General features: G+C 60.0%; 5 protein-coding genes and 2 long non-coding RNA genes across 48 annotated transcripts; 3 read left to right on the top strand and 4 right to left on the bottom strand.

Moving 5' to 3' along the window:
• Positions 1–11,084: 11,084 nt before the first annotated feature.
• On the bottom strand, positions 11,085–17,313 carry LOC138920512 (uncharacterized). The gene is made up of 3 exons (XR_011431798.1): positions 16,458–17,313; positions 15,337–15,518; positions 11,085–15,250 (listed from the first exon to the last, which is right to left on the bottom strand). It is a non-coding gene; the product is annotated as an uncharacterized lncRNA (long non-coding RNA).
• An 8,254-nt stretch (positions 17,314–25,567) lies between these two features.
• On the top strand, positions 25,568–38,211 carry GPR132 (G protein-coupled receptor 132). 3 transcript variants are annotated; one of them, XM_005605505.4, is made up of 3 exons: positions 25,568–25,777; positions 30,419–30,528; positions 35,667–38,211. In XM_005605505.4, exons 2-3 carry the CDS (start codon positions 30,522–30,524, stop codon positions 36,707–36,709), a joined length of 1,050 nt encoding a protein of 349 aa, XP_005605562.1. In that variant the 5' UTR covers positions 25,568–25,777; positions 30,419–30,521; the 3' UTR covers positions 36,710–38,211. The 3 variants fall into 3 exon arrangements, with proteins under 3 accessions (XP_005605562.1, XP_005605563.1, XP_070105272.1); XM_005605506.4 differs by lacking the exon at positions 25,568–25,777 and adding an exon at positions 26,809–27,001; XM_070249171.1 differs by lacking the exons at positions 25,568–25,777; positions 30,419–30,528 and adding an exon at positions 32,224–32,899.
• A 6,460-nt stretch (positions 38,212–44,671) lies between these two features.
• On the bottom strand, positions 44,672–47,732 carry LOC111770460 (uncharacterized). The gene is made up of 2 exons (XR_002803744.2): positions 47,290–47,732; positions 44,672–45,886 (listed from the first exon to the last, which is right to left on the bottom strand). It is a non-coding gene; the product is annotated as an uncharacterized lncRNA (long non-coding RNA).
• Positions 47,733–47,849: 117 nt separating this feature from the next.
• Positions 47,850–57,851, top strand: CDCA4 (cell division cycle associated 4). 4 transcript variants are annotated; one of them, XM_023628581.2, is made up of 3 exons: positions 47,859–47,948; positions 48,928–49,209; positions 55,546–57,851. In XM_023628581.2, the coding sequence occupies exon 3, from the start codon at positions 55,552–55,554 to the stop codon at positions 56,269–56,271; it is 720 nt and encodes a 239-aa protein (XP_023484349.1). In that variant the 5' UTR covers positions 47,859–47,948; positions 48,928–49,209; positions 55,546–55,551; the 3' UTR covers positions 56,272–57,851. The 4 variants fall into 4 exon arrangements, with proteins under 4 accessions (XP_023484348.1, XP_023484349.1, XP_070106442.1 ...); XM_023628580.2 differs by lacking the exon at positions 48,928–49,209 and having other exon boundaries at positions 47,850–47,948; XM_070250341.1 differs by lacking the exon at positions 48,928–49,209 and having other exon boundaries at positions 47,865–47,917.
• Positions 57,852–61,157: 3,306 nt separating this feature from the next.
• CLBA1 (clathrin binding box of aftiphilin containing 1) lies at positions 61,158–69,738 on the bottom strand. 12 transcript variants are annotated; one of them, XM_070249736.1, is made up of 7 exons: positions 69,450–69,738; positions 68,419–69,072; positions 66,947–67,092; positions 65,339–65,468; positions 65,007–65,090; positions 63,956–64,069; positions 61,158–61,874 (listed from the first exon to the last, which is right to left on the bottom strand). In XM_070249736.1, the coding sequence occupies exons 2-7, from the start codon at positions 68,893–68,895 to the stop codon at positions 61,710–61,712; spliced, it is 1,116 nt and encodes a 371-aa protein (XP_070105837.1). In that variant the 5' UTR covers positions 68,896–69,072; positions 69,450–69,738; the 3' UTR covers positions 61,158–61,709. The 12 variants fall into 12 exon arrangements, with proteins under 12 accessions (XP_070105837.1, XP_070105843.1, XP_070105836.1 ...); XM_070249742.1 differs by having other exon boundaries at positions 68,728–69,072; positions 69,450–69,592; XM_070249735.1 differs by having other exon boundaries at positions 68,419–69,090; positions 69,450–69,583.
• A 5,909-nt stretch (positions 69,739–75,647) lies between these two features.
• On the top strand, positions 75,648–115,018 carry AHNAK2 (AHNAK nucleoprotein 2). 24 transcript variants are annotated; one of them, XM_070249719.1, is made up of 14 exons: positions 75,648–75,832; positions 94,105–94,163; positions 94,274–94,372; positions 95,028–95,129; positions 96,002–96,152; positions 96,479–96,663; positions 96,818–98,440; positions 98,945–99,115; positions 99,605–101,419; positions 101,909–103,894; positions 104,384–107,029; positions 107,519–108,844; positions 109,334–110,008; positions 111,017–115,018. In XM_070249719.1, the coding sequence occupies exons 1-14, from the start codon at positions 75,778–75,780 to the stop codon at positions 114,233–114,235; spliced, it is 14,112 nt and encodes a 4,703-aa protein (XP_070105820.1). In that variant the 5' UTR covers positions 75,648–75,777; the 3' UTR covers positions 114,236–115,018. The 24 variants fall into 24 exon arrangements, with proteins under 24 accessions (XP_070105820.1, XP_070105834.1, XP_070105826.1 ...); XM_070249733.1 differs by having other exon boundaries at positions 98,945–99,454; positions 100,448–101,419; XM_070249725.1 differs by having other exon boundaries at positions 98,945–100,396; positions 100,901–101,419.
• A 1,414-nt stretch (positions 115,019–116,432) lies between these two features.
• Positions 116,433–126,210, bottom strand: PLD4 (phospholipase D family member 4). 3 transcript variants are annotated; one of them, XR_011432090.1, is made up of 12 exons: positions 126,023–126,210; positions 123,467–123,556; positions 122,879–123,069; positions 121,862–122,045; positions 121,536–121,656; positions 120,864–120,991; positions 120,091–120,291; positions 119,179–119,318; positions 118,917–119,082; positions 118,740–118,836; positions 117,417–118,191; positions 116,433–117,377 (listed from the first exon to the last, which is right to left on the bottom strand). XR_011432090.1 is itself a non-coding variant. In XM_023628567.2 (11 exons), the coding sequence occupies exons 1-11, from the start codon at positions 126,047–126,049 to the stop codon at positions 117,989–117,991; spliced, it is 1,548 nt and encodes a 515-aa protein (XP_023484335.1). In that variant the 5' UTR covers positions 126,050–126,204; the 3' UTR covers positions 116,433–117,988. The 3 variants fall into 3 exon arrangements, 1 of the variants encoding a protein (XP_023484335.1); XR_011432091.1 differs by having other exon boundaries at positions 116,433–117,299; positions 117,378–118,191; positions 126,023–126,204; XM_023628567.2 differs by having other exon boundaries at positions 116,433–118,191; positions 126,023–126,204.
• Between the last annotated feature and the right edge of the window lie 9,634 nt (positions 126,211–135,844).

Here is a 135,844-nt window from a genome sequence, read left to right as displayed (position 1 = left end):
TGGGACCTGGCCTGCCCCAGGGCTGCCCTCCCATGCTGAGCTTTGTGGTTCCGGAGACAGAATGCCCTGGCCCCTCTACTCCACACAGTCAGTCACGGGTCAGTGGGCTGTGCTGGCATTCTCTACTCAGCCCTCCATGGCCTGAGCTCCTGAGAGAGAGACTGGGGTGATGACCAGGCCTGCCCGGGTTCTTCCCAGCCCATCGGGCCGGGAATGCCAGGGCGTGCTGGAGCATGCCCGTCCGTGGCCTGGCTCAGCCAAGCTGCTTCAGGCGTGTGCACGCGTGTGTGGTGGTGGGGCCTAGGGCTGGACCCTGCAGGAGATCTGGAGTCGGCTTTTCCCTGAGCCTGGAGAGCAGGGCAAGGGGGTTGAACTTCCAGGGGCACCTGGAGGGGGCAGGCCAGGAGATGCTCCCTTCTGCTCAGCCACCTGGACCCTGGACTTGCTGCACCACACCAAGCCAGTCACTAAACGTCTCTGGGGTGCTGGGTCCCAGCTACAGGCCCGGGCCTTGGCCAAGGTGGTGAGGGCTCTCCCTGCCACCGCTGGGAGTCTGACCCAGGCTCAGGGATGGGATGTGAAGATGCTGTGGCCCTGGGAAGGACAGAGAGGCAAGTGATTCAGATGCAGCCTGGGCTGGGGGCAGCTACTGACCACCTCAGGGCCGGGAGAAGGTGTGGGGCTGTGGGGAGAGCGTGCCAGGGCCGTGGGAGCCTGGAGGGACGCAGACGGCCAGCAGCAGGAAAGGGTTTGCAGAAATGGCTGTGCTCAAGTTCCAGCATGGGGAGTACACACCGGAGCGGGGGTTGCTGCAAATAGCTGAGCAGAGGTGGGTGGGGCAGGGGCTCGAAAGGAGCTTGGGTTTGATCTCGTGGGCACTGGGGAGCTACAGCAGGCTTTAAAGCAGGGGAGGGGCCAGTCAGATGTGTGATCAAGAGATCTCTTGGTAGCCAGGATGGAGGGGAGTGGGGCAGCCAGAATAGGGCACGGAGGGGGCAGGTGAGGAGGGGTCTGCTCTCCGGGTGGATGGCCCAACAGAGGGAAAGCAAGGGCTGACTTCACTTGGCTCTGGCCTGAGCAGCCAGGGAAGGGAGGAGTGCCTCTGAAGGATGTGGGGTGCTGAGTGACGAGGTCTGTGGGTGGGATCGGGAGAGGCTCAGAGGAAGCCCCTGCGTCTGTAACGGTCCCGCCGGTGGAGTGTGAAGCTGGCACAACTTGCTCGGCCAGCAGTTGAAGATCATCAAGTCTTTACTCACGTCTAGAAATCTATCTTAATGACTCAAAGTGCAAACAATGATGGACAGTGATTTTCATCGCAGAATTATCTCTAACCAGAAATCTGGAAAGCACCTGAACACCCAACAACACAGGATTTATTAAGTAAACACTGGTCCAACCTGAAAGATGGATTATTCTACAGCTGTATACATCAGGCTTTCATGGCGTCTGAGCATGTCACTCCCCTGCTCAAACACCTCCCGTGGCTCCCCGCTGCCCCATGACTGTCCTCCAGCCCAGGCTCCTTCATTCAGCCTGGTTGTTCACGTTGATGTTCGTACCTCTGCTCTCTGGAACAGGGGCATTTCTCACTGGTGGGCCTTTGCTCCTGGGGCCTCTTACCTGCACCTTTCCAGACTCAACCGCACTCCCCCTGCCCTCTGAGCACATCCTGCTTCTCCCCACTGTCCACCCCACTCACTGCTCCCACCGCTGCACTCCCTCCTTAGCCAGTCCCTCTGGGGAGTCGGGGTGTGACCAGTGGCCAGCCCGAGGCCTGGGGCTGGGGGCCGGGAGTGGGGAGGTGTCTGTCAGCGCAGGCGAGCGAGCCTCTGGGAGCAGGAGGAACGCAGCGCTGGATGGGGGACCCGCCCCAGGCTGGGAGGAAGCAGCCGGGCGTCCAGCCAGCCCTGCGGCCGACCCCTGGGCTAGGTGCTCCTGGTGGGCCCGGCGACCTAGGCTGAGGTCCGCGTCCTTGAAGGCGGAGAAGGTGGGCCTCCGCCGTGTGCGGTTCCACGTCCCGGCCCAGCGCTCGGCAGGACGCCGGCACCGCGCAGGCACGCGTTCAGAGGACGCAAGGAGGCAGGGCCGAGAGCCGGAAGGGCGCAGAGCCCCGACACGAGCTACAGCAAGCCTCCCAGGCTCTCTCGACAGGGGCGCCTGCCCCGACCTCCGCCCCAACCCTGCAGCTCCCTGCGCGAACCTCTCGGCTTCTCGGACCACACAGGCCGCCCGCCCCTCCGCCCCTTTGCTCCCTGCCCGAGCCGGCCGACTCAGCAGCGCCACCCGCTCCGGCAGCCACCTGGCCCGGGGCACCCCACCCCTCTGCGGACCCAGCCTGGCGGCCTCGCCTCCATCGTCCCCCCTACCCCTACCCCGCCCCGGGCCAACCAAGTCACCCTCGTGGGGCCGGCAGGTCCACCCCCCGCGTGCGGGGATCCCCTCCTGCGGTGGCCAGGCGGTGGGCCCGGCGGGCCCGCGCACCCGCCCGTGGCGCCCGGCCTCGCCAGGAATGCGCGCGGGGCCGGGGGCGGGCGCTGGAGCGGGGCCGGGGCCGGGCCCGCCGCGACACGCTCGGGGACGCCGCGCACAAAGGCGCTGTCTGCCGCCGCCCCGTCCGGCCGGGTCCCGACGCCCCCTGCCCCGGAGCCGGGCGGGCGGTGGGGGGGTCAGGTCCGGTCCTCCCGCCCCACCCCCACCCCCACCCCCACCCCCACCCCCACCCCGACTCCCACGCGGGCCCCGTGCCCTGCGCGCGCAGGCGCGGGCTTGTCCTACGGCAGCGCTGGAATCCGCGGGCCCGGGCGCCCCGGCCGCTGTGCGGGGATGGGGTGCGGGGCACGTGGAAGGCCCCACACTGTCCGTGGGCCCCGCCGCACCATCTTTCCGCCTCGGGCCGAGGCTTTGCTCAGGAGTGCGTTTCTGCACCTCAGGGACCTCCCCGCGACGCTTCTTCCAGGAAGCGTCCTGGGCTGCTCGGGTCCGCTGGCGGCCTCCCCCTCCTCCCCTTTTTGTGCGGACCCTGAGGACCCAGCCCGGCCCGGTCCCTCTCCCGTGTCCTCAGAGGGAGGCCCGCCATTGGGAAGGACACCCCAGGTCTCTGGCAGTTGTCTGGCCAGGCAGGGTTGGCGGGAAGGATTGTGGGGGTGCAGAGGGTACCCCCACACCAGGTGGGCAGGAGAGCAGAACCCGGAGCCATGGGACTGGTGCTCGAAGGCTCCTCGAGGGCCAGGCGGCTGTGGCTCAGGGCCCGAGTCCTCCCGTCCTCAGGTGACGCCCTCCTTGAGCCCCTTCTCGGCTGCTCTGCGTGAGCCCACGGAACTGAGGATGGAGCGGGCCCCAGGCCGGCCCTAAGCTCCCCAGGCCTCGGGGAGTTGGGGTGGGCGGCTGAGGACTGTAATTTCCATCTCAAAGATGAGAAAACCCAAGAGTAGAGCTGGCTGGGGTGGGGAGCGGAGCTGAACACCCCCCCACCCCCCCACCCCTGCCTCTGAGGAGCTCCCATGAGACCCTCTGCCACCCCTCCCGCTGGCGATTTTGAAACTCTGCCCCTACCCCAGGCTCTGAGAGTGGCCCCTTGTCCCAGAGTCACAGGTGGTTGGTGGCACTGGAACATGGGACAGGTGACCCAGTACACTGAGCGGTGGGCACCTGTCACTGCTGAGAGGCAACAGGGACGGGGGCAGGAAACAAGCACATTTAGGGGCACCCGGGATCTGCTGCCCGGCTGCAGCCAGCACTGGCTCCTTTGCCATCAGGGGTGGGGCCCAGGACATCCTGAGGTCCCTCCTGATACCAGGCGGTCCAACGCCCTGATCAGCATCAGGCACCCCAGGGGTCTCAAGGTGTGTCAGCCGTCGGGAGGGGCCTGAGGGTGGAAGGGGAGCAGGGCAAGACCCGGCTGGCAGAGAGGAGGGGGGCCTCTGGACTCCAGGGCGGTAGAGGGAGGGGAGGGGCTGGTGTCCCAGAGTCACAGGTTGGAGGCGGGGAGCAGACCTGAGTCCCCAGGTGAGGTGCCAGCACCACCACACAGCTGGCAGGAGGGGAGTCAGGAACTCTGGGGCACCCTGGGAGCTGGGGTTTGAGACCTGCCCCTGCCTGGGCCGCCTCCCCCACCCCGGGCCTCCCCTGTGGCCTGGCTGGCAAGGCCTGGGCGCGCCCGGCTCCCTAGAGTTGGCAGGGATCAAAGGGCGGAAAGCCGTCCTCCGCCCTCGCCCACTGAGACAGGAATCCGTGGCCCCGGGGGACGGAATCCACAGCCACATTCTGGGTGCCCTGGTCGCCGCAAGGCAGGGGTGGGGCAGGGCTGGAGAGCCAAGATTGGCACCATGGAGCGTGGGAACCACACTGCTGCCAGCGCCCGGCCTGGCCTGTGGCCTGTACTCCTGCAGCCCACCCTGGAGGGCCTCAAGGGGGTCAAAGGGGGATCCACAATGCCAGGAGGAGGGGAGGGGGTCCCTGAGGGGGTGGGGCCTGGTGACCCTCGCCGCCCAGGGGAGATGCAGCCCCAACCCCACCGGGCACTCTGGGCTGACGGGGCCCAAGGGAGGAAGAGAGTGTTGGGGGGCTGTCCCTGCAAGGGGTTGCTCCGAGCGCCAGGATCCTGGCATAGTCGGATGTGCTCACACATGTGTGCACAGCCTGCAGCAGCTCGCTCTCTGGCGGGAAGGCAGCCCTGCCTGTCCTAGCGGTGGCCCCGGAAGCTCCCCGGGAGGCTTGTTTCCTGCTGGCTAGAGCAGGGCTGAACCACCCTGCAGACCCCGACCCATGGGTGCAAGGTCACCGGCTTGTTGAGATGGCCCCCTTCAGAGGCGCCTGTGCTGGGTAGGGGCGGAGCCCTGTCCCCCAGGGCAGAGACCAACCAGGCACAGCCCAGAGCTGGGGCCCAGTGCTCTGTCTAGCAGTTGGCTCTGCCCAGCCATGGCAATGCCTTCCCACCCCACTTTACAGGGGGGGAAACTGAGGCTCAGAGAGGTGAGGTGACTTTCCCAAAGTCACACAGCAAAGTGGAGGCAGCACAGCAGATTCGAGGTGGACCTGGAGAAACCTCGGAAACCCAGACCTTACACTCCTGAGAGCCAGTGCGGGCGGCAGCCCCTTCTCTGGCCTCAGTTTCCTCACCTGTGAAGTGGGCTCACAGTGGCCACCTGGCAGGGTTCTCAGGAAGCCCAGAAGGCCTTGGCCAGCTGTGAGTCTCTTCTGCCGCCATCCTCACTCCCAGCTCCGATAAGGGGCGCTGATGGCCCTAACCTACATCCGGAGCATGGCACCCTCTGGTGGCCACTGTGGGTGATGTCCCTGTCGTCTGCCCTTGGGTGGAGGCACAGCCTTGACAAGGGGGGTGAGACAGGCCTGAAGAGGGAGGGTGGCTGAGCTGCTGGGCTGGGCCACGCGAGGCCTGGGGAGGCGGCGAAGGTCTGGTCAGGAGCGGGGAGCAGGTCCTGTGGGCAGCTGAAGGCTGCTAGGGCGGAGGGCACTGTCCCCTGGAGGATGGCTGCAGGGGCAGCGGGCACTGGGGCAGGGTCCACCCATGAGAGGCCCCGGGCACGTGACCCCACGGGCCCCAGGGGAGCTCTGATGTTGGGTGTGGACGGCCTGAGGCTCCTGGGCCACGGGGGTGGGGGCGTGAGGGTGGGGGGGGTGGATGTGGAGGCCAGTCCCTGAGGGCTTCACTGAGTGCCAGGTCATGCGGGAGGCTCACCTCGCCCCCCACCCCCCCGCCCCCACCCCTGTCCTATCTCATCCCCTGGGGCAGCCACCACACCTCTCGCCCAAGAGGCCCCCCGGCGGAGATGTGAATGAGTGAATGGGACACTGATGAGTGAATGAACGAGGAGCCTCACGTGGGCTCCCAGTCCATCTGGGCTCCCCACTTGCCCCAGCCTGGGGTCCAGTCCCAGAGGCTGAGGAATCTGGGGCAGGAGGGACGAGGCTGGAGGTGGGCAGGACTCAGGGGCACCCACCAGCCCCCACAGCACAGAGGGTGGACACAGAGAGGAGCCTTGCATGGCAGAGGTCACACAGCCTCAGTGTGGGCTGGGGCAGCCCATGGGGCTCCTCTGGCCTTTGAACCCAGGGCTGGGCTAGGGTTCGGGCTGGACAGGGGGCACCCCTGCCAGGTCTCTGGACACAGGACAAGGGACAAGTCTTGGCTGTAGCCTTGTGGCCCCTGTTCCTCTGCTATCCACCCCCCCCCCCGTGAGGGCAGTGGGGTGCAGGGTGTGGGGTGGCTGAGGGGCAGGGCGGGCATGGGAGGGGTCTTTTCCTGCTCGGGGTCAGGCACCTGGCTCTCCCACACACCCCTGGGCATTCCCAGTGTCCCCAAGAGGGGATCTAGGACTCTGGTTCTGGCTGTGACGGGCCCCCTGCAGCCCCCAGCTCCCCGTCATGTCTGCCCGCAGGGCCCTTCCTCCCTGGGACCAGTCAATCTGAGGCCTTTGCTGGGTGTCCCCATTCTGGGTGCCTGTGGCCAGTGCCATCAGGGCTGGGGGCTTCCTGGGGATGGCTGTGTGGCTGGCCCCCCTTCCTGGGCTCTGTTGTCACTTGGGACCCCTTTGGCCTGCAGGGTGAGCTGGGCTGAACATCTGTGCTTGGGGCACAGGCCTGCCGTCCCCAGGAGGTAGGCTCCTCGCACCCCCTGCACCCCCCGTACCCCCAGATGGCAAAGTGTTCTTTGGTGAGGGGGACCTGGGGGGGCAGGCTGGGCAAACCTGGGGAAGCCAGCGTCCCCAGGGCTGGCCTCTGAGACCCCACCGTGTTTACACAACTCCCCACCTGAGAAGTGGGATTGACAGAAGTACACAAGTGTGTGCACACACACACACACACTCCTGTGGGCACACACACACTCCTGTGGGCACATACACACACTCCTGTGGGCACACACACTATGAGCATGCACACATTCCTGTGGGCACACACACACACTCCTGTGGGCACACACACACTCCTGAGGGCGCACACACTTTGAGCATGCACACACTCCTGTGGGCACATAGACACACATGCACACTTGCATGAGCACACATTCTCACCAGCAGACACCTTTACACATGAAGGCACACAGGGCACACACTTATATGACACACCTGCACATGCACACACGTGTGAGTGCAGCCCAGGGGAGGGGTAGGAGAGGTGGGCTCTGTGGTGCTGGCCCTCCTAGCCTCAGTTTCCCCTCCATGGTCGTTGTAACAAGGGCCCGTACTGAGCGTTTACCAGGCACTGTTGCAGACGGCCCGTGTATCAACTGAATCCTCAGGAATTATCGTATGATGCAAGTAATGCCCTTTTCACAGATGAGGAAACTGAGGCACAGGCCAATTGGTAATGTGCCCCAGCTGCTGGAATTCAGACGCAGGGCCCCGAGGCAGTTGTCGGTGGCTGTGGGGTGAGAGGGCCGCTGCCCAGAGGGTAGCCCTGTGCCGGAGGGGGTCGTGCGCCCGCCCGGTCCGCCAGCCTGGCCCACGTCCGCTGCTCGCTGGCGCAGGCCCAGGGCGGTGGGGTCGCCCCGACGCGGCCGCCCTGGAGTTCCAGGCACGAGCGGCAGCGCGCTGGGCTTTCCCTGCCCTGGCCACTTCGGCCCATGCGGCCGTGGCGCGGAGAGCTGGATTCGGGAGGGGCAGGGCGCCCGGGGTTCTGGCGGGGCCCCCACCCTGTACCCCCAGAGCGGCCCTGGCGGCGCCCGTCTCCCCTCAGCCCCCTCCCAGTCTCTGCGCCCCTGGGGCTCGCCATTTCCCCGGGGAGCGGGCGGGGCAGGGCCGGCGCGGGACGGCTCCGCGGGGGGAGGGGGCGTTCCGGGAGGGGGCCTGGGGCGCCCGGACGCCTTGCCTCTGGGTGCCGGCATGTGCCCAGGGATCCTCATTACCTTAGGGGGCAGGCCCTGCGCTGCCAGACAGATGAGGGCCTGCGGCTCGGTGACGCACCCCAAGGTCACGAACGACAGCCTGTTTCTGTGCAAACCCCTATTGAGTCGGGGGGCGGCGTCTGGGGCTTCGGTGCGAATCCCAGCTGTGCCTCGATTTTCGCATCTGGCGAATGGGAACAATAGCAGTACCGACCTCACAGGGCTATTGTGCAAATAAAAGAGAAGACGGTGAATGTCCTTTGTGCTCGGGAGTGGGTCCTGCCTCAGAACCCGGCCGCGGCACCCCTCCTGCGCGCGGGGCGTGCAGGGACCCCAGGATACCCTGTGTGGGCCAAGCCCTCTAGGACCAGGCCGGAGAGCAGAGATGCAGGCCGGGGGCCGGCTTGCCCCGCCCGCCCTGGCTCGCTCCGGGGGTGTCTGAAGCCCCCTCCAGGCCGCACGGACCGCAGTCTCCCCGCTCGCCCCAGGCCTGCCCGGGCGCTGCTTTGCCAGCGGCCTCCACAGGCCCTGGCGCGCCCAGGCCCGCCGCGGGGCGAGGGGTGCGCGCCGCCGCCAGGCTGCCCCGCCTGCCCCGAGCCTGCCCCGCCGGGCGGGGCCGGGCCGCGACGGGGGCGAGGAGGTGGTGGTGGAGGGAACAGGGAGGCTCCAAGCCGGGGCAGGGCGCTGGGAGGCTCCGGGACGGGGCGCGGGGGGGCGGTGTGGAGCGGGCAGGGAGCTGGGGGGGAACAGGTAGGTGCTGGGCGGGGAGGAAGAGACAAGAAGTTTCGGACGGCGCTGGGGGTGGGGGGTCATGGGACCTCCGGGTGTAGATGGGGCGGGGAGGAGGGAAGGGAGCGGGAAACCGCGGGATCCGCGATGGGGGCGGGGGAGCTCCGGGACCCCAGAGCCAGCCGAGCGCTCCTCTCGGGCAGCCGGACGCCGCGCCGCTCCCTGCGCACCGCAGAGCCCCAGACCTGCTCGCCTGGGCGCGGCACGCCCCTTTCACTGCCGGGGAAGCCAAGGCTCCCGGTCTGCAGTGCTCTGGCGCGGGGAGGGGATTTGTGGCCGAGGGAGCCGTCCCAGCGCACGGGGTGCCGAGGGTGCCCCCGAGCAGAGGATGCGCGAACGCTGGCGGCACTGCGGGGAGAAGCGAGCCCCGAGTGTTCGCTGAGCCGGTGGTCTCGGGAGCACCACCTACCTTCCTCTGCTCCTCACTGTCCCTCCCAGGCAGAGGCGCGAGGCTGAGACAGGGAGGCGCCGGCGCCCGCCGGGCCGGCCTGGAGCGACCCCCGAGCGAGGCGCGGCGGGCGCAGCGCTGGCAGCGGCCACCAGGAGGCAGGGCAGCGCAGGGACTGGCGGCGGCTGCGGGGCCGGGAGCTGATCAGACCTACCCCACCCCTTCCCGGAGCGGCCTGGTGGGATCACAAATGGGGACCCGGGCCCCTGACATCTCGCCTCATCTTGGAGTCCCCGTGGAGGAGGGGGACAGGAGGCGGCTATTTTGGGGCACTAAACGGAAGAAACTTGAGGTTTCCCAGCTCTGCCTCTATGAGATGACCTTAAGCAACTTGCTCAGGCTCCCTGTGCTTTCATTGCCCCTATGAAGATGGGGGGCGGGGAGAAGAGAATTCCCAGGCGGCTGATCCTCCTTATCAGGGGGAAAAGTGGGCTGTGGGGGAGCCGCCTCTCTGGACCAGGAGAAGGGCTGACCACTGGCTGAGCTGGGGTGGGGGGGCAAGGTGTGCCCTGGGCTCAGCTGAGGGAGTGGCTGAGCCAGGACAGGGTCATCTAGGACCAGAGGCCCTTGACCTGAGCCTGGGGGCCATACAGGTCAGGGTCCAGCCAGGGGTCCCAGGGCTGGGCATCTGGGAGGGAGCATCTCCTATCAGGGCTTGGCCACTCCCAGATGGGGGGGCCTCTGAGCGTCCTCAGACCCAGCCCCCTCCCCAGCAGCTCTGGCCAGGAGGGCCTGGCTGGCCCGGTTGTGCCTCCTGTCCCAGGTCCTGGGGCTTGGCAGGAATGTGGGCCAGTCTCCCCACAGACCCGCTCGTGGCCCCATGGGAGGGATGGGGGTGGGGTGCAGTTGCTGAGGGCTTTACACCTCCCTGTGCAGGAAGAGCAGGAGAGGGGGTGCCAGGGGACAGACGTCTGGGGCCTCGGGCCAGCTTGAGCTGCCTTCCTGCCCACTGGGGACACTGAGGCTGGGAGGCCAGTTCCTGGCGGGGCATTCCTCCCTGCTGTGTGATGGGGGAACTTCAGTCACTGCAGAGAAAGAGCTGGGAGACTTTCTGCCTGAGGGCGACTGGGGGATTCCCTGAATCAAGAAACTTTCCAGCAGGTGGGACCCTGGGTCCTTAGTCATTCAGTGTCTGGGGCACAGAGGGGGAGGGGGGAGCCCAGGCCACAGCAATTTCCCCACCCCATCAAAGCTCAGCTGCAGCACCACCCTGAGGGCACTGCATCCGGAGCAGGCCTCTCCTCCACTGGGTGCTGCCGGCCTCCAGCCGGGGCCCCTGCCCTGACACCCACCCTCCCAGGCCCAGCTCGTGGGGGGAGGAGCAGCTCAGCCTGGACTCCCCTCGTCCGTCCAGCCATGGCTTTGCCTGGAGTCCTGCCCTCACTCGGAAGGAGCACAAGGTCATCTGCTGGAGTGAGTGGCCTTTCCAGCTTCTGGCTGCCAGCAGCAGGGCCTGTGGCCCCAAGCTGGCAGCTTCCCTCCTCTGTATGCGGGCACGGAACTCGGGGGCTGTGGATAGGGGAAGGGCCAGAGGATCGGGTCGTAGACGCCGCCCAAGGCTGGCCCTCCTTTCCTCTCCTGCTGGCGTTCTGGGGCTAGTCCAGGGCCAGGTGGGGAGCAGGGGTGAGGGCAAACGAGGCTCAGAGCGTGGCGGGGTGTGGCAGCTGTGGGGATGTGGGACATGAGGGGAGAGACAGGCCTGGGTCCCCAGGAAGCCCCCAGCCGGTCCCTGGTCCCTGCTGCCAGAGGAGGGCTGCATGAGACACAGACCTCGGGCGACCCCAGACCTGGACCGAATGGAATCATGGAACCCTGGAAGCCACAAGGTGTGGCAGCCCCAAGACTGTGGTTTAATAAGTGTGGTCAGCAAACAGATGTCTCCCAGCCTCGGGACGCGGCCCCTGGGCATCGCATCACAGGGCAGGGTGGACACTGTAGCATCCTCCCCATCCTGAGGAATGCACAACCATTTGATGGCAGAAAAAGTTGTCACTGACCCCTGGGTGGGCTGAAGTGATATTTATTATGGAGTAACTTAAACAGATGTGTCCAAACCCAGAATCCACACTCCCTTCTACGCTCAAGGCCTGCCCACCTGCCCCTCGCCTGCCCACCTCACTCCCACCCTGAGTCCCAACCATCGAGGCCTCAGCCTTTCCTAAGCCCTACCCTCCCCCCCACAGGACTTGGCTTCATGTCACCTGCAGAGAACCCTTTTCTGAGCCTGTGCAGTGAAGGGTTAACTCAGCAGACCTGGGCGTCCACACCCTGCACAATCCAAACAAAGGTTTGATCCTTGCCTGGCTCCTAGGAGGCAACCTCTGATCCCTTGGAATGCCCAAGGTGCCTGTCCTCAGCCCACGGGGGGCCCCTGGGTGGGTGGCAAGCAGACAGCAGCAATTTGTGGCAGCCCAAGGATCCAGCTGTCCGGTCTCTCTCCTTTGGTGTCCCATTCGCCAGGGCGCAGGGCTTAGAAGCGGTACCCTCAGTTGCAGTCAGCCTCCCAGATAAGAAGGTGAGGCTTGTAGGAAAAAGGGAGGGGGTGGAGTGGATGGATAGATATTCAGGTGAATGGGTGGATGGATAGATGGATGGATGAGGGGAGGGAGGGGTAGATGGATGGATAAATGGATAGAGGGGTAGATAAAAGGATAGAGAGATGGATGGATGGATAGAGGGAGGGAGGAATAGAGGAGTGGGTGGTTGGATGGATGGAGGGAGGAATACAGGAGTGGGTGGATGGATGGATGAATGGATGGAGGGATGGAGGGATGGATGGTTGAAGGGATGGAGGGATGGATGGATGGATGGATGGAGAGATGCTTGGAAGAGCAAGTACAGAAGTTGTTGACTGTAGAATGTAAGTGGTGGCTATGATTCTTTTAACTGTGCTGTGTTTGGAAATTCTATGTGATTCTTTTAACTGTGCTGTGTTTGGAAATCTAACCCAGTGTTGGGGAAATTGTTGTGGACAAGCACTGTACCACGTACACACACACACACACACACTCACAGCTAAACTCGTGAGCTGAAGAAGAGATCATAATAGAAACTTTAAAATACCTAGAACTGAGTGACAATGAAAACACTGCATATCCAGACTTGTAGGGGCAGCAAAAGGGGTGCTTCCAGGGAGATGGTTGCAGACTCTTCCGTGGAAGAGAAGGCAGCCTCGGGAGCTGTCAGCCTGTCAGCTGAGTCCCCTCTCAAGACGTCAGGGGCCGGCGCAGGGGAGGGACTGACACAAAGGGCGGGAGGGAGTTTGGGGGGATGGGAGTGTCCTAGCTGAGTCGTGCTAGCAGTTCCACAACCGATGCGTTTGTGGACAGTCACAACTGTACACCTGAAGGGGTGACCGCACTGTAATGGGCTCTCCCTGACTTTAGTAAGTAAAAAAAGGGCGTTGGGGACGAAACCAGAATTAGCCCAAAGAAAGTTGAAAAACGTAAAAATAAGATTGGAGCCCAATGAAATAAAAGTGCAATAGAGAAGGTCAGTGAAGACAGCTGAGTTCTCTGAAAAAATTAAACCAACAAAACGGACCAACTTCCAGGAATAATAAAGAAAAGAAAAGAAACAAGTAACACGAATCAAAGAGAGGATATAACTGTCGATCTAAAAGATAATGAAACCACAGACAGGCAGATGTGTATATATGTATCAAACCATATATCAGATAAAGGACTTGTATTCAGAATACATAAAGAACTCTGAGAATTCAACTGTAAAGAAACAAATAACCCAGTTTCAAAATGGGCTAAAGATCTAAACACAGCACTGAGGAAGGTCCCACACAGATGATGAGGCGCTCCCCATCATCCGTCATTAGGCAAATACAGATTAAAACCGCAGTGCAGCACGGCTGCACACCCACCAGGACGGCTACAAATAATTAAAGGAATAAAATGGCAATACCACCTGCTGTTGACGACGAAGCAAAGGAATACTCATGGCCGGCCAGTGAGGGTGCTGCGGGGGCAGCCGCTGCGGAGAAGAGCCTGGTGGCTTCTCACCATCCGTGACCCTGGAGTTCCACTCCCAGGTCTTTACTCAATAGAAATGAAGACGTGCGTTCATTCAAAAGCCTATACATGAATCTTTTTTTTGTTGTTAATGAATGGCACCTGAGCTAACATCTGTTGCCAATCTTCTTCTTTTTTTCCTTCTTCTCCCCAAAAGCCCCCAGTACATAGCTGCATATTCTAGTTGTAGGTCCCTCTGGTTGTGCTATGTGGGACACTGCCTCAGCATGGCTTGATGAGTGGTGCCATGTCCACAGCCAGGATCTGAACTGACGAAACCCTGGGCCACCGAAGTGGAGCATGCGAGCTTAACCACTCGGCCACGGGGCCGGCCTCTACATGAATCTTTATAGCAGCTTTATATATAATCACCCAAATTGGAAAAAACCAGCTGTTCTTCAGCTGGTGAAAGACAGCGAACTGGGGTCCCTGGTGACATGGATTACCATTCAGCCATAAGAAGGACGTTGCTGTCTGTGTGCACAACGTGGATGAATCTCAAAGGCATTTTCTTGGGGAAAGACGCCAGATCCAAAAGGCCCTATAACACCCTTGATATGACACTCGGGAAAAGGCAAACCTGGAGAGAGGGACTAGCCAAGGGTTGGGGTGGAGGAGGCTTGACCACAAGGTGGCAGCATGGGGAACTTTGGGGGTGATGGTGCTGTTCTGCACCATGGCTGGGGCAGTAGGTACGCAGCTGTATGCCTTTGTCAAAACCATAGACCTGACCATTATAGAGTGAATTTTATGGTATTAAATTTAAAAGTTTGAAAATGTAAAAAGATCAATTCCAAAGACGGGATAATAGGAAAACACTGTAAACAAGTGTATGTCAACATTTCTGAAAACACAGATGAAATGGATAAATTATTAGAAAAATAGAGCAGACTGGAAGAAATAAAAAGCTTGAATAGTCCTATGACTAGCAAATCAAGCGAAGCAAATTTTAAGTCTTCGCACACAGACACTTGCCGCTGGAAGGAGCCAGTTTGCAACTGAAGACATGGAGGACGGAGGACACGCCCCAGAGCCGGAGCAGGGTCGCTCTCCTGAGCATGTTTGATGGGCGGTGCTCGGCTCCACCGGGCAGAGAGGAGGCGGAGAGCCCAGCCCCACGGCCGGAGCTTGAACCCATGGCTGCAGCTGGGACGGAAGCCTGTCCACTGACCCCTAAGCTGGGGTTTCTGAGGTTCAGCCTGGGACCACAGGCAGTTAGATCCCAGCCTGCTGTGACAACTGAAGGTGAGATAGCACCCTGAGGGGCAGCAGAAGGTGACACTAGTACTCCGACTTCTAGAATGGCTCTGTCACCTGTCACCTCTCCTTGCAGGAGAGCCTCAGGGTGGACAGACAGCATCAGGAACCAGCGAGGGCCCGAGGCTTGTGGGGTGGCCCACAGCCACCAACAATAAAGGAAAGTTTGCAGTGGAGCCGGGGTCCCTTTTTGCACAATAAGGTTAGAATATTAATTTCCTAGGCAGCCCTGGGGGTCTGGTGGTTAAGATCCAGCCTTCTCACCACGGCCCCCCCCAGGGTCATTTTACAGTCAGGGAACCACAACCCCCGTCTGTCGGGTGTCACACTGCAGCAGCTGTGTTGCTGAGGTGCCGAAAACTCTGCCACTGCTGTTTCCAACACCAGCAGGGTCACCCTTGGTGGACAGGTTTCAGTGGAGCTTCCAGACAAGACAGACTAGAAAGAAGGACCTGGCCACCCACTTCTGAAGACACTGGCCATGAAAGCCCTGTGAACAGCAGAGGAGCATGTCTGATACAGCGCCGGAAGGTGGGAGGGTGGTGCAGAAGGACAGGTTCCCTCGGCTGTGCACAGGGCGCTCGGAGTGGGGATCCACCCAATGCACTCACAATTAATTAATTTCCTGGGCAGGACACACCCTGGGGGCGGACAAGGAGCGCTGTCTGCGCAGAGTGAGCAGGACGGGCTGCCTGAGAGAACCAACCCCGAGGGGTCCAACCTGCAAAGGAACAAGTAAAACCTCTGTTTGCAGGTGATGTGATCCCACATGCAGAAAACTTCAAGGGTTCCACAAAAAAACCTGTTAGAACCAAGTCAGCAACGTAGCAGGAGACAAAGTCAACGCTCAGAAACCCGCGGCATTTTGGTGTTTTGGCATTTCTGCACATCCTAAGGAACAATGGGAAAGGATGTGAAGAAATCGGTTCCATCTTCAATAGCATCAAAAAGAATAAGATACTTGGGAATTAACTTACCCAAGGAGATGAGAGACTTGCATGATGAAAACGCCAAGTCTTTGTTGAAAGAATTAAAGACACAAATGAGCGGGAACACATTCGTGCTCGTGGGTCGGAGGACTTGCTGATGTCAGGACGGCACACCCCGAAAGCCACCCACAGATTCATGGCAGTCCCTATCAAAACCCCGGTGCCGTTTTCTGCAGAAATAGAAAAGTCCGTCCTAAGATTCACATGGACTCTCAAGGGATGCCAAGTAGCTGCGGAAATTGACCCTCCTGGCTGCCTCCCCATCTCCCTGTGGCCGGCCGAGACCAAGGGCGAGGGAACAAGGAACAGGTGCAGGAAGGAAGCCAGATCAGGGGGCAGAGACCTGGGGAGGCTTGATGCCACTCTCCTGGCTCAGTATGGCCCCCGCTCATCCTCCAGCCCTGCCTCTCCCTTCCCAAGGGGCAGTGGGGTGGTTCTGCCCCACAGTCCCACCCGCACGCTGAGCGTTTTGCAGATGCCAGCTCACCACCTGGGGGTCTGACCTCACCCTGACTCTGCCTCGAGGGAGCCAAGCCCAGAGAAGCCGGGCAGCCCGCCCCAGTTACACAGCAGGAAGGTGGGCCCCAGGAGTCCTGAGCACAGTCCATGCTCCTCCTGGTTTACCTGGAGCCCCGTGCCAGGGTTCCTGTGTGTTCATGTGTGTGTCTGTGGGCGAGTGTGTGCACGCGTGTGCGTGAATGCATGCACAGGGGTGCACCTGTGTTTATTTGTGTCTGTAAGTGTGCAAGTGTGTGTAAAGAGGAACAAGCCTTAATCTCGAGGGCAGGCGAGGGGGTGGAAGGCGTGAGTGGGGATTGCGGTCTGGTCCAGGTGGGTGTATGGTTGCCCTTCGCCTGGAAGGAAGCCTGGGTGGGCAGGTGACGGGCGAAGGGTGTAAAGTCTGCAGCTGCCAGACAGGACATGGAGGAGGAGCTTCCTCTGCTGCCCCAGGAGCCCATCAGACCTGAGTGGTGGCGATGGCTTCGCGAGTGTGCACACACACACTTACACGCACACTTGCGCACACACACGTGCACTCATACTCACGCACACGCATGTTCCCTCCACCTTCCAGGTCCTGCCTGGACCCTCCCAGCCCTGTGTGTTACCTCTTCAGTGGGTCTCCTGCAGTCCCGCTTGCCCTCTGGTCTGGCCATCTCAGCGTGGGCAGGTGACTGGGCAGTGCCAGCCTTGCTTGGCCTCTGAAGCCCTGGGACCCTCCAGACCCTCAGCCCCCAGAGTCTGCTAGGGCACCCCTCCGTGCCCCTCCGTGCCCCTGGGCATGGCCGTCTGCTTGACAATGCCCAGCTCCCCCGCTGCCTCCTCTCCTACCCACATCCTGTGGGCCCCTGACCCCCTCCACCTTGCCTCCCCTCTGACTCCTGGCCCTGGGGTCTCAGGCCGGGACACCGCCCCGGCCTTCCCTCCGTCCTCTGGCCTCTGCCCTCACCCTGAGCCCCGCAGAGCAGCACACGACCTGAGCTCGCCAGCCCTGGGAGACAGGCTTACAGTCCCAGCCTTACACGCTCTGTGCCCCCTGCCTCGACGACGCCCTCCCCGGCCTCAGTGGCTCAGCCCAGGCCCAGGTGCCACTGCAGTGCTTCTGGCCACGCTCCAGGATTGTGGCCACACTCCCAGGGTGGTACCAGCCGCCATGAGGGGCCCCTCCTCCAGCTGTGGGCCTCTGGAGGGCCGAGACTGCCCCTTAAGAACCTGCCCAGGGCAGTGCACACAGCAGGCGCTCAGGAAGTGTGTGCTTGGTCGAGCTGGTAGCCAGACCGAGCCAGGGCCATCTTCCTCCCCCCAGCCCAGCAGCTTTGGGCCCCACCTGGGGTGTCACCTGAACTGCTGGGAGCTGAAGTTGGCTGGAGCCCCGACACTCTGCAGAGGAAACCAGATTGTTTCCGGAGTGAGTGGTGCACTCACATGTCGGCCCAGGTGTTTTTCTATGTGGGGCTCTGTCTCCCCGGCGTCTGTCTGGGGAGGTTTTGTGACGGGGCTCAGGAGGGGCGGGGAGGGTGTGAAGGGGAGGGGTGTGGAGGGGCTAGACGAGGAGGGGCGGGGAGCCTCACAGCGGTGCCCACAACAGCCCTGAGGTTGTAGCAGAGGGTTACAGGTGGAGGAGGGGACCCAGGGTTCCAGAACCCCTGGGCGGCTGAAGGCCCTGCGGCACGCTCTTGCTGCCGTGGAGTGCCAGGGCTGGGTCTCGCCATCCAGGCCCCGTGGACGGCCTGCCTGGGCCTTGGCTGCCAGCTTGGAGTCCGCAGTTTCAGGGCTTCCCGAGGGCTGGGGGGTCGGCAGGGCCATGCCCCTTCAACTGCTCAGCGGCAGCCTGGGTCCCCCCGCCACCCTCCTCACTTGGGAGAGTCAGAGCGATTCCTAAAAGAGGACCTACTCCCGGGGCCAAGCGGTTCAGGTCGTGCACTGCACTTCCGCGGCCCGGGGTTCACAGGTCTGGGTCTTGGCCGTGGACCTAGCACCGCTCATCAAGCCACAGTGAGGCGGTGTCCCACACAGAGGAACTGGAAGGACTTACAATATGATACACAACTGTGTACTAGGGCTTTGGGGAGAAAAAACAAAAAAGAGGAAGATTGGCATCAGATGTTAGCTCAGGGCCCATCTTCCTCACCAACAGATAAACAAACAAACAAATAAACAAATAAATAAAAGAGGACCTGCTCCCCACCCTGACCCGGCTGCCCACAGGCCATCGGGGCTCCCTACCCTGGCACCATGGACATTTGGGCCTGACGAGTCTTTGTGGTGGGGAGGGGCTGTCCTGGGCATTATGGAATGTTAGCATCATCCTCAGTCTCCCCCAACTCGAGGCCAGGAGCACCCCACCACTGTTGTAAAACCCACAAATGTCCCCGGGAGGCTCCACATCCCCTGGGAAGCTCCATGCCCCTGGGGGCGAAATTGCCCTGGTTTGGGGCCACGGGATGGGGGTTGCAAGTGAGGCCTGGCCGGTGTCTGGAGGCAGAAGGAATCCTGCTGGAAGGATCTGGTTCTCATTTCGGTTCTGCTGCCAACCTTGGACGATGTGAGAAGCTGGAACTCGAGCTGCAGAAGGGGCAGGCGCTCAGACCTGGGTCTGAGCAGCACCACGTTGCAGGAGAGGCGCTCGAGCTGACTCTCCCTTTCCATCTTACCTCTCCGCCGGGCGCCAGGACAGTGCTCTGAGTGGTGGGGGAGTGGGGGAGACAGAAAAAGGGGTCCCACGCCTGCCTTTCTGCATCCCCCCCAGGCACACGCTGACTCGCCCAGGAGAGCCTACTGGACAGAGGTGATGCTGCCATCCCTCCCAGGGAGGCTGGGGGTGGCCCTGGTCTTTAGGACCCTTCCTGTGTCAAGGGACATTTAGGATAAAACAAACAGCTCTCGAAGGCCATTGAGAGTGGACAACAAGGGCCCCAAGGGCCGCCCTCCCAGGAGGAGCTGGGAGGCTGCAGGGTCAGTGCGGGGTCTGGGGCTGGGGTCTGGGAGAGCAGTGGGGCTGGGGAGGGCAGGGGTCCCTTTCCAGGGTGGAGGAGCATATCTACCCCTGCTCTGGGACTGGCATACAGCGGGCACTTAATGAAACAGCTGCTGATGGAGGAAATGGCTTCCTCCTGTTGCCGTGTGGTCCTGTCCCGTCCTAGAGAGAGACTGGCCCCGCCTGGCTCCTCCAGTGGGCCTGGGAGCTGGCCCTGGATGGGGTGAGCGCCTCGCTGGTTCGCGGTCCCTGGTGGGGTGTGCTGAATACCGCAGGGACTATGCCTGGGGTCTGCCTGCCGAGGCTCCCTCCCAGGGGAGGCCAGGCACAGCCCCAGGGCAGGGGAGACACAGGAGGGCAGAGGGCCCATGTCGCATGCCGTTCCCCCCACACGTCTCTGTACCATGGCCTCTCTTCTTCGCCAGCAGAAGTTCCTGTGTGCTTTCCGTATTAATTTCGTGTTAATTTTATACGAAGCATCTATGTCCTCCTCTTCTGTCTTCATGTGTTAACCTCATCTGGGCATCCTCGGGCAAACAGAAGTCCTCACTGCCGAAGTCATCAAATTCACTGATTTTTTTTTTTTTTGGCCTCTTTTGGTGTTTTTGGAAAATTTTTAAGTCCTTCTCTGTCCCAGGCTGCCAGGATAGCCTCCTGCACGTTCTTCTATTAACTTCGCAGTTTGGCCGGTTCACACAGCTCGTGGGCTGGTTTAAAGTCTGTCTCTGTCCTGGGGTGGCAGAGTGACCGTGCTGCAGCGAGGGGCCCGCGACCCAGGCATGCCCACCCCTAGCTGTCCTCTGCCGGCCGCTGCAGCTCCTGTCCACCCCAGGATGGGCAGCCAGGACGTGAGGGTCTTCTGCTCAGCTTTCTTCCAAAGCTCCCTTGTTCTGTGCTCCTGTTAGCTCTGTGAGCCCCCGAGGCTGGTTTTCCTGTGCGGCTGAGGAAGCCCCTGGTTTTTTCCCAAATGTTTCACAGTCCCGCTTTTGGTTTCTCTTCCGTCTACCCAAGAATAATTCTCGATGTCCAGGAGGCGGGACCTCAGTGTTATCTTTTGAAAGTGGTTCCCCCACGGGGTGTACGCCCAGGGGACGGGCGGGCACAGGAATACCAAAGTAACTGGAGTGCCAGCCCTCTGCCCCCGGGGCTCACAGACTAAAGGGGCAGGCAGACAGAAGCGAGGGCCTGTCCCACTAGCAGGATTCGCTGTGGCCGCGACCACGACTGCAGGTGCCTGGAACCCTCTGGTGCCCGGAACTCTCTGGTGCCCCCAACCGACACTGGTGAACGTGGGTCCCCAAAATGTCACCCAAAATGTCACTTAACGCTTTCTGCTAAAGAGTTGATGAGTCTTTCTGGAAATTCTGGAATGAACAATAAGGTTATTCTGCCAGTGGAGACAGAGTGTAGCTAGTCCTGCTGGGTTGATGGTTTCGGTTCTCCACACTGATCCTGCTTCCAGAGGCTCACATGGTGGATTTCCCGGGGTTTCCACAGGGAGAAAGTTGCCTTCCCACAAGCTTAATGCATCCTCTCCACAGGCCCACCTCCTCTCGTCTAGCTGTCCCCCGCACTCCTTCTCCCAGCTTCTTCAGTCTCCGGCTCCCCCCCTCCTCCTCCCAGATCAACCCCTACTCAATCGTTTTCTCGTTTGGGGGCAATTTTATTCCTGGGCCCAGCCAGTGTGCACCCCACCACCTGTCTGAGACCTGCCCTTGCCAGGTCAAAGAGAAGCTGGTGGCCACATGTGCCCAAGGCAACACTCACGCCCGTACCACCCCCCCAGGTCCTTCTTGGTTAGGAACAGCACCCACATCAGTACTGAAATCAAAAACCACATTCCCCAGCCTCCCCTGCAGTGAGGTGTGGTTACAGGACTGTATTCTCGAGGAGACAGGACCAGAAGGATTGGATGGGGATTCTGGGATGTCTCCTCAAAGGGGAAGGGACCCACCATCCTCAACTTTCTTCCTTCCTGATGCCTGGAATGCAAATATGAAGGCTGGAGCTGGAGTAGCCACATTTCACCATGAGATAAGGCACCTGGTTCCCCAAGGCTGTGTAAGCTGCCAGCCTCGAGAGACAGGAAACCCCTGTGTTTAGCATGGTTATCTGGGGGTTCTGGGACCTGTCCTGGGCTGAAGAAGGACGCACTCTGACTTGGTTAAAACCACAGCTCCTGATTCACAGGCAGGGTGCTCTCTGGTCAGAGGAACAGGGGCCCGCAAGGACAGCTTTAGAATCACCAAGCCTGTGGGGTAACACTTCTCAAAAGCCCCTCTCCTTCCCTAGCCTCTTCTCTGCAGCGCTGTTCTCTGTGAACTGCCCTGAAAACCCTTCCCCGGCTGGCGCCTGGGGAACTCCTGCCCTATGAGGCTGGCGGAGTTCCCCGGAAATCCCCGGAAGCCCCCCCCCACCCCCGTTCCCCTTCCCCAGCCCCTGATTCGGCACCACTAAGGCCCAAGGTGGGAGGGCAGGGCCAGAGCCCAGCTGGGGGTGGGCGGGAGGCGCTGGGGGGCAGGAGAGGCTGGGAGACCCCGTTGAAGGAGGAAGAAAAGATCATCTTAGCGAAGGGGATCAGGCCTCAGAGGGACAGACTGACGCACATGACGCAGGGCTCCCTCCAGGTGGGCAGCATCCGCAAGTTGATGGGCAAAACTCGCCATAGTAACAAATCTAAAGAGACAACCTGTATCATCATCCCCAGAGGCAGGGTGGAGAACTCGCCCAGTGGGGGGCAGTTTGAGTAGCCTCAAGAAGGTTGACTAGGGTGGACTGGGACATGTTGAAGATGTGAAAATCCGTGAGGCTCGCACACTCGTGTTCACAGCAGCCCTAGTCACAGCAGCCAAAAGGGGACGGCCACCCGGTGTCCACCGACGGCTGAATGGATAGACAACACATAGTAAATCCACACAGTGGAGTATTATCCAGCCATGAAAAGGAAGGAGATTCCGACACACACTACAACACGGATGAACATGAAGGACATCATGCTAAGAGAAATAAGCCAGGCCTAGAAGGACAAAGACTGCGTGACCCACTCATGTGAGGCCCCTGGAGTCGTCAGAGTCGTAGACGTAGAGAGCAGGATGGTGGGCGCCAGGGGCGGGGGGAGAGCATGGGGAGACAGTGTTTCACGGGGACAGAGTTTCAGGTTGAGAAGGTGGAGGAGTTCTGGAGGTGGACGGTGGCGGCGGCTGTGCAGCAATGTGAACATACCTGAGGCCGCTGAACTGTATACTTAGAAGTGGTTAAAATGGTAAATTTCATGTTATGCATCACTTACCACAGTAAAATTTCTGTGAGTCCTGAGGCTGGCCGCGTGGCCGAGTGGCTAAGTCCGCGTGCTCCACTTCGGTGGCATGGGGTTTCACCAGTTTGGGTCCTGGGTGCAGATTTGGCACTTCTCGTCAAGCCGTGCTGAGGTGGCGTCCCACATGGCATGACTGGAAGGGCTACAACTGGAATATGCAATTAGATACTGGGGGGCTTTGGGGAGAAGAAGAAGAAGAAGAAAAAAGAAGACTGGCAACAGATGTTAGCTCAAGGCCAATCTTGAAAAAAAAGAATCTATGAGTCATTTTTTTCTTTGGAGGAATAATAACCCTGAGCTAACTGCTGCCAGTACTCCTCTTTTTGCTGAGGAAGACTGGCCCTGAGCTAACATCTGTGCCCATCTTCCTCTACTTTGTATATGGGACGCCTACCCCAGCATGGCTTGATGGGCGGTGTGATGTCCGCACCCGGGATCCGAACCAGCAAACCCTGGGCCGCCGAAGTGGAACGTGCGCACTTAACTGCTGCACCATCAGGCTGGCCCACTATGAGTCCTTCATGATACTCAGAGAGAGAGCTAGAATCAAGCTGTCAGCTCCCACTGGAGGAGCCCGTCACCCCGCCCGTGGGGAGCCACGCCCTTTCCACACCAGCCCCCAGCTGATGACGTGGAAGCACCATTCAACTGGAAACTCACCACTTAGAAACCTAATGGAGTGTTCTACGTGGCGGGATTAGGCGTGAAGGAGAAGCTCCTGGGACAGGTGACGAGGGTGCAAGGAGTGACATCTGCGTGTGCCTCGCTGTGGAGGAATCAGAGAGAGCCGTGAGCCTGCTGCTTTGTTGTCACTTGCTCTGCAGAGGTACCGTCACCAGACGCGCTCTGCTGAGCCACCAAGGCGTTAGAACAGCTTCTAGTCACTGGTGATGGAGGAGCACGTTAAATGACCCAGAAGGACCTAGCCAAGCAAATCCAGAGTGCGACATTTCCTGAAACAACCCAGTCAGGGTGAGGGTCAGGGTCAAACTGCTTCCGACTGAAAGACACTTCAGAGCTGTGGCACCCGATTGTGATGCTGTGCCTCAGCTAGCACCCCGGCTTGAAGAACTCACGGGAAAACCTCTTGAGGACCACTGGGGAAGCTGGCAGGGCCGGCACAGTGCGCTTTGGGCCAGGAGGACGGCTCTGCGACATGCAGGGTGCTTGGTTCTGGGGGTGAACTCAGGAGTGTCGAGTGCCGGGTCCTTCTGCGTTTTGCTTAGACACCTGGACGCTTCTGGATGAAGCCCACCTGGGAAACTCCTTACATGCGAGGAATCTGGTGGTGGTCACACGAGGCTTCATGACTCTCCTTTTTTCCGTTATAAAGTCTTTAGAAATGGGAAGGAGAGTGGACACAAGGTGCAGGGATGTGCAAATTCCCCTGGGCAGCTGCCCGGAGAGCGCGGAGCAGGACGGCAGACGAGGGGTGGAGCTGTCCGCCCTTCTCCATCTTCTGAAGTTGAAAGCGGTGAGTGCAGCCTGTTCACAGCGGTGGACGGTTTGCCCCTGTCTTGGATGACGAGCATCAGAGTGCAGGCAGGGTGCATGGGGAAGCCCTTCCAGGTTTCTCGGGCACATGTCCAGCGGAAGCTGGGCATCATGGAAGCAAGTGACTCTCTTCTTGAGGGGACCCCAGGGGCAGTGTCAAAGCGGGTTGCAGGGTCCCCCTTCTGCTACCTGGAAACCCTCAGCCCTCAGGAAAAAGGCCAGAGCCGTGGCCAGGCCAGTGTTCTCCACTCCCGACTCAGCTGGGCCCCTCTGCCCCTCTCTTCCCCGAAGCCATCCTCACACACGCCCGCTTCACTGGTCAGGAATTTGTGTGCAGGAGGCGGCAACGTGGGCCCTGGGGGTGGGGGTGGGCACAGCCACGGGGTCTCAGCTCACTCACTCGGCCCCTGCCCCCCAGGGGCCCAGCCATCCTTCCCAGACCCCATCGAGGCCCCCATGGGGAGGATCAGCTGGCCTACCTGGGATTGGCTGCCATCCCTGGCCCACCAGCTGTGGCACAGAGGGTGACACCACCTGGGTTGGATCTGTGCTTCATACCTGGACCCACAAGCCAGGGTGTAGGGAGCCCTAAGTTGGGGTGCAGAAGGGAGCAAGGCCAGCATGAATTGACAGTTGTCTGTTGCCATCCCCGGGGCACCTGGCCGGCTGGCCCGATGTTGGCTCTGCCCTGACTAGGCCTGACCTCCCTCAGATCCTGGGGCCTCTGGAGGTGGCTCCCAAGGGACGGGGGGTCTTGAGTCCACCCAGAGTCTCAGTCCACTGGCTACTGCTCGTTCTGGAAGGACTGTCCTGGGCCTGAGCCCCCATGAGGTAGGTGACTCCTTGGGCGGTGGCCTGTGGTGGGTGTCACAGCCCCCTTGGCAGGTGTTTCCAGAAGGCTGGAGTGAGCCCAGTGCTCAGACCCACGTATGCTCCATGCCCTGCTTTCTAGGAACTTGCAGCCATGCACCCCGCTCTGAGAGATCACTGCTCAGGGTGGAACCAAGAGGAGCCCTGTGACCTGAGGTGGGCTGTGACCCAAATGCTCCCAGAGGAAGGACTGAGTAGGGGAGCACCCTCCACGGGGCTCCCCGGGCCTGGAGATGCCTCTGCTGGCCGTGCCTGTGACAGGGCTGGGCACTGCCACCCCAGAAACATGGCGGGCCCAGCCCCAGCCCACAGCTGAGGAGCCTGGCTGAGTCAGGCCTCGGCGGTGTGCGCAGGGAGGGCCTGCACGGCGCCCTGGTCTCACCCGTGCCCCAGAACCAGCCCGTCGGGCAGAGGCGGTCCATCCAGGAGGCAGTGGGTTGGCTTCAGGCCTCGCGCTCGCCAAGGAAACTGGGCTGTGTGTTTGGATCCAAGATGTTCTAGCCTTTAGCCTGGGGTCCTGTAAGCCAGGGAGAGACAAGCCACCGTGCCTGCCAAGGCCTGAAGTGCCTCAGTGAAGGACACTGTGTCCTAGGGGACCCTGTGTGGCCCCTCACGGAGAAATCCACCAGCACAGGCCACTAGGCCCTGCTGGGGTCAGCTCAGGGGCTCAGGGGCAGAGACAAGGACAGAACGTGTTAGCCCCTATCCTCGGGCAGGACCCCGCCTCAGGATGGGAGCCCGTGTGAAATGGCAGGTGCTGTCCTGGGGCCACCGTGGGCAGTGCTGGGCTGGCGCCCCGTGGGTGCTCTGGGAGGGCGAGGCCTCTTGGGGGCCGCCAGGCTCCGCGCACCCTGCCTGCAAGGAGTGCAGCCCAGCCCGAGCCCGGGAGCTGGAGCCTGTTTCGGTGGTCCCACCGCTGCATGTGCTGCGGTGGCCAGCTGGGGACTCCAGGCACCAGCTGCTCACTTCAGCTGGCCCGAGCCACTGAGAAGGTCCCGAGCGAATGCAGAAGGCACGGCCTGTCTCACGGTGTTGTGGGAGCCATGAAGAGAAGTGGGTTTGGTCCAGTTTCGTGACATCTACCCCTAGGAAAGTGACGGGGCGCCAGCGAGACAGCAGTGGCCCAGGTTGACCAACTGCAGGGCTTGCCCTATGTGTGGTTAGGGGAGTTTCCGTGCTGCTGTCACCCTGGGACTCTGCAACTTCCTGGAAGTTCTCAGCTGCCCCTGCAGGGAGGGGAGCTCAAGGCATGCCGGAGCGGGGTGGCCTGGGTAAGTCCCCGGCTCCTCGCGCTCGGGAGCCGTCACAGGGAGCCCCCGGCGGGTGGGGGTCTGATTTGTTGGTATAAAGGTAGGGGCTTTGTTGAGGGTCTTAACCCGGTCCTTCACCAAGAGGGAAGCCACAGGCACCGGTGCTGACAAATGGGTGGTGAGGCAGGAGGATGCGGGGGAGAGGAGCTGGGGCAGAGGGACAATGTCTCCTCTTGGTCCTTCAGAGACTCTTCTACCCTGGGATGTTCTTCTGCTGGCCCGGGGGCTGGGAAGTGGGAGCTCAGGGACGGGCTCGTCCCTAGGACATCTCCCCGCCTCTTCCCAGGCTCTGGGGAGCTTCCTGGGTGCCATGTGGTTGTTGCTGATTCTCGGGGTGTTGGGTAGGAGGTGGCATATAAAGCGTCTGACTCCCTTGCCTCCAGGGCTGCCTGGGCCGAGGGGCACGTGGGGCAGGATGGAGACAGCGTGGGGTTTCTGCTGGGTCCCAGGCATGGTCTTGGGGCCAGACAGCTCGTGGGCCTCCTAGGACGGTGTTCAGAGATGCGCCTGGCATAGTGGATGTTCCGCAAAGGTCTGCCACGTACGGTGGGGGGCTGGCTGCTGAGGACGGGGTGCTGGGCTGGGCAGTTCCTCTCTGTGCACAGGACAGAGATAAGATGATGCTTAGGTCTGCCAGGTGCAGGGGGGAGGGCAGGGACACCCTGGGGGAAGCAGGGAGAGGATAAGCAAGAACCGGCTGACACGGGGGGTTCCACCTCAGCAGCAGTTAGAGAAATACAAATGCGTTTTAAAAAAATCTACCAGAAGGAGAGAAACAGAAATGGATTCCCCATACTGGGAGGGGGTGAGATGGAGGTGGGGGACCGCCTGCTGAGAGCACAGGTGGGTGTGTTGTTGGGGCTGGTAACTTAGCCAGTCCCTCCCAGAGTTCACCCTGAACACAAAGACAGAAACTGAGGCAGAGATTCGGGTCGTGGGAGTGAGAGATGGGAAATAACTCGAAATGTCCAGTGACAGTGAAACGGTTACAGAAATTACAGCCAAGCCGCGAGAGGGGCTCGCCCAGGCTGAGGAAGCGGGTCTTCATAGTGTGCGCCAGGATGGGGAACCGCCCTTGGAAACGGCAAGTGAAACGGGGCAGGTGGAAGCTTGTGCGTGTGGGGGATGCTCGAGGCTTCGTTGTCTGCGCTTCTGCATCCGCTTGAAAAGTTCCGCAGTAAAAAGGTAAAAATTATATTTTAAAAGACTGGAGGGACACAGCGCAAACACAGGACCCCGGGCTGCTGGGGGAAGCGCCAGGGAGATGAGTCTTTGTCATGTCATGTGAGTGTCCATCCGGAACGTAGTGACTCTCTCATCCGGAAAATGGGCTTGTCCAAGTACCATTGTGTTGATAATAAACGGCAAAGTAGCCATAAGTGAGCATGCTGGGGGTGGTGGCAGTGGCACGGGAAAGGCGGGCTGGAGCTGTGAGGAGCCGGGAGGGGACGGCAGGGCTGGCTGGGCGGGGAGGCAGGGAGGGTAGAAGACCCAGGGCAGGTGTGATGGGGCTTCGGGCTGACCGGGGCCTGCCCACCCTGTGGCCTTGCGACTCGGGTCATCCAAGTGGCCTCATCGTGACATTGTGTCCAGACGAGCAGGACCACTGTGGGTGGGCAGTGACCGGGCGCCCAGCCTGTTGTAGTTCCCCCAGGGCACAGACCAAGGATGGAGACCCCCACGTCCCCCAGCCCCAGGCTGGCATTGTGGGCATGGCGGACTTGGCCCTTCCCCGAGGCCAAGGTCTGGCCTGGAGTCAGGCCCTGCATCTGCACAGGGCCAGTCCCACGGGTCCAACACTTCACCGATCCCACAGCCAGCCCTCCTCTGTGGGTCCCCAGAGGTGGGCTGGGCTACGGGGTGATGAGAGAAAAGAGTAGGTTGCTGTGGGCTGCCAGGAAGGGTGGGCGCAGGGCTGGTGCTGAGCAATGGAGGAGCCAGTCCTCCAGGCCCTGGGCCTCCCACCAACACCCAGCCCCGCTGGAGGCCAAAAGAGCAAGAGGAAGAGCCTGGGCCCGGGGGTGGGCAGCCCACTCCTCTGGACACGGATGCTCTGTCCACAGCCATCGCAGCCAGGCTGGACACCGTGGTCCATGCTCCCATTCCTCACCCAGGGTTAGGCTGCCCAGGGTCCTAGCTGCTAACCAAGGACAACATGAGGACCCTCTGAGGTTGGGCAGGCATGAGGCCCAGGCCCCCTACATGTCTTGCTCACCTCGAGGGGTCGGGGAGACACATGGGGAGCATGGAGAGGAAGCAGAAAGTGGAGGTGGTGACAGCGGGGAGCAGGAGGGGGCGGGCGAGGGGTCACCAGGTCTGGGAAGACCCTGGGAGCAGGCCTGGGGCCTGAGACCTGAAGCCACATGCCCGTCAGGCAGAGACTGGCCTGGACAAGGCCCAGGGATGGGACGAGCTCTGAGGAGTGAAAGGCCGGGTGGCTGGAAGGTGGGTCCAGGCAGTGGACGGAGGGGCAGGAGTGGCCCAGGGGGGCCAGGATGTCCTGGAGGGCTGTGAGTCGCTCTCTCAGGACGCCCCAGCACCTGGCTGTTCCACCTGGGCCTCGTACTGGGCCCGCCGGTTCTTTCAACGTGGCCCCCCACCCCTGACCTGTCCAGCCAGACCGTCAGAACCTGATAGATGGGAACGTGGCCCTGGATCTGGCCACCGGCGCCTTGCACTACACGGCCGCACAGGGCAGGTGGGGCGGAGCAGCCTGCCCCAGGACCCCCTGCCTCAGCCCTGGTCAGTCTGCTCCCCGAGTGCAGGGTCTGGGGCCTCAGAGGAGCAGCGCCATGGGAGGGCCGCCCTGCCTGCAGACCTCGTCTTGGAGGGGGGCGAGCATTTCCACCACTTCCTCTGGCTTTTGCAGAAGTGGCTTCTAGAGACACAACGCTCCTCTGCTCCTGTCGACATCGGGGAAGAGCAGGCCGTACAGCCCCTCTCGGAGGCTCATCCTCCCAGCTTTCCAGAAAGCTCTGGGAGTTACCGTGAAGGCAGCGGGCTGCCAGGAGCCATTCCCAGGCAGCTCAGCCTCATGGGGATGAAGGAATCTGGCCGGGGCTGAGGCTGGTGCCTCACCTCCCAGGACTGTTCCACGTGGGCCACCATCCCAGCAGCCCCTCTCTTGGAGGCCCCACCCCAGGCAGCCACCTCACCAGCTGAACATCTGCCCTCCCGGGACCCCTTAGTTGGGGTCACCCCCCTCACCCGTGAGCCAGCCGGGTCTCTGTTTCGGGGGTCTGCATCTCTCGCTGGGCCACAGACCCAGGCGCCACATGAGCCCCACAGGGCCACGGCCGGGAGTGCCTTGGACCGTATCCTTGAGGGCAGAGTCCTATGCGAGGGAGACCTCCTCAGCCACAGCGCCTCCAGGCCCACGCCTGCCGGCCCCCAGGGGATGTCCTTCTCAAAAGGTCAGCATCAGTTGGAGATGGTTTCCTGGTTCCTTCTTGCTTCTGTTTCTCATCTTTGTGGGTATTTTAAAAAATTCAAAGAGTCAGTGAACTCTCTGAAGTTTCAGGTGTAAACATCTTGGCTTCCTGTTATTTCCAGCTCATAGAAACACGCTTGTAGAAGGAGCTCTGTGAGATGAATCTCCTGGCAGCACGGCCAGCGGGCCCAGGAAGCCGATGCAGCCGCTGCCTCCCCATGACCAGGCAGCGGGGTGGGGGCTGGGCCGGCACCAGGCAGGCGGACCAGAGGCAGTGTGTAACCCCTCTGGGTCCAGCCCCGCTCCCTCCTCCTGCGGGACCCACAGACACCCGGGCCTGCCTTACAGAGCAGAGCGGCAGCAGCAGCCCCTCGGGGCTCTGAGTGCGCCATCCACCCCATCTGAGGACGGGTTTAGAGGGATCGCCTCCCCTCAGACTGTCTCTGGCTGATCAGGACGGAGCCTGTTTTAGTGGCACCTCTGGTTGGGGAAAGAAGCGGAGAGATAAGGCATCCTGGATGCCACCCCCATCCGTGGCGCCTTCAGACCTGCCCCTGCTCCGTGCACTGAGGGCATCGTGGGCACTCTCCTGGGGGTCCCAGTCCCTTTCACGTGGGGCAAGGTGCTGTGACATGCTTTTAGGTCACATTTGCTTCACATCTGGGGTAATTATTTCAACAGGAAAAGTTCCTATTTTACCAGATCAAAAGTTAAGCACATTGAAGATTATTGGAAATAGATTGCAAAACTGTGCTCTGAAACATTTGTGCCAGTTTATGGTCCGTCAGCACAGTAAAGGGTGCCCACGGCCTCACACTCTCACCGACACCGAGAATTAAAGTTCCGTATTTTTGCCAACCTATTTGGCAAAAAGAGACTATCATTTGGATGTTTGTGTTTGCATTTCTTTGATTATAAGTGCAGCTGAGCCTTTTTCAGGTTTTTAGGAGCCGTTTCTATTTCTTCTGTGAATTATCTGCTCATTGGCTTCGACACTTCTTTCTTTTGTTGATCTGCAGGAGTTCTTTATATATTAAGGACCTGCTGGTGTCTCCCACAGGATAAATACAAGACTCGGTGCATAGTAAATGCTTACTAACCATTTGTCGAATGACTTCATTGGTGATTTAATCTGATGTCTGTAAAACAATTTCTATCTGCTCTTCCTTCAGGTCCTTTTAAACTCTTGGAGTAAACCTCTCAGTGGGACGGACAAGACTCCGGACGGGTGCTGGAGAGCTTACTACAGGGCTGCCTGAAACCGGACCCGCGAAGATGCTTGGTGAGAGCCGCGTGACTCCCTTGACTTTAGGCGTTCCGGAGGGGCCTGGGAGAGCTTGGCTACCGTGTGCTTCATCTCATAACTGGGATGAGTACATCAAAAATTAGCATGCAAGAATAGGTTTATCGAAATAAGAACTAACTCAGAGACAAGAAAGCCAGAGGTTCTCCATCGAGACAGAGGGAAGTGCCCCTTTCTTACTCCCTTGAAGTGCGAGAAAAACCCAGGCCTGGGGCTGAGAGGAGGCCCACAGGCTCCTGTGTCCTCTGGGGCTCATGTCATGCCCGTATCTCGTGAGAGACCCAGTGCCGAGCCACAGAGCAGTCGCAGGTGCCCCATGGGGGCCTCCCCCGTCTACAGGGTGCTCCTCGGCCCCCACCCCAGGGAGGCTCTCCTCCCAGGAGCTCAGGGTCCACTGGGTACACGGGTGGGGGCCAGGCAGGCTCTTGCCTGTGCACCGGGCTGGGCACAGATTGGGCATGGAGGTGGGACTGGGTGTGGGAAGGTGAAGACCGGACACCGAGTGTCCTGCTAGGTGGCCCCCGAGCAGGTGGCTTGGGAATGAACTACATTAAGAGTCCAGTAGCCACACCACAGGGGTGGGTAGTGTTGGTGGAGTGGCAGGGGGCAGGGAGGGGCCCACAGGCCTCACGTGTGCCTCCCCCTCAAGCTCTGACCCCGGGTGTGTGACCACTGGGGAGCCGTGGCAGGACAGGGTTGCACTGAGAGGGAGGTAGGGCAGGGCTGGGGCCAGGGGGTGGGGCAGCTCCATGGAGACCTCGCACGGCAAGGGGGAAGAGCCACCCAGGTGGGGATAGCTCCCACCTGAGAGCCGCCCACTGGGGCCTGGTGCCCCTCACCTTGACTCCAGCCACTAGCTGCAGCCCCATCACTTGTACAAAGAACTGGCAACCGGATCTGCTCCACTCGCTCATGCCCCTGCACCTCGACCCCTCCACCTACAAGTGGAGGTGGTGGCACGCGTCCCAGAATGTCAGGAGGCAGGGTGGCCCCCTCACATCCGTTGGGATGGCTGCCATCGAAAACAAAATACCAAGTGTTGGCGAGGTTGTGGTGGGAACGTAACACGGTGCAGCTGCTGTGGAGAACAGGGTGGCGGCTCCTCAAAAGGTTAAAAATAGAATTACCATACGATCCAGCAACTCCACTTTCGAGTGCATACCCAGAAGAACTGAAAGCAGGATCCTGAAGAGCCATCTGCACACCCGTGTTCATGGCTGCTTGATTCACAGTAGCCGAAAGGCGGAAAACCCAAGCGTCCATGGATGGACAGACAGATAAACAAACTGGGGTCCATCCACACAGTGGAGTATTATTCAGCCTTAAAAAGGAAGGAAATCCTGGCACACGCTACAACATGGATGAAGCTTGAGGACGTCATGCTCAGTGAAATAAACTAGTCACAAAAGGACAAGCCCTGTGTGACTCCACTCACATAAGAGCCCCCGAGCAGTCAAAGTCAGAGACAGAGAGCAGGTCGGAGCGGGCAGGGGCTGGGGGAGGGGAGGCGGAGTCAGTGCTTCCTGGGGACAGAGTCTCAGTTTGGGAAGATGAAAAGTTCTGGAGACGGATGGTGGTGATGGCTGCACAACAGTGTGAATGGACTTAATGCCCCTGAACTGGACACTTAAAATGGTTAAAATGGTGAATTTTGTATTATATATATTTTACCAGAATAAAGAAGTTGGGGAAACAAAATTGGGAGAAACAGTGAGAGTCGAGACAGGGCAGCAGGATCCTGGCTTGGGGCCGAGCAGCTCCGGGGCCCTGGGTACCAGCTACTTGCTTCCTTTGTGACGAGCCTCAGCTGAGGAAACAAGCAACGCTCTCTGTCACTGTCCCTGTCTAATTCTGCAACAAATCGCCCTGCCGGGGGCACGGCTGGTGACCGTGCTGTGGACGTTGGCAGCTGGGATCCCTGGGAGGCAGCGTGCCCGGCCATGGGAGCCCTGGACAGCTGGCTGGGACACCAAGGTGATGTCGGCATTTGGGACATGCCGAGTTTTCCTTGCTGGTTGGACATCCATATGGGGAGGTCAAGGGATCATCATGCCCAGAATGTAAGTAACAACAGTGCCTTCCAGGACTCAGGGGTCACCAGGATGGAGAAGCAATGGCCCCTTCCATGAGGTCACCGTGGCCACATCAGGCGCATCCAGCCTGCTGTCCATTCCTGCAGCCAGATCATGGGCTCCCCGCTGGTGGCCACTGTGGCTAGAGAGGGCACCGTGGACCCTGCTGGCAGCTGGGCGCTGAGTTCGCTGCGTTAGAAGCCAGGAGACTAAAGAACAAAGTCTTCCCTGCACTCAAGCTGAAGCGGATCCCCTGGGAGCTGTCTTCTAGAATTGGGGTAAAAAGGCGTTTCGATGAACATAATCTGGGAGGGTTTGTACAACGGGCTCTTGTTCTCAGAATTTGTAAATTCTCCTCCTCAGGGAAGGACGGGGGGTGGGGCGTCTCGGGACAGCTGGAGACGCAAGAAGGCAGCGTGGAGAAGATGGGCTGGCGTGTGACTGGTCGTAAACAGGGATGAGCGGTGTGAAATCACGCAACACCTGACACGTGGGGTTGAAAACCAGGACCAAACCCCACACAACTAAAATGACTGCGCCAGAGCCACACACAGCGGCCGAGGGCCAGTAGGATCACAGTTCTGAGGGTTCTCGAAAATTCAAGAGGGTGAAGGTTTGATTAACTTTAGACGCTATTAAATATACACATTAAAATTTCCAGGGTAATCTCTAAAAGATTAAAATAGACAATAATTTCCAAGTCCATAGATGGGGGGACAACAGAATTTAAAAATAAATGCTAGAGGGCCAGCCCTGGGGGCCTAGTGGTTAAGTTCCTTCCGTGTGGCCTCCTTCGGTGGCCTGAGTTTGGTTCTTGGGCGCAGACCTATACCACTTGTCTGTGAGCACCATGCTGTGGTGGCGGCACACATAACAAAAGAGGAAGAATGGCAACAGATGTTAGCTCAGGGTGAATCTTCCTCAACAACAGCAAATAAATAAGTAAACTCAAGAAATCCAAATGAAGATGTGTCGGTTTGCTTGGTCCCTGTGACAAAGCACCACAGACGGGGGTGTTAAACAGCAGACGTGGATTCTCTCCAGCTCTGGAGGCTGGACGTCGGAGGCCGAGGCATCTGCAGGCCAGGTCCCTCTGAGGCCGTGAGGAAGGGCCCTGTCCCAGGCCCCTCTCCCTGGTGTGTGGACGGCCGTCTTCTCCCAGTGTCCAAATGTCCCCTTTTTATAAGGACACAGTCACAGAGGATTGCGACCTACCCTAGTGACCTAACTTTAACTTGATCATCTCTCCAAAGACCTCATCTCCAAAGAAGGTCACATTCTGAGTGCTGGGGGTCAGGGCTCCAACATGTCTTTTTGGAGGAACACAGTTCAGCTTGTAACAGAAGGCAAAAGGGGAATAAAACAAACAGAAAAAAGCAAATGAAAGCATAAAATGAGAAAACAAAATATGTCAATAATATTATAAATACAGATGGACTGAATGCAAGAGTCTTAGATTTTTAAATCCAGCCACAAGTGTTCTATAAGTGTCATGTCTAAAACAGAAGGAAACAGATAGGTTGAAAGCAGAAGGTTGGAAAAACATGCCAAAAAGTTAGTCATCAAAAGAAAGCTGATATTTCATATTAAATAACAGACAAAAGACTTTAATTAATTAATTAATCAATCTATTGAGGAAGATCAGCCCTGAGCTAACATCTGCTGCCAGTCCTCCTCTTTCTGCTGAGGAAGACTGGCCCTGAGCTAACATCTGCGCCCATCTTCCTCTGCTTTATATGTGGGATGTCTACCACAGCATGGCATGCCGAGCAGTGCTGTGTCTGCACCTGGGATTCGAACGAGCAAACCACGGGCCGCTGAAGCGGAACGTGCGCACTAAACCGCTGTGCCACTGGGCCAGCCCCTAAAAGACTTTGTATTAAAAGCATTATGAGAAATTATATTACTTTCCTATTGTTGTAACAAATTACTACAAACTTAGAGGCTTAAAAATGCAAACTTATCATCTGTTGTTCTGGGGATCAGAAGTGTGAAAGGGCTAAAATCGAGGTGTCGCAGGGCTGGTTCTGGCTGGAGGCTCCAGGAGAGAATCCACTTCCTGCCTTTTCCAGCTTCTAGAGGCTGCACCCCTTGGCTAGTGGCCCCGCCCTCCATCCCCAAAGCCGCCAGTGGCTGGTCCAGCTGTTCTCACATCCCATCACCCCACCTCCTTTCTTTCTCCTTCTTCTGCGTTCAAGGACCCTGTGACTACACTGGGCCGGCCCAGATAATCCATGATAATCCCCCTCTTTTACTATTGTCAGCTGATTAACCAACTTAATTCCATCTGCAATCTTAACCCCCCTTTGCTGTGTAACCAGAACTGCACATAAGCCGGACAAACTACCGTACTCACAGGTTCCGGGGTTAGGATGTGGGCATCTTTGGGGAGCCAGTATTCTGCCTACCACAGAGATAAGAGCACCGTGACATAATGATACAGAGGCCAACTCACCAAGAAAACAGAATTGTTTTAAATTCATATGTGCCAATTAACAAGAGCTTCAAATATATAAAGCAAACCTCGAGAGAACTGCAAGAAGTGGACAAAAATCCACCATCACAACAGGGGTTGTGAATCATCCTTTTCAGTAATTGGTACTCGGAGGAGGCAGAAAAGTGGGACAGATCAGGAGGAGGTTGTGCCCAAGCCGGGGGAAGGGGTGGGGTGGAAGCGTGGCAGCTGCTGGCAGAGGGTAGGAGCAGCACCCAAGCCTGGATTCTGTCGAGAACAGGCTCAGAAGAGCACTTGCTCAGCAGTTGGAGAGTAAACTTACTTTTCGAGCAGACCAACAACACTTCTGCAAAACGACCTCAGTGAGTGGCAAGGACTTGGTTCTGCACAGCCTGTGTTCTCTGTCCGTGATGCCGTCAGGTTGGCGATCAATGATCTGAGGATCACTTTAAGAAACTCCTTTGGAATTTCTAAATCCCCGGTGGGTCTAGTCGGGAGTTACCACGAGTCTTATCCTTTCTTAGAACTGTAAAGTCTCTTCCACGTGGTTCCCAGCCACACCCATCCTCACGCTTGTCTCTGTCCCACAGGAAACGCCACCCCAATGACCCTGTCTCCTGGCATAGCTTCCTCCAACTGCAACGTGTCCTTCGAGGAGAGCAGAGTGTTCCTGGTGGTGGTGTACGGCGCCGTGTGTGCGCTGGGCCTGCCGGCCAACTGCCTGACGGCGTGGCTGACGCTGCTGCAGGCGCTCCAGGGCAACGTGCTGGCCGTTTACCTGTTCTGCCTGGCGCTGTGCGAGCTGCTGTACATCAGCACCCTGCCGCTCTGGATCCTCTACATCTGGAAACAGCACCGCTGGACCCTGGGCCTGTGGGCCTGCAAGGTGACTGGCTACATCTTTTTCTGCAACCTGTACGTCAGCATCCTCTTCCTGTGCTGCATCTCCTGCGACCGCTTCATGGCCGTGGTGTACGCTCTGGAGAGCCGGGGCCGCCGCCAGCAGAAGACTGCCATCCTCATCTCCGCGTCCGTCTTTGTTCTTGTCGGGCTTGTCCACTACCCAGTGTTCCAAATGGAAGAGAAGGGCACCTGCTTCGAGACGCTGCCGATGACCAGCAAGATCGCCAGCTACTACTACTCACGGTTCACCGTCGGCTTCGCCATCCCTCTCGCCATCATCGCCTTCACCAACCAGAGGATCTTCAGGAGCGTCAAGCTGAGCGTGGGCCTGAGCGCCGCCCGGAAGGCCAAGGTGAAGAACTTGGCCACCGCAGTCGTGGTCATCTTCCTGGTCTGCTTCGCCCCCTACCACGTGGTGCTCCTCATCAAAGCCATCGCCTTCTCCTACTACCAAGGAGACGAGGACTCCGTGTGTGCCTTCGAAGGCAGCCTGTACACGGTCTCTGTGGTGTTCCTCTGCCTGTCCACGGTGAACAGCGTGGCCGACCCCATCATCTATGTGCTGGCCAGCCGTTCACGGCAAGAAGCATTTGGAATTCACAAGGTGTGGAAAAAGTGGTCCACAAAGACGGATGTCACCTGCTCGAAGGACTCAGAGGAGGTGCAATTGCCCATGTCACTCGCAAATGGCCACATGTCCCCGAGGCCTGTCCATGCGCCAGAGTCATAGCTGGCACATGGGGCTCACTGTGTGCCCTGGAGAGGCTGAACAAACACTCCTGCTGAGCCCAGTGTGCTGCAGGGCGGGACGGCCGGTGCAGGAGCCTGGGGGCCAGCTGCCTGGCACCCCCACTGAGCCCACCAGCTGGGGTCTGTGGTGCTGGTTGTGCAGCCCCTCGGGAAGACACGCCATCGATTGCTCACTCCTGGAGCCACACCCTGCGGGAGCCTCTGCCCCTTGGAGGTCCCAATCCGCTAGGCTCTCCCACTGGGTGCAGAAGCCCCACGTGGAAGGTGGCGGCACGCCCAGAGTCAGGTGATGCTTCCGGCTGCAGGGAGCCCGGGGAGCTGGCAGCAGGCAAGGGGCTTCTTCATACGTGGCTTGTTCTGGCTGGATCTCTTGGCCATTAGCAAACAGCAGGGCTGCTGGCAGAGGCCACGTGCCTGCCTGGTACTGCCAGCAGCTGGCACATGCCGTGCGCGGGCTGGGGGCCCGGTCAGCATCCATGGTGATGACTTTATTTTCTGTGCTTTTCTGCCAGCGTTGATTGGATGATGGTGACAGTACATTGTGGGGCCTTCGTGCTTCTGCCTCAGCACATGTGTGCAAACTGTGCATCTTTGCACAGTGCCCAGCCACTGTGGGACAGCCAGGACGCAGGCGGGGGCAGGAGCCCAGCCCCGAGGGCCCTCGGCTAGGGCTGGCTCTGTGCTGAGCAGGTCTGACGCTGTAGGCTGCTTCGGACCCCTTGCGGCAGCTGCCGGGAAGTCTGCCAGCTGCTCTGGCTCCCAGCAGGGCAGCCCACGTGTCCTCAGCATGGAACCCCAGGAGCTCATGTCAGGAGCACCTGTCAGCTAGAAACGTTGCTGGGCTCCCCAGGAAGGCGGCACACCTGCTGACGAGGCTCAGAGGATGGTTGGAAGTCCTTCACATCAACGTCTTCTGGCTTCGTTGTCAGGGGAGAGGCCAGCCGAGGGCTCGGGACAGAGCGAACTGGGAGCAGGCAGGTGACGGCCCCTCCGCCTCCAGCCCCTCACTAAGGTGCGCATGGGGCCCGGATGGAGCCCGGAACTGGGTCTGCCGTGTGGCTGAGAGAAAGTGGGTGCCCTGCAAACCACACAGCTCAGAGTCAGATCCTGGCTCTGCCCCTGACAAGCCTCATCTAGGCCAGGTCGTGTCGCTGCCTCAGTTTCCCCGTCTGTAGCAAGGCCAACGACACCTACCTCACCGAGTCAGCGTCAGGTGCTGGCCCACTACCTCTGCCTCAAGCACTTCACCCCTACCCCCAGCACAGCACTGTGAACCAGCGAACCAGCGAGCTCAGCAGGCCCCCTGGGGCGTGGAGGGCCTGGCACCCGCGACGCACAGTGCAGCGTCCCTTTGCCGTGGAAGCTCTGCTGGGCCGTAGTGCTGAATTACGTTCTCATTTCTGTACGGCTGCTGTCGACTGTCCTTCTTCACTGTGAGAGACATTGAGAAAATAAGTTTAGAAATAAAAAGGCAAAAATACACGTCAGTCCTAACTTCCTTTTTAAATGGAATAATGTCATTTTCCCTTTCCAGGTAAATGCTTCCCTCTGGGGCTCTCTTGGAGGCCCAGGCCCATGAGAGGGGCGGGCAGGGATGGGCTGCGGATTCTGGGAACAGTCTGGAATACTCAGGGCTGGGGGGAGGGCAAAGACAGCCATCGGGCACTCGAGGCTTCCACGGTATCTGCTGTGCTGGCTTCCGGGGCTGTTGGAACTAATCACCTCACACCACATGGCTTAAAACAAAGATGATCCTCTCTCGGTTCTGGGGCTGGAAGTTGCAGAGCACGGTGGGGGCGGGGGCAGTCCCCGGGGCTCTGAGGAAGAGTGGCTCCAGGCCTCCCTCCGCCCCGGTGCACCGGCAGCATCCTGGGCCTTCGTGGGCTTGTGGCCGCACCACTGCCCTCTCTGCCTCGTCTTCACACGGCCTCCTCTACCGCCTGTCTCTGTGTCTCTGCTTCTGTCTCAAAGCCCCATGCTGGGCTCCAGGGGCCGTCTGGATGCCCGGCGCTGGCACTGCTGGGTCTGCGGGGGTCTGGACCCCATATGCTGTGCCGCGGGGCACCACCTTCTGCCCTCTCTCCTCGGGCAGCTCAGAGCCTGCCTCACGGTGACCAGGGTGATGAGGCTGTCTGCACTTAGGACCCACCAATGCATGTCCACAGAGCAGTGGAGGGATGCTAGGCCCCCACACAGAGGGGCCTGGCTCTGTGCTGGGTCTCGAGGAGGTACTCGGGGGGCGAGGCTGAGCCCCTAGGGGACAGCAGGCTGAGGGAAAGGGGAGCTGGGGAAGTGGTGGGCAAGGGTCAGCCCAGGAGCCAGGGCCCCCCTCAGCCAGAGGCCCTGCCTGCATGAGTCCGGCCTTCCTGGTCATGCTCCCCTCCCTGACCTCATTCACTCCCTCACTCACTCATTCATCACTCACTCACTCATTCATTCACTCACTCATTCATTCACTCACTCATTCATTCACTCATTCACTGACTCACTCATTCACTCACTCCCTAGCTCATTCATTCTCTCCCTCACTCTTCTCCTCCCTCCCTTCTATCCATCCCCTCTACGAGGTGCTCCCTTCAGCGCCCCGACGGAGGGACAGAGGCAGGCACAGTGAGATGCACCCTGTACTCACGAGGCCGTGCAAGGAGGTGGGAACTGAAGAGGAAGTCCAGAGAGACCCATGCAGCAGCTCACCACTGGGAGCCCACCACCCTACACTCCAGCCCCTTTCCACATGTGCGTCCCCAGACTGGGGCTCCAGGAGAGGGGGCACCCTGCTATTTGTTCACTGCTGTCTTCCCAGCCCCTAGACGTGGCCTGTGCCTGAATGGGCCCCTTGTTGTTCTTTGAGTCACAATATGAGGGACTGGTAGCCACATGGTCCCCACGCTGTGCTTCTGGAGAGCACCGTGCCAGCCAGGAGAGCCACCCAGGCTCCCCGGACATCTCAGCACTCATGGATATCCACATGTTTGAAGAGTTATCAACCAAACTAACGGACTGTTCAGCCAGACACGCTCCGGCCTCCTGCCCTGGCAGACACACCTGCATGTCAGGGACAGAATCAGGCCCCCTTTGTCACCCCCACTCCACCTGGCACTTCGAGTGGCTGCAGCCACAGGCGTGAACCCTGGGGGGCACTTCGGGGGGACAGGCTCAAGGAGAGCCATGTAGGCCGGGGGGGTGGGCTCCGGTGGTTTGGCTGGAGATTCTGGGGTCCCATAGTCTGGAGCTTGTCTAGAAGGGGCACAGTCCCAGTAGGGCTCCCCTCCCCGGAGCCTCCTGACCCTGGGGGAGTGACGTGTTGGGGAGGAAACAATCCTGGCTGCCTGGATGTCACTCCAAGGCCATCTGAAATCCTGGACTTGAGAGGACAGCTCACTTTGGAAGGTTATTTCCCCCTCAGAGCCCTATAATGTGGGAATGGCCACAGTACCTGCCCTCAGGGCTGTTGGGGACATTCACTGAGATCATGTCCGTCCTGCCCGCGCTCTGCCTGACACACAGGGTGCTCCACAGCAAGTCAGACACCGGCTTAGTTTCTGTGGTCTTTCCTGGGGCCTGGAGCATCCCGGGTTCCTTTATGACACAGGCCCGTGTGGCCCAGTGACGGCCTCTGGGGGCACCGGCTGCAGCCCCCAGGGGACGGCACTGAGATGGGAGCCGCTGGACCCAAAGGGAGGCGGAGGTGGCACCGCTGAGCGCAGCACCCCCGAGTGGCTCCTAGGGAGGAAACTGCGTGGGGCCACCCAGAGGGGGCTGTGGGGCCAGGCACTTCTCCGGGGCTGGCAGGTCCCCTGAGCCCCCTGGGCCCAAAGCCAGATCTGAGAAGAAGAGGAACCGAGAGTGGCCCTGTGCCTGGTGACAAATGACAGCTACTCCATCAATGACAGTGACGGCCTCGGTGCGAATCTGGAGAAACCGCAGGGGTGGGGGTAGGCATCGGGGGTGGGTGCCTGGAGGGGGCGCGGAGGGGGTGAACCCAGAGGCCAGCAGGGCGCCCACTCCAGGGACAGGAGGGCTGGAGACCAGTGGGGTGGAGACGAGGCCCCCGGCAGGGCCAGGACTGTGACCGGTTCCGGGCTGCGGCGGTGGCAGCAGGGAGGCCGTCCTCGGAGGTGCCCAGTGCACAGCCCCACACCTGCCACCAGCCGCCCCAGAGCAGGCTCCCCGTGCACACCCCCTTCAGGACACGGCCAGCGTCCATGCACACCAGGATGGCCAGAATCACGGATTCGGATAAGTGTTGGCGAGGGTGTGGGGAAACTGGAGCCTCACACTCTGTTGGCGGCAATGCAAGATGGTGCGGACACTCTGGGAACCAGTCTGGCAGCTCCTCAAACCGTTAAACACGGGGTTACTGTGCGCCCAGCAACTCCCAGGTATATACCCAAGAGAACCGAAAACATATGTCCACATGCAACTTTGTACAAAGTGTTCACAGCGGTATTATTCGTAACGGCCAAAAAGTGGAAACAACCCAAATGTCCACCAAGAGATGAGTGGGTAAACACAAGCTTGTCTCTCTTGCAACAGAACGTCGCTTGTTACTCAGCCTTAGAAAGGAGTGAGGTGCCCACCCACGCGGTAACGTGGACGGACCTTGAAGACACCATGCCAAGTGAAAGAAGCCAGTCACAAGACGCCACACAGTGCATGATTCCACTTCCGTGAGATGCCCAGAGCAGGGAAGTCTACGGGCACAGGAGGCAGACGGGTGGTCGCCTAGGGCCGAGGGGACGGGGCAGTGGGGGTCATAGCTTGAGGGTCCTGTGTTCTCTCTGACGTGACAGGTTCTACCATTGACGCTGGCAATGGCTGCACGCCTCTGTGAATCTACTAAAAACGATGCCTTGTGCTCCTTAAAAGGGTGAGTTGTATGTTCTGTGATTACGTCTCAATAAGGCTGTTTCAATAACTCGGGCACCTCACACCCGCTCCGTCCAGACTCCGGCCCCAAGGCCCTGAGGGACAGTGTGGGGCCACTATGGCTCAAGGAGGGTGGCTGCGAGACCTCCACCCCCGGCCCCCACGCCCCCCACTCTGCAGCTCTGGGGGTGCGCAGCCCCCGCTGACACATAGAGGCCCAGATGGGCCCCGTGTCATTTCAGGCAGCCGGGAGGCAGGGCGGGAGGGCAGCTGAGGTTCCCTGCCGGCTCTGCCCTGGGCCCCACCAGGCGACCTCCCAGCACCTCCCCCGGGGCTGTCTGCAGGAAGGTGAGCTCTGGTGCCTGTCATTTTCGCGGCTCAGAAGACATTACCTGCCCCCATCACGATTCTTCCTACCCCGCCTGGAGATGACCAGCCCACCCGTCCTGCCCGCCCCTCCGCCCTTGGGTTCAGGTCCAGTGTGGGCTCTGATTGCCTCTCAAACTTCAGCCTGCATCAGAATCACCTGGTGGGTCTGTTAAAACACAGATGGGTGGGACTCAACCCCAGAGTTTCTGAGTCTGAGAGAATTTGCATCTGTAACGAGTTCCCAGGAGATGCCGCTGCAGGCCCACACCTCCAGAACTGCTGCTCCAAGCCAAATGCCATCAGAAGGGCACATGTCCAATTCTGGCCAATGAGAAGTGGGCCAGGACTTCAGCTTGCCTTCTGGAGGAAAGGCTCTCTTTCCCTGGACCTGCTGTAAGACTGGGTGCGAGGTCTGGAGCTGCTGCAGCCACTCTGAGACTCCGCAGGCGAAGCCATCTAAGCAGGAAGCCCACACACAGGGGAGGGCCTTTGTGTGCTGCATCCTGCCCTTCCCACTCCTTGGCCTCTTCGGTCAGGAGGACTCCAAGGGCTTTGGGTGAGTGTCAAGTGACTGATAGAGCCAGTGACTGAGACGGGAAACTTTGAGTGGGGGTAGGCGTTCTGTTTCAGATGTGTTAAGCTTCATGATATCCACGGGACACGGAGATGAGAACAAAGGAGGAGGTGGGTGCACATGTCTGGAGCTCAGGGCAAGACGGGAGGGGTGAATTTGGGTGACATTGGTGAATATGCATGAGTGAGAACACACGCCATTCTAAATCAGATAAGACAGGATGTATCTTACCAGAGAGGACTGGTCACCGGCTAAGAGGCAGCGTTTTCTTTCCTTGTGGTTGGATTAGTTTTCTATCACCACAAAAGTAGTGGTTCAAAACTATACTCATTTTTTAGCTCGAAGTCTGTAGGTCAGACATCTGACACAGCCAGATCAAGGACACAGCCGGCGGCCTTCTCATCTGGGCCCGGGGTCCTTTCTGAACACACTCCTGTTGGTGGCAGACTTGCCTCCTGCCGTCGTGGTGCTGAGGTCCCTGTTTCCTTGTGGCCGTCGGCTGCGGCTGCTCTCTGCTCTCCCGTTCCTTCTCACGTGGCCCCTCCATCCTCAAAAACCAGCAGTGGTGCCTCGAATCCTTCTCCTGCGTGGAACTCTGTGACTTCCCTCTGCCACCAGCCGGAGAAAACTCCTCTCTCTCAGGGGTCGCGTGACCAGGTCAGGCCCTTATTCAGTCAACCTGCTGTATAATACAACACAGCCACGGAGTGACACCTTGTCATCGTCCTGGGTTCCAGGGTTCGTGCAGGAGTCTTGGGGGCCGTTTTTAGAATCCTGCCTACCACAGTGGTGCATGAAACAATGGCAGATCTTACAGTTGGAGCAGCATGAATTCTTTGGTGTGGAGTAGACAGTGCCTAATCTGTGGGTCTGGGTGAGGTCACCCAGGGAGTGGGTGTAGACAGAGAAGTAAGCGGTTTGAGGACTGGGCCCTGGGACATCCCAACGTCTGGAGCAGGGAGGAGAGGAGGAACCAGCAAGGGGGCCCCGAGAGGAGGGGGCCCGGCAGCTGAGAGAAGGTGGGAAGGGCGACCCCAAGGCACCCCACAGCACTGCAGGGCTGAGGGGTGGCACTGGCCCTCGGGTGTGTGAGCCCCAGGCCCTTGGTGGCCTCCGGAGGACAGGAAGGGGGTCAGCAGCATTGGAGTGACCCCAGGAGGGTGAGCGAGGCGGGAGGAGAAGTTTGCGATCAGGGGAGCAGAGGAAAGAGGGCACCAGAGAGGAATGTGTGACCACGGGAGGGAGGGAGGGTTTGGGGTGTTGGCTTGCAGATCAGGGGTGACCCCGTGACGAGGGAGAGCAGAGTGGGGGCGCTGTGGAGCGGGGCTGAGCGGGCGGGAGGTGCGGGGTCCGGGTGCCCCGAGGAAGGTGGCAGGTGGGCTCCAGGCCTCTGGGAGGCGGATCCTGAGGGGCACATGTGGGGATACCAGCCAGCAGTTACCTGTGCTCCGCGTGAGGGACCCGGGGCTCCTTGAACAAAATCGAATCCAAACTCTCCTAGGTCCGCCACCTTCGTGGCCCACCCAGGTCTGGTGGCGTCTGTGGGTTCAGGCACCGTGTGACCCGTGTGCAGCCCGGGTTACTGGAAGGAGGGCTGTCATGGGCATTTTGGGGCACCAGCACATGACCTGCCTGCCCCCGAGGCCTGAACCCACCCAGAGGGGAGGGTCCTCCCACCAGGAGGGGCTGGCAGCACCAAAGCTGGATGTCTGGCCCCCGCAAGCTGCTCCTGGGGGCGCTGAGAGGGTCTGGGCTGTTCACCTGGGCAGGAGCCCCAGGAAATGGGGAGATCGAGGGCAGGGGTCTGCACACGGAGCGAGCAGTGAGGTCCATGGACAAAGACCCTGTGGAGAAGTAGTGGGGGCTGAGACCTGGAGCCACCCCATGGCCCCAGGGAGGGGCTGGGAGGAGTGGAGAGGCCGGAGGACAGAATACGTCCTGTCCACCCGGGCTCCGTGGCCCCCTGCAGACCCTTCCCCGCCTTCCCTTCCTGGCCCCATGAGTTGGGTGGATTTCTGTTACTGGAGCAGATCCAGCCTTATGCGTGATGGGCCCCATTTCCACAATTTAAATGGCACAACTCTGCTAGTGACGTGGCTCTCGATAAATACCAAATGACACAAAGGAAAGTGTTTCTTAACGTTGTTCATTTTTTCCTATTTTTTGTAACAGTACAGAGTACAAATGAGCAATCTTCCAGGATTCTGGGCACCTAAGGACGGTAAAGGTCACCAAAACAAGTCACACGTTTCTGTTACAATGTTCTAGATGCTTAAATAAAGTGGACACGTCAAAGCGTTATTCTCAACCGACCACATCCAAAGGCCTGGGTAAGGAACCGAGATTGGTGAGGAAACTCTTCCGGCCTCTTTTACTTGGCAGCAAATCCGTCCCCTGTCCACGGCCCCCCAGAACGGCAGAGAGGAGGTGGGTCTGGGGAGGCCCAGGAAGGGTGGTGGGGTCTCTGGGCTGGGGGCCCCAGAGGGTCCACACGGGCAGATGGGCTCTCTCTCCGGGGCAGGGCCACCATGCTGAGGCCTGAGGTTGCCACTGCCTATGCCACCCCACTAGCAGATCGGGGGCAGAGATGAACCCCCCAGCATGTGAGCCGGGAGCCCCGTTGTTGGTCCCAAGCCGGGCCCACGAGCAGAGGGGAGCGCAGAGGCAGGTGGGGACACAGGCACACTCAGCTACTCCTGGGTGAAGGGGCTGAGCTGTGAGGCGCAAGACCTGAATGCATATTTTTCTTTACTAAAGAAAAGATTTAATTCTTTGACAAGGTAATACACATGCACGGTAATTCCAAAGATACAAGACAGCCGGTGAGGCACCCTGCCTGGCCTGGGCCCCGCAGCCAGGGGAGCACGGGAGACAGCCCCTGGGGCCAGCTTCTGTGGACCTGGCCTTAGAAGTTTTATTAGCTTAGTTACTGAAGTAGAAATATAGAATGCTCCCAAAGGGAGCCCACTGAACACGGATTGAACAGCTCCACTCACGGGGGCCCCAGAAGATTCCCTGTGCCTACTGGCCAGACGCCTTCCCCTTCCCCAGCACAGCTCCGCCCGATCTGAACTTTCCATCCTTGGAATCGGCGCGCACACTCGAGCCTGGCTTCTTTCCCTGCAGTTGTGTTTGAGAGCCATGTGATTGTGGCGGGCAGCCAGGGCTAGCCTATTCTTGCGGGAGGCAGGGTGCCTGCCTGGCGTGGCCATCCTCCCGTTGGGGGCCTTTGGGGTGTTTCCAGCGTGGGGCTATGACAGGTAATCCTCCACCGGCATTCTCGCACGAGTCCCTCTGCGAACATGGACGCACATCCTGGCAGCAGCACTGCTGAGTCAGAGGCGGCTGGACATTTGGGGTGAAAAAAGAGGACGCTCTGGAAGATGCTACCTTACTCCAGAGAGTATTTTTGATCCTAGCCAATCTGACAGCGTAAAATGGCATCTAGTGTGGCTTTACTTTGCATTGCTCTTATTCTGAGGCTGGGTGCCTTTTCAGCAGTTTAAGAACATTCTATTTCCTTTGCTCAACGGTGTGTTAATATCCTTTGCCCACTTTTTGTTGATCTCGTTTTCATTTTCAGGATATATCTGTGACTTAAGGAATTTAATCTTTCTTCTTTTTAAAGATTGGTACCTGAACTAACATCTGTTGCCAATCTTTTTTTTTCTTTCTTTCTTTCTTCTTCTCCCCAAAGCCCCCCAGTACCTAGTTGTGGACTCTAGTCGTGAGCACCTCTGGTTATGCTATAGAATTTAATCTTTTGTGTGGCATGTGTCTAGGGACAAAATTTTTCCCTAGTCTTTCCACTTTGCTTGACATGCATACATTTTAAATTTGTGTGTACCCACATGGATAACAGACCATTGTCTTTTACCTGGAGAACTGCAGTAATCTACCTGGACTTTTTACGTCCACCCTCCCCCCGAATCTACTCTCGACAGTGATTCTTCTCAAGCCCAATTCAGGAACTGCTCTTCTTTGCGCAGCCCTCCAGTGGTCTCCCCCTCAGAGGAAGCCCAAGTCCCCCACCGCCACCCCCACTTAAACTTGCGGGGATCACAGATTCCTTCTCACTCCACCAGGCTCTGCCACCTCAAGGACTTGTCCCAGCCCGTCCCTCTGCCTGGAATTTCTTCCTCCCTTCCTTCTGGTGTGATGAATAAATGAAAAGCAATAACAAATATTGGAGGTATGAGGAAGCCATTTGGTTTAAAACTAACTTGGCCTGACCTTGTTTTTCCAGAAAGGCCTGCCGTGGCCTGTCGAGCATGCATTGTTCATCTGCTTTAAACATTTACAACATCCCAAAGCTGAGAAGGATGCCCTTAAAGATATCCCCCCATATCAGCATTTCTTTATAGATAAGCACTTCTTCCCAGAAACTAAGGATTCGTGACAGACCTTCTGTGCTCATCTGGTGACCACTGACCTGCTGTACTAGGAAAGCATCTTGTGACTGTAGTAAGAGTGATATTCCTGTCTTATCTGATGTATGTTCCTTGCTCCAAGACCACATATAACCATCCTGTACACCCCGCTTCTTCCAAGTGCTTCCTTCCTTGGGGAAGGTGGAGCCCTGGCTATAGTCCTCAGATCTGGCTCATATGATAAACTCACTCCAATTTTGATCTGTAGGTTGATTACGGATTATTTGCATTGACAGGTGTCTTCTCAGGCCCCCTTATCCCAGAGGCCCATATGAACAAGGTCCTCGCCCCACTTTGGCTTTTTCTGACAGCACTTACCAGCATGGCTGGTGCGTATGCATCTGTGTATTTCTTCAGACCCCCATCACAGGACAGGAGAGTGTCAGCACTTTTTCTTGGTTATCTCTGCAGCCCTGGCCTGCACTCAAGAAATGGTACTTGATTGAATGGATTCAGGATTTTGTATCCTATTTATGACCTTTTCCACTAAGAAACTTTTCCTATGGAAACTTTCCCCTGCTTTCGACTTTCATCATTTCACTTCCCGCTCCTCCTCCCCGTCCCCAGAGCTCCTCCCCTAACTCCCGCCCCCTCCTCCATCCTCCCGGTCCTTTCCCGCCCACACCCGGCCGCTCCGCCCCGCGGGAGGCCCTGCGCAGGCGCCCTAGAGCGGCGCGCGGAGACCTGGGAGCCGGCGGGGGCGGGGCAGCCGAGGGCGCAGGCCCCAACGGCCAACGCGGCCGCGCGGGAACTCGTGCGCCAGGCCCCGCCCGTGGTTTGAACCGGAGGCCCCGCCCCCGAGCTCGGCCAATCAGCGGGCGGGGCGGCCGGCGCCATGGCGACTCTTTGTGGGCGTGGAACGGCCCCGCCCCCGCCCCGCCCCCTGCAGGCCCCGCCCCCTCGACCGGCCCCTCCCTCGGCGGCGGGCGCGGGCGCGGGCGGCCAGGTGAGCGTCCGGCCTGGGCGGCGGCGGCCAGGTGAGCGTCCCGGCCCTGGTGGCGGGCGGCGGGCCTTGTGCGGCGGAGGGGCTGCCCCCGGGCCGCGTCCCCGTCCCCGCTGGCCGGGCTCCTCCGCCTCGGCGGGCCCGGGGAGGACGCGCTGCCGAGCGTGGGAGGCCCTCGGCCGGGGGCGGGGGATGGTCGGGGTGGGGGGAGCTGGGGAAGGCCGGCTGGGGGGAGGCAGAGGGGGCGCGACCCGGAGGACCGGCGGCCCCAGCCCGCACGACGAGCCATCCCCGACTTGGGGATTGCCTCTCGTGCTGTCCTGCACCATTTTAATCAGAAAGTAACCCTTCCTTGGCTTTAATGAAATTGGGGGCTCTTTTTAAGAGGAGAAACACTTAAGTTGGGCTTATTGGTCTCCGCCGGGAAGCCCCCACACCGTCTTCCTGCATTTGGCTTGGAAAAGGTCTGTGTGGGCTCCTCCTGCACTTTTAGCGGTGACCCCCTCCTGGCCCCCACGAACCCCCCTCCCCCCCATGAAGACCTGTGGGGACCCTGATGGAGCCTCTTGTCTGGCCGACTGGAATTTACAGCCTAGCCTAGAGTGACCCGTGGCTGCCCTCCTCTCTCACTTATCCGTCCATCCTTCCTTTCATCCACCCGTCCATCGTGATCTGTCGCGGCTCTTTCTAGCTTTCCTTCCTCGTCTGCCTTCCTTGTAGAAGGAGGAGTGGATGGTGGATGTTGGCAATGGCACACTTGAATTTATTTTAGGTCCTTTTAGCAAAACTGGGTTGGTAATGTAATGCCTTCCAAAATGGCCTAGCCTGGGGCACCCTTCTCTGGAACCCTGGAGGGCGGGGTGGCCTCCCTGTGGTGGGCTGCCTGCCTGTGAGTGTTCAGTTGAGTTCTTTTCCCTTGTCTCTTGGTTTTAATTGCTTTGAAAAGCAATCTTAAGGCTATTTTGCAATGGTTTCCCTTCCCCATACTGCAGTCGACCCAACTTCTCTTTCAGCCGGTCAGGAAATGTCAGGGAGTGAACGATGCCGGCCTTGGGTGGTCTGAAGCTGGCGCTCTGCCTGCGCCTGCAGTCCGGCCTAAGCTGCCTCATCCACGGAGACTGACGTCAGGGACGACGGGAGGAGGATGTGGGAAGAGGAGAGTTCCCAGACCCAGACACAAGTGAAGTGTCTTCACTGGGCTCCTTGTGCTGGCCCTGCCCTACCGCACAGTCAGACGGGGAGGCGGCGGTGCTCAGACTAGGAAAAGTACCAGAAACACTTTCCAGAAGTCAGAGGCAAGCTTAACTCTCATTTACAAAAGCTTATTGTCCCCAAAATAGGATGACCGGGAAAGAGTCTACCAGGTAGCAGTTTGCTGGGCGATGCTGTGGGCCCAGTGGAGGGCGTCCCGGCTGCTCTCCTCTTCTGCTGGGCTGTGTGCTGCTGCGAGGACAGCAGGACTGAGTCAGCCCTTCTTTTTAAAGGAGCCAAGAAAAAAAATGGCCTGTTTACAGAAAGAGCAGCAGGTTTTATCTCCGGGGAGGGCTGGGAAGCTGCCCTCAGCTTGTTAGTAGCCGTGTTTCCAGGCAAAGAAGGTTTGTGTGTTTCCTTCCAGGTCATGAAGGCGCCTGGGATGAGCTGGTTAGTAATGGCCGTGAACACTCAGGCGGCCGTGGGGTGCTGAGCCCCACCCCAGCTCAGGCGCAGCGCTTCTCAAGACATCACCACGCTTACTGCATCTCCTGCTGTTCTTCTCTGACGAAGGATTTCAGAGCAGATCATGTGACAGAAACTGAGAGTGTCGTGTTGATTTGCCTCAAAAACCCAAGACTCACGAGAGTGCTTGGCAGTGGCTGGAGTTCAGGGTGACGGTCAGGTCAGAGCCGAGTCTGCCCCAGCCCTACCTCCTGCTCCAGGAAAGGCCAGCTGGCCATGCCACGTGCGGGGTCCAGGCTGTGGTCCCCTTTGCCTTGGGGTGCTCTGGGTGGGCGGGCACAGCACCCTCCCTGGCCCCACCCGCCATGTGGAATCTCTCAGTCCGTCTGTCCCTCTTTGTTTTCCTCTGTCTGGTCAGCGCTTGGTCTGGAGAAGGCCTCAGGGCAGTGCTGTGCATTGACTGAGGGCTAAACCCTGACGCCCGGCTGTCCCTGTTGGCAGTGGAGGGTCTCCGAGCGGAACACGGTTAACCCTAGGAGTCAGTGGGGTTGAGGTATTTAGCTGGATACTCGGCAAGACCCTCTGGCCAACTGTGGAGATCACAGAGGGGTCATACCTGACAGGTTTTTGTTCAGAACTTACTGGTGAGTCGGGTTCTGCAGTTAGGACAGACTCGGAAGTGTGGGGCCTTGTGTCACCCAGTGTTAGAGGGTCAGGCACCTTCAGGCCACTGTCACACGGCCCACAGGGAGCCATTCCCAGCCTCTGCCCTTCAGACAGGGTCATCTCTGAGGGTCCCTTCAGAGCCAGACTCCGTGCTAACTTTGTCTCACACACAAACGTCTGAGGGGGGCGATGCTCGAAGGCCACCTCCTCCTGGGCTCAGCCCGACCCCTAACCCGAACACAGGCCCTGGGTGACAGCACGTCGGCCCGGGTGACGGACGAACTGCCCTTTTTGTGGTAATAAGTCTGCCCATATTTTCTTGTATTGACTATAACAAAAATGAACGGTTACTTAGGCTTTGGCCCACTGGAAAGCGTAAGTTAGGATGACTGACCGTGTGTTTGTCCTGGCACGCCGAGGGTGATCGGAGCGCTCAGTGAGGTGCACGGAAGGCGCATCTAAAGCAGTTTTAGATTTCATATGGAAGCCGTGCCATCAGCTTGTTTGTTTCTGTATTTTTGTTTCTGTTCAAGGTGTAATTTGATCCAATGACCTGCACAGGTGTTAGCAGTGCGGTTCCGTGAGTTCTGACAGATGCGTGCGTACCCTTGTGCCACCCATGTGCGCATCTAGATGTGTGTTTCGTCGTCCTGGAGAGTCTCTGATCCTTATTCCCCCTTGGCAACCATTCTGTTCTTTTATAGCTCAGGTTAGCTCTGCCTGTTCTGGAAGTTCCATCAGTCAAATCGTCGTTCTTGCTCTTGGACTCAGCCTGGTGTTTGGCATCCCTCTTGACACATGGTCATGGTTTGTGTTGCTGAGTAGTATTCCCTTGTCCAGTACCCCGCAGGGTACCCATTCAACGTACTTATTTTAAATCTTAAAGTAATGTTTCCACCTGGGGTAATGAAAAAGGCTAATGGTGGAGGCCGGGCAGGAGCGGTGGGGTGGGGAAGGCTGTAGCAGGTGCTGGTTCCTGGGGAACGGGAGGAAGAGCTTACCAGCAAAGGGAAAGAACCAACGCGGACGGAACTGGTGGAGGCTGCGTTGGTCCCGCCTTCCTAGAAGGCAGCTCGACAATGCGCGTCATGTACCCAGAGTTAGACTCCGCATCCTGTACCTGGGAAGACGGGACACAGGGTAAACGCTGTGGACATCAGCTCAGTACCATGTTCTGTGTTTACACGTTGGGACTAGTGCGCAGCTGTCAGAAGTGGTGAGAAACTTTTATGTGACGTGGAAAATGTGATAAGCAAGAGAAGCTGAGGGCCAGCCCAGTGGCGCAGCGGTTAAGCTTGCACATTCCCCTTCAGTGGCCTGGGGTTTGCCAGTTTGCATCCTGGGCATGCACCTACGCACTGCTTGTCAGGCCATGCTGTGGCAGGCATCCCACATATGAAGTAGAGGAAGATGGGCACGGATGTTAGCTCAGGGCCAGTCTTCCTCAGCAAAAGGAGGAGGATTAGTGGCAGATGATAGCTCAGTGCTAATCTTCCTCAAAAAAGTTAAATAAAATTTAAAAAAAGAAGAAAAGAAAAGCTGAACTTGCAGTGATCTCCCAAATTCACAGAGAAGAAAATGCTCAGGGGAAACACTGGAAGAATGACCCTGGGTGATGACCCTGAGTGGTTGGGGCTGAGGGGGTTTTGTGCTTTTTGATACTTTTCCCAATTCTCTGCAGTGAGCTGCAGAAACAAATGGAGGGAAGCTGGGGAGAAGGGCAAAGGCTCATTGTTCACAGCTGCTGCCGCCTCCAGGATCCTTTACTGTGCTGTTACACGCACACGTGTGGGTTGTTACTATGTGTGTACATAGTACATCTGTGGACGTGTCTATAATGTACACATGTAATACATATTACATGACGTGTTAAAATGTTTCCTACATACAGAAACCTTCTTTATAGGACAGAGGGGGCTTGGGGGCACCTGATGGGGTCCTGGGGAGGCGGGGTGTCCGCGATTGCTGGGAGTGCATTGGGCTCTCTCTGGTCCATCCTAAGTCACTGGGGGCGAAATCATTGAAGCCGGCAGTCGCTGACCAGGCCCGGAGGTTTGGGGCGATGCACGGGTGGCTGTTCACTCCTGGACTGTCCTGGAGACTGAGGTCTGACATCCTGCAGGTCTGAGTGCAGATAGCAGGCTGCTGCCCCCCGGTCCCGGCGGTGACCGCTTGGCTGCCTGGGTGGTGGCTGCAGATGCAAGGTTGGCGTCCTGGATGGATGCAGCCGTCATCCCTGTGTGTGTTCAGTCTCAGAGCGAATATGAATGGGGCGCTCGCTCTCTGGGCTGGCTTTTCCCGGCAGCGATGTGTTCCTAGTGCTGCCCCAGGGCTGCGGACCGCCCTGGGCTGTGGCTGGCACTGAATTCAGCCTCTGGCTCGAGGCTGTCCTGTGGGTTGACCACTCATGAACTCCTGCCCTGGGCTTGCCAGGGACCCCTCGAGGGGGGAGTTGAGTGCTCAGTGTGGCTTCTTGCGTCATTGGAGCAGAAACTGGGTCTCTGGCCTGTCCCCCAGCCCCTCGTGGCGCTGCTGGCCTCCTGTAGACACGGGCTGCGTAGACCCTCCCTGTGTAGACTGCACTGTGTGGGGCCCTGGGGAAGGTGGCTCAGAGTTCTTGTGCTGGGAACTAGGGCTTAATTATGTTACTCAGGGGAGTTTGGTTTGGGCCCTAAATTAAGCCAGTCGTTAAGCAGAGTTGGAATTTTATATTTGGTTGAAGAGACACTCAAAGTCAAAGAGGTGGAGTGACTCCGCAGAGGGACTCCTGAGACTCTCTCTCCCACACAGGCTGCCTGTGCAGTTTGACATAATCTTCTGTTCCCAATGTACTTAGCAATTTTAAGCCAGTGACTTTTAAACAAGTGACTGGGGAGAAAAAATACTCTGTAAAAGTTAAATTTGCAGCCAAGACAAAAAAATCCTCGAATCCTCTATTAGCAGCAGTAATTGAAATTTTTCTGTGTTTTGGGGGTAAACTTTCATTCATTTAAAAATAGTCGCTAGTCAGCTGGTATGTGCCAGGTGTTAGGAAGTGGCGGTGGCCTCAGGGCTGTGTTGATAGTAAGACCTGTCTTACTCTGTCTCCTCTTCTGGGGAAATTAGTCCTGTAGAGGGAGTAAGCTGTGGCCACTTAGTTTTTTAAATTTTTTATTTTGAAATAATTACACATCCACAGGAAGTTGCTAAAAACTGTGCTGGAGGTACACGCTTCCCCCACCTCCCTGGTGTTGGCGTCTATGCGAGATGCACAGACACAGCGTCCACACCAGGAACCTCGCTGCCGTGTGGCTGCAGAGCTGATTGGATGGTGCATGCACACGTGTGTGTGTGCATGCACACATGTCGTTCTGTGCAGTTAGAGCACGTGCACAGCCTAGGGGACCCCCCACTGCAGTCCAGATGCAGAGCGATTCCGTCACCCCAGAGATCTCGCTGAGCTCCCTGTTTTATGGCCATGCACCCCCGCCCCGGCTCTGTGTCACGTTAGGGTGTCACAGATGGGAGTATCCGGTGCGAGACCTTTTGCCACGGGCTGTCTCACTTGGCATGATTCCCTCGAGATCCGTGCCCACGGCGTCCCTGGGGCGCTTCCCTGCTGAGGGCAGCGTGGATGCTGGGGGCCTGGTTTCCGGTTTGGGCCTGTTGTGAGGAGAGCTGCCGTGAACATTCTTACACGTGTTTTTGTGTGAACATTGGTTTTAATGTCTCTGGGATAAATGCCCAGGAGTGACTTAAGTTTTAAGTTGTTACCTGTACAGGAGGAGAGATCTGCGGCATTGAAAGGCAGTCCAGAGGGCGGGACATTTTTCTGTCTATTGAAGGGCAGGGCTGGCAGGGGTGAGCCTCCAGAGGGGCCCCTGGGGACGGCAGCCCGTTCTTCCTCTCTGCAGAACTGTCCCGTCCTTGCTCGTTGGGGCCCTGAGCTCTGACAGCACGCCCCCCACTTCTCAGCGAGCCCCCGGGCACGCCGAGGTAATAGGCCAGCAGCAGTCACGGGAGCACAGGACTCGTATTTTAAAAAAAGAAAATCCCAAAATTGGCATGTTTAAGGGATTCCAGTCTTCTCTACGAATAACTCAAACGGATTACTTAAAATAGAAATGTTTAGCTACTTTATAAACTTGAGAAAAGAGAGCTTAGTGCATTATGGCCTAAGTTTGTTCTGGAAAGGGTAGCCGGCAATGAAGGCCTGTGGCTGGCAGACCTGCGGGCTGGTTGTCCAGAGTGAGGGGCTGTGCATCCTTGCAGTGCCCGGCGAGGCAGTGCAGGCAGACAGCCGGAGCCCTGGGCCCTTCTGCTCCGCTGTTTAGTTCCCCAAAGATCTCAACTTAGACTCAGTTCAGAACAGCTTCCTCGTGGTTTTGCTTCTAAGAGCAGAGATAAGTGGGCACGTGGCCTCCAGCCGGTGCTGCCTGCAGAGCCCCCGTGGGCCGGGGTGAGGCCCAGGAATCCGCATCCCCCTGCAGCCTCAGTACCAGCCCACCCAAGCCACACCGCCTGGGTGAGCTGGGGTTGCCACAAGCCCTGGGCAGGCCCCCCCGCCCCGTGGCCTTGCGCATCCTTTGAAGGAGGAGGGAGTTGGAGTTGGGGGTGCAGTGGCCCCGAGGCCCTGGTTGTGCGTGCCTGTGCCCCGAGGAGCGAGAGGACTGACTGGTGGCCAGTGGCCGGGCCAAGCAGAGCCCTGCACCTAGGACACAGGACAGAGTCAGGAGCTGTGCCAGCCAGGCTGTGCCCGGCTAGAGGGGTGCAGCCGTGTCCCCTCCTCCAGCCTCGGCCTGGGCCAGCTTTCCAGGAGGGCCACTCAAACACTGTGTGCAAGAGCCCGTTTTTGTGAGAGCGCCGGGGGCGGGACCGGCCCACCGCCACGCAGGAGTCCCTTCAGTGGTCAGGGGCCTGTGATGGGGGCGCCCCGGCACGTGCTGTCCTGTCTGCGGCCCTGGCCGAGGTGTCCCGTCATCCGTTTCAGCCAGTCTCCTCTCACAGGCACTGAAGCCTAGGATTTTGGTGAAGAATTTCTGGTGAGCTCTTTAAAGACAGATTTCTTCCGCTTCTAGTCCAGTCCCCTTCCCAATGGAGATGGTTGTTCTGTGGCTTAGACATGTGTCGTCCGTAACAACCCTCACAGGTCCAGGTGGCGGTGCTTGTATTAGACACACATGCAGAATGTGGCCGTCCTGGGCCGCCCGCCCCGTCCACCTCTCCTGCGTCCCCGTCTGCCATGGGTCACCTCTGACAGTCGGACACTGAATCAGTGTCTGCTGGTGGCCCTGAAATGTGCTAAACAACATCTTCCTTGGTTTCCGCAGGACACGATGTTCGCACGAGGGTTGAAGAGGAAGTGCGCGGACAGCGAGGAAGACGGGGAGGGAGCCCTGGCGGCCTTCCGGGCCGCGCCCTCCTACAGCCTGCAGCGGCAGTCGCTCCTGGACATGTCCCTGGTCAAGCTTCAGCTGTGCCACATGCTGGTCGAGCCCAACCTCTGCCGCTCGGTCCTCATAGCCAACACTGTCCGGCAGATTCAAGAAGAGATGACCCAAGATGGGACTTGGCGGGTGATGGCGCCTCAGACTGCGGGGCAGGCGCCGCTTGACCGCCTCGTCTCCACAGAGATCCTGTGTCGCTCGGCGCGGGAGGTGGAACCCCCTGGCCCTGGCTCAGGGGACGGCCACGCACTGGACCTGGTTTCTGAACTCTCCACGGCCCCATCTGCACAGGCCCCGAGGAGCCCGCAGAGCAGCGTCTGGGAGGTGGACAGCCCTCGAGAAAGCAGAGGGGGCTTTCCGAAGTCGCTGGATCAGATATTTGAGACCCTGGAGAATAAAGGCCCCGGTTCCGTGGAGGAGCTGTTTTCAGACGTGGACAGCCCCTACTACAACCTAGACACCGTGCTCACGGGCATGGTGGGCAGCGCCAAGTCCAGCCACGGGGATGCGCTTGAGGCCTTGGCCTCCGCAGCTGCCCCACCGCCCAGCTCCAGTTGCAAGGACCTGGGGGAGCTGGACCATGTGGTAGAGATCCTGGTGGAGACCTGAGCCGGCCGCGTGCCCACGACGCAGAGCAGGTGCATCGGGAGGCCCCAAAAAGACCCAGAGCACTGGGGCTGGGAGTGTGCCTGCCCTGCCCGCCGGGTCGGCCCTGCTTGTCTGCGGCGGAGATGATGTCCTGGCGCCGTGTCCAGGCGGCCTGCTCCCTCCACCTTCCTCCTCTAGGGGGTCGGGCAGTTTTCCTACAGGCTGATCCTCCCCCTGCCAACCTCCCACCAGCCCTGGGCCCTCGTCCCCTCTGCGTCCCGCGACAGCTCCGTGGAGGACGCGCACCACCAGCTGCATCCAGCCCCGTTTAACTTTAGATAGGTGACTTTTTTAAAATTAAGTTTTATATGTTTTGGGCAACATTTTGTCTTAAGATATATTTTCTAAACTTTTTATATTTTTATCTTTTTAGATTTTTTCAGCTATTTTCTTAAAAGTATATTTTTTCTATCAACATCCTCTGCTGCTACATTAGAAACTTCTGTAACCTAAACGGTCCTGGTCGGTGTGTTGCATTGTTTAGCGTGTGAATGAGGACCTTCCTTCTGTGCATTGGTGCCTGCCCCCGGCCAGCAGGCCCTGCCATTCGCACTCGTGAGTGAGCCCCTTGCACCCTGCCCCGCTCGCCCCGCGGGTCCGGCTGTCGTCACAGGCCTGCCGTGCGAGCGGTGTCTCCGTTAGACTCGGAGCCTTCGGAGGGTCTTATTTATGGCTGTTTATACAGAAGTGTCGCTGGAGGCAGTTGGCCGTCTGCTCAGACACTGAGGCATCTCGGGCACTGCCTGCTGAGGAGCTGACTCTCGGGGGCCCCCTGGCAGCCCCGGGCACATGCTGCAGAGCCCCCTGACCAGCTGGGCTGCTGGACCTGCATTCGTGGGGCCGACGCGCAGAGGCTGCTGTGTGCCGGGTGTGTGTCCGTGTACTGCTGGATTGGAGGGTGCTCACGCCTCGGCTGGTGCTGAGACAGGATTTTGAGACTCAGTTTAAGTCTAGAATGAAAGAAATCTGGATGCGTGTAATTTATGCCCCTGATCTTGAGGGCAGCTGACGGTGGGGTTGGCAGGGCCATGCCATTGAAAAGTTTGATGGTGTGGTGTGTGTGCCCTGGGACCCTGCACTGGGCACCGAGACTGCCCATGTCTTTGAGATCTTTTTCTCAGGTTTACAAGTAAGACTGTCCTTCCCTGCCACGTTTCCTGTTTCCTTAGAAAGGTTTGCTTTCTTGTGCATGTGACCGTTCTTCAGAATCAGCAATGACCACCTCACTGTATTAAAAATTACCCAGCACAGAGCAAATGTGTTGTTGATTCTCTTCCACGTCACAGTCCTCGAGTGGACCTGTTTCCTTTTTGGTTCTGTGCGCCTGGTGGAGGCGGAAAGGCACTGCGCTTGGAGTGCCCTTCCCCTCGTGCTGCACCGTGCCTGGGCTCTCGGGAAGCTGCGGGTGAAATGCAGGGGCTGGCTCGCAACATCCCCAGTTGCTTCCTTCAGATTTTGAAAGTATTTTCTTCTCGTGGAACGTGGTTTAAAGTGTGTGTGTTTTATAAGCAATAAACCTAAAGCTTTGAGTCTCTGTGGCATTCTGTCTTTTAAGAATATTTGTTTGGTCTCAGCAGTAGCTGTGGGGTCTGTGTGCCAGCCTTCAGAAGTGTCAGGCGGGGGCCGGCCCGGTGGCACAACGGTTAAGTTCACACATTCCGCTTCTCGGCAGCCCGGTTCGCCAGTTTGGATCCTGGGTGCGGACATGGCACCACTTGTCAAGCCGTGCTGTGGCAGGCGTCCCACATATAAAGTAGAGGAAGATGGGCACGGATGTTAGCTCAGGGCCAGTCTTCCTCAGCAAAAAGAGGAGGACTGGCAGTAGTTAGCTCAGGGCTAATCTTCCTCAAAAAAAAAAAAATTTGTCAGACACTCGGAGGACATGGGCCATGCCGTACTCGGGAGTGAGGCTCGGGGCAGGCCTGTGGGTGGGCTGCCAGCTTTGGCATCTCCACCTGCTGACCCTGATGGGCCGGAGACTTGCCCTCCCTTGGCTCTGTGGGTTCTTTCCAGCTGCCCACTCACTCTGGGGCCCCCTTGGGGTGCTGGTGGCCCGGATGTCCCGGGCAGGGCTGGCTGGTTCCCCTGGAAACTTCTGAGGTTCTTCAGGGAGGAGCGGAGGAGGGTGACCAGTTGCCAGCGAGGATTTGAATGTGGGAGCGAGGACTCAGGTCCCCCAGGCTCCTGTGTGCCAAGGTCACATGTTTTTCTTAAGATTTTTAAAATTTTTTTCCTTTTTCTCCCCAAAGGCCCCCGGTACATAGTTGCATATTTTTTAGTTGTGGGTCCTAGTTGTGGCATGTGGGACGCCACCTCAGGGTGGCCTGATGAGCAGTGCCATGTTGCACCCAGAATCTGAAGCAGTGAAACCCTGGGCTGCTGAAGCAGAGCACGCAAACTTAACCACTTGGGCACAGGGCCGGCCCCAGTCACATGTTTTTGTAAACTTTGCAAAAGGAAGGTGCGTCAGCCACAGCTGGCTAAGGCTGTCATGGGTCACCCACCACCCCTCCTGTCCCCCAGCTGGGAAGTTCTGGGCTGCGGGTGAGGGAGGGCTGCGGGTGAGGTGCAGGGGTCACAGTGATGTGTTTCCAGCTGCTTCTGAGTGTGGCTAAGCTACTGCAGCCAGGGAGGACTTCAGAGTCTGCCTGCAGCCACTGTGCCCGCTGTGCGCCGTCCTTCTGTATTTCCTCACTGCCCTCTGCTCTCGGTTCTGCTCGGGACTCCAGTTACACACAGGGTGCACCGTCCGCCGCTGGCCGGCAGATCAGCACATGTTCTGTTCTGTCTCCCTACGGTTCTCTCTGTTCTGTGTGGGTATGTTCTGTCGACCACTCGCCAAGTCCCCTGGTCTGTTCCTCTGCTGTCTGGTAGGCTGTTAACACCATCTAAATAATATTCATGTACAATGTTCTATTTTTCATTTCAAGCATTTCCATTTTGTTCTTTTTTATAATTTCCATGTTTCTGCTAAAATTTTCCATCTCTTCCCATTCGTTGTCCACTTTTCCCTGGATCCTCACTTCTGCCATAGTTATTTTACCGTCTTTGACTCGTACCGTTCAGGTCATCTCTGGTTCTGCCTCTGTTGACCACGGGTCACCTTTTCTTGCTTTCTCCTTGTCTGTGATGTTTGGCTGTGTGCCAGACACTGTGAGAGAACCGCAGAGACTGGGGTAGACGGCACTTATCCTGTCCGTTCCTGGAGCGGCAGCTGGGTTGCCTCGCCTGCCGTCCGCTGGGCTGGACGCCCGTGTTTGGAGGCTGCTGTCCAGACTCCTGCCTCCGCAGGGCCTGGGGTCTGAGCGGGCAAGATGCTGGAGGTCAGCCTGCACTTCACAGCCCAGCTGCCTTGTTTTTAGCTCCCTGGGGGTTCTTTCCACTCTCTGACCCAGGCCTTTCCGCCCTGCTGCCTCTTCCTCAGCCTGTGGAGGGCAGGCCCCACCCTGGGATGCCCCAGACAGCGCCCACGGCTGCCCTGCAAACCTCCAGGCTTGGCAGCAGGAACGCCAGCATGCCCACCAGCGGGGGTGTCTCTCAGCCCTCGGGCCCCCACCTCCTGAGAGAGGCTGCCTCCTCCAGCCCCATGCACTCCGGGCAGTTCCTTTCAGCCCTCCCTCCTTACCCCCAGCTCTGGGCACTCTACTCCAGGCATCCAGCAAAGAGCAGAGCCAGAGGTGGTCCGGGCCTGCCGCCGGCCCCCCAGGCTCTGGCGTTTCTCCTCATTCACACCCTGGGGATGAGCGGCCGGGGGCCTCGGCCTTCGCTTAGTCACTTTAGGTTTCTTTGTATCCTGAGCTGATGATTCCAAACCACGGTTTTGTAGCTGGTTGGGCTTGTTCTGGTCAGGGTGAGCATGACCGCCTCTGACAACTTGTACGTCTGAGCCAGAAGTGACCAGTTGGCACTTATGTGTGCAGGTCTCCCAGTTCAAAAAGGCCCCTGCTGCAGCAGCCTGGGCAGACTCAGGACTGAAGCAGAGCCAGCCCTGCAGACCTGATGTCTGAGGGACGGGCAGTGAGGGGGGTGGGCCACGGCTCTGGCCGGGGAACGTGTTAGGTGGTGGCACCCTTCACTGACGGAGAAGCTGGACAGCAGAGCCGGGGGCTGGGGCAGAGTGCAGACCGGGGACCTGCCGAGTCTGGGACTCTCGGGTGAGAGCCGGCTGGCCGCTAGACTGGCTGGGCTGGGAGGTGCCAGCTTCCAGCCAGCGGGGCAGGGCAGGGTGGGGGGATGGAGTGAGCCCAGCGTCTGCGTTTGAACTGGGGGAGGAGGCAGAGCGCAGGACAGCATACTTTGGGTTGTTGAGCCTGACTTTAACTAAAGATTGGGAAACTGGCCGGTCCCCAGGAGACCCAAAGGTGGATGCTGCCCTTTGGCAGAAGCAGCCTTGCAGAAAAGCAGTTTCAAATTGCCACTTCTTTCTGGCTGAAAATGAAAAATTAAGGCAGATTTCCAAACATACAGTGCCAAAAAACCTGTCCTGCCCCTCACATGCGCTTCCAGCCATGTGTGGCATGGCAGAGGCAAGTGGCCAAGGGCGTGGGGTGCACAGTGACAGGGGAAATCTGCCAGTCACCATGCAGCCCCACCGTGCCACTATTTGGGTCAGACACCTGGGTGATGCAGCTGGCATCTGAGGTCGCCTCCGGCTGTGGTCTCCCAGCCTCAAGTGTGGCCTTGGCGGGACAGCGACAGCCAGGCTCCCACGGCACGTGTGCTGGACAGTCTGCCAGCCTCGGCCCCCCAGGCCTGCCCTGAGGACCAGGAGGGGCTGCCTCCAGGGCGGGCTGGAGTGACAGGGTTTCCCCCCCAGTCCCCGCAGAGCGGATGAATGAGCAAGAACATGGGCTTATCCGGGCTCATTTATTTCATAAAATCTTACAAAAATCAGTGCCACTGCTTGGCTCGCCACCTCTGCCGATGAGGGCGCGGAGAGGCCGCTGGGTGGGTGCTCGGTAGGCGAGCGCTCATGACGCTTTGGGGACAGCAGACCTCGACCCCTCACGTGTGCCCTCAACCCTGCCTGTGCCCGTGGGGATGAGGTGTGATGGGGTGCCATCAGGACTTAAGAGGTGCCTGGACAGCTGTCCCCAGTGATGGCCCCAACTGAGCGAGGCCCCTGGTGCCCCCAGGCAGTGCAGAACAGGCAGCCGGCCCTGGGCTCCTCACAGGCGCCCCCTTCTTGGTGAGGATGGGCTCTGCCGAAGCCCGCAGCCTCCATCTGACCTGATGAGACCCTAAAATCGGCTGGTGGGCGCAGGGCAGGTTTCCACGGAGTATCCGGGACACTGCCTTGGGATTTGGGAAACCCCTCCACAAAACAGTTCTGGTTTCCAGTACTAAACCCAACAGTAAGAAAATGTAAAATTCCTCAGAAAGATACCAAGTGCTCCGTTTTAGCAAACGTTACTGTTAAACAACATCATTTTTAGGTTACGTGGAGGGAACATCTTCTTTTTCCTTGGAAATGTGATGTGCTGCGTGTTTCCGTGGAAGGGCGTCTTCAGAAAGAGGCTGTAAGTGATCAGGCTCCCCTGTCTGCCGCCGGGCGTCCCCGAGAGCTGACGGGGAAGAAAGGATGTGGTCAGCGGCTAGTGACGCCAGTGGGCCGCCTGCCCGCCTGCCCACCCGCCCAGGGCCCTCAGCGCCGAGGGCCCCATCTCTGCCCGACATTCCTCCTCCTCTCCCTTGCGGCCGCAAGCGCCTCATTACGCAGTGTAACCACAGTGGGCAGGGCGCAGGGCTCCATGACCTCTCCCGGAGCAAACGGCAGGACCTCGCCGTGAGGATGCCACCTGTGTGTGCAAAGAGCCTGGGGCTGCACCGGGCTCCTCATCCCGAGTGATTCTGTGACCCTGGCCTGCGGGTCCCGTTTCTGCAGTGGGGTCACAGGGCCCTTGTGCTGTGTGTCTGGCAGTCTGTGGAGGACGCCACCACCCTTCACGCTCTCACCCTGCAGTGTCCACTGCTTGACCAACTACGACTTTCCACCTAACAGCTGCTGGTAGACGCCGTGCCCCAGTGGGCCACTGTGAATGACGCCGCGCCCCAGTGGGCCACCGTGAATGATGCCGCCATGGACATGTCCATGTCTTGTTGCTCTAAGATGGCCTCACCATTCTCTCTAGAAGTTTCCGTCTCCTGCCCTGTGGTGTCCTCCAAAGAGCAGATGAATGCAGGGTGCCCCGGCACCCCTGGAAACGGCCGTGTGCCTGGATGGCGAGGGCCGTCTCCTGTGTGCCCCGGCACCCCTGGAAACGGCCGTGTGCCTGGATGGCGAGGGCCGTCTCCTGTGTGCCCTGGCACCCCTGGAAACGGCCCCTTGTGCCTGGATGGCGAGGGCCGTCTCCTGTGTGCCCCGGCACCCCTGGAAACGGCCGTGTGCCTGGATGGCGAGGGCCGTCTCCTGTGTGCCCCGGCACCCCTGGAAACGGCCGTGTGCCTGGATGGCGAGGGCCGTCTCCTGTGTGCCCCGGCACCCCTGGAAACGGCCCCTTGTGCCTGGATGGCGAGGGCCCTCTCCTGTGTGCCCCGGCACCCCTGGAAACGGCCCCTTGTGCCTGGATGGCGAGGGCCCTCTCCTGTGTGCCCCGGCACCCCTGGAAACGGCCCCTTGTGCCTGGATGGCGAGGGCCGTCTCCTGTGTGCCCCGGCACCCCTGGAAACGGCCGTGTGCCTGGATGGCGAGGGCCCTCTCCTGTGTGCCCCGGCACCCGGCTCCGCCTGTTGGGTAGCCACTCGCCCCAAAACCCCACTCCTGCTGAAAGCCCTGCTCCCTCTGCTCCTGCCCACTGCCTCGTCCCTCCCAGCAGCCGCGTGCAGCAGCCTGTGCCTGCCCCTCCGCTCCCCGCACTCTCCGCACCACCCCCTCCGCTCCACCCCCTCCGCTCCACCCCCTCCGCTCCACCCCCTCCGCTCCACCCCCTCCGCTCCACCCCCTCCGCACCACCCCCTCCGCTCCACCCCCTCCGCTCCCCGCACTCTCCGCACCCGTGGCTGTCAAAGCAGATCCTCATGATGGACGTGCCACCATGGGCGGCTCCCCTGGGGCCGGGGCCGGGGCTGGTGTGTACAGTGAACCCCACGCATACTCCAGGGGCCCGGCTACGTGTGCTCCCAGAAGGAGGAGCACCCCTCCAGGCCAGAGCGTGCGCCAAGGTGGCTGGCCTGGTCATGGCGCTCCTCACATCCCTGGTCTGAGGGTGGGCAGGAGACCCCGTTCCCAGGAAGGGATCTCCTTGCCCTAAGAAAAGAGGGCCACAGGAAGAGGCCCCTTACCACCCACCCTCTTTCTGCCTCGAGCCCCACAGGGACAGGGGACGCTGGCAGCTGCGGCAGGAACTTCAGGCCACGGAGGAAGGCTCTGGACAGACCCCGCGGCTGCCCCCTCAGACCTGGATGTCGGCCGCGGCCCTGCCTGCCCTGCCCTTCCCTGCAGCCCTGCCATGCTCCCACCGGGCCCTCCCCTCGGGGCTCTGGACGGCACCTGCGTCCTGCCGCGGTAACGCTTTGCCTGGCTGCCATGGAAAGTGAACGCCGTTTTTTCACAAGTCCCCAAGAATTAAAGAAAAGAAGTTAGTGACTCAAACACGGAGGCCCAGCAGCCAGCATGGCCCCAAACCCCGTCCCTGGGGTGGCTCACCTTGGTCTGGATCAGCGCTCTGCAGCGGTGCAGACGGAAGCCGTGCGCACTGGGGTCCCCGGGCTCCTTGAGATCTGGGCCTTCCGCAGTGTGGCCCTGGCCCCCGGAGAGGCTCTGGGGAGACAGCGCCATCAGCCGTGGGCAGGCAGCTCACAGGTTGTTTTCCCCCTGCTCTTCTTTCTCACCTAGGCCCCTCCCGCACATCGCACCGCACAACGGCAAAATGCGGTGACTGTGTGAACACTCTGTGGGTGGCCGGCCAGGCCCTGCCCTCCTGTCACCTGGCTCCTGGCCACCCTGTCCCTCAGAACCACAGTGCCCTCGACACTCAACAGAGGTCTGTGCTGCCACCTCCCGGCTAAGCCACCTGGCCTGCCATGGCCTGGAGCTGTCCCTCCTCTGAGCCTCCCCCTGCGCCCCCTGACTTCCCTGCACGAAGACACAGCCAGGGTGGCCCTCTCGGGGGCCTCCTCACTCCTTCCGGCCCCTCACTTCCTTCCTGGACACTCAGTGTGGCCCTGGGCCAACATGACCACCATTCCTGTGCCCGATCTTCACCGGGGCTTGTCGGCCACCCCTTTTGAGTTTTTCATGTTTGAAAATTTCCATAATGCTTTAAAAATGGAAAAAGGTCCTTGCCAACACGATTGCTGGAAGGCAGCCCCCACTCTAATTTGCATTTTCTTTGATAACCCATGAGCCTGACCCTGTGTAAGTTGGTGTGAGACCAGTGCACCCAGTGAGACTTGTGTGCTGTGGCCTCTGGTCGTGGCCTTAGGGACCCACCTTGTGGCTGATGCCACGCCTCTACCTGTACCCCCTGCTCTGTGGCACCCATGTTCACTGTGTCCATGCCAGAGCCCCCTGCCCTGCCCTGGGCCCGCTGCAGCCCCCGGCCCCCACACCCACCACCTCCATCAGCACCTGTGGTGCAGATTCGCCCTGTGGCCCCCAAACAGAGGACACTCCTGCCCCGCCCGTACCCTGGCCGACTTCTCCACCCTGCACAGCTCCCCCAGGGGCCTGCCCTCCTGGCAGGGGGTGTACTCACGGCGTTCTGCTGTGGCACCTCCTTCACTTCGGGCTGAGGGCCGGGCACACTTGGATGCTTGTTGGCCTGGCCCCGGGCAGGTGCCTAACACCGACGAGCTGACCAAGTCAGACAAGGGGCGCCCCATCTCGCCCCGTCCCGTCCCCCTACCCTGCCAGAGTCACCTTCTGAGAGTCAGCAGCTGCATCACCTCAGGAGAAAGGGCAGCAAGGCCTCCCCCTTGGCTGGGCAGATGGCTCTCTGAGGTGTGCCGTGGCCACAGGGTGGCGAGCAAAGTCGCTGCGAGGTCCCACCGCACCCCCAGGAGCCCGTCTCCACCTAAATCACTTCACCTTCTGAGCAGCATCTATTCCGAGAACGAGAAAGTAGTTTTCCTGGCAGCGGGACTCGCTCCAGAGGCATTGGGATGTCAACGTGGTGTCTGTGTTCTGAAGAGCTCTCCAGAGTTTTCTAGATTCAGAACTGAAGAGAGATGCATTAATTACAAGGTAACCTAGGAAACCTTTGGAATAGAAGAGGGGCACCTGACCCTGCAGAATTCCTCAAACAGAGCACCCCTCAGGCGTCTGGGCGGGGTCCCTCATCTGTTCGTTCATCGAATCCACACCCACCAGGCTGCAGCCACCCCAGCACCAACCCCCCCAGCTTTATTCTCTCCTCACAGCAAAGCCCTGTGCTGACTGATTTTCATTACTGAGTGTTCCCTTCAGGGGCAGAAGCTCTGTGAGGCCAGACACTCCGCTGGTCTCGTTCCCCAGTGATCTCTGGTGCCTAGAACCACTCTGGGCGCCATGAAGATGCTCCCAGACTAAGGGGAGGCCGCGTACCCGGAGGAGTGAACCAGTGAATGAGTGGCTGTCACGCACCATCATGGGTGCTAAGCCCGCCTGCCAGCAGGGAGGGTAACGTGGCACACGGCTAACCACAGCAGGCATGGATGTGCTAAGTGCCCAAGTCATTTCCAGATCACCCTTGTGCCTCAGCACCCAGGATGACACCAACCTTGCAGCCCACGACAGTGTCCATTCCTGCCCAGGCCCTCACCCAGGCCACCCACACCCAGGCTCACAGTGCCACCAAAGGCCCCTCTACCCACCCACCCACAGGCCTGCACCAGGCCTTGGGGAAACACTACACCCAGAAGGCATGCCAGCCATCTGGGCAATGGGGTCACCGCCCTTGGGGCTCCCGGCCTCTGTCCCCAGCATGCGCTGGGGTGCCCTGGGGCAGTCACTGCCTTGGACCCGGCAGCAGGCCTGACTGCAGAGCTCTCGGACTAAGCTCAGCCTGCTCAGCAGAGTGCAGAGGAACCAGCAAGCTGGCTCACACCAGCTTCACCACCTGCTGGGGTCTCGGGCCAGCAGGCCTCGAGCTCCCCACCCCATCGCACACCCCAAGTTAACCTTATTTTCCTCTCACAGCTCGTGCAAGGGTGTCTAGAACATGGGCATCTGGAAACAACTGCGGTGGTGACTCCCTCAGGCAACCGGCCCCAGGGACCTGCAGCCTTGCAGGCAGCCCCAGAACACAGGCAGGCTGACCCTGGGGGTTGAGAATGTCCCTCCACGGCACTGGGGTGTTTTCACTGTGGTTGAGGCCTCCAGGAGGTCCCTGTGCCCACTGCCCAGGCCCACCAGTTCCCCCTGCACCCCAGCACTCGCAGTGAGACACGAGGAGCTGGCACCACCCGGTCTACTTTGCTCCTGGTGAGCTTTCGGGGGAGGGGGAGGCAGAGGCTGAACATGGCTCTGAGAGGAGGGGTCACGGGCAGACCATCAACCTGTGCTGACCGGTCCCCCCATGGGGACCCTGTGACCCAAAGGTGGCCGGAAATTTTCTATAAAGGTAACAACAAATGGCCTCATGCATCCACTTTATCAACCGACGGGATCAATGCAGAGCTGCTAGAAGAAATGTTGGTTGCAATTCAAGTTCATTACCACAATTTATGTACAGATCCCAGGCCAGGTTTTTCTTCACTGCTTATTTCTAAGAAAAGGTCTAAGGTGGAAACATCTTCAGTTGTCTGCTGGACTGGTACTTCTTGAAAAGCAAACCTAAAAATGTTCTCATAGTTGAGAATGGGCTGAAAAAAAGAGAAAAACATCCCAAAGTTAGGAGAAATACACACATCATGTCAGCTTATTCCAAATGCATAATTTTGGTACAAATGACATTTGTAAATGATTGTATTGTTACTGCTACCACAACATTACGTATTCCTTCCTCAGAATCACTGGGCTGTGCAAATCACGTGGTGGGAACCACAGGGCACACGGGAAAAGTGGGCCTAGGGCTCAAGACTTATAAACATCGTGAGTGACGTGTGAAAAAGACACCAACGAAAACGTTAGCACAGTTCCCACGTGTCAGCTGGTTAAGAAATCCTTCCATGCTACAATAAATATGATATTTATTGAAAAAAGCTCTGAGGTTAGCAGGTTGTGAGCGAGTGTGAAGAGCTGGGAGGAGGCTGGCTGAGGGTGGGCGGGATCCTAGCGCCAGGTGAGGGTGTGTGCGTAATGCCAGGCGGCTGCGGTGCCGTGGGCGCTGTGTCTTCCCACACGCCTCTGATCTGCAGGGCGCGGTTTTCTGCATTCGCCTGGTGTTTCCTGCGAACTCTGCACTCTGCTCAGATTGTTCCCTGATGCATCAGTCACATTAGCAGACAAGTCCCGTTTTCAAAACTAGCGTTACGGCAGAGTTGACAGCGTGATGAGTGCATCTCGTCAGAGCTCCAGGAAAACACGGACTGGTTTAGAAAACTGGCCACCCCCAGAACCTGCAGAACCTTCTCTCCTCCCTTCTTCCGTTACTGTTTTTGTACTTTTGTCTTATAGTGTCTGGGGTAAACTATCAGGAAGAGATGGCAGAGAAAGAGGAGCAATGAAAGGAAGAGGAAGACAAGAAAAAGAAGGGTCAGAGGCTGTCAGAAAAGAGGTGAACACTGGTGGTCAAGTCAGGAGGGCAGAGTGAGGGGCAAGGGGGACGAGGCTGGGCACTCAGGGCTGGCTCCAACGCCTGGTCATTACATAGGCTGAAATGTGACTCTCGGGGAAGTTTTCTAAATAAGTAGACTGACTATTCAGACCACAATTCAGTTCCCCTCGTGCCCTGAACTAGGGCCAGGAAAGCACAGCTGGGTTGATGGAAGCAGGTGGACTGGAGGTGGAGGCCTAAGGAAGGAGAGGAAGGTGGGGGCCAATGTGGCTAGACCCAGGGAGGAGTGAGCAGAGAGGGCGGCCCAGCTCCACTTCTGCAGCCTCATTCCTTCCCTGGCTCAGGAGCACGAAGCCCAGGAGAGAAGCAGATCCCTTCCCTGGCCAGCCCACCAAGGCCTGAGGTCTGCCGGCCTTGCAGCATATAAAACACTTCCTGTGCAACATGGTGAAGAAGAGAACTTGAGAAATACCTCAGAAGGTGGGACAGTGGCCGTCCCACTCACCCGGGGTCCACCCCGGTGAGGCTGGCGAGAACCACGCTCCTTTTGGGCAGAAGGAGTTCTCGGCAGCAGAGGTTCCGTGGGCCTCTCCGGGAGTCCAAAGGACTGAGAGAACTGTTCAGACTTGGCTGAAGATTCCCGAAAGCCCTCAAACTCCCCCCAGGCACCGCTGTGTTCCCCTGGGTCCGGACCACTGGTGGTGCAGGTGGTAAAGCCCTCACTGCGCCCGGGGATCCCGGCGTCCCCATCTGTGGGAGGGAGTTGGGAGCGGGTTCTCACCCACTCCACATCGTCGCCACTCTGTGCCCCAGGTGTCTCGCCTGCACCGCTGTCTTTAGAAGCCTGGTGGAGGGAAACCTCGCCTGCTCCCTCTGCGAGGTCACTCAGAGACCCGCTGGGAGGGAGCACCTGGCCAGGCGCTCCCCCCAGCTCCGGCTGGCCTTGCATGCTGGTGCCGCCAGGCCCGCACAGACGCGCCAGGAAGATGCTCAGGAGACATACACACTGCTGTGCTGGGGCTGCCCAGGGCTGGACAGGGCCTGGGGGGCCGCCTGCTCGCCGCTGCCCAGTAGCTGCTGGTGGCTTCCTCGGGAGTGTGAATAGCCTGGTGTGGGTCCAGTGTCGCTGTGGAACGGACACAAACTACACCCGCAGCCTCGTCACCCAGGGGAAAGTGAGCGGGGCTGCCCGGCTTCCTCCTACACGCCGACGACCAGTCCCGCACAGGGGCCTGTCCCGGAGACCAAGGCGCTGCGGGGTCGGCTCAGCCGGGGAGGGTGGGCGCGCTGCGGGGTCCCGCCCCGGCCGGGTGGGCAGGGGTCCGGAGGCCCAGTCTGGCCAGGGGGTAAGAGTCCGGGCACCCAGAGGTTCCCACGGTAGGTCGGGATGGGACCCTTGCGGGGCGGGCCGCAGGGCAGCCCGGGCCGGGTCCGAGGCGGCGGCTCCCGAGGGACGGGCTGGGCGCGCTCGGGCCTGGGTGTCCAGCTGGGGCCCGCACCCACCTCGCCGCGCTGCGCCGCCGCCTCCGCGCGGGCGCAGCCAGCAGCTCACCGACCCCAAGGCCCGCGCCGGCCCGTTGCCCGGCAACGGCGTGCGGGGGCTCTGCTTCCGGCGTCCGCCGTCGTGACGTCAAAGCGCCTGCGCCGCGCGGGGCGTGGTATCACCAGGCCCCGCCCCCTGCGCCTGCGCAGGCCGGGGCAAAGGGAGCAGGGAGGGGCTCGCCTGCTGAGCGTGGGCGGGGTCCGTCCTGTACCTCTCCGGCGCGGCGTGCGGGGAGGCTCCTATTTGATTGTAGGAGCCGTCGTGTCGCGGCCCCACGTGGAGGGGACGTCCTTCACGGCCCCGCGGCCGGGGATGCGCAGGCGCCGTGCTGCCCCGCCATTACCCTCCCAACACACCCCGCGGCTGCTGCAGCCCTTCCCCGCTGCCTGCTGTTTCGTGGGCTGCTCCGCTGCCCGGGATGTCTGCGTGGCTGTGTGATGCTCTCTCCCTGGGACTCGAGGCCCCAGGAGGGCTCCTGAGTCCCCAGAAGCTAGTCCCTCCTAACGTGTGGGCGGATGAGGGTCCGCTGCCTGCGGGCAGGAGGAGGGGCACCACCCCATCCCTTTCATGCCCTGATTCATAGCCTGGTCACCAGCCAGCCCCAAGGCAGAGCAGGGCCAGTAGGGACCACAGACAACCAGCCCCTCCTGCTGCCACCTGCCCCAGGGGCAAGGGGTACTAATGGGTCAGCCTTGCCCTCCTGCCAGCTCCCCTCCCAGCATTCCAGGTCTTTCCCTATCTACCTTGATGAGTGAGCTTGACTTCAGCCTCCCCAGACGCGGCCATCAGGCCCTGGCCGAAGCCCTGATGCACACCCTGCCCCTCTACCTCCATGCTTACATTTCTCCAGCCTGTGACCTCCTTGGGCTCTGTCCTGTTTGCATGAATCACCCGCTCCCTGGTCCTTCTCAGCCAAACTACTGAAAATTTTAATTTTAAAAATTACCAGATGAGATCATTCCCTGAACACTGGACCGCCGCTTCCTGTCCATCCCCACCACCCCCGCTTCCTGAGGGGCACAACAGCCAGCAATGCCTGTGCGAGCAATGCAGTCAGACTGCCCAGAGCTGGGCTGACACTGGGGTGACTGCGAGAAGGTGACAAGAGGCCAGCTCTCTCCTGCGTTGATGTCACCTGGGGATAGTGTCGGCCCCAGGTGGTCCTGCTGTCACCCACTGCTTGGACCTCCTCATCCACTTTCCTTGCCATCTTTGAAGACCAGGGAGCTGGAAAGGGGTAGGAGGAGTGTTGTCCTCATGTACAGGATGGGAAACTGAGGCCCAGGCCCAAAGGCCTAAGTGGGAAGTGTTGCCAGGGCTAGAACCAGCTCTTCTGACCCTCAGCCCTTCCCCACGGCCTGCCTGGACCTCAGGGAAGAGAGAGGATGGCACTGTGACCCTCAGGGTGCAGGATAAAATGACCCCACAAAACAGGCCCGAGGGTGGGCTGATCTGCATCACCTGGTGGGGTAGCTGAATCTTGCCAAAGCTGTCTGCCTCCTGATCCCCAGGACCTGTGAATGTGGGGCCTTACAAGGCAAAGGGCCCTTATAGATGTGAGTAAGTTAAAGCTCTTGAGATGAGGAGATGGTCCTGTGTTAGGCCACTGAGCCCAGTGTAATCACAAGGGCCCCTCCAAGGGGGAGGCAGGAGGCTCAGAGTTGGAGAGAGAAGATGGAAAGATGGAAGCAGAGGTCAACTGATGCAGGGCCATGAGCCAAGGAACACAGGTGGCCTCTAGAAGCTGAAATGAGCAAGAAGGATCTGCCCTGAAACCTCCAGAAGGAGCGCAGCCCTCCTGACACCCGAGACTGTAAGAGAAGAAATTGTGTTGGTTTAAGCCACTGCGTTTGCTGTTCTTTGTTACAGCAGCCACTGGAAACTGATTCCTGAGTGACCCCTGGCTATCCCACCAAGGAGGTGCTGGGGGAGCCAAGACTCAGAGGAGGCGGCAGAGGTGACCCCAACATTGGGTGCCCAGCCCTGGCTGCAGGAGGGGGTGGGGACAGCACGAGTAGCTGCCAGTGGCCCCTGGTTCCTCAGGCCATTGTCTGGGCAGACTGGGCAGGACATGGGGCATGAGCTGAGGCCAAGCCTCCGGATCATGGGTAGGGCAGACAGCTGTTCAAGTGTAAAAGGCTTCACCTGCTGGGGGAGACTGGCCAGAGGAGGCAGGTCCCCATTAAAGTGGGGGTGCAGGGGACACAGGCCACGATTCCCCCAGGGGCCATGGAGGGGGTGGGTGCAGTGTGGTCAGGAGAAAGAGCCCATGTGGCCCTCCCGGGCTCCTCAGGTCACCTCAGTCCATCCCTGAGCCCCAGCCCTGCTGAATGGGGGTGAGGGCAGCCAAGCCTGTATCCTGGAAGCAGCTGGCCTCCACTCCGCCCAGAGCCCCACAGTATCCTGGGCCTCCCAGCCTCACCTGCTGAGTGATGGGGAGGGGTCCCTCACCCTGGGAAACACCTTGGTGTCCTGCTCCTCTGGCGTCCTCCGACCTGAGTCCTTGGGGTGAGTGGAGGAGGGCGCCAGGCCTAGAGCAGGCACTCAGCTTAGGGGAGAGTGAGGCAGTTAGGGGCCAGAGGCCAGCAGACCTTGAGCCCTCCCCCACTGCCTCTGTGCAAAGGACTGGGTGGGAGGACACATGGCAGCTGAGGAGCTCCCAGATACCCCCACAGCCTGTTATACCCCTCTAGCTGGGCTGGCTGAGGGCAGGGACAAAAGCAGAGCTATTTTTGCTTACGCTGCTGTGGCTGCTGCAAGGAGGCATCAATCATTGATGCTCTGGGCATCCCTGCATGCCTGAAGTGGCTGCGAGCTGCCAGCAGGGAGTGGGGCAGGGCCTGCAGAGACATGGCCGTTAGCCTCAGCTCCTCACTCTGGCCCCACCAGTTCCCTGCACCCTGGGCTCTGGTACCCAGGAACCCCGCCTCGGGAGGCTTCTGGAAAGCCCGAGACCCCTGACCAGCAGGCCAAGGCCACGGCTAGACTAGGCCCCGATGTCCCTGGCATGGCGGTCCTAGGGAGGAGGTCAAGCCTGTGTCAACAGGAGAGAGCATGGGGCTCCCCAGAACCACCCAGGCCCCTCTGTGGGGTGACAATCAGAGATGGTGTGGGGCCTTGTGTGTGCCAGAGGTGGCTGTGAGTTGGGTCCATGTCCCCATGCTTCTACAGGGCCAGCAATTCCTGAGCCATGCCCAGCTGCTGTGGCTTTCCCCAGCCGAGTATCTGTCCCCAGAGGGGGACATCGGGACAAGCTGAAGCCAGGCATTATGACGGGAGCTCCTGGCAGGGCAGGGCTCTGTGGCGGGCGCATGGCCAGGCTTTGACTGGGGGCAGGGATGGGCAAGGAGTGGCACAGATGGGCTTCATGGGTCCCACCCAGGTAGCTTGCTCCACTCTCTGGCCCTGTGACCCTGGGGCCAGGTTGGGGCTCCCAAGGTCCCCACAGGCAGGAGGAAGGATGGGCGGGAGGAGGCAGGCTGGCCCCGGGGGGTGAGGGCCAACTTATGGGCCATCTCCCTCTACATAGCTGTGGCCAACCATCTGTGGGGTACACTGCCCAAGGGGCCAGGCCCTCCCACAGGGCGCCAGGGGGCATGTGGGGGTGAGCACAGCAGATGAGGCCAGCCCCCTGCCTCAGAGCAGGCAGGAGAGGAGAGGGGGCAGCCCCAGGGTCGGGGGAGGTCCCTGCCCACCCCTATCATGAATCTGGGGCCCAGAGCCAGTGCTGAGTCAACTCCCTGGCTGCAGACTGACCAAGGCCCCCGCAGGACAGTATAAGGCTGCCCAGCCCTCACCAAGACCAAGGGCTGGAGTGGCCCCAGGGAGGGTCCTTGCCCCAGCCTCCTCTAGCCCTGGCCAGCGAGAGGTCCCAGGGACCACTCGACTGCACAAGGGCTGGGCGAGGGCAGGGGCTGTCCACACCGTGGTGCGTGGCTCAAATTCTTCTTCGGCAGCTATGGAGACCCCTCTCTTCCTGGCCTCTGCTTAGGTGGGGCAGCCCCCTGGCCTCCCCACCCAGAGCTCCATCCATCTCCTCCCCGCAGAGCTGACAGGAGCCACTGTAGCCCCATATGCATCATGCCGGACAATCAGGGTATGTCACATGGAGTGAGGCCACTTCATTTGGACGGGAGCCCAGGGTCACACACCTAATGGGGCAGGGGGACACAAAGCTGGGTCTGTGCCCCAAGGTTCCTGATTGTGCAAGACTACCCCTTGTTCCCAGGCCCCCACAGTCAGACTCACACACACACAGGACAGGCAGGCTGAGACCCCCAGTGGACCCAGGCAGACGCTGGGCACACCCAGGGACACAGAGAACGCTTCCTCCCTGTGCCCACGAATGACTGGCTCCTGGACGGACAGAGCGGGGTGGGTCCTCAGGGAGAGAGGCGAGCACAGGGTCTCTGGCCCCTGGGCAATGCTGCCCAGCCCAAAAGAAGACATGAGGGCAGGAGGCCTGAGACCATGCCCCAGGGTCCCCACCTGAAGGACAGGGCTGTGCCCATTGTGCCATGGGCTCCAGGGGCGGGAGGCTGCCAGGGCCTCTTCCCGGCAGTGATGTGCGTGTCTGTCTGACCTGCTGCTGGAAGGCTGCCCGGCTGCAGCCCGGCTAACGGGAACTGCCGAGCATGAGTCATCCCACTGGGCAGGCTCACCTGGGCCTGCCGGCTGTGTGCATCCCCAAGCCAGCCCGGGAGTGGTGTGCGCATGTGTGGGTCTCTGTCCTATTGTGCATATTTGGGCATGTGGGCCTGAGAGGTTGCACGTGTATGAGTGTGTGTGTGCCTGTCTCTGAGTGCATGGGGACATGTAGAAGTAGATCTGTGTCTGTGTGTTGGCGGGTGTGTCTATCTGTGTCGTGTGTGTGTCTATGTGTGTCTCTGTGTCAAGTCTGTGTGGTGCTCCTGTTGCAGTCTGGCCTCTTTCCACCCCAGGAAAAGGGGTGTGTGTGTGTGTGTGTGTGTGTGTGTCCATTCGTCAGTTGCAGCACCACCAGCCCATCCCAGGCAGCATCCGGGAACGGCCCTCCTTGGTGGTGGCCATGCTTTCCAGGGTCTGTCCTGGCCCAGGCTCCCCACGCCGAGGCCCAGCAGGAGTCATACGCCCCAAGGTGCCCTTCCTCACATCCACACAAGGCTGGGCCTCAGCTACCTCCCTACTAACAGGGAAACAGAATCCTCCTGGACCTGCCCTCTCCCTGCCCACTCCCCTAGACATGCCTCCCTCTGCACAACACCCAAGCTAGAGTCCAGGGTGGTTCCCACCCATCCCCACTCCAATCTCTCTGGGTCCCCTCTGCCAGCTTCCAGAGCATCTCGGATCCTCGGGCTCCCTCCTCACCTCGCCCCCCTGGTCCAGCCCCTGCCCTCTCGCAGGCCTCCTGACTTCCAGCAGTGCCCCTCCAGGGACCCCCCCCACCCCCGAGCCTCCTGGGTGGTCTTTGCTCAGCTCCCAGGCCCAGACTTGCTGCCCTCTGCCCCCAGCCCCACTGGGCCGAGCTCACAGCCCCGAGCACCAGTGCTGGCTCTCTCATTCCCATCCTCTGCACACACAACAGTCTGTTGCCTCTGTGCGGAACACTTCTCAAACTCCTGAGGTCCTGGCCTTCCAGGACCGTGCCCCCGCCCCCACCGCCGCACCGTGCTACCCCGCAGGGCACACATCCAGGGCAGGGCCCGTCGGGTCAGGTCACAAGCCTCTCTCTCTCTGAGCTCCTGCCCCTACGGCCCCCTCAGGGTGCCCCGTACCCCAGCTTGTGTCAAAAACGGCCGTCTCCGGACTGGGAGGTAAGACCGGCGCGCGGGTCGAGTCGAATCCGGGAGCTTCGATGGGGCGTCTGGAGACCCCCTCCCTGGCGGGGGTCCGAAGCTTACTCACTGGCGGGGACAGGCCGGCAGGGGGCGCGGGGCGGGGCTGGGCTGCGGCGGGGCCCGGGGCGGGGGTCGGACCAGAGGCGCTACGCGGGCGGGGCGGGCCCGGGGGCGTGGTGCGAGGGGCGGGGCCTGGCGGGCGGCAGCCAATGGGCTGAATGAGGCCGGCGGCGCCGCCCGCCCTCGCTCCGCAGTGGCCGGGCCGGCTGGGCGGGCCGGGGCGGGGTCCGGGCGACAGCAGGGTCGCGGGGTGCGGGCTCTGTCCGCAGTCCGAGGCCGGCCGCCAGCCGCAGCGCCGGCCGCGGAGGCAGAGCGCGGCGCCCGCCCGCCCCCGGGCAGCCCGCGCGCCGGAGCCGAGACCCGCGACTGGACGCGACGGGCCGCCGCCGGCCCACACCGCCCGGCCGCCGCGATGTGCGACTGCTTCCACGTGGTGCTGCCCACCTGGCCCGGAGCCCCCGGCAGCGGTGCGCCTCCTCCCTGCCTGCAGCCCGCTCCCCTCGGGGCGGGTGGGCTCCGCGTGGGGGCGCAGTGCGGGCCCGGCTGCGGCGCCGGCCGGGGTGGGGGCGCCTCGGGGACCGCCCCGCGGTCTCGCGCACGTTTCTGCGCCTCGGGGGCTGCTGGGGTCTCTGCCTCCCTCCTCCTGCGCCTCACCTTTCACCTGTCCCTGTCCCTCGGCCTGCACTCCTCTCTCCGTCTCTGCTGCTCACTCTGTCGCTCCTGACTCTGCCTCTGTCACTCACTGTCCCTGTCTGTCTCTCCCTCTCTGTCACTATCCCTCTGCTGTAACCCTCTGGGATGCTGTCCCTGGAGACGGCCGCTTGGGGAGGGCCCCGCTTGAGAGTGGGGCATGAGGGCTGTGGGTCACCAGGTGGTGGGACCTGCCATCTGGCCTGCCCTCTGACCTGTTTTGGGGGAGAGCAGACTGGCTTGACCAAGAGTTAGGGCTATTGGCCTTGGCCCACAACTGCCAGGCTGGGTTGGTCTCGGTCCACCATGTGGCTATGGTGTGGCTGGGTCACTGGCTAGGTGGTGGCTGTGGCAGGGCTAGACCTGGGGTCTGGAGCTTGGCAAGGGGCCTAAGTGGGGCCAGATCTCAGGCCACAGCATCCCCCGGGCTAGGCAAGGGAAGGTTGGTGTTGCCCATGGGGCGGTACCCCTCCCTCTGCGCCTCTGGCCATGGAATGGGCATCAGGTGCTCTCTGTCTGTCTGACATCTGTCTGTCCCTGCACTGGGCCTGGTTCCAGGGTCTGGTTGTCCCAGCATCTTGGAGGGCAGGGTGGGGCGGGGCACGGGCAGTCCATCCAGCTCTCGGTCAGTAATGCGGCAGCCTGGCCACACCCAGGACACCTGGCCAGCTGCCGGTGAGGGGGGCTGGGGCTGTGCTGCATTGGCACAGGCGGGACCCCACTCCTTGAGGAAAATGGAGATTGATGATGATGACGAGGCTGCTGATGCAGAGGGGGAGGGGTGCCCCTCAGCCTGGGCTCACCCTTGCAGCTGCAGCAAGAGTCCCCATGGCCCCTCCTGTTGTCCATTTGTCTGGTGAGCACCGAGCTGACCTCCTCTTTGGTCCTCCCTCACCCAGATGGGAGCCCAAGATGCCCCAATTTTCCCTGGACAGATGGTGGGAGAATGATGGCCGCCATGGGTCGGTGGGCTCCCAGCCCCCTCCCTCGACTGTGGTGGCCCTGGCCCACATCACTGAGGACCCTCCACATCACACGGAGAGGAGAGGGGGCTCGAAGGACATGGGTCCCTTGTTCTGCCTCCAGCTTCCCACACTGGGCTCTTCCTTGCACACAGGCCGGCCAGAGACTCCCATGCTGCAGGATCGAGGGGCCATCTCAGGCCCCTTCCTGCCCCGCAGAGGCCTGTGCTGGGTGCCTCTCTTCAGCTGAGCTCCTGATTCTCTGCTTTGATTTCGTAGTTCCCTGGCTTCCTCCTGTCCAGCCCACAAAACCATTTGCTCTTAGGGAACGAGGTCAGTGGCTCTCATGGGGCATTGATAGGAGACCTGCTGGACCAGAGCCCCTTGGGGTTCTGTCCAACATGCATGTTCCCAGGCCCTCCCCACCCTCCACGGGAGGCCAGGGAACATGCATTCCTGATAAGGCCTCCTGGCGATTTGGTCCAGGCCTTTTCTGGCCACAATTCCCTCCTAGCAGGCCAGAGATGGGCAGGCCCTCCCTCACCCTGGTCTTTCGTCCCAGTCCGATCCTGCCCTCCTGGGCCAGCCATGCCAGGTCCTCTGAAGACCCCTCCCAGAACCTGTCTGCACCCCTGCCCTGGTCCCAGGGGAGAGGGAGCCATCTCTTGACCAGCCTGCGTGCAGAGGCTGCCCCCTGGTGGCTGCGCTGGGAACATCCCCACACAGGGATCCGCCCAGCCTCGCTGCACCTGGCCAGTCCCAGCAGGCCCCAACCCACCACCACTCCCAGCTCCCACCTTCTGGGTGACCTCTCCCTATTCCAGCAGGTCCGCCTGGGTGCACTGCCCCCATGCAGGGCACCAACCACTTCACCTGGTGATGGGACCCAGCCTTTCCTATCCTTCCCAAGGCAGAGCTGGGTCCTGGGCAGCTAGACGGACAGGGAGCCCCCACCCCCTACCTGGGTACCTGCCCTGCACCTGCAATCCCCTAGTTTGGCCTGAGGCCCCCCACTCCCACCCTGAGAAGCCCCCACTAGGCCCAGAGAGGCCCCAGGTGCAGTGATGCACCATGAGGCGGGGATCTGGGTGGTCTCTCCTCAGCAGGGGGCCGGGACAGCACTGGAGCCTTCCCCAGGAGCAGTGCAATTGGTGCGTGCATCTTCTGAACCGGGCTGGGGGCCTCTGCACGGCCCTGGGCTCAGGGCCACCAGGAGCGGTGGGATGCATCTCGAATCTGTGAACAGGAATGACCACAGCTGTCCACGGCCAAGGCTGAGCAGAGAGGTAGAGCTGTGTAGGCAGGGAGGCCAAGTGCCAGCCCCAGCGAGCCGGTCTCTGTGCTGTCCAGACTGGTGGCTTTCCCTGGATTGTGTACACTGGTGGAGGATTGTGTCCCCATTTTGTAGGCAGAGACACTGAGTCTCAGAGCAGTGAGGCGGAGCCCTGAAGCAACATGGAGCCTCTCTGGCCTCCACAGGGCCGGAGTGGCCATGCCACATGCTTTGTGTGGTGGTCTGACAGGCTCTGGGTCTGCCCTGCTCCACCAGGTGGGGGGCCCACAGGCAAGAGGGCTCTCATGAGCCATTCTCCAGCCTGAAAGTGCCCATGGCAGGGCGGGCACTGAGGAGGAGGCAGTGGAGGTCCCCCTGGGCTGGGTACTGACCTTCCTGACACTTGAAGGAGGCGGAGTCTCAAAGCCATCTCTGGTGATGGCCTATGTGTGCCTGACCGCACCCCCGTTCTCTTCCTGGTGGGGAAACTGAAGCTGGACAGCTTGCTCCTGCCCCAAGCCCTCAGGAAAGGGGGCGGGGCGGGGTCCAGGAGTGGATAGGAGGGTCCAGTGCCCCAAAGCCCCCTGACTCCCCCGTGCACTGGAAGCCACGTGTGCCCACCCCACCTGGGCCTCATGGTGCTGGACCTGCAGCAGGAATGCCCCCGAGGCCTTCTCTCCTCTGGCCAAGCTCTTCCATCCTGGGCCTGGCTAGGAGCTGCCTCTTTCAGGAAGGCCCCTGGATTGCTGGGCCCACCTCTCGCTCTCCTTCAGCTTTCGACCCTCTCGGTACCCTTTCTCCCGTGCCTGCGCTTTGCTGAAGGTCTCTGTGTTTCAGGTGCAGCCTGCGGCTGGCTTGCCTGGGGGTGGGGAAGTGGAGCCAGGAAGGAGAACCATAGACAGGTCCCTGCCACTGACTCCAGGGGTGAAAAGCTGGGATCTCCCAGCTTGGTCCTCTGCCAGGGGAGGGGGAGGGGCAAGAGAAGGCAGACTATAAGCTCAAGGCTAATGTCTGGGGGGTGCCTGCCCCCCACTGGGACTTGGGAGGTCACACTTCAGGCAGCAGGGATTCACTGCTGTCCACCCAGCAAAGGTGAGTCAGGCACGGCTCCTGCCATCAGTGCAGCCTCGGGCGCACAGAGGAGTCAGCGAGGGCTTCCTGGAGGAAGGGCCACCTGATGGGGAGAGCAGGGAGTACAGAGGCCTGGAAAGAGCATTGGCAGGGGCACAGGGTGAAGGTGGGAGTTCAGGGTGGAGAGGGGCAGGGGCCAGGCTGCTAGGAGGCAGAGCTGTGTTCTGAGGGCACTGGGGAGTCCCAAAGGGTTTCAGGGCAGTCCCCATGGGAAGGGGTGAGCCCAGGTTGGGAGGAAGGGGAAGTGGAGGAAGCTGAGGACTGAGTGGGGGAGGTGGGTGGGGCGAGGCCACAAGGCTAGGTGTGGACAGGGAGCCTGAGCTGGAAACACAGTGAGAACCAGCTGTGCTTGCCTGACCTCCCCCTGTCCCACTTGAAGGGCAGCTGCCCCTTTGGGGGGAGGGTCGGGTCACACGGTGAGCCTTCAGGGGCATCCCACCTGCCCCTGCCTCTACTTCCAGGTTTCCTTTTGTTTTTCTTTTTTTGGAAGCCACAGGTGGCTGGGAGCCAAATGTCTGCCTGCTGGGATAAATATTTAATAGTCAGAAGCACTTTCTAAAATGGAAAAATGGAGCTGGGCACAGAAGCCCGAGGGGCTGGGGCGGGGCCGGAGGTGGTGTCCCCCCTGCGCCCACACCCTCACCCGCTGGCCAATCGGTTCCTGCCCTGCAGGGAGCCAGAGGAGGCCATGCTGACCTCAGTGTGTGCATGTGAGAGTGGGGGCGGTGTTGGCCCCCCCCTTTGCAGAGAGCTTTTTGGGAGGCACTGGGGCAGGCACATCACGCCGAGAGGTGATGACGGAAGTGTAGGCAGAGCTGCTGGCTCCCCGCCGCTCGGCCGTTTGAGGCAGGACCCCTGGGAAGGGTCCTCAAGGTGCACTCCTGCCTGGACACAGCGCCGGATGTGGGTGTCCATTGCCGAGAGCACTGCCGAGGCTCAGAAAGGAGTGGGCTGGAGACAGGACTCCTGGGGTCCTCATCTGGGCCCTGCTTCCTTGTTGGAGCAGTGGGGTTGCTGGGCTTGCTCAGGCCCACTGTCTGCTGGAGGGGCTGCCCAGGCAATGGCAGCTGGCCCCATTTGGCCAGGGCAAGGCCCCTTTGTTTGGGGCTTGAGCCCCCAGCTGGCCGCCTGCCCAGGTGGGGGTTAGACTGTGGGCTGCATGCATCCAGTTCTGGGCACTCTGCCCCCTCCTGCATGTCCCCTGACCCCGGCGATGGCCTTGTTCTCCAAGATCTGCCTGCCTTGCTGGACCCCTCCTAGGGCGGGGAAGAGGATAGCCTCCCACGGGCGCCTGGCTGCAGGACCCCTCGAGGGTGGTTCCCTTCCCAGCAGGCCCTGCTTCTGGGTGGCACCAGCACCCGAGGGTTCCTCCGTGACACATCCCCTGAGAATGCCAGGCTCCGCCCCAGCCTCCTCCCCAGCTGATTCACTATCAGCTGCCTTAGCCCTGCCTGGCCCCTGCCTGCAGCTGAGTTCCATTGGTGACTCTAGAGGGGCCGGGGGTCTAGGCAGCTTTGAGTGACAAACGCCCATGCAGCTGGCATCGGTGGGCACATGCTGGTCAGCCTGGATCTTAGGACCCGTGATGTGGCAGCTCAGCAGATGCCCTGCCCACTGCCACTTCAGCTGGCCCAGCACCTTCCTGCCCACTGAGCCTGGCCACATGGAGCCAGGGTCCGGCAGGTGGGGTCCCTGGGAGCTGAGGTGGCTGGGCAGGGCCTTGCCCAGAGCCCTTGCCTGCTGGGGAGCCAGGGACGCCCCTGGCAGGACTGCATGCCAGCGCAGGGGAGGTAAGGGCGGCTCCTGGCTCTTGCCCCTACAAGGTCACAGTGGGCCTGACCCGGAGCCCTGTGCTTCCAGCCTGACTCCTTCCCTGCCCGTCCAGTGCTCCCGGCCGGCCTTCGTCTGCACTGTCCTGCCAGCACGCACCCTGAAAGCCTGGGAGCCACATGTGCACAGCACAAGGCTGCTGGCGCTGGCTGCCTGCGGGGAGAGTCCAGGGTGGGAGCTGGGAGGGCGCTCGGGACAGAGCAAGCAGAGGTGCCCACACTGGGAGTCTGACGAGGGCCTGTCATCAGGAGAGCAGAGCCTAGGGTGTTGGGGTGGGTGCAGCCAGAAGAGAGGCCCCAGCCCGCAGGCTGCAGGGCAGCTGGGGGGCTGGAGGGGCGCCTCCCCTGGCTGCGAGAGGTGGGGTCCTGACCAGGCTATGGCGATGGTCCAGGGCCGGGCGGCAGCAGGGCAGCCAGGGGAGGTGGTGGGATTCAGGAGGATGGGGGCGTGCCTCGACTGGTTTGGGGCACCCAGGCTCAGGAGAGAAGGAGCGGAGTGGGCCCCTCTGTGCCAGCACCCTGCTCCCTTCCAGCTAGCTCAGCCTCTGGGCGGGTGCTGAGTCAGCTAGCCGCCCTGCCCCCAGGGCGTGATGGTCTGGTGGGTGTCAGGGAGTAAACAGAGCTCCCAGGTGAGAACTGTCTGGGCCGTGGGGGCGAGTGGGATCTCTGCCAGCAGGCCTGGCCAGCTTTCCTGTCTCACTGTAAATAGAGTCGTTTGTGACCCGCTAGGTTTGTAGGGAAGGGGAAGCTGGCAGAGGCCTGGGTGCCATCCCTCCTCCCAGGACTGGGGGTCTGCCCAGAACCTCTCACCCTGTTTGCGCCCCAGTGCCCCAGGCTGGCCGGGACCTTCTCCCTACCTGGGAGCCCTCTGAGCAGCCAGGGCTCTTCCCTTGCTGTCTTAGGCCACTCCTGGCTTCTCGTGTCCGGGCTGGGGACCCGGCTCCCCACCGGCTCCTTTCCGTGCCTGCTGCCCTCAGCTGCCCCAGGAGCCCCCAGCTCTGCAGCTGCCTTGCTGACCGTGGCCTGGTGTGGCGGGCGGGGGTGTGGGCGCAGGCCATCCCATCACTGCCCTCCTTGGGGCTGGGCCTGACCCTTCACTGCCCTTGAACCCTAGGCAGGGCCCCTCAGCCGTGACGGGCCTGCTCTGACTGCTTGTGGGGCACAGGTGCCCGCAGATAGTGCCCCCTCCCCCCACGGAGCATCCCCCCATGGGGCCACAGGGCACTGCTTGTGGGTGTGCAAGGCGGGACAGCCCTGGGATCCAGCAGGAGACCTGCAGCTGGCAGAGCCAGGGCAGTCCTGCTGGGGCCTGCAGGGCCTCTGGAGCCCACAGGGGCTTAGAGAAAGGGTCCAAATCCTCCTAGCCCCTCCGCGCTTGGGGGGCTGAGGGTCCCGGGGGATGGCAGGGTGAGGTGACAGGAGGTGGCAGGCCAGGCAGTCAGAAGTCTGGGGAGCGGCTGGCTTGAGGTCTTCGGACCTGGGGACTCCTCAGCCCCCACTTACACCCAAGTGAGTGGGACAGGGTTAAAAAGGCTGGTTCCGGGGCCCCACCACGCCCAGCTCATCAATGCTCTGGAGCATTGAGGGGTGGGGGCTGCTGAGTCTAGGCTGAGAGGGCGGGAAGGGGGCCAGGGTCAGGCTGCCCTCGAGGGGCACGGGCAGGTGGGCAGTGGCAGAGGCCACGTTCCCCAAGGTTACTGGCCCAGGTCATGGGTGGGCTCGGTTGCCCCGGCTCTGGCCTTCGTGGCCTCGGCTGTGGAAGGAGCCGGCTGTGCCCTGGGCAGGGTTCTCAGAAGAGCCTGGGGGCTTTGTCACCAAGGTGCCAGGTGGAGCAGGCATCTGTGCCCATCTCGGGTCCCTCCTGGAAGGGCTCCGTCTGTCCCTTGGGCTATCCCTCCACTTGCCTGCACCCTGCACCCCAGCCCCGCCAGTTCCAAGCCTCTGCCTGGGCACCTCCTGGGAAACTGAGGCGCAGGGCCTGTGCTAGCCTGCCAGAGGGTCCTGTCTGACATTGGAGTCTGTCCACCTGTCTGTCCACACAGCAGGACTGGACTGGACCGGACTGGATTGGGCAGGGCGGGTGGTAGTGACTCAGACATCCCTGTGCTGGGCGGGCGTTTCCTCCCTCAGTCAGCTGCTCGGGCTGGGTTGGGGGGGGCTCTCTGGGGGAGGGGTGGGGTCCCCAGCTTCTTGAAGCTGGGGGGGAGGGGCCTGGCCCAGCCAGGGGCCTGTAAAGGGGCCATCCACTCCCTCTGGTGGGGCCAGGGGAGCTTGGCAGCTCTGGGCCTGCCTGAGAAGGAGGCCTGAGGGCGGGCAGCAAGGGAGGGGCTGTGGAGGGGCGGGACCAGCGGGCAGCGAGGGAGCCGCCAGCCTGGGATCTTCACTTCTGGGCAAGTTGGGAGGACGTCGGCCTCGGTAAGCGGCTGCTGTGCTGTCTTCTGTCCTCCCCCTTGCCCCCCTGCCCCCAGCCCCCTTCCTGGTCCAGCCCTGGGGTGCCTGCCTGGCTCACCACCCAGCGGGCCTCTGGGGTCCGGGTGTGGGGCTCAGGGGCAGGGGGCAGAGCTGGGCTGGGCCTCTCCCTGACCCCCTGCCATGCCCTGCCCCAGCTCCAGCTGATGTTGGAGGGGCAGGCGGGCCAGGTCATTGTGGCCAAGGGTAGACAGTCCCAGGACAGGCAGATCACCAATGTTGACCATGTGACTTGCAGGGGGTCCTCAGATGCTGGCTCTGTCCTTGTTTGGTGCACCGGGGTCCCTGGCGGGGTGTGGGAGGGAGGGTCAGGCAAGCCCAGGCCTGTTTACGTGCAGGTGCCAGGCGGGTGTAGGGGCTCTGTCACAGGGTCACACTGTGCCGGGGGTCTGGGTGCTGGCCTTTGAGCCCAGAGAGAGAAATAGGTTCGGGCCCACTTGCCCCTCTGGGGTGGACAGGAGCATGGGGCCGCTCCTTTCTGCTGCTGGGGCCCTTGCAGTTGGTGGGCTGGTGTGCCTGCTCTGGGCCTCAGTTTCTCCAGGTGCAGAAAGAAATGCGCTGCGCCCACTTGCTGCCCCTCCCAGTGCCCCCACCCCTAGTGCCCGCAGACTGGGCGGGACTCGCCCCTTTCCAGGAGATCGGCCCTGCTCCTTCCCTCCTCTCCCCATCTACTCTCTGCACTAGCATTCATTATGTACCTACTGTGTGCCAGGCTCTGAGTGCTTGGTGAGCAAAGTGTTCCAGGGGCCAGGGACCGGCAGGGGCCAGAAGCGATGGCAGGGTGGCCAGGCTCAGTCCTTGAGCTGGTGGAGGAAGCTGCATGTGAACAGTGCAGAGGGTGGGGGAGAGCCTTGTCTTGGAGTGCTGCTCGCTGCTCGGAAGGTCTGGGGTCCAGGTAGCAGCCTGAGGGCTGGGGCGCTGCAGATGCTGAAGGACCAAGCTTGGAGAGGCTCCAAGGCCAGGCTGACCGATGGGTGGCACCAGGGAGCTACGGAGGGGTGTGGCGGGAGAGGGTGATGTGTAAGCCTTGTGGTTTCAGCTGGGGCTGCAGTGGGCTTGGCTGTGGGGTGGGTGTGGGTTCCTCGCCCCCTGGTGTAGGGGGACTGAGGCTGGTTTCCTGGCCCTCCTGGAGCCTTGGAGGCAGAAGCAGGAGCCCAGGCCCGCCTCCCCAGGCAGCAGTTATCTTGAGGAACATCAGGAGGCATGGGCAGGCCTCGGTGCCTGCGGGTGTTGCTTGGGAAAGTCTGAAGGTCTCATGACAGTAAGCCGAGCCATTTTCTCGTGAGCTTCCAGGATGGGGTGAGGCCCCAGCATCTGTGTGGGCCCGGGGGCACTGGGCTGCAGGCCGGAGGGCAGCGTCCCTGAGGGGCAAGCCGGCCTCGGGGGGGTCCCACTCCCACAGCTCCCTGGGCCCACAGGGGTCCTCTCCTGGGACTGTGCACTGGTGCTCTAGGGAGGGTCCCAGGCCCAGACACACACGTCCACATGTACCCTTGCACGTGAGCACAAAGACCCGATGAGCAAACACCCTTGGCCACATGTGCCTGCACACACACACACTCGCACGCACACCCAGGATGGACCTCTTAGGTCACCATCTGGGGCCCCCTTTGTGGCCCTTTTCCCTGCCAGTCTCAGGGTTCCCCAGTCCCACCATTGCCCTGGTAGCATGCAAACGTACCCCTCATACCTGGCCCCACCTGGAGGCTGGCGCTGGGCCCCAGGGGCAGCCAGTTTGGATGCAAATTTGGGTTTTATTTAAGCAAAATTGCCCCACCCATGGGTGGCCCTACTCTGGGCCTCCAACAGCTCCCACTTGGCCAGGAGCAGGTGAGGAGGACCCAACTTGGTCTGGAGCCCTGTGGGCAAGGTGAGTCGAGAAGTCCGCCTGGGCAAATGCCCCCTTCCTGCATCCCCCTCCCCTCGGTCCCCCAGCCAACGTGGCGTCCGTGGCTCTGCACCCTTCCCAGACATACTTACTGGAGGCCCCACTCCAGAATATTCCAATGCTTGGGAGTGAAGCTTTTCTGCTGACCGTGGGCCCGACCCCACTCACCCGATGTCCCCATGGAGTGTTTAAGTCCTGACCCAGAGTCCCTCCCCTGGGGACCCGTCTGCAGGGCAGGAGTGGCATGTTCCCATGGAGTTTGAGGTGAAGGACCGGTTAGGGTTAGGAGCTGGGTGGATGTGCAGCCCAGCCAGAGTGCCGGCCCACGGCAGGGCCCCGAGCTGCAAGGAGGGGGAAGGGCATCTGGGGAGGTACCAGGTGCCAGCAGCCACACGTGATGGGCCTGGCTCAGCGTGTCACCTCCACGTTCTCCTACATGAAGCAGGGCTCTGGTGACTTTATTATTATTAGTCATTATTCAAGGTGACTGCCGGGCTGCCCTGTCGGCAGAGCCTGTCTGTGGGGCCACTGTGGGGGGGCCGGGGCTGGGTCAAGCAGGCTGATGGGACACCTCCCCTGCACTCAGCTGAGGTGAGGGCCCCTCAGGACCTGGGGCCTGGGAGGATGAAGCTCTGGGGGTACTGCAGTGCCTTCTCTTCCCTCCCCAGGGGCGCAGGTCCAAGGCTGGCCGGGTAGCTGGAGCCTTGCCCCGTGGAAGGCAGCATTTCCTCCTTCCTGTCTGTGTGTCCCTGGGCCAGGCTCTGGCCAACCTCAGGTTCTGCCTTAAGGTTCTGTGCAGAGGGACCCATAGCTTAAAACCATAGCCTGGCAACCTCCCAGCGGGGTGGCCTTGGGCTGGGCCTGCTGCCTCCCTGAGCCCTGTCCTCCATGCCTGTGGCGGGCACAGGGCTCAGTGCCACGAGGGGTGGTTGAGAGGGTGGGACAGGGCTGTGTGGGCCCAGCCGGCAGGACAAGGCTCGTGGGCCAGCTGGAGCAGGGCTGGCTGAGGTGCCCCACCCCTTGGGTTCCCAGCGCAGGGTGTGCCCCATCACCGCCACCGCTGTAAGCACCTTTCCTCAGTCCCTCCCTTGACGCCCACGGGGCTCCCCTGGAGCAGGTTTAAGGGTGTAGCCCTTGACGCCCACGGGGCTCCCCTGGAAAAGATTTGGGGGTGCAGCCCTTGAGGCCCACAGGACTCCCTTGGAGCAGGTTTGGGGGTGCAGCCCTTGAGGCCCACGGGACTCCTCTGGAGCAGGTTTGGGGGTGCAGCCCTTGACGCCCACAGGACTCCCCTGGAGCAGGTTTGGGGGTGCAGCCCTTGACGCCCACGGGACTCCCCTGGAGCAGGTTTGGGGGTGCAGTCCTTGAGGCCCACGGGACTCCCCTGGAGCAGGCTTGGGGGTGCAGCCCTTGACGACCACGGGACTCTCCTGGAGCAGGTTTGGGGGTGCAGCCCTTGACGACCACGGGACTCCCCTGGAGCAGGTTTGGGGGTGCAGCCCTTGACGCCCGTCGGACTCCCTTGGAGCAGGTTTGGGGGTGCAGCCCTTGACGCCCGTCGGACTCCCTTGGAGCAGGTTTGGGGGTGCAGCTTCTCAGGGCTGACTACCGGGCCTTCCACGGCAGTCGGCCCCCCAGCACTGGGCGCCCAGCCCCAAGCCCCACCGCTGGCCAGTCCGCACTCCCGGACCTGGCTCCCCTTCCCCAGCAGCCTCGGTCCAGGGCCCTTCCCGGTCTGCGCCACCGCCGCCCCCAGGGACCCGCCTGCTCGCCAGAGGGGGCGGTCCGTCCTTGTTTTGTTGTCTGACTCAGCGGCGGCGACTGCGGGAGGAGAGGGCGGCAGGGTTTCTGGGTGGAACCGGGAGCTCCGCAGCCCCCCATGCCCTCTGCAGGGGCTGCCCTAGCCCCCGCCCGCCGGCCGGCAGGGACCCTCCGACGCCCCTCAAGCGGCCCGGGTGGGGCGGGCGGGGGAGTCATCCCCCGCAGACTGGACCCGTGGACGGTTGGGGGCGGGGACACTGCCACGTTTGGACCCAGCCCCCGCCGTGCCCCTTCTCCACCTCCTGCTGGCTGAGCCACCTCGGGCAAGTGGCTTCCCCTCTCCCGGCCTCAGTTTTCTCATTGTTTACCCACAGCGCATTCACTTTGGGGATCAGAGGTGAGGGTCTGGGCACAACTGGAAGGGAAACTGAGGCCGGAGAGAATGGAGTCAGCTGCCACTGCCATTGGCTACCGCGCAGGGGAGCAGGTTCATGGGGAGCAGGCTCTGGTCCCTGCCACGCCCTCTGGCAAGGCCCCGAGGCGGAGTCAGCGCCTCTCGGCCGCCCTCCCCCGCCCCGCCCCCTCCTCGCCTCCTCCTCTTCGACCCCTCCTCCCCGCATCCCCCTTCCGCACTGCGGCGCGTCAGCTTGTTCTGGGTGGGCAGAAGGGCCCTCGGGCATCCGTGGGGAAATCAAGGCTCATTGAGGGGTGAAGCTTGCTCAGGGTCACACAGCAAATTGGCCAGAACGCAGCAGCCAAACGGCACACCCGCTCCGTGGGGACGGGACGCGCCCAGTCGCGGTCAGGCAGGGTGCCCATCCGGTGGGCCAGGGGCTCGTTCCCTCCCCGCTCCTGGCTCTACTGGCTGGGGTTGGGGGAACCTTGCAGGGCGGGAGTGGGCCCTCGTGTCCCCTCGTCACCAGCAATGCGGTCACACCAGGGAGGCCGGTCCTGAGCTGCTGAGAGATGGGTGCTGTTCCTTTGAATATTTCGTACAGTTGGGGGTGGGGGGTTGGGTCTGTTTGCGGGCAGGGTTTAAGTAAGGCATTTGATTGTTAAATCGTTCCGGAACTGTTCGGATGGTCTGTTTTCTCCCCGTGCCTGTTGGCAGGGTGTTTCTCTAGGAATATGTCCAATTCGTGTAAATTTTCAGATTTGTTGGCATAAAGTTTATAATTTCCTCATTTCAGTTTTATGTAGAATTTTAAAAATTTTTCATGAAAAAGGGTACACGTCCTAAGTGTGTCGCTTGATGCGTTTTCCCCAAGTGGACACACTGTGCAGCCAATACCTGTGTTGAGAAGGAGACCCTTAGGACCACCAGAGGCCCTGCCCCACACCTCTGCGCTCCTGCAGCGCTGCTGACCCGAGCAGGGCCGTATAGAGTCGAGCTGCGTGTGTGGAGTTCTGTCTGAGCACCGTGCACATCCAGCTGTATCTCCACGTTGTATGTGAGACTCACCCACATCCCACAGAAGTAGTCCCCTCCTTTGCAGTGCCATGTAATACTCCATTGGACAGATACCCACTTTTCTTTTTCATTCTGCTGTTGCTGGACATTTGAGTCCTTGCGATTTCTGGTTCTACGATAGTGCTGGCGTGCACGTTTTTGTACCCGTCTTTTGGGGACCATATGCCTGCGTTTCTGTTGGGCATACACTCGCATGTGGAGCTGCAGGGCGGGATGTGTTAGACTAGGAGGCACTGCCAGGCTGTTTTCCAAAGTGGCTGTGTTGGTCCATCCATCCCACTGCCTACGACGTGGGGCAGTTCCAGGTGCCCCATGTGCTCCACACTGTTTTGTGTGGTTGGCCTGGTTCATTTCAGCCATTCTCCTGGGAGTGCAGTGTGTCTCCTTGTTGTCCTGATGGGTGCGGACACTGAGCACCTGTCCACAGGTTGATTGACCAGTTGGCTGTCTTGTTTTGTGAATTGCATTTCCAGTGTTTGTTTGCCCGTTTTTCTGTTGGGTTGTCTGTCTTCTTTCGGTTTTGGAGAATTCTTTGCATAGTCTGGGTGGGAGCCCTTTGTTTGGTAAACGTATTGCAAATCTCTTTGCCCAGTCCCCTCCTTGACGTTTCACTCCCTCAGTAGTACGTTTTGATGAACAGAAGCTCTTCATTTTAGCGCAGATTTATCAGTTGTTTCCTTTGGGGCTAGAGCTTTCCCTGTCCTGGTTAAGAATTGTTTCCCTACCCCCAAGGTCATTTCTGTTTATCTGCTGGATGCCTTATTGTTAAACCTTTAACTTTGGATCTGCAATCCACGTGAAATTGATACTTTCTTGTGGCTGGCCTAGAGGTTGAGATTAGTGTTTTCTGTGTGGATATCTGATGGACCCAGCACCTGTTATTGAAGAGATCATCCGTTTCCCACAGCTCTACGTCTGTATGAGTCCGGTTCTGGGCTCTTTGTGGCACTGGTTTTAATTCGCATTTTCCTGATGACTAAGGATGTTGACCATCTTCTTGTGCCTACTGGTCCATCTTCTTTCGTGAAGTGTCTGTCCAAATCTTTTACCCATTTTTGATTGAATTTTTTGTCTTTAGTATTAATTTGTAGGAATTCTTCTGGATGTAAGTCCTTTGTCAGACACATGCGTTTCCTTTTCATTTCCTTAAGAATGTCTTTCAAGACCAGAAGTATTTAATTAATTAATTAATTTTTTAATTGCGGTGACATTGGTTTATAACGTTATATAAATTTCAGGTGTGCATCATTATATGTCAATTTCTGCATAGATTACATCATGTTCACCACCCAAAGACTAATTGCCATCCATCACCACACACATGTGCCTAATCACCCCTTTTGCCCTCGTCCCTTCCCCCTTGCCCTCTGGTAACCACCAATCCAATCTCTGTATGTGACTGAGAAGTATTTAATTATGATGAAATGTAATTTGTCACATTTCTTTTATGACTCACTCCTTTTGTATCCTGCTTAAGAAAACTGTCTCCCCCAAGGTGACAGAGAATTTCTCCTGTGTTTTCTCCTAGAATTTTTATAGTTTTAGGTTTTGCATTTAGCTCTGTGATTCATTTTGAGTTGATTGTGATGTGTATGTGAAGTAAGGGTTCAGGTTTTTGTGGGGTTTTCCCCAATAAATATTCAGTTCTCCCAGCACCATTGTTAAAAAGACTGTTAATTTTCTATTGAAATAACTTGGCTGCTTTGTCAAAAATCAGTTGACGTACAAAGTATGTGACTGTTCTGGACTTTCTCTTCTGTTCCATTGATCTTTATGCTTATACCACACTGCCTTGATTCCAGTGGGGGTCAGGGAAAATTCCTGGTATGATTTAAATTATTTTAAATGTATTGAGACTTTGTGTTTTTGTGAAGAAGGTTAGCCTTGAGCTAACGTCTCTTGCCAATCTTCCTCTTTTTGCTTGAGGAGGATTGTCGAAGAGCTAACATCTGTGCCAGTCCTCCTCTGTTTTATGTGGGATGCCGCCACAGCGTGGCTTGACGAGTGGTGCTGGGTCCGCACCTGGGATCCGAACCTGCGAACCCTGGACCACCGAAGTGGAGCATGTGAACCTAACCATTATGCCACCTGGCCGGCCCCATATTGAGACATTTTTAATGAGCCAGCATGTAGTCTGTCTTGCTGACTGTCCCACGTGCACTTAAAAGGGATGTGTATTCGGCTGTTGTCAGTGGGGTGATGTCTAGGTATTGATCTGGGCTTCCCGGTTCTATTTCGTAAGGCTGTCACTACTGAGAGGGGTGCAAACTCCTCACTGTAATTGTGGGTTTGTCTATTTTTCCCTGAAGTTTCACCAGTTTTCACTTCAGTGTTTTTAACCTCTGTTGTTAGGTGTAGACAGACTCAGGTTTATTATACTTTTTGGTGAATTACCCCCTTTATCCTTATGAAATGTTGTGATTAGTTTTTGCATGGTATATATTTTTCTTTCCTGTCACTTTTGACCCATCTATATCACCATATTTATAGTCCACTTCTCGTAGATAGCATATAGTTAGGTCTTGCTTTTTTATCTCATCAGATAATCTTTACCTTTTGATTGGCATTTTAAGTCTCTTCATATTTTTTTTTTTCTTGAGGAAGATCAGCCCTGAGCTAACATCTGCCGCCAATCCTCCTCTTTTTGCTGAGGAAGACTGGCCCTGAGCTAACATCCCTGTCCATCTTCCTCTACTTTATGTGTGGGACACCTACCACAGCATGGCGTGCCAAGCAGTGCCATGTCCGCACCCGGGATCTGAACCGGCGAACCCTGGGGCACTGAAGCAGAACGTGCGCACTTAACCACTGGGCCAGCGGCCCGGCTTCAGTTTCTTCATATTTAATGTAATTGTCGATATGGTTTGTTTTAATCCTCCCACCCTGTTGATTGCTTTCCATTTTCTCCCATCCGTTCTTTGCTCCTCTTTCCTTACCTTGTTTTAGCATTAATTTAATATATTTACCCATATGTGATTATTCAATAACATACATAATACACATGTATTGTATATACTTATTTTATGCTACATATACATCATATATATTTATATATACACAATATATACACTTGTACATACTTATATATAATGTATTGGTTTTAGTATCCCATTTTCTTTCCACACTGGCTTATTAGCTATGCATTTTTTTAATGGTTGCTCTATGATTTATACTATTTATAGCTTACTCGTCACAGTACCCTTCAAACAGCATTGTTCTCCCTCACGGATAATGTAAGCGCTTTACAGCAGTAACTGCCATTACCCCCACCCCGTCCTTCATGTAGCTGTCACGTGCCTTACTTCTGCATGTTAGTTCTGCATTTTCTTATTTTTGTTTTATGAAGTTAATTATGTTTTCCAGCTCTATTGAGAGATATATAATTTACGTATCAGAAAGCCCACTTGTAGTAAGGGTTCAGTTCATTTGTTTTTAGTCGCTTTATAGAGTTGGGAAGCCATCACCACAGTCCAGTTCTAGAACATTTCTATCACCTCCAAATTCTCTTGAGCCTGTTTATAGTCAGTGCCTGCTCCCACTCCTAGCGCTAGGCAACATTTGCTTAATTCTGGTAAACTATAGAAATTTTGATCCAACGTATCTCCTTTTTCCTCTCCATCCTTTTTGCTATTGTCACATATATATTACATCTATATATGTTATGATCTCAACAATATGGCATTAGAATTATTGCCCTATATGAGGAGTTGACAGACTATGGGCTGTGTGCTAAACGCAGCCTGTTACTTGTTTTGTGCATAAAGTTTGGTTGGAACGCAGTTTTGCTCATTCGTTTATGGGTTGTCTGCAGCTGCTTCTGTGCTCCACGCGTCAGGGCTTGGATGGCCTGCAAAGCCTAAAATAGCTACTGTCTGGCCTTTTGCAAGAAAAGTTTGCCAACGCTACTTTATACAATCTTGTGTCTTTTAAAGAAGTTAGGAGATGGAATGAGGAAAAAGATTTATTTATAGAGTCTTTTCTAGTTGCCCACATTTTTACCATTTTCTCCATTCTTCATTTCCTTCTGTGGATTTGAGTTGGTATCTGGTGTTGGTTCCTTTAGAATTTCTTATGAGGCAGATCTGCTTCTCCCAGTGACTTCTCCCAGACTTTGTTCATTTGAAATGTCTTTATTTTGCAGAATCATTTGCTAGACATGAAATTCTTGGGTGACAATGTTTTTCTTTCAGCAATTTGAGTATGTTGCTCCACTTTCCTCCAGCTTCCCTGGTGTCAGATGTAGATTATATGGTTGAGCTCTTATATGGGATGGGTCGTCTTTCTCTCTCTGCTTCCAGGATGTTCTCTTTCTCTTACACGTTTGGATGGTGATGTGTCTGGGTCTGGATCTCTTTGTGTTTTCCTCTTGGAGTTTGTTGAGCTTCTTGGATCTGTAGGTTGTTTTCAGCCATTATTTCTTCAAATATTTTTCTGCCTCTCCCCTCCTTTCCTTCTGAACTTCTACTGCACATATATTGGTATTCTCATAGTTGTCCCACAGATCTCTGAGAGTCTGTTCATTTTTTCTTCAATCTTTATTTCCTCTGTTCTGCAAATTGGTTAATTTCTCTTAATCTACAAGTTTTTCAGTTCTTTCTTCTGGCACCTGAGGTCTGCTGTTGAACCCCTCTAGTGAATTTTTAAGTCTGGAATTTTCACTTGGCTTTTTTATAATTTCTGTTTCTTTATGACATTCTGTCTTCATTGAGCCATTGTCATCATATTTTCCATTAATTCTTTAAAGGTTTCCTTTGGTGTTTTTTAACAGATTTATAGCAGTTGCTTTGAAGCCGGTGCCAAATCCAACATCTGTGGACGTTCAGACACAGTCTCCATGACTGCCGTGCTTCTCTGTGTGGGTTATACTTTCCTGTTTCTTTGCAGGTTGTGTGACTTTTTGTTGAAGGCTGGACATTCTAGGTTACACACTGGAGCAACTCTGGAGTCTTGTTCCCCTCGGGGTGGTGGTTATTGTTTGGTTTGTGTGTGTATTTACTAACTTTTTTGGTCTAAAGCTGTGAAGTCTGTCTACTTTGTCTGAGCTCCCCCCATCCTGGCTCACTGCCATCTGACCCGATGTCACAACCTCCCTGGCCCAGTGGGTGTGGGTCTTCCCCCACCCCTGTATGGGCACTCAGACCTGGTGTCCAGGACGGGGCTCCACCACCTCCATGGTATACGTCTGCTCCTGGGCCCTGACCCCCAGTGCCTCTGTCTGATCTCCCCACCTGCCTGGTTCCACTGACTCAGCCTCTCTCTCCGCAGTGTCTGACCGGCAGCTGCAGCCCGGGGAGCCAGACGCAGAGACTGAGGAAGACCACTCTGTAAGTGAGGCCGGGGGAGAACCCATGTCCCCCTCATAGCCCTGCCCCCATGCTTTTGGGGTCTGAGCAGAGCCCGAGTGGCTGAGGGTAACCTGAGTCTCTCTTGCCAGGTGACTGAAGGGCCTGTGGACGAGAACATTCGGCCCCGACCACAGGGGTCCTCACCTGTCTATGAATGTGCGACTGAGGGTGCCGGCTTTGGACTCCCGGTAAGCCTGCTGGACAGAGACCCACAGGCTGAGGGAAGGCCCAGATGTGGGGCCACAGGTGGCCCTGTCTCCTCCTGCATCACCCTGTGTGGGCGACTCACTCGTGGATCTGAGCAGCCGTGCCACGCTGCCCTGCTGCCCACTGGGTCACAGCTGTGCCCACTTGGCTGTCTTCTCTGACTCCTGCACCCTCGCCCCGGGACCTCTCCCTGCAGTTGGATAAGACATGATCGGGATGGGGCATGGGTGTGTGTGACCTCGTGCTTCTGTGTGCTGCGGGGTACAGGCTGTGTGTGCACACATGCCGTCTCTGGAGAGGAGACACAGACAGGGTCCCTGCAGCCACCTCTGGAGACGAGGAGGAGAGGAGGGCCTTGGAACAGACATGTTTACTAACAGACTCGTTCTTATCCTGCTTGTATTTCTTTCTACCCTGCTCCACACAAAACCCCCATTACTGTGGGGTTTACCCTGGGTATGGCCCTGTCAGGAAGCACTGAGGCCGGGAGTCACCATCTCCCTGGAGGGCCCCAGCTCCCTCTGCACACAGCTGTGGTCTGGGCGTTCTGGGCCCTTTGAACTGGGGTCTCCCAGCATCCCCAAGTCCCTCTTGCTCCCTGGGCTGCTGGGTAACCTCCAATGTCTGTGGCTGCAGGAGGACACGCCAAGCAGGCAAGTCTCCTCGGGGAGGAGGAGATCCTGGTGGAAGCGGGATTCAGGGGACTCACGGACGTTTTCCAGGATGAGTCGCCCAGAGGTGGGTACAGTGGGAGATGAGGGTCAGGGAGGTAGGCCCCTTCCTAAGGGTTCCAGCCAGGGAGGCAGGGGAAGCACCAGAAGGAGGGGAGCAAGGAGGCCTGCCGTGAGCCCCTGTTCCCATCCTCCCGTCAGGCCTGGGTCCTGGCTGGTCCAGGCTTTCCCCAAGACCCCTCTACTCCTGTGATGAAGAGCACAGCCTCCAGGCCAGGTGGACCTGGGTGCACAGACCTCAGTGTTCCCAGCTGTACAATGGGTGAGGCTGCTGCCTGCTGCGTACACGGGTGCCGGAAGGTGCTAGAAGCTGTGGGCACCCAGTGTGGTGGGGTAAGGCAGCCTGTTCTGTCATGGGTGGCCCCAGCCATTCTAATGCTCTGCCAGCTCCCGACGCCCCTGTCGTGTCTGAGGTCACCAGACAGGCTGTTTGCTGTGCTTTCCTTGGCATTTATGACCTCCTTGGTTTCAGCGCCACCTGCCTTGTATGTGATCAGTGCTTGGAGCGAGTGTGAAGAACAAACAGGGAGCCGACGGGGGTCACTTTGGCCCCTGTGCACAGAAGCCTCTCCTCTCTGCCCTCTGAGCCTTGCAGGGCTGGATGGCAGCTGAGAACAGGCTGCTCCTGAGTCCTGGCAGGTGGAGGCGGGGACAAGAGGAGGTCGCTTCCACCTGAGGCTTCCTGCAGCTGGCTTCATTTAAAGCTTGGAGACAGCCACCTGGGCCCAGCTGGCTGGGGGCCACTACCCTTGCCCTGTGTCACTCGGATGCTGAGCAAGACTCTGGGGTCCTCATCCTCAGGGGAGGTATCCCCCAGCACTGATGCCCATGGTGGGACAGGCACATGCTCACCACAGCCCTCATGTGCTTCTGCTCCAGTCCATGCAGGAGGCAACAGAGGTGACACTGAAGACCGAAGTGGAGGTTGGAGCCAGTGGCTATAGTGTCACCGGCGGCGGGGACCAGGGGATCTTTGTCAAGCAAGTGCTAAAGGATTCTTCAGCTGCCAAGCTCTTCAACCTGAGAGAAGGTGCCATGACCGTCCCGTCCCTGGGGTTCCCCATGGTCCCCATCAGGATGGGAGGGACCTGGAGGGGGATGGGGGGCCACATCTGGAGCTCAGGATGACCCCCTGAGACTGCTCAGCTGTGTCCAGGCTGGGGCCACCCGCCGTGCTGCGTTTTCTCACCTGTGAAAGAGCGTGGACTCCTTCGTACCTGGGGCTCGTTGGAGGGCAGGGGCTGGGCAGCCTGGGTGGTGTCCCCTTCTCCTTCCTGTGCCCCTGCAGACCCCTTGCTCACCATGATGGTGAGACCAGGGGAACTGAGGCCTCAGGCCCCCCTTGTCTTTGTCTAGGCGACCAGCTGCTCAGCGCAACCATATTCTTTGACGACATTAAATATGAAGATGCTCTCAAAATCCTTCAGTACTCAGAGCCGTACAAGGTTCAGTTCAAGATCAGGCGGAAGCTTCCTGCCAGAGAGGATGAGGCGTGGGCGTCCAGCAGTGCGCAGCGTGGCCCGCAGGGCAGCGAGAAGCAGGTCAGGCAGCCATGGGCAGCAAGCCTGGGCCCCAGCAGGCCTCCCCAGCCCTGGGCCGAGGCTGGGAGGGGCCGACCCCCCTCCCCCCGTCTCCTGAGCTCAGGGCCTCAGACTCCTTGTGCTGGCACCAACAAGTTCATTCTCCCTGTTTCAGGCCAAAGATGTTGGTGATGGGTCCACAGAGACCCCCACGAAGACGCTGGAAGGAGATGGAGACCAAGAGAGACTCATCTCGAAGCCCAGGGAGGGCAGAGGCAGGCGGCCCCAGAAGGAGAGGCTCTCCTGGCCCAAATTCCAAACAATAAAGAGCAAGCGCACACCAGGGCCCCGAAGGTCACACAGCTCCTCGGAGGCCTACGAGCGGGGGGATGTGCCTGACGTGTCCCCCACGAGCACAGACACGGAGGCCCAGCTGCCCGCAGAGGAGCAGGAGCAGAAGGCAGGGCCAGGCGGCCAGCGGAGGAGGAGGTTCCTGAACCTGAAATTCAGGATGGGCTCAGGGAGGGGCCTGGCACCAGTGGGGCGACCAGACAGAGGGGTCCAGGGTGGGGCAGTCCAGGCCGGGGTCCTGGAGGAGGCGGGACCCGGGGATGACGGCCGAGAGGACACCCGGGCTGTCCCACACGGCAGGAAAGAAGACAGGACAGCGGAGGTGGAAGAGGGGATGCCTGCTTTGAGCACGCAGCAGCCAACACAGCTTGGCCACCCCCGAGAGGGAGCCGTGGGGGAAGGGGCAGCCCTGGTACCCGGACGTGCAACAATGACAAAGGAGGCGAAGGTCCAGGAAGAGCCAGTGCCTCAAGGGGGAGCCGATCAGGGTCCAGCCCCAGGAGTTAGTGGGGAGGGCCAGAGAGAAGGGGTGCAGGGGCTGGAAATAGGGATTGCCAGACTGTCTCTGAAAGACACCGCAGATGAAGACATCACACAGAAACGCGAACCAGAATTCCAGATCCGAATCCCGACGTTAAAAACACCCAAGTTTGGATTCTCCAAAGAAAAAGGGCTAGGGACAGAAGAAAGCAAGACTGCCCCACAGCGGGGGCTCATGGAGGAGAGAGAAGGAGAGACAGACACTGAGGGGGCCAGGGAAGGCCCCGAGTCCGTGCCAGAGCAGGAAAAACGAAGAGCAGAGGAGGACGTCTCAGCACACAAAGGAGACGCAAAGATGGTGGAAAAGGCTGGGGAGGGAAAGATGAAAATGCTCAAGTTCAAGAGGCCCTCCTTTGGGTGGTCACCGGTAAAACATCCAAGGACAGTGGGAGGGAAACCCACTAAAGAAAGAGAGAAGGAAATAGGAGGCAGCATCACACTTGGAAAGTTGGACGTAGAGATAAAAGACACAGACGCAATAGGTGAAGACACAGAGACGCATCCACCAGAAATAACAGGAGAGAGAGAGGAAAAGATGAGGATGGAAGGAGAAGACACGCAGGGAGAAAAAGACGTGGCTGTAAGAGACAGCAAGTTCAGGATGCCTAAGTTCAAGATGCCGTCCTTCGGCGTGTCGGCGCCGAGCAAGTCCGCCGAAGCCTCGCTGGACGCGTCCCTGCCCAAGGTACAGGCCGACGTGTCCCTGCCCTCCATCCAGGCCGACGTCAAGACCGGAGACCTCAGCGTGGAGCTCCCCTCCGCCGAGCTGGAGGTCAAGACTGCCGGCGCGGGCATGAAGCTCCCGGAGGGCCCCGGGCCCGAGAGAGAGCCCCAGGAGCCCGCCGCCGGAGCCGGACTCAAAGGGCACCTGCCCAAGGTGCAGATGCCCAGCATCAAGATGCCCAAGGTGGACTTCAAGGCCCCCCAGGTGGACATCAAGGGCCCCAAACTGGACGTGAAGGGCGCCCATGGCGAGGTGACGGCCCCCGGCGTGGAGGTGTCTCTGCCCAGCGTGGAGGTGGACGCCCGGGTGCCGGGTGCCAAGCTGGAGGGCGACGCGTCCCTGGGGGACAAGGAGGTGGCCGCGAGAGACAGCAAGCTCAAGATGCCCAAGTTCAAGATGCCGTCCTTCGGCGTGTCGGCCGCAGGCAAGGACTTGGGGACGTCCGTGGACGTGCCTGCGCCCAAGGTCGGGGGGGAGGCGACCCTGCCGTGCGTGGGAGCCGAGCTCATAGCCCCAGAGGGCAGCGTCCCAGTGCCATCTGCTGAAGTCCGCCTCCCAGGGGGAGAGCTGGAGGTGGCCCTGCCCGAGGGAGAGGCGGCGGGGGCTGAGCTGAAGGGCAAAGCCGAAGGGGCGCGCATCAAGACCCACCTGCCCAAGGTGCAGATGCCCAGCATCAAGATGCCCAAGGTCGACTTCAAGGCCCCCCAGGTGGACATCAAGGGCCCCAAACTGGACGTGAAGGGCGCCAAGGGCGAGGTGACGGCCCCCGGCGTGGAGGTGTCTCTGCCCAGCGTGGAGGTGGACGCCCAGGTGCCGGGCGCCAAGCTGGAGGGCGACGCGTCCCTGGGGGACAAGGAGGTGGCCGCGAGAGACAGCAAGCTCAAGATGCCCAAGTTCAAGATGCCGTCCTTCGGCGTGTCGGCGCCGAGCAAGTCCGTCGAGGCCTCGCTGGACGCGTCCCTGCCCAAGGTACAGGCCGACGTGTCCCTGCCCTCCATCCAGGCCGACGTCAAGACCGGAGACCTCAGCGTGGAGCTCCCCTCCGCCGAGCTGGAGGTCAAGACTGCCGGCGCGGGCGTGAAGCTCCCGGAGGGAGAGCCCCAGGAGCCCGCCGCCGGAGCCGGACTCAAAGGGCACCTGCCCAAGGTGCAGATGCCCAGCATCAAGATGCCCAAGGTGGACTTCAAGGCCCCCCAGGTGGACATCAAGGGCCCCAAACTGGACGTGAAGGGCGCCCATGGCGAGGTGACGGCCCCCGGCGTGGAGGTGTCTCTGCCCAGCGTGGAGGTGGACGCCCAGGTGCCGGGCACCAAGCTGGAGGGCGACGCGTCCCTGGGGGACAAGGAGGTGGCCGCGAGAGACAGCAAGCTCAAGATGCCCAAGTTCAAGATGCCGTCCTTCGGCGTGTCGGCCGCAGGCAAGGACTTGGGGACGTCCGTGGACGTGCCTGCGCCCAAGGTCGGCGGGGAGGCGACCCTGCCCTCCGTGGGAGCCGAGCTCACAGCCCCAGAGGGCAGCGTCCCAGTGCCATCTGCTGAAGTCCGCCTCCCAGGGGGAGAGCTGGAGGTGGCCCTGCCCGAGGGAGAGGCGGCGGGGGCCGAGCCGAAGGGCAAAGCCGAAGGGGCGCAGATCAAGGCCCACCTGCCCAAGGTGCAGATGCCCAGCATCAAGATGCCCAAGGTGGACATCAGGGCCCCCCAGGTGGACATCATGGGCCCCAGCGCGGACCTCAAAGGCCTCAAGGGGGAGGCGACGGCCCCCGGCGTGGAGGTGTCTCTGCCCAGCGTGGAGGTGGACGCCCGGGTGCCGGGCGCCAAGCTGGAGGGCGACGCGTCCCTGGGGGACAAGGAGGTGGCCGCGAGAGACAGCAAGCTCAAGATGCCCAAGTTCAAGATGCCATCCTTCGGCGTGTCGGCGCCGAGCAAGTCCGTCGAGGCCTCGCTGGACGCGTCCCTGCCCAAGGTACAGGCCGACGTGTCCCTGCCCTCCATCCAGGCCGACGTCAAGACCGGAGACCTCAGCGTGGAGCTCCCCTCCGCCGAGCTGGAGGTCAAGACTGCCGGCGCGGGCGTGAAGCTCCCGGAGGGAGAGCCCCAGGAGCCCGCCGCCGGAGCCGGACTCAAAGGGCACCTGCCCAAGGTGCACATGCCCAGCATCAAGATGCCCAAGGTCGACTTCAAGGCCCCCCAGGTGGACATCAAGGGCCCCAAACTGGACGTGAAGGGCGCCAAGGGCGAGGTGACGGCCCCCGGCGTGGAGGTGTCTCTGCCCAGCGTGGAGGTGGACGCCCGGGTGCCGGGCGCCAAGCTGGAGGGCGACGCGTCCCTGGGGGACAAGGAGGTGGCCGCGAGAGACAGCAAGCTCAAGATGCCCAAGTTCAAGATGCCGTCCTTCGGCGTGTCGGCCGCAGGCAAGGACTTGGGGACGTCCGTGGACGTGCCTGCGCCCAAGGTCGGCGGGGAGGCGACCCTGCCCTCCGTGGGAGCCGAGCTCACAGCCCCAGAGGGCAGCGTCCCAGTGCCATCTGCTGAAGTCCGCCTCCCAGGGGGAGAGCTGGAGGTGGCCCTGCCCGAGGGAGAGGCGGCGGGGGCCGAGCCGAAGGGCAAAGCCGAAGGGGCGCGGATCAAGGCCCACCTGCCCAAGGTGCAGATGCCCAGCATCAAGATGCCCAAGGTGGACATCAGGGCCCCCCAGGTGGACATCATGGGCCCCAGCGCGGACCTCAAAGGCCTCAAGGGGGAGGCGACGGCCCCCGGCGTGGAGGTGTCTCTGCCCAGCGTGGAGGTGGACGCCCGGGTGCCGGGCGCCAAGCTGGAGGGCGACGCGTCCCTGGGGGACAAGGAGGTGGCCGCGAGAGACAGCAAGCTCAAGATGCCCAAGTTCAAGATGCCGTCCTTCGGCGTGTCGGCGCCGAGCAAGTCCGTCGAGGCCTCGCTGGACGCGTCCCTGCCCAAGGTACAGGCCGACGTGTCCCTGCCCTCCATCCAGGCCGACGTCAAGACCGGAGACCTCAGCGTGGAGCTCCCCTCCGCCGAGCTGGAGGTCAAGACTGCCGGCGCGGGCGTGAAGCTCCCGGAGGGAGAGCCCCAGGAGCCCGCCGCCGGAGCCGGACTCAAAGGGCACCTGCCCAAGGTGCAGATGCCCAGCATCAAGATGCCCAAGGTGGACTTCAGGGCCCCCCAGGTGGACATCAAGGGCCCCAAACTGGACGTGAAGGGCGCCCATGGCGAGGTGACGGCCCCCGGCGTGGAGGTGTCTCTGCCCAGCGTGGAGGTGGACGCCCAGGTGCCGGGCGCCAAGCTGGAGGGCGACGCGTCCCTGGGGGACAAGGAGGTGGCCGCGAGAGACAGCAAGCTCAAGATGCCCAAGTTCAAGATGCCGTCCTTCGGCGTGTCGGCGCCGAGCAAGTCCATCGAGGCCTCGCTGGACGCGTCCCTGCCCAAGGTACAGGCCGACGTGTCCCTGCCCTCCATCCAGGCCGACGTCAAGACCGGAGACCTCAGCGTGGAGCTCCCCTCCGCCGAGCTGGAGGTCAAGACTGCCGGCGCGGGCGTGAAGCTCCCGGAGGGAGAGCCCCAGGAGCCCGCCGCCGGAGCCGGACTCAAAGGGCACCTGCCCAAGGTGCACATGCCCAGCATCAAGATGCCCAAGGTCGACTTCAAGGCCCCCCAGGTGGACATCAAGGGCCCCAAACTGGACGTGAAGGGCGCCAAGGGCGAGGTGACGGCCCCCGGCGTGGAGGTGTCTCTGCCCAGCGTGGAGGTGGACGCCCGGGTGCCGGGCGCCAAGCTGGAGGGCGACGCGTCCCTGGGGGACAAGGAGGTGGCCGCGAGAGACAGCAAGCTCAAGATGCCCAAGTTCAAGATGCCGTCCTTCGGCGTGTCGGCCGCAGGCAAGGACTTGGGGACGTCCGTGGACGTGCCTGCACCCAAGGTCGGCGGGGAGGCGACCCTGCCCTCCGTGGGAGCCGAGCTCACAGCCCCAGAGGGCAGCGTCCCAGTGCCATCTGCTGAAGTCCGCCTCCCAGGGGGAGAGCTGGAGGTGGCCCTGCCCGAGGGAGAGGCGGCGGGGGCCGAACTGAAGGGCAAAGCCGAAGGGGTGCGGATCAAGGCCCACCTGCCCAAGGTGCAGATGCCCAGCATCAAGATGCCCAAGGTGGACATCAGGGCCCCCCAGGTGGACATCAAGGGCCCCAGCGCGGACCTCAAAGGCCTCAAGGGGGAGGCGACGGCCCCCGGCGTGGAGGTGTCTCTGCCCAGCGTGGAGGTGGACGCCCAGGTGCCGGGCGCCAAGCTGGAGGGCGACGCGTCCCTGGGGGACAAGGAGGTGGCCGCGAGAGACAGCAAGCTCAAGATGCCCAAGTTCAAGATGCCGTCCTTCGGCGTGTCGGCGCCGAGCAAGTCCGTCGAGGCCTCGCTGGACGCGTCCCTGCCCAAGGTACAGGCCGACGTGTCCCTGCCCTCCATCCAGGCCGACGTCAAGACCGGAGACCTCAGCGTGGAGCTCCCCTCCGCCGAGCTGGAGGTCAAGACTGCCGGCGCGGGCGTGAAGCTCCCGGAGGGAGAGCCCCAGGAGCCCGCCGCCGGAGCCGGACTCAAAGGGCACCTGCCCAAGGTGCACATGCCCAGCATCAAGATGCCCAAGGTCGACTTCAAGGCCCCCCAGGTGGACATCAAGGGCCCCAAACTGGACGTGAAGGGCGCCAAGGGCGAGGTGACGGCCCCCGGCGTGGAGGTGTCTCTGCCCAGCGTGGAGGTGGACGCCCGGGTGCCGGGCGCCAAGCTGGAGGGCGACGCGTCCCTGGGGGACAAGGAGGTGGCCGCGAGAGACAGCAAGCTCAAGATGCCCAAGTTCAAGATGCCGTCCTTCGGCGTGTCGGCCGCAGGCAAGGACTTGGGGACGTCCGTGGACGTGCCTGCGCCCAAGGTCGGCGGGGAGGCGACCCTGCCCTCCGTGGGAGCCGAGCTCACAGCCCCAGAGGGCAGCGTCCCAGTGCCATCTGCTGAAGTCCGCCTCCCAGGGGGAGAGCTGGAGGTGGCCCTGCCCGAGGGAGAGGCGGCGGGGGCCGAGCCGAAGGGCAAAGCCGAAGGGGCGCGGATCAAGGCCCACCTGCCCAAGGTGCAGATGCCCAGCATCAAGATGCCCAAGGTGGACATCAGGGCCCCCCAGGTGGACATCAAGGGCCCCAGCGCGGACCTCAAAGGCCTCAAGGGGGAGGCGACGGCCCCCGGCGTGGAGGTGTCTCTGCCCAGCGTGGAGGTGGACGCCCGGGTGCCGGGCGCCAAGCTGGAGGGCGACGCGTCCCTGGGGGACAAGGAGGTGGCCGCGAGAGACAGCAAGCTCAAGATGCCCAAGTTCAAGATGCCGTCCTTCGGCGTGTCGGCGCCGAGCAAGTCCGTCGAGGCCTCGCTGGACGCGTCCCTGCCCAAGGTACAGGCCGACGTGTCCCTGCCCTCCATCCAGGCCGACGTCAAGACCGGAGACCTCAGCGTGGAGCTCCCCTCCGCCGAGCTGGAGGTCAAGACTGCCGGCGCGGGCGTGAAGCTCCCGGAGGGAGAGCCCCAGGAGCCCGCCGCCGGAGCCGGACTCAAAGGGCACCTGCCCAAGGTGCAGATGCCCAGCATCAAGATGCCCAAGGTGGACTTCAGGGCCCCCCAGGTGGACATCAAGGGCCCCAAACTGGACGTGAAGGGCGCCCATGGCGAGGTGACGGCCCCCGGCGTGGAGGTGTCTCTGCCCAGCGTGGAGGTGGACGCCCAGGTGCCGGGCGCCAAGCTGGAGGGCGACGCGTCCCTGGGGGACAAGGAGGTGGCCGCGAGAGACAGCAAGCTCAAGATGCCCAAGTTCAAGATGCCGTCCTTCGGCGTGTCGGCGCCGAGCAAGTCCATCGAGGCCTCGCTGGACGCGTCCCTGCCCAAGGTACAGGCCGACGTGTCCCTGCCCTCCATCCAGGCCGACGTCAAGACCGGAGACCTCAGCGTGGAGCTCCCCTCCGCCGAGCTGGAGGTCAAGACTGCCGGCGCGGGCGTGAAGCTCCCGGAGGGAGAGCCCCAGGAGCCCGCCGCCGGAGCCGGACTCAAAGGGCACCTGCCCAAGGTGCACATGCCCAGCATCAAGATGCCCAAGGTCGACTTCAAGGCCCCCCAGGTGGACATCAAGGGCCCCAAACTGGACGTGAAGGGCGCCAAGGGCGAGGTGACGGCCCCCGGCGTGGAGGTGTCTCTGCCCAGCGTGGAGGTGGACGCCCGGGTGCCGGGCGCCAAGCTGGAGGGCGACGCGTCCCTGGGGGACAAGGAGGTGGCCGCGAGAGACAGCAAGCTCAAGATGCCCAAGTTCAAGATGCCGTCCTTCGGCGTGTCGGCCGCAGGCAAGGACTTGGGGACGTCCGTGGACGTGCCTGCGCCCAAGGTCGGCGGGGAGGCGACCCTGCCCTCCGTGGGAGCCGAGCTCACAGCCCCAGAGGGCAGCGTCCCAGTGCCATCTGCTGAAGTCCGCCTCCCAGGGGGAGAGCTGGAGGTGGCCCTGCCCGAGGGAGAGGCGGCGGGGGCCGAGCCGAAGGGCAAAGCCGAAGGGGCGCGGATCAAGGCCCACCTGCCCAAGGTGCAGATGCCCAGCATCAAGATGCCCAAGGTGGACATCAGGGCCCCCCAGGTGGACATCATGGGCCCCAGCGCGGACCTCAAAGGCCTCAAGGGGGAGGCGACGGCCCCCGGCGTGGAGGTGTCTCTGCCCAGCGTGGAGGTGGACGCCCGGGTGCCGGGCGCCAAGCTGGAGGGCGACGCGTCCCTGGGGGACAAGGAGGTGGCCGCGAGAGACAGCAAGCTCAAGATGCCCAAGTTCAAGATGCCGTCCTTCGGCGTGTCGGCGCCGAGCAAGTCCGTCGAGGCCTCGCTGGACGCGTCCCTGCCCAAGGTACAGGCCGACGTGTCCCTGCCCTCCATCCAGGCCGACGTCAAGACCGGAGACCTCAGCGTGGAGCTCCCCTCCGCCGAGCTGGAGGTCAAGACTGCCGGCGCGGGCGTGAAGCTCCCGGAGGGAGAGCCCCAGGAGCCCGCCGCCGGAGCCGGACTCAAAGGGCACCTGCCCAAGGTGCAGATGCCCAGCATCAAGATGCCCAAGGTGGACTTCAGGGCCCCCCAGGTGGACATCAAGGGCCCCAAACTGGACGTGAAGGGCGCCCATGGCGAGGTGACGGCCCCCGGCGTGGAGGTGTCTCTGCCCAGCGTGGAGGTGGACGCCCAGGTGCCCGGCGCCAAGCTGGAGGGCGACGCGTCCCTGGGGGACAAGGAGGTGGCCGCGAGAGACAGCAAGCTCAAGATGCCCAAGTTCAAGATGCCGTCCTTCGGCGTGTCGGCGCCGAGCAAGTCCATCGAGGCCTCGCTGGACGCGTCCCTGCCCAAGGTACAGGCCGACGTGTCCCTGCCCTCCATCCAGGCCGACGTCAAGACCGGAGACCTCAGCGTGGAGCTCCCCTCCGCCGAGCTGGAGGTCAAGACTGCCGGCGCGGGCGTGAAGCTCCCGGAGGGAGAGCCCCAGGAGCCCGCCGCCGGAGCCGGACTCAAAGGGCACCTGCCCAAGGTGCACATGCCCAGCATCAAGATGCCCAAGGTCGACTTCAAGGCCCCCCAGGTGGACATCAAGGGCCCCAAACTGGACGTGAAGGGCGCCAAGGGCGAGGTGACGGCCCCCGGCGTGGAGGTGTCTCTGCCCAGCGTGGAGGTGGACGCCCGGGTGCCGGGCGCCAAGCTGGAGGGCGACGCGTCCCTGGGGGACAAGGAGGTGGCCGCGAGAGACAGCAAGCTCAAGATGCCCAAGTTCAAGATGCCGTCCTTCGGCGTGTCGGCCGCAGGCAAGGACTTGGGGACGTCCGTGGACGTGCCTGCGCCCAAGGTCGGCGGGGAGGCGACCCTGCCCTCCGTGGGAGCCGAGCTCACAGCCCCAGAGGGCAGCGTCCCAGTGCCATCTGCTGAAGTCCGCCTCCCAGGGGGAGAGCTGGAGGTGGCCCTGCCCGAGGGAGAGGCGGCGGGGGCCGAACTGAAGGGCAAAGCCGAAGGGGTGCGGATCAAGGCCCACCTGCCCAAGGTGCAGATGCCCAGCATCAAGATGCCCAAGGTGGACATCAGGGCCCCCCAGGTGGACATCAAGGGCCCCAGCGCGGACCTCAAAGGCCTCAAGGGGGAGGCGACGGCCCCCGGCGTGGAGGTGTCTCTGCCCAGCGTGGAGGTGGACGCCCAGGTGCCGGGCGCCAAGCTGGAGGGCGACGCGTCCCTGGGGGACAAGGAGGTGGCCGCGAGAGACAGCAAGCTCAAGATGCCCAAGTTCAAGATGCCGTCCTTCGGCGTGTCGGCGCCGAGCAAGTCCGTCGAGGCCTCGCTGGACGCGTCCCTGCCCAAGGTACAGGCCGACGTGTCCCTGCCCTCCATCCAGGCCGACGTCAAGACCGGAGACCTCAGCGTGGAGCTCCCCTCCGCCGAGCTGGAGGTCAAGACTGCCGGCGCGGGCGTGAAGCTCCCGGAGGGAGAGCCCCAGGAGCCCGCCGCCAGAGCCGGACTCAAAGGGCACCTGCCCAAGGTGCAGATGCCCAGCATCAAGATGCCCAAGGTCGACTTCAAGGCCCCCCAGGTGGACATCAAGGGCCCCAAACTGGACGTGAAGGGCGCCAAGGGCGAGGTGACGGCCCCCGGCGTGGAGGTGTCTCTGCCCAGCGTGGAGGTGGACGCCCAGGTGCCGGGCGCCAAGCTGGAGGGCGACGCGTCCCTGGGGGACAAGGAGGTGGCCGCGAGAGACAGCAAGTTCAAGATGCCCAAGTTCAAGATGCCGTCCTTCGGCGTGTCGGCGCCGAGCAAGTCCGTCGAGGCCTCGCTGGACGCGTCCCTGCCCAAGGTACAGGCCGACGTGTCCCTGCCCTCCATCCAGGCCGACGTCAAGACCGGAGACCTCAGCGTGGAGCTGCCCTCCGCCGAGCTGGAGGTCAAGACTGCCGGCGCGGGCGTGAAGCTCCCGGAGGGAGAGCCCCAGGAGCCCGCCGCCGGAGCCGGACTCAAAGGGCACCTGCCCAAGGTGCAGATGCCCAGCATCAAGATGCCCAAGGTCGACTTCAAGGCCCCCCAGGTGGACATCAAGGGCCCCAAACGGGACGTGAATGGCGCCCATAGCGAGGTGACAGCCCCCGGCGTGGAGGTGTCTCTGCCCAGCGTGGAGGTGGACGCCCAGGTGCCGGGCGCCAAGCTGCAGGGCGACGCGTCCCTGGGGGACAAGGAGGTGGCCGCGAGAGACAGCAAGCTCAAGATGCCCAAGTTCAAGATGCCGTCCTTCGGCGTGTCGGCCGCAGGCAAGGACTTGCGTACGTCCGTGGACGTGCCTGCGCCCAAGGTCGGCGGGGAGGCGACCCTGCCCTCCGTGGGAGCCGAGCTCACAGCCCCAGAGGGCAGCGTCCCAGTGCCATCTGCTGAAGTCCGCCTCCCAGGGGGAGAGCTGGAGGTGGCCCTGCCCGAGGGAGAGGCGGCGGGGGCCGAGCCGAAGGGCAAAGCCGAAGGGGCGCAGATCAAGGCCCACCTGCCCAAGGTGCAGATGCCCAGCATCAAGATGCCCAAGGTGGATATCAGGGCCCCCCAGGTGGACATCAAGGGCCCCAGCGCGGACCTCAAAGGCCTCAAGGGGGAGGCGACGGCCCCCGGCGTGGAGGTGTCTCTGCCCAGCATGGAGGTGGACGCCCGGGTGCCGGGCGCCAAACTGGAGGGCGACGCGTCCCTGGGGGACACGGAGGTGGCCGCGAGAGACAGCAAGCTCAAGATGCCCAAGTTCAAGATGCCGTCCTTCGGCGTGTCGGCGCCGAGCAAGTCCGTCGAGGCCTCGCTGGACGCGTCCCTGCCCAAGGTACAGGCCGACGTGTCCCTGCCCTCCATCCAGGCCGACGTCAAGACCGGAGACCTCAGCGTGGAGCTCCCCTCCGCCGAGCTGGAGGTCAAGACTGCCGGCGCGGGCGTGAAGCTCCCGGAGGGAGAGCCCCAGGAGCCCGCCGCCGGAGCCGGACTCAAAGGGCACCTGCCCAAGGTGCAGATGCCCAGCATCAAGATGCCCAAGGTCGACTTCAAGGCCCCCCAGGTGGACATCAAGGGCCCCAAACTGGACGTGAAGGGCGCCCATGGCGAGGTGACGGCCCCCGGCGTGGAGGTGTCTCTGCCCAGCGTGGAGGTGGACGCCCAGGTGCCGGGCGCCAAGCTGGAGGGCGACGCGTCCCTGGGGGACAAGGAGGTGGCCGCGAGAGACAGCAAGCTCAAGATGCCCAAGTTCAAGATGCCGTCCTTCGGCGTGTCGGCCGCAGGCAAGGACTTGGGGACGTCCGTGGACGTGCCTGCGCCCAAGGTCGGCGGGGAGGCGACCCTGCCCTCCGTGGGAGCCGAGCTCACAGCCCCAGAGGGCAGCGTCCCAGTGCCATCTGCTGAAGTCCGCCTCCCAGGGGGAGAGCTGGAGGTGGCCCTGCCCGAGGGAGAGGCGGCGGAGGCCGAGCCGAAGAGCAAAGCCGAAGGGGCGCGCATCAAGGCCCACCTGCCCAAGGTGCAGATGCCCAGCATCAAGATGCCCAAGGTGGATATCAGGGCCCCCCAGGTGGACATCAAGGGCCCCAGCGCGGACCTCAAAAGCCTCAAGGGGGAGGCGACGGCCTCCGGCGTGGAGGTGTCTCTGCCCAGCGTGGAGGTGGACGCCCGGGTGCCGGGCGCCAAGCTGGAGGGCGACGCGTCCCTGGGGGACAAGGAGGTGGCCGCGAGAGACAGCAAGCTCAAGATGCCCAAGTTCAAGATGCCGTCCTTCGGCGTGTCGGCGCCGAGCAAGTCCGTCGAGGCCTCGCTGGACGCGTCCCTGCCCAAGGTACAGGCCGACGTGTCCCTGCCCTCCATCCAGGCCGACGTCAAGACCGGAGACCTCAGCGTGGAGCTCCCCTCCGCCGAGCTGGAGGTCAAGACTGCCGGCGCGGGCGTGAAGCTCCCGGAGGGAGAGCCCCAGGAGCCCGCCGCCGGAGCCGGACTCAAAGGGCACCTGCCCAAGGTGCAGATGCCCAGCATCAAGATGCCCAAGGTCGACTTCAAGGCCCCCCAGGTGGACATCAAGGGCCCCAAACTGGACGTGAAGGGCGCCCATGGCGAGGTGACGGCCCCCGGCGTGGAGGTGTCTCTGCCCAGCGTGGAGGTGGACGCCCAGGTGCCGGGCGCCAAGCTGGAGGGCGACGCGTCCCTGGGGGACAAGGAGGTGGCCGCGAGAGACAGCAAGCTCAAGATGCCCAAGTTCAAGATGCCGTCCTTCGGCGTGTCGGCCGCAGGCAAGGACTTGGGGACGTCCGTGGACGTGCCTGCGCCCAAGGTCGGCGGGGAGGCGACCCTGCCCTCCGTGGGAGCCGAGCTCACAGCCCCAGAGGGCAGCGTCCCAGTGCCATCTGCTGAAGTCCGCCTCCCAGGGGGAGAGCTGGAGGTGGCCCTGCCCGAGGGAGAGGCGGCGGAGGCCGAGCCGAAGAGCAAAGCCGAAGGGGCGCGCATCAAGGCCCACCTGCCCAAGGTGCAGATGCCCAGCATTAAGATGCCCAACGTGGACTTCAAGACCCCCCAGGTGGACATCAAGGGCCCCAAACTGGACGTGAAGGGCGCCCATGGCGAGGTGACGGCCCCCGGCGTGGAGGTGTCTCTGCCCAGCGTGGAGGTGGACGCCCAGGTGCCGGGCGCCAAGCTGGAGGGCGACGCGTCCCTGGGGGACAAGGAGGTGGCCGCGAGAGACAGCAAGCTCAAGATGCCCAAGTTCAAGATGCCGTCCTTCGGCGTGTCGGCCTCAGGCAAGGACTTGGGGACGTCCGTGGACGTGCCTGCGCCCAAGGTCGGCGGGGAGGCGACCCTGCCCTCCGTGGGAGCCGAGCTCACAGCCCCAGAGGGCAGCGTCCCAGTGCCATCTGCTGAAGTCCGCCTCCCAGGGGGAGAGCTGGAGGTGGCCCTGCCCGAGGGAGAGGCGGCGGGGGCCGAGCTGAAGGGCAAAGCCGAAGGGGCGCGGATCAAGGCCCACCTGCCCAAGGTGCAGATGCCCAGCATCAAGATGCCCAAGGTGGACATCAGGGCCCCCCAGGTGGACATCAAGGGCCCCAGCGCGGACCTCAAAGGCCTCAAGGGGGAGGCGACGGCCCCCGGCGTGGAGGTGTCTCTGCCCAGCGTGGAGGTGGACGCCCAGGTGCCGGGCGCCAAGCTGGAGGGCGACGCGTCCCTGGGGGACAAGGAGGTGGCCGCGAGAGACAGCAAGCTCAAGATGCCCAAGTTCAAGATGCCGTCCTTCGGCGTGTCGGCGCCGAGCAAGTCCGTCGAGGCCTCGCTGGACGCGTCCCTGCCCAAGGTACAGGCCGACGTGTCCCTGCCCTCCATCCAGGCCGACGTCAAGACCGGAGACCTCAGCGTGGAGCTCCCCTCCGCCGAGCTGGAGGTCAAGACTGCCGGCGCGGGCGTGAAGCTCCCGGAGGGCCCCGGGCCCGAGGGACAGCCCCAGGAGCCCGCCGCCGGAGCCGGACTCAAAGGGCACCTGCCCAAGGTGCAGATGCCCAGCATCAAGATGCCCAAGGTGGACTTCAAGGCCCCCCAGGTGGACATCAAGGGCCCCAAACTGGACGTGAAGGGCGCCCATGGCGAGGTGACGGCCCCCGGCGTGGAGGTGTCTCTGCCCAGCGTGGAGGTGGACGCCCAGGTGCCCGGCGCCAAGCTGGAGGGCGACGCGTCCCTGGGGGACAAGGAGATGGTCACCAAAGATGGCAAGGTCAAGATGCCCCGATTCCGCCTGTCTTTGTTTGGCCCGTCCTCCAGTAAGGCTGAGGTGCTTTCACCTGACATTCAGGGAAGTTTCAAAGATACTGATGTTACCTTTTCCAGCGACATGTTTCCTGAGGTCTGTGCTGGTGATCCTAGTGTCTCCAGAGTAGGTTTCGATGGGAGCGTGTCCGTTGAAAAATGTGCAGAAAAAGTTAAATCGAGGAAAAGCCATTTTAAATTTCCCAAACTCTTTTCTCCCCCTGAGAGAGCCCCTGGAGACTGTCTTGCGCTCGATACAGATTCTGCTCATCCTCTTCCCCCGAGTGTCTCAGTGCCCGCCTCAGAGGTTCCTGGCAGCAGGTCATCTCTGCAGAGGTCCAGGCTGGGTTGGGCTGCTTTTCCATCAGCGAAGCTTGAGCTCAGTGGTCCTCAAGCGAAAGTCCCCACCCTCACCGAGTGTGAGGGCGTCACACTTACAAAATACCAGGTGACTGTCCCCCGAGCTGCTGTCCCCCTGGACGTGCCTCAGGAAGCCCTCTCTGGGTCTCAGGTGGGTGCTCACCTTCCCAGCATGGAAAGCTCTGCAGACTTCCCTTCCCCTGAGAGAGTTTCTTTGTCTCCTACTCACGGTCACCCTGGCCCAGTGGACCCCCTGTTTCCCGCATCTTATGGGCAGGTGACTTTTCCTATATTTCATCGACCAAAGTTTGGGTTTTCGGTCCCGAAGGCAGCAGATGCTGAGGTGGAGCCCCGTGGTGTGGAGTGTGCCCCCACCCTGTCTCCACTCAGCCCCACGCCAGGACTGGACTCATCGGCTGCGGAAGCCGCTGTGTTCCCATTGCCAGGCACTCACCTACCTTCCTCGGAAGTGTCTGTGTCCCAGGGGCCAGAGGGTCCCCAGGACACCGTGGAGACCTCAGCAATGGCTCCAGGCAGAGCCCCAGCTGAAGAAGCTGACCGTGAAGGCAAAAGCAGTCCCCTAAAAATGCCGAGGTTCAAGCTTCCGTCCCTTAGGTGGTCCCCAAAGAAGGGGGCAGAGCCCAAAGAGGACCCTGGACGTAGCCTGGAGGATGAAGAGCTCAGTGTGGTTGTAGATGTGGGTCCGACGGGCGTCCCGCCCGAGGTTCCTGTTCCAGGAATGGAAGCACACAGGGACATGCCTCCTGAGGAGGATGGAGAGGAGAAAAGGGCCAAAACGCCTGGCTTTGGCACCTTGAAACTCGCACTTCCCAGGATGAAGACTTTGAAGGCGGGAGCGGACCTGCCACAGGGCCGCCCAGATCCCTCCCTCTCTAGTCCCCCAGCAGAGGGTGGCCCTCCTGCTGTAGAGAGGGCCAGTGGCGAGGGTGGTGTTGGGGGCACCAGTGTGACGGTGGGACCCCCAACAGAAGCCCCCCCGCAGCCATCCTGCAGGGCTCCAGATGCTGAGGCCAGCACTGCGGGAAGCCCCCAGGGGGATGCCACGGCAGGAGAAGTGCCTGCGACCTCACAGGAGAGCTGGTTTAGGATGCCCGCCCTCCACCTGCCCAGCTTCCTGCGCTCCTCCAAGGACAGAGGTGGGGCTGGGGGCCCGGGGGCGCAGACGCCTGTGCCTGCTGCCAGCACCTCCAGGGAAGGAGAGGCACCAGCTACAGTCAAGAGTCAGGGGGCCCCTGTTTCTGGGTCAGAGGTGGAGGCCCCGACATCTCTGCAGTCCCCAGAGGGAGGTGCAGACTCGGCAGCTGTGGAGAGCGCACCCCACGCAGATGTCCTGAGGTGTAGCCTTGACAGCAGAGGCTTGAAGCTGGACCTCCCTGCTGACAGCATGTCCACAGGCACGACTCCTCTTCCGGGCCCAGCAGGACCCGCCGGGGCAGGAGAGGGAGCAGGGGAACGGTCTTCCCATCCCGAAGGCCCTCTGAGACTGAAGGCTTCCAGCACTGATGTGCCATCTCAGATTTCCGTGGTCACCATGGGTCAACTCTGGGAGGATTCTGTGCAAACTGTCAGATTCCCCAAGTTAGAGGTACCAAGGTTCTGCTTCCCGGCGCCCAGCTCTGAGGCTGATGTTTTTGTCCCCACCGTGAGAGAAGTGCAGTGCTCCGAGAGCAGCCTTGACTTCGCCCTGAGTACGGAAAGCCCTGGAGACTGGGGCGCCAGCATCCTGAAGACAGGCGCTGGGGTCCCCAGGGAGCAGCCTGTGGCCCTTGACCTCTCCTCAGAAGCTCCCACCATTTCTAAGGTCAGAGTGCACATTCAAGGTACTCAGGTTGAGAGCCAGGAGGTCACCATACACAGCAGGGTGACAGCAGAGTATGCTGACCTCTTGGGACCCGAGGCCATTTCCACTCAGATCGTACGGGAGTCGGACATCCCCGCATCTCAGATCCAAACACCTTCTTATGGGTTTTCCTTGCTAAAGGCGAAGATTCCAGAGCCCCCGACGCAGGCTGGGCTGCACATGGTAACTCGAGACTCTCGGCTGAGCGAGGGTCTGCGAGAGGCTCCCAGACAAGTCACCCCAGGAGCAGACCTCACCTCTGGAGACCTCCAGCCTGACACCGGAGAACCGTTTGAAATTATCTCTCCTGGTGTCAGCGTGCCGGAACCGCAAATGTGTGCGTTTGACGTTCGCCCTGGCCACCAGTTTGCAGACAGCTGTTCTGACGAGGAGCCTGCGGAAATTCTCGAATTTCCCCCCGAAGACAGCCAAGAGGCACCCCTGGCAGATGAAGACGGGGCTCCAAAAGAGAAGCCAGAAAGTAAAAGATCTGCTGGTCTGTTCAGGTTTTGGCTCCCGAATATCGGATTTTCTTCTTCTGTCGATGAGACAAGCGCTGAACCCAAAGATGACGTTCCTAAATCCGCCCCCATCCAGACACAGCCTGAGGCCCAGCCGGAGGCAGGACCACCCAAAAAACAGGAGAAGGCAGGCTGGTTTCGATTTCCCAAATTAGGGTTCTCCTCGTCTCCTACCAAGAAAAGCAAAACCCCTAAAGATGAGGCAGGTCCTGCGGAGCAAAATCTCCAGGAAGAAGCAGTCACCTTTTTCGACGCCCGAGAAACCTTCTCCCCTGAGGAGAAGGACAGGGAACCGGCAGAGGCTTCGGGCGCCGGGCCGGGCTCTGGAGCGATGGTGGCATCGGCGGCAAGAACGGAGTTAATCCTGCTGGAGCAGGACAGAGAAGCCAGTGAGGAACCCGCACCCGGGCCCGCCACCGAATGAGTCACAGAGGACACTGACTTTTCAGCAGAGGGCGCGTGTGCAAACGAAGTCGGAGGCCGCAACATGCACGGAGTGTGTGTCCCCCTTGGTTCACAGACCTGAGAACAAACAGGGACGCACGAGAACAGCATGCCACCATCACACCGTCCTCCAAAGCCCTCCAAAGATATGCTCAGCTGCCCCCCCCAGCCAAGACACCGGAGCCCGCAGAGCAGGCTGACGGTGCTCTCAGTGCTGCTGGAGGAAAGCCTTCGTCACAGAGCTTTCGAGAGGCCTGCGTGGTGCCCACGGGCGCTCGCCTCTTTCTCGGAGGGAGGGGTTCCGATGGCCGCGGTGTGAACCGTGTTCCTATAACTCCCGTCCCGCTGCTGCTTCCCAGCGAATGTACTTTCCGCGTTTCAGGCAGAGTCCGCGTATTCAAGGAAATTCCGTCCCCTGCTCACTTATTTACTCGTTCTGACTGTCTCGCCAAGGCAAGCTTTGGGATGCTTTGCGTGATGATGTGCACGTGCTAGGCAGAAGGGTGGTGGCTAACGGCTGACTGGCGGCCGTGCTCCGGGGCAGCTGTGGGCGAGGCGAGCCAGCTGAGCTTCAGACGTCCCTGAGTTGCCGTGAGGTGTCTGTGCGAGTCCCCTTGCCTGCTGGCATCGGACAGTGCCTCTCTGGCATGCACAGCCCCTGCATGGCCCCTGAGCTCCTTCGTGTGCATGCTGCAGCCAGACTGTGGATGGAACCTACTGGGCTTTTCCATGGGTGGGCAATAAAGGAAATGATGTGTCCACAGTGATGGCTGCAAGGGCTTTTGTTCCGGGGTTGAATTCCACCCGTGTGCTTGCGCTCCTCCTGGGCGCTCCCTGTCTTAATCTCTGCTCACTGGCTCTAGGAGACAGAGCCAGGGTCAATCTGTGAGTGGTTGTCACTTATCCGTTTGTCTGTCCAGACCCTCCTCTGAGCCGGCAGCTGTGAGAGGCCAAGAGGAAGAAGGCACGGTCCCTGCAGTTCACAGTGTGGCACACAACACCCACCCCCCACCCAGCTGGAGGGCTGTGTGCAGAGCGGGGGCAGCACAGAGAGAGGTCCTTGGCCTGGGGGGTTGGCTGGGGCCTTGGCCTGGTGAGCCCATCTCGGAAGCATCCTTCACCACGGCAACCCTCCTTCCAAGCAGCCCACGGGAGGCAAACCCATGTGGGGTAGCAGAACGAGGTTCCAGGGGTCTCCTGTGACCTCTCAGTGGTCAGATGCCCTCCCAGATGCCCTCAGGTGCCCCTCCTAGACCCATGGGCATGCCACGTTCTGAGGGGCAGTGGGAACCTGGCCCAGGAGGGCTCCTGGTGACATGCTCCTTCTCTCCTGGGGAGAAGCGGCTGCTCTCGTGGCTCAGATGCAGGAGCAAGAGCTGGACTGAGAGCCCCTCTAGAGGACTGGGCCTGCAGAGCAGCTGGCTGCCCCGAGGCTACACCCTGCGCACCCCCACAATGCTGCCTTGAGAGCCCGGAAACGGCGGTGGCCACAGGGGCAGGAGTCTGGGCTGGGGAGGAGAGCCTGGGCCCTGCCCCCAGTGCTACCGTGGGCAAGTCATGTCTTTCCCTGTGGCTGACTGGGAGGGTCACCAAGTCAGGGGATGTGGAATCCTCCAGGAAAAGCCAACATGAGGCCCCTGGGTGGCTCATGAGTGGAGAAAGGAAAAGTCAGTGGGGTCTTTGTCCCGCAGCTAAGTGAGGCTGTCACACCCTCCCCAGCCAAAGGTCCCTGCCTCTCCCTGTGTGCCAGAGGGACAGGGCAGTGCAGTCCTCCTGGGAAAACCACGGTGGGGGTCTGCCTGGCTCCGTGGGGTTTTCGTCCTTCCCTGAACCTGGAGTCAAGGCCTGAGATACTGGGCCCTTGGTGCTGGGGGCAGAGAGGCAGCTGTCACATCACATGAGAGCCGCTGAGCAGCCCAAGCTCCCAGTCCTCCCGTGTGGCCTAGATTCTCTCGTGTAGGAGTTATCTATGCTGGATAACAATCTCACCACAAATTAGCTGCTTAAAACATCACACTCTTATGACCTCCCGGTGCTGTGGGTCAGGAATCCTAGCACAGCTTAGCTGAGTCCTTTGCTCAGGGTCCCCCAAGGCTACAATCAACATGTTGGCTGGGCTGTGGTCTCATCTCCAGACTCGACTGGGGAATGTTGATGCAAATAATCCATAATCAGTCTGTGTATCAAAATCAGGGTGAGTTTATTATGAGCCAGATCTGAGGACTAGCCCAGACCCTGCTGTCCACTTGCTTAGCTCCCCCGGTGTCCAGTGTCCCTTGGACCACTGAGCCAGCCCCAAGCTCCAGCCTAGGGCGGCCTCGGGGGCTTCCATCAGGGCAGGTGGGCTCTGAAGCCTTGGCCAGAAACCAGGAGGCGGAAGGCCAGGGCCTGCTGAGACAGGCCTCTGACCCGTGCTCCTGGGAGAAGGGCCGGACCTGAGTCGGCAGACCAGGAGGGCAGACGCCCAGGCGGTTTCCAGGGCAGGGTGAGCTCCAGAGGGGCTGCAGCCAAGTCCCCATCCCAGCTTGGTGTCACCCTCCCCCCAGCTCAAACCCAGGTCCTCTCAACTCTATCAAACAGTTGTGGCCCCTACACATGAGGACAGCCACGCATCCTGGGTGCCACACAGCGCTCCGCCCCCCCACAGTCCTGGGCCCTTCCCAGGCACCAGCCCCACCCCCAGTCCTGGGTCCACCTCCCCACTCCAGACCCAACCCCCACAGTCCTAGCCCCCGCCACACCAGGCCCCCCCCGCAGTCCTGGGTCCACTTCCCCAATCCAGACCCAACCCCCACCGTCCTGGGCCCCCCCACTAGGCACCAGCCCCACCCCCACAGTCCTGGGTCCACCTCCCCACTCCAGCCCCACCCCCACAGTCCTGGGTCCACCTCCCCACTCCAGCCCCACCCCCACAGTCCTGGGTCCACCTCCCCACTCCAGCCCCACCCCCACAGTCCTGGGTCCACCTCCCCACTCCAGCCCCACCCCCACAGTCCTGGGTCCACCTCCCCACTCCAGCCCCACCCCCACAGTCCTGGGTCCACCTCCCCACTCCAGCCCCACCCCCACAGTCCTGGGTCCACCTCCCCACTCCAGCCCCACCCCCACAGTCCTGGGTCCACCTCCCCACTCCAGACCCACCCCCACAGTCCTGGGTCCACCTCCCCACTCCAGCCCCACCCCCACAGTCCTGGGTCCACCTCCCCACTCCAGACCCACCCCCACAGTCCTGGGCCCCCTTCTCACCACACCCATCCCCTGCCCTGTCTTAGTCCCTGGGCTCCTGAAAGCCCTGGACTGGGCACAGTGGCTCCTACGGCAGACATGAGGCCCAGCCTCACCAGGCGGCCGGCCCCAGGCCCCTCGCAGGCTCTGGGGCACTGAACTCCAGCGTGGGATGGAGGAGAAGGGGGCGCAGCCCTGTACTGGACTCACACAGAGTGGGGGGAGGCACAGGCATGTTCTAAAGGCCCCAATGGTAGGCTCTGCAGGAGTCAGGGAGGGGCATCCTGGAGGGCTCCCTAGAGGAGGTAGAGGTTTAAGAGGGGCTGGATTGGGAGAGCAGAGGGAGAGCAAACAGTTTGCACTGCTGGTTATTGGGCAGTCCTGACCCTGACCAGGGCTTGTGCGGATGGAGCTGCTTAGAGTGCAGACGGGGACACAGATGGGGAGGCCCGGTGGGGAGCAGTGTCCACGAAGAGCTGTGGGGCCCAGTGCCGGGAAGGGCTGGACCTCAGCCCTGCCACACACAGTTCTGGCCCTGGGCTTGTCCGTCCAGGCCTACGGCGTAGGGGGAGCTCCAGTCTCGCTCAAAGAGTTGCCGCAGCTGCTCCTGGATGGTGGTCACCCCCAGCCGGGCGCTCGAGGGCCTCTGGCTGACCACCAGCCCCACGCCCGAGGTGCTGCTGAAGTAGTCTTCTGACCAGTTGGAGGTGCCTTGTGGGGGCAGGGAAGAGAGGCTGGGTGACGGGGCTCACCCAGCCCCTCTGCAGCCCAGCTCCGTCCTGTGGCTGCAGCCGCAGCTTCAGGGCCCGGTGGGCACCTGCTACCCTGCTGTCATCACACTGCAGCCACAGCAGCCCCTCAGGTGTGGGAGGGCCGGCTAGCTCTCCATGTGTGGACCTCCCGGGAGCTCTGACCATCCTGGGACAGGTGTCCTGACTCAGCGTTCTGGGGACCTGGGGCTTGGGACTTCCCACCTGCCCCCAGGAGCCAGGTGACAGCTGGGCTGGTGGCCTGGTCCTCAGAGCGCTGCTGGGGACCCTGACCCCTGTCAGCAGCCCCTCTGTCCAGAAGGGTCCACACTGGACATAAGGACAGGGCCCCCTTCAGGACACTGGCCTGGCCACTGCCAGGGGACACATCCCCCTTCTGCAGGCTGTGTAGCCTCTGTGTCATATCTACTCACTTGGCACCCCTCAAAGACTCAGGGGTCCTGAGCTGCCCAGGCCCGAGCCCACCGCCCGCAGACCCCCGCCGCTCACCTATGTAGGCTGCCTTCTCCGTGACCATGAATTTGCTGTGGTTCACCCTGCTGAATGGGATGTTGGTGTGATTCCTCATGGGCACGATGAAGACTTTCTTCAGGGAACAGAGAGGGGGCGTGTCAGGGAGGGCAGGAGGGCCGCCTTCCCCCGCACGGCCCAGGAACGGGTCCTCACCACGTCCACCGAGACGCCCGCCTTGGGGTTGCTGAGGGCCTGCAGGGACCGCAGGAAAGGGAACATGCGGGGGTCTGTGTTGAGCCAACAGCTGACCAGCAGACGCACGTGCACACCCCAGCTGAAGGCCGCCCCCCGCAGGGCGGTGTCCAGCACCGGCCAGTACCTGGGGGAAAGGAGGGTCAGGGTCCTGGCGGGAGAGGCACTGTGCTGGGAGCTGCCCCCCAGCGGAGCGGGCCTCCCCGCTCCCACCCAGGCCCACCTGGCAGGGTGGCGGAAACGTGTGGTGGGGAAGTACTCCATCACCGAGATGTAGATGAACTCCCGGGCCGCCCCCATCACGGCCAGCAGTGCGTCCAGGTCCCGGGTGCGGCCCCGGGGGCAGAGCGCAGGCGGTGATGCCTATGCAGGGAGAGAGGTCCCTGAGGGCACGGCAGCCCATCGGAGCCACGTGGTTCCTGGACCTGTGACCCCACCGTGCACCTGCCCTCCAGCAATGGAAACCAGGAGGAAGATGAGAGGTGCTGCTGGAGAGTGGGCGGCGGCGGTCGGGGGGGACGGCATGTGGCCCTCTCTGGGCTTTGGGCTGGCCTGACTTCCTGGACAAAGACAGCTCTCTGCGTGGAAAAGCCTTCTACACTCAGGGCTCAGGGCGGGCCCTCGCATCTAGAGAAGCGTCCCTGGCTCTAGACCAGCCACTGGGCAGCCGGAGGGCTGTCTCCTCCCTCGTCCCCGATGGAGGGACGTCTGCTGTCGGCATGGCCAGCCCACCCCTCGTCTTCCTTCCTTCCCTGCAGAGTAACAGAACTGCTGGATGAACTGGACCCCCCTCCCTTCCCCGGTCCCCAGCTGGAGCCCTTTGACCCCACTCAGCAGTGTGCTTGGAGACCCCCAGGACCACAGGACACCCCGCCACTCCCCAGGCCACCCGTCTCCCGTGGTTGACAGAGACCAGCATCCTCTCCTGGAGCTGGGCCTGCCGACGCCAGCCTGCCCCTCACACTGAGACCACGGCCCCGTCCACATCACCAGCTCTCTGGGCCATCGCCCTGAGGAAGTCGCAGGCGCTGTGGTGTCTGCATGGCAGGGCAGTCCCAGGTGGAGCACGGCTCCCTGGGGGTCTGGCCAGCGAGGAGAGCAGGGGGCTGCGAGGGGCCTCCTCCACCCCCCTTACCGAGAAGTAGGCGGTGGTGGGCACCCCCTCAAAGTGCTCCCGGAGGGGCTGGAAGCGGTTGATGTGAGACGAGAAGTTCCGAGGCCAGGCCTTGGGGAGGACAGCCTTCGGCGCCCCCAGCACCCAGTAGGTCTGGAAGGTCTTCTCCAGGTCTCGGGCCAGGCGGCTGCAGTTGTAGATGATGGCGCCCAGCTCCTTCACCTGCGGGAGGGGCAGCGGCTGCGGCCAGGGATGCCAGGCAGGGGACAGCCCCTGCTGGTGGCCAGTCCATACGGGCAGTGTGCTGGGGGAGCTGTGGGGCGGTGTCCAGTGGGTCCCTGTTTTCCTTGAACATTGTATTCCAACGATCAAGTCAGTATGTTTTTATTACAAAAACAGCAACAGAAAACGCACAAAAGCACAGAGAAGAAAGAAAAGTTATTCTTCCCTTCACCACCAAGTGACCAGCACTGCTGCCATTTTCACACCATCATTCTTTGGTGGTTTTAATGCATTGCTTTTCCTCAAAGGAAGCACGCTTTGCAGTTCCCCTGGGCAAAGCGACTAGAACACGGTTCCATGTGCTTAAATGATGCTCCACAGCACGAGCTCATGGCCACGAAGAATTCTGTAAGCTATCAAACAGCCTCCGATTGTCTCCACGCTGGTGACATTCCAGACGTGGCCGTCCCACCCAGGGTTCCCTTGGGTGCCTAGCCACGGGGGACGTCAGGCAGACCCGGGGAGGGGGAGCGCAGGGGCTGGACGAGCCCCTCCTGGGCTCCGGGACTCACCTGCGTCAGCGACCGCCAGTCCATGTTGGCACTGCCCACGTAGACGTGCCGCCCATCCACGACCCAGAACTTGGAGTGTAGAACGCCCCCGGTGAGCTGCCGCATGGGCACGCGTCGCACCTGGGCACCTGGCGGGGAGTCAGGACGACGGGGTGAGCTGGCTTCGTGGTGAGCCCGATGCTCAGCTCATTGTGGTGGGTCGACTCATTTATCCTCACAGTTCTACTAAGTTGATGCTACCATCTGCTGTTATCGTCCCCATCTTACAGGTGGGAAAACGGAGGCATTGACGGACCCCGGATCCCTCCGGGCAGCCGGGCTTCAGAGCCCGCGTTTGTGAGGACTGTGCCCACTGCCTCTTGCTCCTGGCTGAGCCTCCACCCAGAGGTCGAAGCAGCTGGGCTCAGCGGGGCGCCAAGGCTACGCTAAGCTCTGCCCCTTGGAAAATGACACTTGCAGGTCCTTGGAACCAGCCCAGCCCCAGGTGAAGCCGATGTGAAGGAGCTCACAGTCCCTGGGCCCCTGTCCCCGGCCCCGTGTCCAGGGGAAGCACAGAGAGGCTTTCCTGGCTCCCCGCAGGCAGCCTCTCTGTCCTGTCCTTGTCCCCTGGTGCCAACGGGTCGGCCCACGCTCACCCCAGGGCAGCAGGGCCTGGGACGGGCAGGCATGTACCTCGGGCTGCCAGGACCTGCAGGTCGGTGGACTCCTTGGCCAGTGTCGGGCTGCTGGTGGCCACAACCAGGGAAATATTCCTGTCCAGCAGCTGCTGCAGCTTCTGCAGAAGGGCCTCCCCCTATGGGGCCAGGACAGCAGTAAGTGATGACCCCCAGGCTGGCCCTCTGTCCCCACCCCAAGTAGAAAGGACCCAGACCTTCCCCAGGATGCCACCCCTGACCGCCCACAGCTCAGAGTCAGACAGGTGTGCAGCTCGACTTGCTGTGTGCCCAGCAATGGGATGGCCTGCAGCCTTAGAGTCGGGGAGGGGGGTCAGGGCGCACCTGCTGGGAAGACGAGTCGTTGACCCCAATGTCAGGCCCCGTGAGGGACCAGTAGTAGGAGGCCACATGGACACTCTCCTGGGCAGTGTCCAGCAGCTGCAGCCAGGCCTGGGCCAGGGGCTGGGCCCACGGGCTGCCGGCCGGAGATGGCAGGTCCTGGGGGATGCTTTCCACGAGGACCAGCCTGCAGGAGGAGCGAGCGAGGTGGAGTGTTAGCGGGGGGTGGTCTGCCAGCCTGCACACGTCGTTCGCTCTGTCCCTGCTGCCTGCATGGCCCTGAGCTGGAGCCCAGGCCAAGGGTACAGGAGGGGGCAGCAGAGCAGACGGGGCAGGGCAGGCTGAGCCAAGCAAGTCCTCTGGGGGTGACACCTAGGAGCACGTGGCAGGGGGGCCTGAGGGCAGGGCCTGATAGCATGCAGATTGGAGCCAGGCCCCACCCCAATCCCGGGCCCTGCTCCTGGGGAGCTGTTGCCCCTGCAGCCTGGGCTGCCTGCTGATGTGGAGGCCCTTGGAGGTGGCCAGAGCTGACCCAGAGGGAAGGTGGGGAGTGCCCGTCTCGAGGTGTGTGCACAGGGCACTTTCCTCCCTGAGGGGTTCTGGGTTCCAGGACTCGCACAACAGGGAGACGGGCTGGAGGGAAGGCTGCGGTGCAGGTGGGAGCAGCAACCCCAGCCCCAGGGGCCAAAGGGCTGTGAAGGGGCCTCGCCTCAGCCCAGGGAGGCTCGGGGTTCGCCCACCTTGTCAGAGGCCCCAGGTGGCAGTCCGTGTTTGTTGCAAAGAGCACCCCAAGTCTGCCCCGTTCCCTGCCCCCACTCCAGGCCATTCAGCCGGAGCCCTCTGCCCGTCCCCCCAGCTGGTTCCCCTGCCTCACTGCCTGCCTCCCTGGGAACCTGCATCTTCCAAGAGGAGCTGGCAGAGGGCAATGCTTATCCCGCTGGGGAGATCCGTTGGGAGAACGTGGGCAGCGGCCTGGAGCCAAGACCTCCCCCACCCTGCAGACCCCGCAGGCTCACTCACCGGCAGGAGTCCTTCTGCCACGGCCGCCGCCGGGCCTCCCGGGCTGGGCTGAAGCCGTGGCCACAGGACCTGGTGGGCCCTTCCTCGGGGTGCACCTGGCCCCAGGTGGGCAGAGGGGACTCTTGCCACAGGAGGTAGGTGAGAGTCACAGCGCCCAGCCACAGCACGGCCAGCAATGCCAAAACCTGCAACTGGAGGGGGGAGTCACCAGGGGGCCCCTGGGGGCATGGGGGTGCTCTACTTCCAGATGGGCCGGAGGGCCCCCCAGTGCTGGACAGAGACTATCCCCGGCTCCCAGTGAGGGCCAGCCTGCAGCTGCGGTGGGGCCAGGGTGAGCAAGGGGAGGGGAGGATGGCGCCGAGCAGGGCCAAGCCCGCCTGTGCTGGAGGTGGGTGCCTGGGGCCCACTGTACCATGTGGTAACTGCCCGTTTTCCCAGGTCCCCCGAGACAGAAGCGAGGGGGCAGGTTCCAAGCAGCCCACAGGAGGGGGTGCCCCTGGTCCCCCATGGCTGGATTTGTCCTTGTTGCTCTGGTCCAGCGGCCTCATGAGGCTGCTGAGCCCCCTCCAGTGGGTCCCCCAGTCCTACCGTGCTGGCCTCTCTGCCCCGTGGGCTGTGGGGTGGCGTGGAGCAGGGCCACGCAGGGGCCACCAGTGTTCTCTGCAGAGGTCTCAGCACCTGCATAATGTGAGCTGGCATCACCTGCCGCCCTGCCCGGAGCAGCCCCACAGCACCCGTTTGTGGGGGATCCTGCAGACAGCCTTTCAAACCCCCAGAGGCCTCCCTGCTCCTGCTGAGATCACACCCTGGGTGTGAGGGGCTCCACCCTGCTGCCCTCAGCTGGGCAGCCCGGCCTGCAGGTGGTGGACCTGTTGCTGACACAGCCCCTCCCCTTTCATGTGGGTGCATGCATGTGTGTGGGTACATGCGCAAGTGTGCATGGATGTGCATGTGTGGGTGTGCACCTGCATGTGTGTGTGCATGTGTGTATGTGTGGGGTGCATGCATGTGTGTGCAAGTGTGCATGTGTGGGTATGCATGTGCATGCATGCGTGTGTGTGCATGTGGGGGTGCGTGCCTGTGTGTGCAAGTGTGCATGTATGCATGGATGTGCGTGTGTTGGTGTGCACAGATGTGCACATGTGTGCATGCATATGTGTGTGCATGCACGTGTGTGTGTGTGTGCATGTGCCCGAGACACAGGTCAGGCTGTTGTTTTCCCCTCTTGTGATTGTCTCGGTGTTGGAATCTCAGTTCCGTGTTTCAGCCACAAGTGCAGGAGTCCCAGCACAGTTTCTGCTTTTGCTCTTGGCCCCCTCAAAACAGGCCTATAAATAGCACTTCCCTTCTCGGGCTGGGCCCCTGTCCTGGCCCCACAGCAGTCCCCTCCTGGGACCCGGGCAGCAGCCCCTGTCCTGGCTGGGAGGGTGTGGCACAAAGAGGCAGAGAGGACCAGCATGGGCTGAGTCGGACCCCCATGCTGTTGGGGGCCTGTGGGCTGAGTCGGGACCCCCATGCTGTCGGGGGCTGTGGGCTGAGTCAGGATTCCGGTTGCTGTCAGGGTCTCTCCCTTTGCAGCCAGCTGGGGATGGAGGACTTGTCCCGTCAGAGTGGTCACTCCCACAAGGAGCCCGAAGCCAGCCCAGCAGGGCCTCCACTGGAGTTGGGCCTCTCCCCAAAGCAGCCTCAAATGCCACCACGAGCGGAGTGCTCCGATCTCAAGGTTCAGGGAAGGGCCTGTGTGCAGCGACTGGGTCACCCTGGCCAGCCAAGCTCTGGCTGAGCTGTCCCCGAGGGCAGGAGCAGCCCTCCCGCCCGGTGCTGCGTGCCTGAGTGTGTAGCAAGGCCGGGTGCCAGGGCCAGGGAACCAGGCCATCAGCACAATGCCCGCAGGCTCTGGGGGTCAGACCAGGAGCAGCCAGCTCGGCCTCGAGGCCTCTGGGGTCTGTTCTGGGGCTGTCCTCCCAAAGGCCACCCTGCCTATTCAGCGTGGGGAGCGGGCAGCCCTACGAGCTGAGCCTGGGGGCTGCATCTGCTGTGAGCCAGAAGGTTACAGGGTGGTACAGACCCCAGAAGCCAGAATGAGAGGGGGCTCAGGCGGAGTCCCCAGGGCCCAGCACCCCTCCCTCTAGGGGAGTCCCCACAGAGGGTAGTCGGGGTACCTCCTGCACCCCCAGAGCTAGCTCCAGCCATGGAGGATGCTCCCCAACCTCCACCCTGCAGAGCGGAGCTCAGGGCCTCCAGGGGGCCTCCCCACCACCTGGCAGCGCTGAGCTCAGGGGCCTGCCCCCTCCCCGGGACGGTTCAGGGTCCCGCCTCAGGGCTCAAGTGAACAGGTTCCCCAGACCCCCTTCACTAACTCTCAGGAGAGGCAGTCCATGTGAAGTCCCAGGCCGGGGCCCAGGGGGAGGGGGAACAGGGACTTCCTCAGCCAGGCTGCTGCCCGCGCTGCACCACATAGGAAATGGCCCAGATGCCCTGCAGACAGCAGGTCAGAGCGCAGCAGCCCAGCCCCCGTAGTGCCCATCTGAGACTTGGAGCCCACCTGAGGTCCCTCCCAGGCCGCTGATCCCCAGAATGCACCGTCTCCTCCTCTCTGCCATCGGAGCTACACTGGGGCCTGGTGGGGGGGGCGGGTGGCGGGCACTCCGGGCAACTCTAGGCAGCTGTGGACCAGTTCACTCGCTGCAGCCCTGGGGACCCCTGTGTCCCTGGAGTGGGGCCGGCTGTTGGGAGAGGGTGACCCCCTAGTGCTGGCATCTCAGGGCTGTGATGGGCTGGGAGACACCCATGGGGCAGCTCCATGTCGCCCGCCCCGTCGTGGGCAGCTGTGGGACCCTGCAGACATCAGAGGTCTTGGCTGAAGGTGCCAGACTTCCTGCCCTGCAGGGCGTGGGTGTAGCTGCTGTCCCAGGCTGGGCCAGGGGACCTGCTGCCAACTCGCTAGGAGACCCTGAGACCCTGGTGGGCCCAGCTGCACAAGTCAAGGAGGAACGGGTTGTCTGCAGGCCCTGCAGGAGGCTTGGTGACCCTCTGGGCCTGGGGTTGCTGGCAGCATGGGGCCACGGGGAGGAGGATGGCAGCCCCCTTCCCAGGGCCTGGGGCCTGGCTCTCCCTCCTGGCCCTGGACTCGCTGGCACTTACCTCTGGGGGTCCTGCCTTGGCATTCATCTTGGCTCCAGGCACAGACTGCAGCCCCCAGCTCGCTGGGTGGGCTTCAGGGACAGCCTCCACTCCACCCAGATGCCTCCTCTCTGCAGCCCACTGCTTCCCCTTCTGGCCACTTCCTCTTAGTCCTGAGTACCTCCGTCTGCACCCCTCGCAGATGGCTGGAGCTGGGAGGGGCTGAGAACTTCCACCTCTAGAGAAAATCCCTTCCCCTGCCCTCCCACTCACCTCCTAAGGAGGAAGCACTCCACACTCACAGGCCTGCACATCAGGGTTAGTACAGCCGCAGGGCCCAGGGAACCGAGTGTAAGCAAGATCATTTATTTCTTTCTCACGGTAGCCAGGGTGAGGGGCTGGTGGGTTAGAGATGGTGTTAGCTCCACAGAGATCGGGAGCCAGGTCCCTCCAGCTCTCAGCTCCCAATCCCTAGGTTGACTGGCAGCCTCATGGCGCTACAATCGCTGCTGGAGCTCAGTCATTGCCTCCGAGTTCCTAGCAAAGCATAAGGAACATCCCAGAGGAGATATCTGGGACATCTTGCAGGGCACTTTCACTTGTGCCTCGTAATTTGGAACCTGGTTGCATCTAGCTGCAAGGGAGGCTCAGAAATAGAGGCAGCCAGGACCTCCATTGGGAGAACTCACGTGGGGCCGCTCATTGGCTTGTCTGAAAATGCAGGCCTGGCTATAGATTGCCAGTGCTGGGCCCGGGTTCCCAGTGAGGGGCTCTGCCTCCCCCGTCCTTGCTCCAACTGGGGCTCCCTGAATACAGGACAGTTGCCCACGGGCGGGACCTTCAGAATACCCCTCACTTTGCACGAGGTCTCCGTGTCTGCCAGGCTCCAGCTTGCAAGGCCCAGTGTAGGTCAGGGGCTCCAGGGGCCCTGTCCAGGGTGCTGACCTAGCACGGGAGAAGGACGCCCCTCAGGTGGGCAGCAGTTTCCGGGCAGGCCCGTGAGGAGGGAGTTCTGGCGCCAGTGTGGGTGGACCGGCAAGTGAACGGGAGAGAGCCCCAGACCCCTGCATGCTCTTCCCGGATGAACCCTCTGCCCCAACCCGGCCTTGGGGTCGGTGCTCGTCTCCAGGCCACAGCGGGTGGCCTCTGCTCCCTGGCTTGGGGCTGGATGCCAGAGTGCGGCTGCCCCGGTTCTTTGGGGAGCGGTACACACAGCCTCACTTTCCAGGATGATGCCAGGTTGGCGTCTCGAACAGTTCAGAGTTCCCGCTGTTCCGCATCCTCCCTGACACGTGCTGCTGTGAGACTTTTTGAGTTTGCCGGCGGGTGGGAACGAGCGAGCGTCCGGATGTGGCTCAGCGTGCGTCTCCCTGGTGGTGAGGGAGGCTGCGCATCCTCGTGCGTCTGCGGTCACGTGGGCCTCCCCTCTGAGAAGCCCTGTTAGCGTGTTTTGTCCGTTTTAAAGTTGAGCTGTTGACTTATTCTTATGGATTTGGAGGGTTCACTTGTATTTTCTGAATTGTCAGTTTGGTGTGTAGCAACAGCTTCTCTCCCTTTGCCTCCTCGTTTGTCCTTTGCCCTTTTAGAAAATCTCAGCCGCACAGAGAGTGGAGAGCGTGATGAAGGAGCGCAACTGGCCGCTGAGGCTTCACAGTTGCAAACGTTTGTCGGATCTCCTTCCTCGCTGTTTTTGCCGAGAAATGTCAAAGTAAATGAGGACACAGACGACATTCCACTTTGAGATACTTGAGTATGCATTTCTGCGTAAATTTCCAACAAAACCACAAAGCAATTATGACCCCTGACAGAACCAATAATTCCTCAATTTTATCAAATTCATATTCCGTATTTGTCTTGGTCTGTTCAGGCAGCTGTAACAGAATACCGTAGAGCGGACGTCTCACAGACAACAGGAATTTATTTCTCAAAGTTCTGGGGCCGGAGTCTGAGATCAAGGTGCCGGCGGAATCGAGGCCCGCTTCCCGGTCACAGACGGCCCCCCCTCGCTGTGTCCTCACAGGGCGGAAGGGGCAAGGGAGCTCTGTGGGGTCCCTTCTACAAGGGCACTGATCCGCTTCCTGAGGGCTCCACCCTCGTGACCTACTCACCTCCAAAGCCCTACTCCCCAACACCGGAACCTTGGGGGAAGGATTGAAAATATTGATTTTGGGGGGACACAAACATTCTATAGCAGTGTTCAAATTTTCCCAGTTGTCACCAAAATCTCTTTTGCAGATGGTTTGTTATCATATCAAGTTGGGGTCCACACACTGAGTTTGGTCTTTGTGTCTCTTAAGTCACTCTTCCCCAGAGACAACCTTTCCCTACCCTCTCCTGTCACAGGGTCTCTGTCCTCTTTTCCCGGGATGGTCTGGACCGTGGACGTGAGACGGAAGGCTTGGCTGGGCGGAGGCAAGGATCCCATGGAGATGGTGCTGTGTGTGGCGCATTGCAGTGCAAGGGGCCCCGCAGGATCCCGGCTTCCCCACCATCAGTGATGCTCAATCTGATCGTTATAAAACAGCATTTTCTCCCCTGCACCCAGCAAGCAGCCTGAGGGCTCATACTTTGGTGCCTTGAAAATTTCATTACCTTGTGCCTAATGGACTTAGACCCGTTGGTTTTCGAATATTATTATGCCTTCTACGTTTTTTTGGCTGCCAATCTTGTGTTCGGAAGTTCCTATTGATATTTCTAAGTCATATGTAACATTATAAGCTTCTTTTTTTGCTTTTTAAATTATTTTCCTCCAGTTTTGTTGAGATATAATTGGCATATAACAGTGTATAAGTTTAAGTTGTACAATATAACGATTTGATATATGTGTATATTGCAAAATGATCATCACAACAAGTTTAGTTAAAACCCATCACCTCACATAGTTACAATTTTTTCCCTTGTGGTGAGACCTTTTTTTTTATTAAGGATATGAAAGTTAACATCCTTGTGAAATTACAGTTGTACATCATTATTAGTCATGTTGTGGGTACACCACTTCACCCCTAGTGCCCTCCCCCCACCCCCCTTTCCCCTGGCAACCACCGATCAGTTCTCTCTGTCTGTATGTTAACTACCACCTATGAGTGGAGTCATACAGAGTTCGTCTTTCTCTGTCTGGCTTATTTCACTCAACATAATACCCTCAAGGTCCATCCATGTTGTTGTGAATGGGACGACATTGTCCTTTTTTATGGCTGAGTAGTATTCCATTGTATATATATACCACATCTTCTTTATCCAATCATCAGTTGCTGGGCGCTTAGGTTGGTTCCATGACTTGGCTATTGTGAATAATGCTGTGATGAACATAGGGGTGCATGGAACTTTTGGAATTGCTGATTTCAGGTTCTTAGGATAGATACCCAGTAGTGGGATGGCTGGGTCATAAGGTATTTCTATTCTTAACTTTTTGAGAAATCTCCATACTGTTTTCCATAGTGGCTGCACCAGTTTGCATTCCCACTTGTGGTGAGAACTTTTAAGATCTACTCTCAGCAACTTTCAAATATACAAGACAGTGTTAACTGGTCACCATGCTGTGTGCCACAGCCCCGGGCCATGTTTGTCTTATAACTGGAAGTCTGTACCTTTTGACCCCCTGCACCCACTTCCCGCAGCCACCACCTCCGTCTCTGGCGACGGCTCATCTGTTCTCTGTGTCCATGAGTTTGGTTTTTTAGATCCCACGTGTGAGTGAGATCATACGGCGCTTGTCTGTCTCTGTCTGACTTCCTCGCTTAGCATAGCGCCTCGAGGTCCATCCGTGGTGTCTCACGTGGCAGGAGTCCTTCTTTTTTTGGCTGAGTAGTACGATACATATCCACAGCCCCTTTTCTTTATCCAGTCCTCCGCTGGCAGCCCCTTCGCGCGTCGCAGTGTCTCGGCGACCGTGAAGAGCGCTGCTGTGGACGTGGCCGCAGGCAGCTCTCGGGGAGCGACTTTGTTTCCGTTACAAAGTTTTCTTAACTGCTCTGGTTTTGCACGTGTATCTCTTTTCTCTTACGTGGAAAATGTTGGTTCCTCACAACATTGATAAAATTACCTATTAGCTTTAGGATAGGATATGTTTAACATCAATTAACAATTCCAATATCACTACAACAATTATACTACTAAATGAAACGTAGGACTTCTTGGCAAGGTTTTTTTGGCTATTATAATACACTGACCCAGGATATAACAGCAAGCTGTAACTGAAGTCACTTTTTTCCACATTTCGGCATTCGATTCACCCGGAACTGGTTACGGCGTGAGACGCGAGGCCTGAGTCCAGCTCCACCTCTTTCCCTGGTGGACAGTCAGGAGTCCACTCCGGCTGCCCTGCCAGCTCAGCGGAGCATCGAGTCTTGGGATCTGCGTCGCTTTCCCTCTGGGCTCCCTTTTCCCTCCTGCTGAGGTGTTTGTCTCCGCGCTCGTCTGCAGCACCGTGGCCTTGTGCTCAGTCTCGACTCCTGGCAGGAGGCCTCTCCTCTGGAGAGGAGGACCATGTGCTTCGTAGGCACCTGTTCAGATAACTATATGGTTTCTCCTTGAACCTGATAATGGAGTGAATTAGGGATTTTCTCAGGTGGATTTAACCTCGGATCCTGGGGTACCCCACATGAACCATGATGTACATTATGCATCGCTGGGTTGGCTGTGGCCATGCTGGATCCCAGACTGTCCATCTGTGCTCCAGACTGTGGATGGTCACGCTTCATCTCTCCCGCTGCGTGCTCGCCTTGTCCCTATGTTTAGTTATACGAGAGTCCCAGAGCGAATTGGGTAGTCCACCCACTTTTCCCTACATTTTGAAGTTTGTAAAAAGGGGATAAAATGTTCCTTTTAATTTTGGTAGAATATGTAAATCTGTCTTAGATTTTTGACATCTTTGTGGGAAGATCCTAAATTAATAATTCAATTTCTCTAATGATGATACGATAATTCAGGCTTTCTGTTTCTCTTTGAGTCAAATTAGGCAAACGATATTTTTCTAGGAATGTGTCCATTTGTTTAAAGTTTCAAGTTGTGCTGACATAAGGTTAGTCATAACAGTGTCTCACTATCTTGTTCTCTTTTACTCTCTGCTGCGTCTGGAGTGATGGCCCTCTTTTTCATTCCTCATGTTGGTTTTTGTGCCTTTTCCTTTCCCCTTGGGAAATCTTGCCATAATTTTGGCTATTTTATTAACTTTTTTCAAGAAGTCAACTTTCATATTTTGGGGTTCTTTCTATTGTAATTTTGTTTTTCATCTATTTCTGGTTTTAGCCGTTATTATACCCATTTTCTACTTTCTGTAAATATTTCTGTTGTTATTTTTCTACTTTCTTAAGTTGGATGCTCAGCTCTTTAATTTTCAGCCGTTCTTTACTATGAAAGCGTTGAAGGGACACATTTTCTGCAGAATTCTGCTTTTGCTGCATCCCACAAAATTTCCAGTGTAGCACCGTCGTTGTTTGGATCTCAGTATTTTGCATTTGTCACTATTGTTGTCTTTCACCCAGGAATGATTTAGAAATCCAGCTTAAGATTTCCCAGTGTCTTGGAAAGCTCTTTCTTAGTCATTCGTTTATAGTTTATTTGCATTCGGTTGGGAGAGCAAAGTCTAGACGACACGAGATGATTAACGTTTGTTAAGACTTGCTTGACGTCCACGTGGATGCTCAGGTTTGGTAAACGTGCTTGAGGAGGACGTGAAGTCTCTAATTGTCAGGATCTGGGGTCTAGAGAGGTCTTTAAATCCAGTTCACTAATCGTGCTGTTCAAATCTGATGTACCGTTTATTAATATTTGGTCAGCCTGACCTAGGACTCGCTGGGAGTCGTGTTGAAACCTGCGTGATGGTAGATTTCTAAATTTCTCCTCGCAGTTCCCTCAGCCTTTGCTCTCCCCAGTGAGGCTCCTTACATCCTCGGACCAAACAGTATCCCCGGACACTCGCTCTGTGCCTGACGATGGTGTGTGTCTCACAGTCTGTTTTGCCCCATGTTAGTTAGTGATACCAGCTTTACCGTGATGCGTATTTGTCTGGCTTTGTTTTATATCCTTTATTAAGTTGTGCGTTCTCATATTTCAGACGTGTGTCTTATAGGTGACAAGGAGCTTGGGTTTAAACAGTCATCTCGTCTGACCGTCCCTCCCCGTTCCAGCTGAGTTTAGTCTGGTCACGATTACTGGGATCACTGATATGTTCTTATTTACTTTTAATTCCTTATACTGGGCTACTTGGCCCATGTTTTACGTTTCTTTTTTGTCTTTTTTTCTTGACTTCCTTTGGATTGATCGACCTTTTTGCTTCTTCCGTTTTCTCCTGCTGCCCCAATTACTTTCTTTCGCTGGTGGTGCTTTGCGATGGAAACTTCCAGGGCTCACCCACACCACCTTCAGACGCAGGAGAGGATTTTTCTCCCTGGCCGTCTCGTGGGTCGTGTGACAGTCCTGTGATGGGTTCTGACCGATGCATTGTGAGTGAAAATGGCACCTGTCACTTCTCTTCTCAAGCCTTTCATTTGCAGTGGAAGGAGTCCCGTTAGTCCCTCCCGTCGTGTCCTGGGCTCTGACAGCGCAGCCCAGATGAGGAAGTCTCCTTCAGCCTCGTCGCTGACTTCCCGCCCAAAGGATGCCTTCCCCCAAAGACTGCCTTGGACCCCTGGCCGCCCTCACGTCAGCAGTCAGTGTTCCTTTGCTGTGTAGAGTTGCTGACATTCAGAGGTGGGGTGTTACCATGCTCCTTGGCTTAGCTGTAAGTTTTCACCTGTGCACGTAAGAAGGCTTAAACATAACTGCCGTCTTCCCCTCTTCCTGAGTAGGACAGGACCTCCGATGTCTAACGCCAGGGGTCTCCAGCGTACGCTCTGTTGTTTGTTGGTTTTGTTCTATCTTGTAATAATACCATTATCATTATTTTAAATGCCACAAATTATGCATTTTATGATTATTTTATCCAATCTGGGTGTGTTTAGAATTATCCACTTTTACCAACTTATCTATCACCATTCGTCCTTGTGTTTCAGACCCTTCTGTGATCACCGTTCATCTTCTAAAATGTGTCCTTCAGAATTGACCGGGACACTAATTTAGCTGGAGGTGAAATTCTTGGTTGTCAGCTATTTTCCTTGAGTGGGGTGTGTTGGTAAACGCTTGGCTTTTAGTCACATGAAATGTCTCTAATTTTCCTTCTTTAGTGCAGGATAATTTTTCCAGGTACAGAATTCTTGATTAACTGTTATTTCCTCTGGAAACCTGAGGGTTTTAGAGTTCCACTATTGTTGAGAAATCTGCTGTCATTTTCTTGTAAAGAATCTTTCTTTCCTTTGTGGTCGTTTTTAACAAATTCTCTTTGTCGTTGGTGTTCGTCGGTGTTACTGTGATGTGTCTGGCTGGAGTTTTCTTTTCTCCTGCTTGGCATGCCGTGTGCTTCCTCGATCTGTGGACACATGTTCTATTTCTTGGCGAGGCTGCTGCAATCAAGCACCACAAGCTGAATGGCTTAAACAGCAGACATCTATCGGCTCAGTTCTGGAGGCTGGAAGACCCAGTCAAGGTGTTGGCAGGGTTGGTTCCTGCTGAGGCTGTGAAGGACAGTCTGTTGTGGCCTGTCCCCTGGTTTCTGGTAGGCTTGGTCGTTCCTTGACTTGCAGATGGTGCTGTCCCTGTGTCTTCACGTCATCTTCCTCTGCACGTGTCTGTTGGTGTCCAAATTCCCCCCTTTTATGAGGACACCAGTAATACTGGGTTAGGGCCCCCCATAATGACCTCATCTTAACATGATCATCTGTAAAGACCCTATTTCCAAATAAGGTCCCTTTCACAGGTTCTGAGCATTAAGACTTCAATATCTTCTGAGGGGACACCTTTCAGCCCATAGTATGTGACTTCCCAGTTCTGGAAAATTCCAAGTGAGTCTCCTGAATATTTCTTCTCCTCATTCCTCCCATCCCCTCACTCAGGAAGCCCACGTGGAGGTAGGTCACCCTCTGTCTCTCCGTCCTCGGTGCCCGTCAGCCTCTCTCACCCATTTTCTATCTCCATGCTCCCATGTGTTGCCTTCTGGATGGTTTCCTCGTTTCTTTCTTACAGTTCACTAATTCTTGCTTCAGCTGTGTCTAATCTGCTGTTCAACTCTCTGTTTGAGGTTTTAAAAAAACTTTACTTTCCATCATTATAGTTTTCAATGGGATGCTTTTCCACCTCTCACCAGCTGTATTTTATTTTCTTTTGCTCTTTTCTCACCTCTTCAACAGCATTTTGTTTGTCGTTTGGGGCTGGTGTCACCATGGTGTGCTTGGTGATTTTGAGAGTAAGCTCATGCTCGCGGGGATACTGAGAGTCCCGACTGAGGCGCCTTTCTCGAGAGACGATTTGCATCTGCTTCTACGGGCCCCAGGGTTGCTGTCCACCGGGAAGCACTGGCAGACTTGCTCTTGCCCTAGAGAACCTCTGTCTATCCAGGGTCATGTAAATGTGAACCCCAAGCCCACGTGAAGCAAGCCTGAGACCACAGAGAGACACACCCAGGGGGCCCTCGTGGCTCTTTTTCTTCTTTCTTTCTGTAGCTTCGGAAGATGCTGGCTTAACTGTTCCCAGTTAGATTAATGAAAGAACAAGCTGATACCAAGTCCTGAGACCCAGAAGCTCCCTTTATATGAGGCCACTGCCAGGCAGGAGGCACTGCGGGGTGGGCTGCCCAGCGGCCCCTGCCCCTCTCCCTTTGAGTGTGGAGAGCTCTCGAGAGATGCGGTCCGTCCCCCTGTTTTAAGGGCATCATCTTGGGTGAGGTCTGGCATGACCAGATGCAGCTTGAGAGGGACTGGAAAAGTTTAAAGGTTTCATGATACTCACAGTGTCTGGGGAGAACACACTGTGCCCCACAGGGCCACACAGGGCAGTACCGGGTGGGTGACAAGGCAGAGGGGGACTGTGGGCAAGTGGCTTCACTGGCTTCTGTGGGCAGGAGCGGGAGGCAGGGCGAGCGGCTTAGGGTAGGCCAGTGGTGTCTGAGAGGGCCCCCGCCCCAAGGCCGTGTGCATGTGACTGTGAAAGTGTGGAGTTTAAAACTACGTGAGGACCCCAGGTGTCCCCGGGCAGGGGGCGTCTCAATATGCTCGGGAATAGGCCCATGGGTGGATGATAAAGCATCGCTTCACAGAACGGAAGAGGGTGGCCAGTGCACCCCCAGGGTCCTTTCTCCAATGCACCTGCCCAGTGGTGCCCCCAAGCTTGCCTCTCGCAAGTCTGCGTGTCCTGGGGAATAGGACTTTAAACTCTAGACCTAACTGAGCTTTCCACCTTTTTTTATTTTTTGCTTAAGGAAAATTCGCCCTGAGCTAACATCTGTGTCAATCTTCCTCTGCTTTTTGTGGGTCACTGCCACAGTGTGGCTGACGAGTGGTCTCGGTCCACGCCTGGGATCCAAACCTGCAAACCCAGGCTGATGAAGTGGAGTGCGCCAAACTTAACCACTACACCACAGGGCCAGCCCCACCACCCTTCTGAACAACAAAAGGAGCTTGGAACTTCCTGCTTCCAGCTGCTTCCTCAAGGCTTCCACTTTATTCTCTAGCATTTTAATTTCACCTTTTTGGGTAACCCTTCAGAGTCGCTACAATTTTTTAATGTTTAATGATTGTTTAGACTTACCACATATTTACCAATTTCTTTACTCACTATTTCTTCTTGTAAGTCTTATCTTCCTTCTGAATTCAATTTTTTCCTTCCTAAGAAAAGAACTTAAGTAATTCTTTAAGTAAAAAAATCCTTAAGTAATTCTTTTTTTTCTTTTTCCGGGGAAGGTTCACTCTGAGCTACATCCATTGCAAATCTTCCTCTCCCCACGCCCCCCAAAGCCCCAGTACATCGTTGTAT

This window comes from Equus caballus, chromosome 24 (genome assembly GCF_041296265.1).
Source record: "Equus caballus isolate H_3958 breed thoroughbred chromosome 24, TB-T2T, whole genome shotgun sequence".
Lineage (NCBI taxonomy): Eukaryota > Metazoa > Chordata > Mammalia > Perissodactyla > Equidae > Equus > Equus caballus.
Note: the sequence above shows the minus strand (reverse complement) of the source record. Positions and strands in the feature narration are given on the sequence as shown.

Bases quoted from the DNA above. Each gene is read 5' to 3' on its own strand.
- CDCA4 (XM_023628580.2), top strand. From the start codon at position 55,552: ATGTTCGCACGAGGGTTGAAGAGGAAGTGCGCGGACAGCGAGGAAGAC.
- CLBA1 (XM_023628572.2), bottom strand. From the start codon at position 68,895: ATGCAAGGCCAGCCGGAGCTGGGGGGAGCGCCTGGCCAGGTGCTCCCT. The intron at 67,093-68,418 runs GTATTTCTCAAG...TCTTTTTTTCAG, and splicing joins CCACTGTCCCACCTTCTGAG to CCCATTCTCAACTATGAGAA. The intron at 65,469-66,946 runs GTAATGAACTTG...ATCTCTCTTCAG, and splicing joins GGATCTGTACATAAATTGTG to TTCTGAATCTAGAAAACTCT.
- AHNAK2 (XM_070249717.1), top strand. From the start codon at position 75,778: ATGTGCGACTGCTTCCACGTGGTGCTGCCCACCTGGCCCGGAGCCCCC. The intron at 96,664-96,817 runs GTCAGGCAGCCA...TCCCTGTTTCAG, and splicing joins CGCAGGGCAGCGAGAAGCAG to GCCAAAGATGTTGGTGATGG. The intron at 103,895-104,383 runs GTGGACTTCAGG...AAGATGCCCAAG, and splicing joins CCAGCATCAAGATGCCCAAG to GTCGACTTCAAGGCCCCCCA.
- PLD4 (XM_023628567.2), bottom strand. From the start codon at position 126,049: ATGAATGCCAAGGCAGGACCCCCAGAG. The intron at 119,319-120,090 runs GTAAGGGGGGTG...CTCCCTGCATAG, and splicing joins CCACCACCGCCTACTTCTCG to GCATCACCGCCTGCGCTCTG. The intron at 119,083-119,178 runs GTGGGCCTGGGT...CCTTTCCCCCAG, and splicing joins CGTTTCCGCCACCCTGCCAG to GTACTGGCCGGTGCTGGACA.